We start from the raw sequence: 144,179 nt of genomic DNA, 5'->3' as shown, positions 1-144,179 counted from the left end.
ACACTCAGCAAAGTGGAAATGCCTGAGTTGCTCTGCCAGATGCTAGATATAAAAATAAAGAGACAAGACCAAGATGAGGGTGAGGCAAGAGAGATGTACAGGGGCAAAATTTAAGGAGTCACTCACTCTCCTGTCCAGCAGGAACAGTCTCTTGCCTCACCCTCATCCTAAACCTGGAAGTGGGCATCCTCAAATGCACATGTTTCGTAAGGCCAGAAGACCTTTTTCCCACAGCCGTCAGGAATGCATGGAGAGGTGCACAGCATCACTAAGAAATTTGGTAGTGGCTCCTCTGCAGGCCAGGGAGGATGATAGGAGAGACCATCACATTGCTGGGCTCATTAATGTTCATGGAGATGACAGAGTCCCCAAAGTAGAGAGGCCAGGTGGTAGTACTTAACTGTCAAAAGTCAGGAAGTTCCAATTACCTTAATGACCTGCAAGAGCAGAGGAACCAAGAGGTTTGACCCATGGGGAGTTATGGAAATGGTTGACAGAGCATGGTTTTCCTAGGAACAAAATAGGACAGCCAGTAAGTTTTCTACTTAACATCTTTAAAAAGGATGGCAAGAATGGGAGAGCAGCCGAAACCGGTTTGGCTCAATGGATAGAGCGTCGGCCTGCGGACTCAAGGGTCCCAGGTTCGATTCCGGTCAAGGGCATGTACCTTGATTGTGGGCACATCCCCAGTGGGGGGTGTGCAGGAGGCAGCTGATCGATCTCTCTCATTGATGTTTCTAACTCTCTGTCCCTCTCCCTTCTTCTCTGTAAAAAATCAATAAAATATATTAAAAAATAAAAAAAAAAGAATGGGAGAGCAAGGAGCCAGCAGCAACACCTATAAAAAGTCATGATCCTTTGCTCAGTTCCCAGACCTGAACCCTTTGACTAAACACCACAGAAAATATATACTGTAATGATTCCTATGAGACCTTCTGAGGCAACCCCCCATTGGGGCCCTTGGCCTATGCAGTGAGAATCCTGGACATACCTGGAAAGTGATCATTACACATTATTTTAGGGAAGAAAAGTAGAAATCTTTGAATTGTCCTTCCTCACAGCCAACATAGTAAGTAAAAAATTATAGATATTGCATCTTGGAGATGATGTAGAGATTAGTACTGCCACTAAAGATCTAAAGGAGGCAAAGATGGTGGCTACCAGCATGTCTTCATTTAATTCACTAATCTGGCCCTTGTAGAAGCCATCTTGGAGAATGTTGATAGACCAAGTTCAACCAAGTAGTATCCACAATCATGGCTATTGTGCCAGACATGGTACTGCTACCCCTCTTCTAACTTCCCCTCGGAAAGAGGACCCCAAAGGGAGCTGATCTCCAGACCAATGTGAAGAAGATAGATGTGTGTGGTACAAGGAGTAGACTGAGGCAGTCATGAAAATGCTCATCTCAGACCTCTTGTCATGGGAGCAAAATTGAGTAACAGCCTGAGATCCAGTCTCTCTGGATGCACCACTGCATTTGCCCCAAGGCCACACTTCCCATGGACTTCTCTCAGCCAAAGACAGAGCACAACAGAGTTACTAGGCGGGCCATTCTGGCAATATGCAGGACTCCCCATGACTGTGATTCTGGGATTTCACATCTACCTGGCCATATCTTTCTTGGCACTGCACTGCAGTCTGAGACCTCCCCTACAAAATCCTCTGTCCTTCCCTCTCTTCTTCATGATCCGAAGACCCTCCCTCACCTTCGCCTGCTTGTTCTCCCAATTAATTTATTTCTTAGTAGATCTGAACTACATATCCGGAAAGCCTGAAGAACTATGGAAGAAAGGATCTGCATTTCCACCGGCAACCAGAATGTTGTAAAAGTATACAAATAGATTAGAGACTTATTTTTTTGTTTACTACAATGAAGGTAACCTGTTAAGGGAAGCAGAGGCTGGTTAAGAAAATAAACCTGGAACAAAAAATGGCTCTGTTTCTTAAAATTTGCATAAAACAAAGGGGAAGGTGTGGCTTCAATGCCAAGGTAAATGCTCACTATACTGTTGCTGCCAGTCACACTACTGGGATCTGCCCAGAGGTGGTCTTACTTGTGTTCCTAACTTGTCTGAAAATATTTAGAGATTGTCATTCCTGGATCAGCACTTTAAGTTTGGGTCTTGATGCCAATAACACCTTTAATTTTGTGGTTTCCATTTATCTGCTATTGACTTGGCTGTTGATGCATGCAGCCTCACCCATGGAATAATAAATGGTTCCCCACTTCTGGTGGAGTAAACCCTGGTTAGAAGGCATAATGTGGTGGGGTCCATTCAGACACGTCAGGTTCTGTCAGGTTTGTGGTCGACATAACCTAAAATAAAGTGTAATGATCACTTTCCAGATATGTCCAGGATTCTAGGAGTGGTCCAGGTTAATTTGGATCCATAAAACATGTGATTCTGGAAATACCCAGAAGTAAGGGATCTTAGAGTTATTCTTACTCTTAGTGACTAATGGATAAATCATTTAATGTCTCTGCCCTCATTTCCTAATGGATATAATAATCCTTCCCTTTGAGAAGGTTGTGATACTTTATATATTGGTATGGAATTCCTTGAAATCCTTTATTGGGATAAGGAAAAAAGTTCTCAGATGCATCATTTTTTAATTTAAAAATAAAGAATTTGATCAGACCTTGAGATGAGTTCATTAGGCTTTCTCAACTAATATTATCTATGCTGAAGTCTCTTAAATGAACATTTTATTGGCACATTTTATTTTATTTTTCAAGGGTGTAGACTGTGCCTAGTTTATCTTTGGCAGCAGCACCTAGCACCATAATAAATATTTAATAAATGCACATCAGTCTGTAGGAAGCAATTTGGCAAAGTACAGAAGTCTTTGACTAAGAATCCTGAGTCCAGAGTTCAAGTTTCAGCTCTACTGCTAATACACTATAGAATTTCCACAAATCCCTTGGCTTTAATTTTTCTCTTCTGAGGATGAGCACATGGGTGTTAATCACCTCTTTAATAACATTCAGGTTATTTTAAAAACCTATCACAATTTATGAAGTTGTAACTTTTATGTTATTCTAATGATGAGCTACTTCTTAAAAAAGAAAAAATATGGACACATTTATATTTTACCTTTTTCAAAATCTGTACTGCTTTTTAAAAGACATTGTGGCATAATTCAAAGAGTTCTATAACTGTGTTCTAAAGGCAGATTTGCTACTAATTGTTGTGGGGCATTTGGCTAACTCGTTTCACATTTATAGGAATCAATTCCCTTATCTATAAATGAGAGTATTAGGTTATATTAATTTAAAGATGTTTCCTACTCAATTCCTAAGATCTATTTCACGCCTAATAGTCAGTGGTTCTCAACCTTCTGGCCCTTTAAATACAGTTCCTCATGTTGTGACCCAACCATAAAACTATTTTTGTTGATACTTCATAACTGTAATGTTGCTACTGTTATGAATCATAATGTAAACATCTGATATGCAGGATGGTCTTAGGTGACCCCTGTGAAAGGGTCGTTCGACCCCCAAAGGGTCATGCGACCCACAGGTTGAGAACCGCTGGTCTAGAATGTTTCTAGGTGACATTTTAAAGTGTCTGACTTTTTTTTTCTGATTACAGTATTAATATTCATTTTAAGATGTTCCAAGACTATCCAGAGGCCCTCATGACAGAAACAACCGGACAGATGACCAAACAGCAGGCTGCGTGGAGTGACCAGGCCAGCAAGGGGTTAGTGAGGGACGACCAAACGACTGAACAGCAGGCTGCATGGGGCAACCAGGCTGGCGGGGGTGGGGGGGGGGGGGAGTTGGGGGTGACCAGGCTGGCAAGGGGGTTAGTGAGGGACAACCAAACTACTGAACAGCAGGCTGCGTGGGGCGACCAGGCCGGCAGGGGAGTGGGGGGCAGTTGGGGGTGACCAGGCCGGCAGGGGGGGCAGTTAGGGGTGATCAAGCAGGCAGGCAGGTGAGCAGTTAGGAGCCAGCAGTCCTGGATTGTGAGAGAGATGTCTGTCTGCCGGTTTAGGCCCAGTTGGGCCTAAACCAGCAGTCGGACAACCCCTGAGGGGTCCCGGATTGAAAAGGGTGCAGGCTGGGCTGAGGGGACCCCCCTTCCCATGCACGAATTTCATGCCCCAGGCCTCTAGTATAAATATATTAAGTAAAAAGTTAAGAGTCCTTCATAATGCTATTCCTTGGAGATTAGTATTTAGAGCTTATTATATAATCTTTCCAATTTCTCACTGGTATACTTAGATGTATTATTCTTACCATTATTTTACAAAATTAGGGGCATGTCATACATATTTTTATGACATTTGTTTTTTTCATTTAATAAAATGTAATGAACATCTTTCAACTGGATACATACAGCTCTGTCTCATTCTTTTTCATGATTCTTTTCCACTGAATGGATCTATCCAATATATTTATCTTTCTCCTATTGAACATTTAAATTGTTTTTAAATTTCTATAATGGGAATCCTGGATCACCTTTAGGTACCTTAGGTCATCTATTTTTGTACAACTTTAGAAGTATATCTTGAAGGTAAATTCCTAAAAATGGACTTTATGGGTGAAATGGTATTGTTTCATATGTAGAGCCACATTGCTCCCCAAAGAAGTGTTAACAATTTACATTTACACAATGTATGATATGAGGACCCTATGTGATGCAAAGCATGCTAATTCAGGTGTACCCTGTGGCAAGAACTGGGCAGGCTTAATATCTAGTTTGGGCCTTATTTCAAAATAAATCTAGACTAGTAGTGACCTAAAAAAGAAAATACCCCAATTCAAGTCTGGTTGGTCTTTCATCAGGTATATCGCAAGTACTCCCAGAAAGCAGAATTTAACATGTATAGAAATAACAGACAGGTAAGTTCTCACTCAATAAAAAAATTTAAACTTTCTAGCATCAGCATTTTCCCACTAAAAAGTGCATTGTTGGCCGGTGTTGCTTGGTGGTTACAGCGTCGGCATCGGCCAACACACCAAAGGGTCGCAGGTTTGATTCTCAGTCAAGGGCACATATCTGGGTTGTAGGTTTCATTCCCAGCCCTGGTGGGGGCATGTGCGGGAGGCAACCAATCAAAGTGTCTCTCTCATATCAATGTTTCTGTCTCCCTTTCTCTCTCTTTGCCTCTCTCCCTCCCTCCCTTACACTCTCTCTAAAAAAGTGCATTGCTTTTTTACTAGTGAGTAACCAATCACTATATTATAAATGGTGATCAATAAAAGGCTGGATGACCTTTTGTCAAATAAGTAATTAGATCTGATGATCTCTAAAGTTTCCTTTGGATTTGAAGGCTCAAGGACACCCAGATTGGAAGGATAAAAATTGAGGTTAAATCTTCTCACAGGCACTTGCCTCCCTAGACTTTGTTTCATATCAAAATAACAATTTTTATGTCTTCTCTATCCTACTTATTTGAATATTTCACTAGGTTAATTTTTGTAAGTTTAAATAACTACTTCTTTAGAGCTCAAGGTTAATATTTCGACTTCCATTCAATTATCCAACAAATATTTATTGAGCCCCAACTATGTGCCCAGCAGAGTACTAATTGAGGTGAACAAAACAGACAATGAACAAAACAGACAATTCCTGCTTTTTTGGAATTTATAGAGTATGCATGTAAACAGGCTCTCTTTGCAGGCAGCCATAAAATATTTATTTTAACTGACTATAAAATTAATCAGAGGCTGTCCAGTAATTTTGAATATATTTATTAAGAAAATCAGAAACATGTGATTAATATTTTTAAACCATTTTTTAGTAGACATGAAGCAAAACAGAAAGCAGAAACAATTACCTGAACATTTGCATAAAGGTAAGAGCCAAAGTAATTATCTAATCTAAAACTAAAACAAAAACACATTTACTCTGATTGTCTAGGAAATTGCATCTGTGTTCCCTCTTCACCTATGGGTCTCCATGGGCTCAAATTTTAAGATTAGAAACCTCTGAATACTCTAAGAACATGACTTCGCTGGCCCCAAGCCCAAGGGCATATTTTCTCAGACAAAAAGGCTACAGAAACAAGAGAAGATAAAAGTCCACAGGATGGTTTGGTTTGAACTGTATGTGTTTATGAACAAAAGTGCCAAATAGACCACATGTGTCATGAGGGAAAATACCAGAAAGAGATTTCCCCCAAGAAATCCGGGAGCCAAAACTCTTTCTTAGGTATAAATATTATCTCCGGGCACATTCCTCTCCTGTCATGCATGCATGAGCGGAATGCTTCCTGTTGAAAGCACATTCTGAAAACGAGACGCGGCCCCACAGTGAGCCTCGCTTCCCAGGAAGGCAGGACAGAGTAAACAAAACAATCCTCATTTTCAGTTATATTTCTTTATTTTAGGTAGGATCTAGAATGTTCAGGAAATAGAACTTGAGAAATTTTGGCCCTTTGAAATACAGCTACACCAGTTAAACCTGGCCAAAGTTTCTTTTTCTTTTTTTAATCTTACTTTTAAAAAACTCAGGAGCTTAAAAAAAAAAAATCAGTGAACTATTTCTGTACAAGGTTCCCAACCTGATATTCAGTGGCAACCATTACCTTTTACCCCACAATACAAATGTTTCCCTGATTATATGTAACTAACCGGTAAAGCCATATGGGCAGACATGATCCTTTCCTATAGCTTGTTTGGAGCTTAACCCATTTGATGTGTCTTTTTTACCTTAGACATTAATTCCTCTCTCCTTATCCTCCTCAAATGAGAGCTCTGTGTCATGATATAGAATGTACACTTTGACATTTTTAGGTGGCAATAAATAAAATTGCCAATTTTGGACCATTTTTTACCTATTAAAAAGCAATTTCACCCAGTTTAACTCAAGCAAGATCTCTCTTCATTTGTAACATGATGATGTCCCAGATGAGCTCAAAGATCCTAGGTATAATACTTTATGATTCTAAGAGTTACACAGGATCAAGTTCATACACAGATACACAGAGGCATGCATAGGTACCATCTGCTGTTGTAATTTTGCTACAGAAGGAAAAATATTCCATTTAATAAGTATTCATTGAACACCTACCTTGGACAAGGCCTTATTAAGTAGGAATGTTTATGATATCCAAATGCTAGAGCTTATTGGGCTATTTAGGGAGAAAAAATTCTAAAATATTTTTTGGACTTGAATTCGTTGAGCTTTAAACCAGATTTAACTTTGTATATGTCAAGTGCTTGGTCATGCTTAGGAATTCAAAGAGTAGTAGTTAATAATTACAGTCATAATTTTCTCCCAATGCCCTCTGGATCCCTGGGCTGAGTCTATGAATGAAAAGGAACAAGCTGCACCACCAGGATTTCCCAACTTCTTTCAAGCACTCACTTAATTATAAAGGGTAATTTATTAAATTATAAATGTGCCAGGTTCTCCCTGAGTAGCTGCTCATTCTTATGAATAAGCAATAAACCACCAGTGCATTAACTCTTTAGGCAATAAATCTTCATTCCGCAAACATTGCCTGGGTTTTTACTATGTCAAGCACTGTTTGGGCTAGGATTTGAGATATGAAAATAAAAAGTCCCTCTCTTCAAGAAACTCACATCCTATTGAGCAAAACAGACAAGTAAACAAATACTCACACTGCCATGTAACAAGTATGTGCAAAGTACTATAATGACACAGTATGGAAGGAGAGAGGCATTGGACACATATACACTTACTTCACAAGGAAGGTGACATCTAAATTGGAAATTGACGATTTAAAAAAAGTTCACCACATATCAGGGGTGTGGGGAGTGGGGTGGGGACTGAATACTACAGGCTAATTAAACAGGATGTGCAAAGCATGACCACCTGAAAGAATATTCTATACTCAGAGAAAGGTGGGAACACCTACATAAAGGATATAGAGTATGAGGCAAATATATTTAACGAAATAAGTCTAATAAGGTAGACTGGGACTAGCTTTTGTAGTCCTAAAGGCCAGCTAAAGAATATTAACTGTTTTGTATATAACAGAAAGCCACTGAGGGGCCTTTAAGCAAGAGAGTAGCATAATCATATTTTTAAAATTATCAAATGACAGTTTGAAATGGAGTAAGCTGGCATCATCAAGCTCAGCTAAAAGGCCATTCTAACATTATGGAAAATAGATGAGGAAGGACTAAATGTAATAGAGTAAAACATTCAAAACTACCACCGACGAGCACCCAGGAACTTAAAATCATTCATGTGTTTCATTCAATCCTGAGTTTGATCTATTCACAAATTGATCAATTTGAATCTGTGTAATGTCAAAACAACTGATTTAACTGATTTTTTCCAACATATTGGCCAGTTTTTGTGGCACAGCAAAAAGATGATTATCTGTTCATTAACTGCCATAAAATCATTCAGGCTAGGAGACAAAAAGCAAATTTTTAGCTAATGGAGAGGTTTTTATAATAAAGTGGAGACCTAAAGTGCATTTGTTCTAGGTGAGAAAAAAATCCTAAGATCACATTTAATTCTTCCTGCTTGAGCCTGGCCAGCATGGCTCAGTGTCGACCTATGAACCAAGAGGTCAACATGTCACGGTTCAATTCCTGGTCAGAGTGCCCAGGTTGCGGGCTCGATCCTAGTGTGGGGTGTGCAGGAGGCAGCCGATCAATGATTCTCCCTCATTATTGATGCTTCTATCTCTCTCTCTCTCCCTTCGTCTCTGAAACCAATAAAAAGATATTTTTTAAAAAGTCTTCCTGCTTGGGTATTACATTAACTCATTAAATTAACTTTTAATATTTTATGTAGAGAGGAAACTGTTTGCAAGACTACTCTAACAGTAGAGAAACAAAAATTCAGAATTTAATCTTTCAGGTAAATAATCCTTAGCAACAACAGTGCCATCTCCCTATGTTTTTGCTTAGATTAATTTTAAGATTTATTTTCCTTATTTGGAACATGCCTATAAGTGGCATGCCACAAGCAAGTGAGGGTATAGCAAACCTGAGAGTCAGCATTTGCTACAGATAATCCACAGATACATTATATACATAATGAAAATAAAATTTTATTCTTTTTTCCCAGAGCTACAAGGTTGGTCCGTTCTTTATTTTTATTTTATTTATATTTTTATTGATTTCAGAGAGGAAAGGAGAGGGAGAGGGAGACAGAAACATCAATGATGAGAGAGAATCACTGATTGGCTGCCTCCTGCATGCCCAACTAGGAATCAAGCCCACCACCCAGGCATGTGCCCTAATCAGGAATCCAACCATGATCTACTGGTTCGTGGGTTGACGCTCAACCACTGAGCCACGCTGGCAGTGCTAAAAATTTATTCTTGATTTCTAAATATTAGGTAACTGGTTGGTAGCAATCTCATTTAGTTATTACCTAACTATACTGAATGTAAGGACTGAGGGAGTGAAATGAAACAAGTAGATTAGCTGCACTCTTAGGAACTGTGAATCAAAGGAACCTGCTTCTCATGGTCCACGGCCTGAGTGAAAGAGAGCCCTGGGGTTCTACCTTTATCCTGCCGAGAAGAAAATTAGAGATGGTTGCCCAAGAGATGGATAAAGACACGGCCTGAGGTCGCAGGGTTAACTTCTAACACAGTGAATAAAAAGGAAGAAAAAAATGGGCACCTATATAAGCGAATCAGCAAATTTTGAATAATATCAATATCTTGTCTTTTCATTCTTTTAACAGTGTCTTTTGCAAAGCAAAAGTTTTGAATTTTGATGAAGTCCAAGTTATCAGTTGTTTCTTTTATAAATTACACTTTTAGTGTTATTATCTCAGAACTCTTTGCCTAACCTCGGGTCATGAATATTCTTTCCTATATTTTCATCTAAAAGTTTTATGGTTTTACAATTTATATTTAGAGTTATGATCCATTTTGATTTAATTTTTGTGTAAGGTATGAGGTTTGGGTGAAGGTTAATTATTTTATATATCCAGTTGGTCCAACACTATTTGCTGAAATGATGATCCTTTATCCATTGAATTGTCTTAGCAGCTTTTCCATAATATAGATCCCTTTACCCTCTCTACATGACATTGTATTTGTCTTGTGTATTATATCTACGTATGTTAACCCTCAGTCCAATTTCTGTCTACTTTTATCTCATTTCACTATGAGAATCTTATTTATTTGAATGAATACTTTTCACACCTTTTAAATATCTCTTTAAAAATGCAAGCTCTTCTCCACTCCCCACTCTGGCAGGGGGTAGTTAGAGGGGGATGGCAGTATATTAGTTAAGTGTCTTTAGTTATATGTACAGAAGCTGATTTTGATTAACTTAAGTAAAGGACATGATATTGGGAGGAGACAGGTGAGTTCACTGAATTGAATAGAAGAAAGAGGTGAACAATTGTTCCTCAGAAAGGGCAGGGAGCTGAGAAGACTTAGGTTGTGCCGGGAGCCGGTCCATTCTTGCTGCTTGACACAGTCGCTGCAGGGAAGAAACATCTGCACAGCATATGTTTCAAGGGACCTGGCGTATATGGCATACTGTTCTTAATATGTTTGCTCCCCTTAGCGCTATGTGTTTTAACTAAGGTCACCTCTCCAAGAAAGGTTGTTTCCCCAGGTAGGGATTTTCCCCTGAAGTTAGGGAGGGAATAAAACCCCTTAACTAAGTGCCAGGTGGGTAATCACTCTAACTACAAACAATCACGCTTAAGCTACATAATCTTTACTCCCTGGAATGAAGATAAGAAACGCCCTAACCTTTGGAATAGAGATTGATAGGATTGGAATCAACTGGTATAAATACAGATGTAACAAGACAACAGGACACAGAACCTAGAGACAGAACCTAGCGAGAGAACCTGGCTGAAGAACCTAGAGACAGAACCTGGGTACAGAACCTGGATAGAACATGGCAAGAGAACCTGACTAGAACCTGGTGACTGAACCTGGCTGGAGAACCTAGCGAGGGAACATGGCTACAGAACCTGGCTGGAGAACCTGGAGAACCTGGCTGGAGAACCTAGCAGGAGAACCTGGCAAAAGATCCTGGACAGAACCTGGCTACAGAACTTGGCTGGAGAACCTGGATAGAACCTGGTCACAGAACCTGGCTTCAGAACCTGGCTTCAGAACCTGGCGACCGAACCTGGCTGGAGAACCTAGCGAGAGAACATGGCTACAGAACCTGGCAAGAGAACCGAATCAGAACTTGGCTACAGATCCTAACCAGAACTTGGCTAGAGATCCTGGCTAGGCTGCTGATCAACTGAACGCTGCCTCCGTGCCATTCCTTCTTCGCCGACTCCGTCCACACCTTTGGGGACCCCTGGACCTGCTGGGGTTGGACCCCAGCAAGGTTGTCAACAATGGGAACTTACGGAATTTCTCCCTGAGTTCTACCATTGAGTAACTTAGTATAATTGATTATCTACCCTGCAGAATCTCTACTCTAGAGTCAGAGAGAATCTAGTTGGCCCAGCATAGACCACTGGCCCACTCTAGTGCCTATGAAGAAAGATGTACAATGATTGGCAGCCCCACCAGGAACATACAGAAAGGTAAAAGAGTAATTCTTTGAAAATAAAAAATATATTTATGTGGGAGAAATGGTACATGGCAGATTTACATTGAAAACTTTATCAGAAAATGTTACTGTTTTTGCTTTAATTATCAAATATATATTAAAGAACTGAAAGAATAAGAATTGTCTATTATGTTTACCTAGATATTTGCCATTATATTGCTTTGCCTTCATTCTTTTCTTTTTTTTTTAAGAGAAGTAAGTCTTTATTAGTTACTTTTTGGTGATTAGTCAAAAATGCCAAATCCCATATCCTCGTTTAACTACTCCAACTCTTACAAGGAGACTTGACTTGGGGTGATAAACATGCAATACAATTTATAGATGATGTATTGTAGAATTTCATAGCTGAAACCTATATAATTTTATTAACCAATGTCACCTCAATGAATTCAATTATAAAAATAAAAATAAGCTAAGGACTTGAATAGACATTTCTCCAAAGAAGATATGCAAATGGCCAACAATTATATGAAACATCACTAATCATCAGGGAAATGCAAATCAAAACCACAATGAGATATCACCTCAAACATGTCAGGTTGCCTATTATCAAAAAACAAAACAAAACATAAGACAACAAGCATTGGCAAGGATGTGGAGAAAATGGAATGCTTATACACTGTTGAGAGAAATGCAAAATGGTATAGCCACTGTGGAAACAGTATGGAGTTTCCTCAAGAAATTAAAAATAGAACTACCATATGATCCAGAAATTTCATTTCTGAGTTTTTATCCCCCTCACCAGAATGAAATCAGGATCTCCCACTTTTCACAATAGCTAAATTGTGAAATAGTTTAAATGTCCATTGACACATTAATAGATAAAAAAAAAAATGTGGTATATACATACAATGAAATACTATTCAATCATTAAAAATAGGGCCGAAACCGGTTTGGCTCAGTGGATGGAGCCTCTGCCTGCGGACTGAAGGGTCCCAGGTTCGATTCCGGTCAGAGGCATGTACCTGGGTTGCGGGCACATCCCCGGTGGGAGATGTGCGGGAGGCGGCTGATCGGTGTTTCTCTCTCATCGATGTTTCTAGCTCTCTATCTCTCTCCCTTCCTCTCTGTAAAAAATCAATAAAATATATTTTTTTAAAAAATAGGAAATTCTTCAATATGTGACAACATGGATGAACTCTGAAGACATTATGCTAAGCTCAGCAAGCCAGTCACAGGAAAAAAAAAAATACTGCATGATTCTATTTCTATGGATTCACATAAATTTACCATCAAATTCATAGAATCAAAGGATGGAATGGCAGTGCCCTAGCTGTTTTGGGTTTTCTTCCCAGACTCCCGCTTTCTCTATGATCTTTCTGGTATTCCTGGTGTCCTGGGGCCCTCTTTTCAAATTTCTGAAAAAGAACCTGGACTTCTCTCCACACTTCCTGAGATTGGCCCCTCCTTGAGGCCAAGCATCGGGACAACAGAGAGAGAGAGAGAAAGAACAGCAACAGGGACTCACCTCAGCCTTTTGGGACCACAGCTGCTTCAACATAGAGAAATGTTCTCTTCCCTGTTTTAGGTGCTGGGGGCCCCAGCTGTTGCTGCTCTTCTTGCTGCCACTGCCACTACCCTGGCATGACTGCCTAAGGACGATGCACAAGAGAGTAGAAAAGAGTCAAAGGAGGAAACGGCAGAACAGGACTCCCCCTCCCCCACGTTTCTCTACGCTTTAGCTGATCCCTCTCCTGTTCCTCAAGCCAGAACTAGAGGTTTTCTCCTGGATCAGTCATCATGCCTATGCCTGCTTCTTGATTTGGGGCTACCTTAAGTTCAAACTGGAAATTACCAGAGGACAAAAAATGGTAATCTCACCCTATTTGGTGGTGTTTTGAATTCTTTTCTTGTGCCATCTGCTTGCTACTATTTACTTTTCAGAGTCCTCAAGTATCTGTTCCATGTGTTCTGTCCAGGTTTTATAACTATATTTGTGGGGGGAAGGAGGGGTAGAGACAAGATGAAATGTTCTTGCTCCATCTTATTTGGAACCAGAAACTTAATAGACATTCGTTAAAATTATGCCTGCACTTTCAAAGAATTGAAATTGTTGATTGCTTCCATTAAGCTGTTATTTGGTTTCTCCATTTGTCTAACTATATGTAACCCAGTTCAACTAGATGTGAGGTTTGTTATCCATTGACCTACCAGAGGTAGTTTTGTTTTCAGAAATCAGAAGCATTCTTTTTTATAATTTCCAAAAACATTTGGTCAATGTTGTCTCTACTTTCTTCTGCTGTTTTCTATTTTACTAGGCTGAAAGACTACAATACATTCAATTCTATTAAAATAAAATTTGTATTTAGGATTAAAAAAATAATAGAATATCACATTGCTTGACAACAATTTGAATCCCTACATAGCTGGACCATTTGGTTATGTCATTTAAAGCAACAAACAACACTACCAAAAAAATCCCAATACACCAAAAATTATTCAATTGAATGGTTAGTGACACAAATAGAAAACTATTTTTTAAGTTTGTGCCACCATCTAATATTTTGAATCATTCCACACAACAAATTATTTTCTAAAAGATTTTTCTCTTTGTGTGTCTAGCTTTTCAATGCTACTTAACACTTATTAAATCTGAAGACCTCCATGGTTTTTTTACAAAATAAAAATTTCATGGAAAAAAGTACATATAGGCAGGCACTATTTCTCCCAAAAGATATATGTCTTGTGTACCCAAATAGAGAGCAGAAATCACATCTATGTTAATATATGTTCTAAGGCTAAATAGGATATAATACCTGGCAAATGGAACTGCCAAAGACAGGAAGAAATATGGATTATGAACCTGGACATTAAAGTAGACATGTAAAAACAGACCACGCAGAAAGAGCTGCTAGGAATAGATTTTATATCTCAAGGCACAATGCAGTTGGCTAGAAGTGAAGAGGAAAAGTTAATAAAATTTACCTACTGCCATGAGGATTATAGTTGGAAGAGTGGTTACAAACAAATATAACCAGTTTTTCACAAAATAAAGAACATTTATGATTCTGTCTTAGCCTATTAACCTGATGGTAATAGTTTAGTAAAACTCTGTTTGTTCGTAGACTTTTAGAAGGTAGAAATACAGTACATGTTTATGATGTTAAGGATTCTTTATCCAACACAACTTTAATAGATAGCACAGATTTTTAAAAGAATGTGTATAAATTTTTCCCATGACCCCCTCTCACTCTACATGTGAAGGGCAAATATAGTTTGAAATAGAGACCCCAAATATACACAGTTTATTCCAATAGACACTTACAGAACTGAAATATTAAAATGCGGAAAGGGGGAAGATGGGCTTCCACCAATCACTCAAATTAAAGTAGGAAAGTGATCACAGCAAAAATGTATATGGAAAACCCACAAATAACTATGAAAGTTGAGATCACAACTTACCAACTTAAGGTTTTAAAAGGGGCTATCTACCTGGTACACAGGTAGAAAGCTAAGACCCAGTAAAGGGACCATCTGTTTACAACCAGAGTGTTTCCCCGAAAAAATACAGATTTCTCCTTGTGAAGCTGTTAAAGCTGTTCTCACACCAACCTCGTTATTAGATAATCCAACCATCTTATCTTTAGTATTTGCTCAGAACCTAGAATTGTGTGCTGCACATTGTAAATTCTCAATTCAATATAAAAGATTCAAGTTCATTACTCTGTTAGTGATATTATGTATTTTTAGTCTATTTAAAATATTCCAATGGGTTTCTCCAAAATACACGAGGACAAGAAAATTAAGTTTATCATTTACTTATGGTCCTAATTACACTATTTTACTTGTTTTAATCATCAACATGGTGCCTTTGAATACAGTGGGCATTCAGTAAGTGTCTGAAGGATAGAGGTATAAATAATGAATTAGCTGGACTACAACCTTTGATGAAGGAAAGGAACTGGCCCACTCTTTCTTGTGGCTCCCTGCACCAAACTTTCAGAGCCAGTACGCCCACAATGAAAGAACACACTCTGAATGAAGCTTCCCAACTGCTCTCTCATTACCACTGGGCTTCTGGCATCCAACACATCTTAGAGTCCTAGTGTTAAGGAATGCTTTCTGAGCCTCTGCCGGCACAGGCATGTCACAATGAGACTTCTAAAACAAACTGGAGCTCAGATTTGTTTCAAGTCTTCACTTGTTCTGGATGGAAAGTGCACTGGCAGCTGTTGTCATCATTAGCCTTGTGGCAATACTTTTTCCCTTAAGTGTCTTATATGAAAGCTTAAAGCTAGTTAAATAGGGAGGGACTTTGGAATATGTGCCAATGTTAAACAGTAAAGTTTTTATTTTCCCTTGTGGTAACAGCTTTAAAGATCTGAATTTCCAAATCTTAGTCCCTAACACCACTCAGGATTTTAAGTTAGATAATGGGGTAAGAACAGGAGGATACTAATTCCTTCTCCTCCTTTTATCATCTTTTCCAGACAACTAGTAAATGAAAGATTTAGGGCCTGTTAGACGCTTGAGTGTGGAATTCTCCAATAATCTTGATGTTTAGGAATGAGTGAGCTGTTCATCCATGGTTCTGTAACCTGGAGAGTTGAGACATCTATATGAACAACCCAATACAGTCTTCAGTGACATTAACATTTCCCAACAGCTGGTCCAAATGGCACATTTAAAAATTCACAATAACTAAGTTCACTAGACAATTATTAAATGCCAAGCAATAGCTTCAGTACTTTACATCATAAAAATTTCACAAAACACTTTCAGGTACATATTTATCTCCATCTTATAGATGAGAAAACCTTAAAGAGGTATGGAATTTGTTCAAAATTTTATTCACTAAAGAAATACTTTTTTTTTAAATCCTCACCCAAGGATATATTTTTATTGATTTTAGAGAAAAAGGAAGGAAGAGGGAGAAAGAGAAACAGGTTGGCTGCCTCCAGTACACACCCTGACCAGGGATCGAAGCCACAACCTGGGTATAAGCCCTGACCGGGAATTGAACCCCCAACTGAGCCATACTGGCCACAGCTAAAAAGGGTAAATAGCATTGCCTAATATGATAAAAACATCCACTCCACTGAACTGTATAGTTCTTTAGGGCAATAACTATTATTCACTTCATCTTTGTATGCCCCACAATACCTAGAACAATGTCTACAAACTTCTTAATAAAAGTTTACTGAGCAAATGAAAGGTCCCATAGTTCAGGAATGGCTGTACACCTCTCTCTCTCTCTCTCTCTCTCTCTCTCTCTCTCTCTCTCTCTCTCTCTCTCTCCCTCCCTCCCTCCCTCCCTCTGTTTCCATTTTTTTCATTCTAGGGAATAAGTTTAAGTTCTGCAACCCTCAAAATCATTCATACTCACATGCATACGTACTTATTTACCAAGTTTACCAGATCCCTCCTTCGAATCCCAAAAGCACAAGTCTCTGAGGCCAAAAGCAACAGCTGCTTCATAGGTGAACTTCAACACCAAGTAACACGTTGGGACAAGTAATTAAGGATCTAAAATCCATTTGAAATTGCAGGGGAAATTTGGGGAAGTAGAATGTATTTATCAGAAGTGGAATTTGGCCAGGATTCTAAGGAAAACATCAATTACTCTTTGATAGTATAAAGTAGCATATAAACACTGTTTAATTGAATTTCTGTGTAAGGTAAGAGAATTTCAGAGATCCACCAAAGAGGCATATCAACACTGGACAAATTCTTTGTACTTTCATAATAACCTCTTGTATCTAACAAAGAAAACCTTTTGTCAGGTTAGTAGCAAAAGTGAATCCTAGTTGAAGGAAGTAAGAGTTCAATCTATTGTGCACATTCAATTCTTTTAGATAGCTCCCTTCAGCAAAGTAACTCCACTGTCTCAGATATCTCAATGTGGAAGACACGTCAAGAGAGTTGATTTCATCAAAATCAGACAGCACTTCTCTGTCCAAGATAGTTTAGGTGTGATCTTGCTTGATGTGAAAGTGAAGGAATGGATTGGGTAACCTTCCAAGATCTCTAACCACCTTACCTTCAAGATAAGAATTCTACTAAAGGATTTAAACTAAAACATAACAAATATAAATAATTTAAGTGATATACCAGCTAAGTACAAACGTGTGGACCTCGTTTGAAATCTAACTCAAGGCAATTGTTTTTTTAAAATGAACTAATTGAAGAAATTGAACACCCATTGAATATTTGATGACATTAAGGAATTTCTATTAACTTTTCAGCATAACAATGATAAGGATATTTTAGAGATGCATACTGTAGTATTTGTAAATGAAATGATATAATGTCTAAGATTGGTTTTGACATGACGGAGAAGTTTGTGAGGGTATGGCTAAACAAGATTGTCCACGTATTGATAATACCTGAAGTTCAATGATGGGTATACATGAGGATTCGTTATACTATTTATCTTCACTTTTGCATGTTTGAAGTTCTTCATAATAAAATCTTTTTTTGAGGTAAATTAATATGACTGTTCACTATAGGTTTGAACATAGATGGGATGAGCCATGACTCAAGTGCAATTTCTAGTAACACAACAATTTTCTTTCTTTTAAAAAAAAATAGAATGTACATAACCTGAAAACTGTATAATTTTGTCACCCCAATACATTCAATAAAAAGGAGAGGGAAATAACGTAAATAAATGAGAGTGACATTTTATAGGAGTAATTTTGAACTTTTGCTAACTCATAAAATAAGTAAATTTTCTAAAATTTTTAAAAACATAAACCCTTATACTATTCTGTTTGAATTTTTCCAATAAAAGTTTTTTAATGTATTATAAATCAAGCAAATCACATTATTTTTCTAAATTCCAATTGAGCTGAATCCAATCAATTAATGATTTTTTGACCAATAGATAAAGCCAAAGCACTTTGGTGGGGTTTTATCAAGCACTTTTGTTTTTAAATGTGCAATAAAACAATTCATTGTGTGTTTGTAAACATTCAAATAAAATTTACTGAATTCTTACATGCTCTTTTTTTAATTTAAATTCTTTATTGTTTAAAGTATTACATGAGTCACCTTTTTCCCCCATTGACCTCTCCCCAGCCGCTCCTACCCCCCAGCACATGCCCTCACCCCTACTGTCCGTTTCCATTGGTTATGCTCATATGCATGCATACAAGTCCTTTGGTAGATCTTTTACCCCCTTACCCCCCGCCTTCCCTCATTGGTTGGACAGTCTGTTCGATGCTTCTATGTCTCTGGTTCTATTTTGTTTATCAGTTTATGTTGTTCATTATATTCCACAAATGAGTGAGATCATGTGATATTTATCTTTCTCTGACTGGCTTATTTCACTTAGCATAATGCTCTCCAGTTCCATCCATGCTGTTGCAAATGGGAAGAATTCCTTCTTTTTTATAGTAGTGTAGTATTCCATCGTGTAGATGTACCACAGTTTTCTAATCCATTCATCTACTGTTGGGCACTTAGGCTGTTTCCAAATCTTAGCTATTGTAAATTGTGCTGCTGTGAACATAGGGGTGCATATATCCTTTCTGATTGGTGTTTCCGTTTTCTTGGGATACAGTCCTAGAAGTGGGATTACTGGGTCAAATGGAAGTTCCATTTTTAACTTTTTGAGGAAACTCCATACTGTTTTCCACAGTGGCTGCACCAGTCTGCATTCCCACCAGATATGCTCTTATTAATATACTAAAAGATATTGTGAATACCAGAAAAGTAGAAAATGGTATCTGCCTCTTTGAGAATGAATAGCCAAATTCAAATGATGAGATTTATATATGAAATAGAGAATAAGAATCTGAATACTCAATAAGTTAACTTACATTGCTAATCAAACCTTTAGGTTTTTTAATGATCTCTAAACAAAACTGAACCCAACCAAGTAACTGTTCAGTCCAAATTACTACATCTCTCTATTTACTTTATTTATAATTATTTTTATTTTATTACCACTTCAATTTTTTTTTAAGAGTCTGTTGCTGCCTGAACTTCTTTAAGCCTATGTGCAGGCAGACTGTGAATTGACTCAACATGGTCCTCTTCCTATTGCTCACATTTCTTTGTTGGTTTTTTTGTTGTTGTTTTTTTGTTGTTGTTGTTGTTAATCCTCACCCAAGGATATTTTTCCATTGATTTTTAGAGAGAGTGGAAGGGACAGGGAGAGACAGGGAGAGAAACATCAACGTGAGAGAGACACATTGAATGGTTGGCTCCTGCACGTGACTGACAGGGCCCAGGGATCCAAATTGGAACTGAGGTATGTGCCCTTGACCAGGAATCAAACCCTAGACCTTCAAGTGTGCAGGCCAATGCTCTAACCATTGAGAAACACTGGCCAGGGCTCAGTTGCCTATTTTTGCCTATTTATACACAAATGATGAACTCTCAGAATGGCAAACTAAGGAAACAATCCCATTAAAAAGAAGAAGAAGAAGAAAGAAAGGAAAAAGAATGCAGCCCGGCCAACACCTTGATTACAGCTAGGTGAGACCCTAAGCAGATAACTCACCTAAGCCATGCCCAGACTCCTGACCACAGAACTGTGAGATAATATACGTGTGCTATTTTAAGCCAATAATTTGGAGGTAATTTTTACAAAACAACAGAAAACTATTACAGTAGAAATTTTAAAATTGTAATATGTAAAAGTACAGTTGGATCCCACTATGCGTTGTTTAAAAGAAAACAAATAAACAAAAACATGCAAAGCCAAAATATTTGCTTGACTAAAGTCAGAATGTCTTTTAAAATGACTTATATTCCACCCTGACAAATAGTTTTTAGATTTACTCATATATTTAGAAAGTCACGGCAACTGCAGGAGAAATAACTAGGAAATTTGGTGTGTGCTAGATATGAATTAGAAAGGAAAATAAAATCCACTAATCTTCACATTTTAAACCAACTTTGCACTCCTGGGATAATTGGTCATTACTTATTATACTTTTAATTTGCTAGAATTTTAAGAATTTTTTAATTGATGCCTATGAAGAATACTGGTCAGTAGTTTCCTTGTAATGTTTTTGTGTGGTTTTATCATCTGAATAATGCTGCCCTTATAAAATAAATTGAAAAATATTCCCGCCCTGACTGGCTTGGCTCAGTGGATAGAGTGTCAGCCTGCGGACTGAAAGGTCCCAGGTTGGTTTCCAGTCAAGGGCATGTACCCTGGTTTCGAGCACATCCCCAGTGGGAGGTGTATAGGAGGCAGCTGATCGATGTTTCTAACACTCTATCCCTCTCCCTTCCTCTCTGTAAAAAAAAATCAATAAAATATATTTAAAAAATAAATAAAACTCTACCAGTGGGAAAATATTCCCTCTGCCTCATTTTTTAAGTTTTCTATGTCCTTATTTGCTTCTACTTGTTTTCTCAATATGGAGAGAGTGTTGAAATCTCTGGCTAAAACTGTGGACTTGTCTATTTTGCCTTTCGGGTCTATCAGTTTTTGCTCCGTGCGTTCTGAAGTGTGTTAGTAGGCACATAAGCATCTAGGATTGCTGGATCCCCTTGATAATTGACCCTTTATCATTACAAAATGAGCCTCTTTATTCCTGATAATAGTCTTTGCTCTGAGATCTACTTTGTTTGATACTATTATAGTCACTATATCTTACTTTTGATTAGTGTTAGATGTTACATCTTTTTCCATTTTCAAGCTATTCGTATCTTTATATCTAAAGTATGCATGCATATAAGCATAACCAATGGACATAAGACCATTGGTTATGCTTATATGTAGGGGAGGCCGGGGGAAGGTCAAGGGGGTGGGGGGGAAGGAGACATATGCAATACTCTTTGTAATACTTAAGCAATAAAACAAAATTTTAAAAAATATATAAATAAATAAAGTAGCCTTCTTCCACTAGGTCAGGCAGCTCTCAGCTAATAGGAGCCACCGGCAGGAGATGGGGGGGCGGGGGGAGGAACGGAAGGGAAAGACAGAGTATGTCTCTCTCTCCCTGTCTTCTGGGTTGGATGACAGGTAACATGGGTCTTGGGAAAAGCTGCCATTGGGACTCAGCATCTCAGTGATGTAGAGCAAAGGAGACGAAAGGAATCAAGTGCTTTTGCTTATCTTACAAATCAGGAAAATACATGGGGGAAACTGGCAGGAAACTGAATTTGGCTATAGCTTTAAGCACAGAAGCTATTTTTACAGCATTTCTTGCTGATAGATATTTTCATTTTTTTGGCAGACTGACTTTTGTATCTATTCCTTAAATTGGTTTTAAGCTAGGAGACAGGAGTCTTATCAGCCACCCAAAACCTTCAACAAGTAATTAGATCATGTTTGGGGTATGCCACTTGGAATCTTGCTAATTCTAACAGCAAGGGATCATTGTGAATCTTCAAAATGTGGAGAAATAGTATGAGACTGTAAAATGGAATGACATCTGTGCTTCTAGTTCCTCCTTCAGCATCTCTACTGTGAGAGACATTGTCAAATCTGTGTCTGCTGCTGATCTCGATGTCCAAATGTAAGGCTCACATTGAGAGCTATTACTATCAATTTGACAGGATCAACTTCGTTCATATGAATGAATGTTTTAAAATGTAAAAAATAAATAAAGTAGGCTTCTTATAGACCATTTCATATGACTATTAATGTAGTTGGGTTTAACTTTACCATCTTGTTTTATTTCTAGTTAGCCAACCTGCTCTTTGTACCCTTTATCTTCTTTTTCTGTCTTTTCTAATTTTGGGATTATTATTTATAATTCATTTTATCTCCATTATGTCGTATTAGTTATAATTCTTTGTTCCAGTTTGAATGTGTACATGGTTTTTTGAGGATTTACTTATCGTGGCCTCCAATCAAGTAATATATGACTTCATTTACATAGTCCCGCCTTATCTGCAGTTTCACATCCCAGTTTCAGTTACCCACAGTCAACCCGAGTCTGAATATATTAAATGGGAATTCCAGAAATAAACAATTCATAAGTTTTAAATTGCAAGCCATTCTGAATTGTGTGATGAAATCTGTGCTCTCCTGCTCTGTCCTGCTCAGTACATCAATCCTCCCTTTGTCCAGCTTATCCACGCCTTATATGCTACCCATCCGTTAGTCACTTTATAGCTGTCTCAGTTATCAGATTGGTTATCAGAGAAAGAGAGACCAGATTCACATAATACTTATTAAGTATATTGTTTTATTATTGTTGTTGTTAATCTATTACTGTGCCTAATTTATATATTAAACTTTATCATAGGTAGGTATGTATAGGAAAAAAACATAAAATATGTATAGTGTTTGGAACTATCCATGGTTTCAGGCACCCACTAAGGGTCTTGGAATATATACTCAATGGTTTAAGGGGGACTACATACTGCAGAAGACTGTTACAACGGTATACTGCAGTTTCTCCCTTTTTGGTCTTTGTGCTATTGTTTTCATACATCTTATTCCTGCATATGTTATAAATTCACAATATATTGTTATAATGGTTGCTTTAAACAGTAGGTTATCTTTTAAAGAGATTTTTAAAATAAGAAAAAATGTCATGTATTTACTCACATATTTACCTTTTCTAGTGTTCTTCCATTCCTTTGCATAGATCCAGATTTCCATGTTCTCATTTTCCTCTTTAACATTTCCTGTAATGTAGGTGAGTGATAAGTTATTTCAGCTTTTGTGTGTCTGAAATGTATTTTGCCTTTATTTCTGAAAAATATGTTTATTTGGCCTAGCATTATAAGTTGACAGATTTTTATTTTCAGCACTGCAAATGCTGCTCCACTATGTTCTGGCATGCAATGTTTCCAACAAGAAGTCTGCTAGCATTCCAACAAGAAGTCTTGCATCATTGTCACAAAGATATAAAACGTCATTGGCATTTTTTTATGTCAATAAAAGAATACCTTTATTTTTCTGGACATCATGTATCTTTTTTTACTGAATACTTTTAATATTTTTCCTTTGTCACTGGTTTAATCTTTTTCCCTTATCACTGTTTTTACTATTGTCTTTTTATTACTGTTTTATTTTGGTGTTCATTCTTCATAAGTCTTTTTGCTGTGGTTGTTAATCTGCACCCGAGGATATTTTGATATTGACTTTTAGAAAGAGTGGAAGAGAGAGGGAAAGACAGTGAGAAACATCAATGTGAGAGAAACACATAGATTGGTTGCCTCCTGCATGAGCCCAGACCAGGGAGGAGCCTGCAACCAAGGTACGTGCCCTTGACTGGAATCAAACTCAGGACGCTTTGGTCTGCAGACCAATGCTCTATCCATTGAGCCAAAAACAGTTAGGGTTCTTCATAAGCCTTATGCTTAGACTTTGTTGAACTTCTTGGATATCTGTCAGTTGTTATTTCTTCAAATAATGCTTTTATTTCTCTGTCTTTCTCCCCTCCTTTGGCAATTCCAAGTACATATAAGGCTGCTTGAAGTTTCCCACAGTTCACTAATGCACTATTGATTATTTCTTAAATACCTGTATTCGTTTCCTAGGGCTGCCTGAACAAACTACCAAAAGTTGGTGCTTAAAACAACAAAAATTTATTCTCACAGTTCAGGAGGCCAAAAATCCAAAATCAAGGTATTATTAGCATGATTGGTTCTCTCTGGGCACTCTGGGGAAGAAACGGCCCTGTGCCTCTCTCCCAGCTTCTGGAAGTTCCCTGCAATTGAAAGGACACAACAGGACTGATAGCTGTGTCCCTAACCCCTCTTCCAAGAAAAAGCCGCAGAATGTATCAGTTACTCAGCCTGCCCTTATCTCAGCCAGTGGGAAAGCGGGGGAAACTAGCCCAAGGCCAAAAGTATGCTAGCCACCCCCCTGTCTTTGTGTAACCAGACCCTAGCTGCACCCTGCCCTTGCGTCACTAGCCCCCCGGCCCTCACTCAACCAACCGGAATTGGCCAAATCAGTGGTCAGAGTGTGCCCCCACCTCCCGACCCCAAGCCCTATAAATTCTTTGTTCTCTTGGAACTCCGGGCTCTCTCGCGCCCTATCGCTGCGTCGGTAGGGGAGGCAGAGGGACCAAGTCCCGGGCTTGAATAAAGACTCTATGCTTTTGCATCGGACCCGGAGCTCCCTGGTGATGTCCTTTGGGGGATCTTGAAATCTGGGCATAACACAATCTTTGGCATTTCTTGGCTTGTAAGTGCATCACCTCAATCTCTGCCTCCATCTTCACAGGGCCCTCCTCTCTTCTCGGGGTTTTCCTTATTTGTTTCCTTTCTCTTAGGGATTACTATGCTTCACTACCTGATGACCATTGTCTGAAAACTATCCTTTCACATATTTTGTTGCTATTTTGTTTCCGTAGGAGAGTAAATACAGTCTCTGTTTTTTATCTTGTCCAGAGGCGGAGTCTCCCACTAAACTGAAGGAGTACACAATGGTATAAATACCTTCTCTATGAAATTTAGTATTTTTCATCCTGAAAACTACATGTATGTTTCACACAATACAATATCTCACATGGAAGTAAATCACTATAGAAAAAGCTATGGTGCCCAGCCGGCATGGTTCAGTGGTTGAGCGTCAACCTATGAACCAGGAGGTCATGGTTCAATTCCTGGTCAGGACACATGCCCGGATTGCGGACTCAATCCCCAGTGGAGCATGTGCAGGAGGCAACCGATCAACGATTCTCTCATCATTGATGTTTCTATCTCTCTCTTCCTCTCCCTTCCTCTCTGAAATCAACAAAGATGTATTAAAAGAAAGAAAAAGGGAAAAAGGAAGAAAAAGCCATGGTTGTTTATTATGATAAATTACTTAGACGGTTATAGACATACTTCTTTTGAAGAACTGAATGTTCAAATCATTGAGTTATACATATCAGAATTGTTGAAATGCACACCAACAATATTGTTCTAGGATGAATATCTTTACCCTACAGAATTCAATATTTGTAACTTTTCAGGCCCTTTAAAAGAGGAAAGAAATTGAGTGAAAATTGCTAAGTGTATTTTATCTTTAAACTCTTCCATTTTGGAAATTTTTCATTAGCGGTTTTGCTCAGTTTTTGAATTCTATCAAGTAGACAGAAATTTCTACTATGGTAGCTACCTACAGCAAGACTTTTTGAAGCCTAGTAAATAACAGGAAATCCTCTATTAGGGAAGGCCCTAATCCCATTTCCTCTCAATCTCTATGCTCGCAAAGGGTCCACTTTAGTGACTTATGAGGAAGGAATGGTATATCATTCACTCACTTCTTATTTTTTTTCAAAACATGTGTTCGGTAGTTTCCCCAATGAGAGAATGGATACTAAGTTTGAATGTTATAAATGTCCTGTAGTGGAGTACAGTCTAGGGAGACACAGAGAAAAGTTTGGTATAAGAAAGCACTGAATGGCAAATCTCTCAGCATTTAATTCTAATCTAGATGATGTAACTGAGCACCAATACAAGAGGCCTCACAACTCTACCCACACACCGTAAGCCTCCAAAATATCTGTCTCTGCAAGCCCAGACATTCCTTTAGCCTACAGCTGCTTTGGGTAGTGAGCTTGCTTGACTTGCCATGGCAAGGTCTGTATATTATGAATAAAGTGGGGGGAAATATTTGAATGGGCCCAATTGTACACTATCCCATGTCCCACTAGTACTGGTCGGAGTAAAGAGAGTGACAGACCCTGCAGTACAAACCATAGACTGTTTCTTCACTATGTTGGGAAAAGACTTTTAACTGGTACATATAGCCTCTCCCAGTATTTGAACAATGGGTGCCAAAAACGGGAATAGTAACAATCTGAGTCACTCATATGTCAGGTGTTAGATATTTACTCCTTCCGGAAATAGATTTCTGACCAGAAATTAGTTCTAATTTCATAGTCTCAATCCTGTAGAAAGTTTCTCCTCAAACTTAAGACATTTCTATTTCCAGCAACAATTGTAGGTTAGTCAGGAAAGACAGTCTCTGACTTTTTGTTATTGTTTAAATGCTATTTACCTGTTGCTGAGCTACAAAGGGTATCTCCTGTTTCTTATTCTGTTCTCAAAGAAAAACTTCCCAGTGAAAAAGATTTTTCATTTCTGTCTGTAGCTTTGGGGAAATAGGCATTCTTAGACATTGCTGGTAGGAATGCAAAGTAATACATCTATGAAGAAGAATCTGGCAATATCTAGCAAAATTATATATAGATTTTCCAGCAGTACCACTTTTAGGAATTTATTCCAAAATATACTCGCAGAAATACTACAGTGAATTATGTAGTGGGTTACCCAGATGCCTTCTTTATGACATAGGCTATGGGAGATCCTATTCCTATGAGTTTGGCAGCCGATGGCTCTCAGCTGAGATCCTCTCTACAAATTGCCTTTTGCTGAGGAGAGCTACCTCCCAATCCACATCTGGTGACTGTTCTATTCAGGGGCATACAGTTCAAAGAACAACTCTGAAACCCCATCTAGCCCCAGAGCTCTCCATGGTATTAGCAGAGACCTTTGGTGCATCGCCATAGCAGTTCAACTGTTTCCAATGCCCAATGCTTCATCCTTCAAAGGTTTGATCCCAAAACTACTCACCCATAACTTCCTACACGTAAATCTCTGCCCAGAATCTGTTTCCCAGGGAACCTAATTGATTGGTGCCAGAGTGGTCCAAAAAAGCAGAGCCTAAAATGGGATTTTAGAGCTGGCTCATTAGCCAGCTGGCTGACAGTGAGGACCAGATCATGCTGGTAGGTGAAGCATTTGATAGTGCTCGACATGCTGTAGCAGTGCAATTGTTTAAAGTTTTACAAGTGGTAAACAGAGATATGACACGGATGGACAGGAATGTATTGACAGTTGTGATACCTCAGGCTTTTAAAAAAAAATAAATTTTATTGATTTTTTACAGAGAGGAAGGGAGAGAGACAGAGAGCTAGAAACATCGATGAGATAGAAACATCGATCAGCTGCCTCCTGCACATCCCCCACTGGGGAAGTGCCCGCAACCCAAGTACATGCCCTTGACCAGAATCGAACCTGGGACCCCCCCAGTCCGCAGGCCGACGCTCTATCCACTGAGCCAAACCGGTCTCGGCAATACCTCAGGCTTTTATGGAATCATTAATTATAAGCACACAAAAATTAAATCACTGTTGCTGAGTGCCATTGATGGGCTGGAAAAATAAGACAATCAAAGGCTAGGGATAATTATTACTTTAGAGAGAAATGCAAAACTCAAAACTCAGTGATCCTCCTTGGTAGCAATTGAAGAGGCTATCTCCTGTAGCCAGGGGACAGAAAAACCCGAGGACCATTCTCAGGGTTCAAGTAGGAGTAGCAGAGTTCCAGAGAAAGGTGAATTGTCATTTCTGCAAAGTCTAAGTCAGTGCCCTGGTGGGAAAGGATGTCATAGTCAGAGCCTTATTTGGGTCTGGGGTTATCTGAGTTGATTTACTCAAAAAACATAAAACCTCTGATCATCCATCCCTCTGAAACCCCGGGGCCTACAGAATGTTCTACCCCTCTAAGTTAGAAGCTAGCCTTCCACCCACCACCTTTGCTTGGAGTTAAAGTATCCCCTCTCCACCCTGCCCTGCCTCCCCTCTTCTCCTTCTCACTCACAACACCAATGACTAGGGTTAAGCCTCAGTAGAACCCAGAACAAGTGCTAGAGCAGGTAAAGGAGGAAGGGGACTATGTGCTGAAGGAACTGGAGGCTCTAGCCAATATGTAGTGGCAGGAGCTAGAAACGAATGCATAGGATTGGATCCTAAGCATAATGGATCAATAGAAATAGAACATCCACCTTGGACAACGGACAGTTTTTCAGAATGGGAGCACTCTCCCGGGATACAGGATTTAGCACTTTGGCCAGAGCCATGTTGAAAGGTAGAAAATTCAATAGCCTACACTATGTGGAGTGGAAATATCAAAACTGCCTTGGAAAATGTTGCAAGAAGTGATCAAAAAACTCAGAGAAATAGTCAGGGCAGAGTGGATATACTGTATAACACCAGACACTCAGACCTATTAAATATGTTCCATGTGAGAACCTCAAGAAGGACTTTTTTCCCCCAAAGTGATAAAGAATGAACTAGTGAGAAGAGCACCAGAATCATTAAGAAGCTCAGTGTTGACTATTCTCTATAGGCCAAACCTGAGAGTAGAAGAAGTCGTATTATAGAACTAGTCTTATTGATGGCAATGGGGATAATATTCCTACCTCAAGATCCTTAAGTAAATCATACCTGCAAATTCCCTGTTGCCATGTAATCTACTCATAGGTCCCAGGGATTCGAATATGGGCATTTGATGGGGGGTTGGGAGGGAAGGCATAGGGGCATTATTTTGTCTGCCACAGATTCTGATTCAAACAAAATAACTATAAAAAGGTATTTTCGTGGGAATGCAGACTGGTGCAGCCACTATGGAGAACAGTATGGAGTTTCCTTAAAAAACTGAAAATGGAACTCCCATTTGACCCTGTGATCCCACTTCTAGGAATATATCCCAAGAAACCAGAAACACCAATCAGAAAGGATATATGCACCCCTATGTTCATAGCAGCACAATTCACCATAGCTAAGATCTGGAAACAGCCTAAGTGCCCATCAGTAGATGAATGGATTAGAAAACTGTGGTACATCTACACGATGGAATACTATGCTGCTGTAAAAAGGAAGGAACTCTTACCATTTGCAACGTCATGGATGGAACTGGAGAGCATTATGCTAAGTGAAATAAGCCAGTCAATAAAGGAAAAATACCACATGATCTCACTCATTCGTGGACAATAGAGACCATTATAAACTTTTGAACAATAATAGATACAGAGGCAGAGCTGCCTCAAACAGATTGTCAAACTGCAGCGGGAAGGCCGGGGAGGGTTGGGGGGCAGGAGGTAGTGGGGTAAGAGATCAACTAAAGGACTTGTATGCATGCATATAAGCATAACCAATGGACATAAGACACTGGGTGATAGGGGAGGCTAGGGGACTGTCTAGGGCGGGGGGATAAAATGGATACATATGTAATACCCTTTGTAATACTTTAAGCAATAAAAAAAAAATAAATAAAAAAAAAATAAATAAATAAAAAGGTATTTTCACAGAATTGGGAAATTTTGACCATAGATCGGTTATCGTATATAGGAACTGTTATGAATTTTCTAAGGTAAGATCATGGCATTGTAATTTTGTTTTTAGTGTAGGCCATCTGTTGGATATGCTTACTGAATTATTTATAGGTAAAACTATATGCTATCTGGTATTTGTATTAAAATGTGTTTAAAAGAATAAGGGAAATAAATGAAACAAGATAGACAAAATACTAAAAATTGTTAAGTTACAATATGGTCACAAGGGATCAAAATACTTCTCTTCTACTACTGTGTATAATTGAAAATTTCTAGCCCTGACCTGGTAGCTCAGTTGGTTTGAGCATCATCCCGATATGCCAAGGTTGTGGATTTGATCTCTGGTAAGTAGAATAACAAATCAATCTCTCTCTCTCTCTCTCTCTCCCTCTCTCTCTCTCTCTCCAATATAAATTTTTTTAAAATAAAAAAAATTTCTACAATAAAAAGGTTTTTTAAATCAAAGATAATATGGTTTACAAGAAAAGGAATGGAAAGGAAAAGGGATGTGTCTAGGGCTTCAATAAACAGTTCTTGTCCATATATCTTTGCATACCAGTATGAATGTACAGTGAGATAAATTCTTAGACACAGAATTGCATTTAAAATGTTGATAGTAATTGCTTTATATGGACACTAAGGTTGAACAATTAAGTGAACAGATGGCAGATGAGCCAGGTTTCTCACTATGAGAGATGAAAGTTGCAGGATAGAATGAACCATGTGGTGCTGGATTAAAGTCAGCTTTTTAAAACAACTGAAGAAATGTGTACATGTTCTTTAAATGAAGCTGCAACACTGTGCAGGAACTCTACAAACACCCAGAACAGAATAAACTGTTTCAGAATTCAGGTAAGTTACCCTTGGTAAATTGGACAAAGAAGCAATAATACAGGCAGCAAGTATATTACATTTTTCTTTTTAATCCACAAAGCATTTAGCACACTACGCTAAGCAAAACACCACAATTAGAAAAAGTAAAGAAGCTTCATTCTTTACTGATTATTCACTATTTTCATATAAACTTTCTACTTTTAAAACAGAAGATGACATTTTAAAAAACTCTTAGCCATGAAAGCAATAGGAATAATGAAATCCTAAAATATGCACTATATTTTGCTGAAGTACACTTCTGTAATAGTGACAGGAAATGGGAACTATGCAAAAAAATCTAGAGAAATGAATGGAAATAATAAATTGCTTGAAACTTCAAATTACATAGCTAGAAAACAGAACCTTTGATAAGTAATTTCAAGTACATTTTGCATTGAAGAGATGAAGTCTTGAAGCAATTCCATCCCCCTTTTTCCCATCTCAGCTATAGCTTGCCAGTGACCTGAGATTCATACCGTCCTCATTCTCTACGGAATAACATGAAAGTGACTGTTTGAAAATAAAATGAGGGATTGAAACACTATACTTCAGAAGACAGAATCAGTTACCTGACATTCAATACCAATCCTCAGTGTGTTAAGAATGTCAGTGTTTCACATGCCCCGGAAAAGGGTTGTTTCAATACACGCTTCTATGACTTTATTCAGTTTGGTTACACCTCAGGGAGTTTAATTTCATGCAAAGCTTTCAGATAATGCTTTCCAGTGACAGGAGCAAGTCCAGTACCATAAGAGAGCACTTAGAAGTTCAGGGAAAATTAAAGCAGCCTGGGTTGCTAAAGCTTCATCAGAACTTTGGCCTTGCCCTGAAGTTAGCCTTCGAGAACTGAGAAAGTAGTGTCGGCAAATCCTGATATAAACATAATGGAATGAAAGATGATCTGGTTGGATCGGGGCTTATATTATAGCCATAAAGGGAAATGGCAATGAGAAGTGGATGTCAGAGATTTAACTAAACTGAACTGATTTCATGAAAGGCTTAAGAATCAGCCTGGCTGGGAAAAGAGAGGAAAAACACCTGCACTACTAGTCCACACATGAACAGTGCATTTATTTTCAAACAAAGAGCAGATAATGCTCAAGCTTTGGAAGGGGAGATCTATTTTTCAGAGAAAGTATGGACACCTGAAAGAAACACATGGGCCATTGTGTTTAGGAATGAAACATGTGATCTAGGGAAATGCCAGTTTATCCAAGTTTTGGCTGGGTTACTGCTTTGTTAAGAGAAGGGACATATTTTTGAAACAACTGTGATTAACTGAGGTTTAATGTACTTTCTTGTAATTGCCTATAATTTTAAAAGATTACATTGTAGCTTGTAAGCCTGGTTAAAAAAAAATCAGGTGATGTTTTTTTAAAATACAACATCATATGTGTTTTATTGCCTCGAATTTATCCCCAAATACAGAGATAATGTATGTTTTGGTATTTGCTAAAAGTTGTTTTGTTGATTCAATTTGGCTTCTCTCTCCACCTTTGGTTTCTTAACATGGCTATACCACCATCAATTATTTAATATTTCTCAAAGTTTATGTAATCATGCTCATTGACTAAAAATTCATTCTGCACAAATGGAGTTTCAAGTACTATAAACTTTCACAATTTACCTTTAGGGCTCCATATTCTCCTTAAAGGATAATATCTGAATGAGTTTTTCTGCTCCATATTCTCCTTAAAGGATAATATCTGAATGAGTTTTTCTTATACCATTCTAGAACTCATAGACACAAGAACTCTCTCACAAGTTAGCTCAAAGAATGAATATAAATTGTTAGAATTTCTTTTTTATTCTCATACTGTTTCTGAACAAGGGGGACCTTCCTCTTAAACCCATTCTTCTTTGGCTGTGTGACCACAAAAGTTTGATAACCTAGCTTCTGCACCCTTCTTTCCTCTATGTGCACTTCAGTTTGTTTCTGAATGAAGTACAAAGCTTAGTGCTCTTTCTGGAAAGATCTGTGAGCTTTTCTCTTGAGTGATATTTTGGGTAGTTATTGACTTTTAAGTAACAATTAATTTACCTCAGCTCTTAGAAGATATTATTTCAGCCCAGCTGATGTGGCTCATTGTTAATGTTATTAAAGTTAAACTGGTATAAAACTAATACAATATTGAATGTCAATTGTAATTGGAAAAAAATTTAAACAAGGAAATTCTACCATTTACAGCAGCATGAATGAACCTTGAAGGCATTTTGCTAAGTGAAATGAGTCAGACAAAGACCTGTATGTGGAATCTAACAACAAAAAACTCATATAAAAAGAAATCAGACTGTGGTTACCAGAGGCAAAGGGTGAGGAGAGAGAGAAGGAGGAAGGTAGTTAAAAGGGACAACCTTCCAGTAATAAGATCAGTAAGTACATATGTAATGTACAATATGATGGCTACAGCTAACACTGATGCAGGATACATAGGAAAATTGTTGACAGTAAATCCTAAGACTTCTCATCACAAGAAAAAATGTTTGTCCTTTTTTTTCTTACCTTCTTTCTTTTCTTTTTATTGTTTCTATATGAGAAACTGTATGTTAGCTAAACCTAGGTTGGTACTTATTATACAATATGTGTACATTAAGCCATCATGCTGGATGCCTTAAACCAGGGGTCCTCAAACTTTTTAAACAGGGAGCCAGTTCACTGTCCCTCAGACCATTGGAGGGCTGGACTATAGTTTTAAAAAAAAACTATGAACAAATTCCTATGCACACTGCACATATCTTATTTTGAAGTAAAAAAAACAAAATGGGAACAAATACAATATTTGTATTTGCATGTGGCCCGCGGGCCGTAGTTTGAGGACCCCTGCCTTAAACTTATACTGTAATGCACATCAACTATTTCACGATAAAACTGGAAAATGTTTCAAAAGTTCAAAATCTTACACAATGGAAATTAAAAATTAATTAAAATACGATATTTTTAATATTCACAAATATTTGGAAATTAAATCAAATGAAAAATTCACAAGAGAAATTATAAAATATTTCTGCTGTGCCTGTGATGCCCCTCTGCTTCCTTTTGCAGTGTCAGAGAAGCCGTGGAAACAAAGGCTGATGAAGGTCTAATCTAAATTTAGTCTCTTTCATTCTTTAAACTTTTATTTTGAAATAATTATAGATTCACAGAAAACTGCAAAGATAGTACAGAGAGGTCTCACATACCTTTCACACAGTTTCTCTCAATAGTTACATCTTAGTAACTATATTTACTCAACACCAGGATATTGAATTGTCATTTTCTGTCCCATTTGATCACATGTGTATATTCATGAAGCTACCACCACGATTAAGACACAACCATCAGCACAAAGATCTCTCTTATGCTAACCCTTTATAGTCACATCCTCCCCCCATTATCCCTAAACTCTGAGAACCCTAGTTTGTTCTCGATCACTACAATTTGGTCATTTTCAGAATATTTTATAAATAAAATTATATAGCATGTAGCCTCTTACGATTAATGTTTTTCACTCAGCATAATATCCTTGAAATCCACCCAAGTAATTGTATGTTATCAATACGTACTCCATTCCTTTTCATTGCTAAGAAGTATTCCTTGATATGGATATACCACTGTTTACTTAACTAGTCACCTATTATAGGACATTTTGGTTATTTACAGTTAGGAACGATTACAAATAAAGCTGCTATGAATAATTATGTAAAGATTTTTAAAAATTAATTAAAATACGATATTTTTAATATTCACAAATATTTGGAAATTAAATCAAATGAAAAATTCACAAGAGAAATTATAAAATATTTCTGCTGTGCCTGTGATGCCCCGCTGCTTCCTTTTGCAGTGTTTTCATTTCTCTGGCATAAATACCAGGAGTATGACTGCTGGATTATATGTTAAATTTTTTTAAGAAATCGCCAATTGGTATTGGCACTATTTTTAAAATTTGAGCTGTTACCATAGGTGTGTTAGAAATAGTTCATGTGGTCTTAATTAGCATTTTCCTAATGGCTAGTGATGTTGAACATCTTTTCATGCATTTATTTGCCATCTGTATTAGCCTCTTCAGTGAAGAGGAGGTGTCAAAGTCACCTTGGAAGAAGATTATGTGGGATGGGAGACACTTGCTGCCATTTTTAGAAAATATAGTACGATATAGGTCAGTGATGGCAAATCCATGACATGCGTGTCAGAGGTGACATGCGAACTCATTTTTTTGGTTGATTTTTCTTTGTTAAATGGCATTTAAATATATAAAATAAATATCAAAAATATAAATCTTTGTTTTACTATGGTTGCAAATATCAAAAAATTTCTATATGTGACACAGCACCAGAGTTAAGTTAGGGTTTTTCAAAATGATGACACGCCAAGCTCAAAAGGTTCGCCATCACTGATATAGGTGGATCATGAACTAGGCAGGGTTTGGATAGGCAAGTAGCAAGAAAAGGCATTTGAATGTATACTATTGTATACACTCTGTCATTGAGAAATTTTAGAGTGCAATATTTTTATTTAGTCAAAAATGTATAGCCAGAATAGAAGATATGGAGATATAAACGACAGACCATACCAAGTTCACATAGTAATGTTTCTAGAAAAGAACTTTTACTCATCTCTTTCTCCCAAAACACCTTCCCTCTGGTAATTGCCCACATCTTTTTAACCTCTACTTGTGGTTTTGTTTTTGTTTCTTTGTTTTGCAAAAGCATCAATGTTGCTGTTTTTTTAAAATAATTCTTTATTGTTGAAAGTATTATATATGTCCCTTTTTTTCCCCATTGACCCCCTTCAAGCCTCCCCCAGCCCTGCCCTAGGCCCCCACTACCCCATTGTCTTTGTCCATGGGCAATGTATATATGCATACAATTAACCTCCACTCTTTCTCCTCTTCTCTCCAGCCCTACACATCAATTTGTTTCTCTTATTTTTTTTCATATATTTTTATTGATTTCCGAGAGGCAGGGAGAGGGAGAGAAAGATAGAAACATCAATGATGAGAGAGAATCATTGATCAACTGCCTCCTGCACACCCCCTACTGGGGATTGAGCCCACAACCCAGGCATGTGCCCTTGACTGGAATTGAACCCAGGACCCTTGTCCATAGGCTGATGCTCTATCCACTGAACCATACCAACTAGGGCTATTTCTCTTCTTTATTATAAGAAACAAAGTGTTGCCCTGGCCGGGTGGCTCAGCTGATGGGAGCATCATCCTGTACACCAAAAGGTTGCAGGTTCAATTCCTGGTCAGGGCACATACCTAGGTTGTGGGTTTGTTGTGGGTTTGATCCCTGGTAGGGACACATACGGGACGCAGATTGATGTTTCTCTCTCACATCAAGATCTCTCTCTCTCTCTCCCTTCTCTCTCTCTCTAAAAATCAATAAAAACATCCTCAAGTGAGGATTAATTTTTTTTTTAAAGCAAAGTGTTACTTTCTTAACTTCTCCCAATCTCTTCCAAGGAAGAAAACAAAAAGATTATATTGTGACTATATTGTGACAGTTCAGCCTTTGAATGTTAGAGAAGAACATAAGTTCCATATGGTTTTCAAGGTAACCTGAGGAAAGAATAGAAGTTTTACAAATGGAAAGTAATAAAAAGGATACCCTAATTTTTCATTGGATTTCAGTATATAGCAATGTATTTCTGTCTATATGTGCCCAATTAAGCACATTTATGGATTACCAACCTAATCCTCACACAATGGCTCTAAAGACAAAGTAACGTTAACATGAACAAACTAAGCACAACACCAAGCAAGAAGAAAGCAACACAATCTCTTTTTAAATAATTGAAATTATCATTAACAATTATCTTTATTGTGCATTGAGATGTTCCTAGAAATAGAGATACATGTATATATTTTTTAAATAAACAAATGTCAACAGTCAAATAGTTTAGAGACACTGGGCTAAGGCATTGGTAGCACTGTTCTCTTCCCCTTTCCTACCCTGCCCTGCCCCCTTTAGATTGCCCTTGTGAAGATCAGGCTGCTGATTTGAGCTCCTACCCAGATCTCGTGAGTTCCTAAATTTCTCTGTTCTTTCTTCCCCTAAGGTACAGATGCTTGGAGGAAATCTGGCTTTGGTACCGACTGAATGACTTGAGTCTGTTTTTTCTTTGCCACAATTCTGGGTAGATTTCTTGAGTTTGCATCTTACATTCTGGTCTCTCCTCTCAATCTGCAAAGCAAGGAGCAGAAATAATTTCCTAGGTTGAATATGCTCCATCATTTAGGCTTGATGCCTACCTGCCTGTCCTCTACCTGATACTCAGGAAAGAGGCTGGCAATCTGTGTGGCTGGGAAAGAACTAAGAGCATGAGAGAGAATGCCAACACCTACAGTTCTAATGAGTTACTTATCTATATAAAACCCTAATATGCAAATAAACCGAATGTTGGAACAACCAAACAACTGAACTGAACAACCAATTGCTATGACATGCGTTGACTACCAGGGAGCATGTGCAGAACATGGTGGGCATCGCCGTGGAGGGATGGTAGAGCAGGTGCGCAGGGGCGCCAGATCAAGGCGGGGCACCAGTCGCTATCATCGGGGAGAGCCTGTAGTGGTTACTGAAAATTCTTTGCTTCCGCATGCCGCAGTCCTGCCTGGTGCTCACACACGCTGCCGGTGCCAAGCACCAGTCCCGATCACTCAGTGCCATCAGTGGGTGCAAGTAGCAGCTGCCGGCCCCAATTGTCCCTGAGGGCTTCTCCACCTCCCCCTGCTCCTGAGGGGCGATTGGGGCAGCAGCCGCTACTGGCACCCGCTGCTGGCACCAGTCCCAATTGCTCCATGCCGTCAGCGGGTGTGAGCAGGGTCGGCGCCATCACTGTGTGGGAGCGGCAGCAGCAGGAGCAGGGCTTCCAGCAGACAGGGGACAGGGGGCTGCAGCAGGAGGTGCCGGTGGGGGTGCGGAGGATGGGCCAAGACCTGCTCCTGTGCCCACCTCAGCCTCGCAGCCCACAGTTCCTTTCAAGGTGCACAAATTTGTGTACTGGGCCCCTAGTAATATAATAATTTGCTCTGATGATAAAATTCTTAAAATACAAAGTTAAGACTAACTTTATATGTATTTTTAAATAATCATAATGTATTACTCAATGGAAATACCAAGAACCTCTATAATGTACCAAGTGTCTTCCCAAGGGAAAGATACATTTACAGTGATACTTCTTGATTCCCATACTCTGTTGGTCTATGAGTTCCTTCAAGACAGGGATCACACCTATTCATCTTTGTTTTCCTAGGTCTAGCCTTGAAAATAATGATTAGCATTATTTTTAATACACATTGCTACTACTTTTTAAGTACTTACTATGTGCCAGGTTCTTGCTAAGCATGTTTCAAATATTATTCCATTTAATCCTTATAATAATCTTATTACCCCTCTTTATGGATGAAGAAACTAAGCCCAGAAGCACAGTAACTTCCCAAAGAATTCACTCCTAGTACATGGTTGAACTGTGATTTCAACTTAAGACTTCATAATTTTGAAACCCTAACTCCTAATAACTATGTTATAATGCCAAGGAGGAAAGATTTGGAGGGGTAGGAAGAGACCTATAAAAGCTTGCCACCACCTTGCCCTGGCCGGTGTAGCTCCATTGGTTGGAGCATCCTCCTGTGAACTGGAAGGTTGTGGGCTCAATTTCCCAATCAGGACACAAACCCAGGATTCAATCCCTGTATGGGAGGAAACCAATTAATGTTTCTCTCTCATCTTGATGTTTCTCTGTGTGTGTGTCTCTCCCTACCTCTCTCTCTAAAATCAATTTTAAAAAAACCCACATATCCTCAGGTGAGGATTACAAAAAAAGTTTGCCACTGCCTTCCACGCCAGAAGTAAGGGCATGTTGCTACTTAGAAAATGTGACTTCCAGCAATGTTTCCAGCTAATTACAACTTCTTTGACATTAAAGACATTGGTCATGACATCCTCAGACATGGGAAATCTCTTTCTAACATATGTCACAGAAAAAAACACATTGTAGTGACACAGGTATAAAGTGAAAGGAAGAAAGAAATAGGAAATCTGAACTTTTGTAACTTTTCTTTAGGGAGTCTAGTTATTATTGCTGGCACATAAAATGATGCTCTTTGCAAATTCATATCTCTTAATTTGGCACAAGGTAGTAATTTAAAGGAAAAAACTATGGATGGAAAGAAAAAATCACGGCTTACAACAGCACTCAGAACCAGAATGATGCAATTTTCATTGCATGCCTCCTCAAGTTGAAGAATTCATTAGCACCTATATAGTACTTAGGTAATTTGAGACAACGCAAGTTGCAATATTTAACCATAAGTTTATTTTGCTTTGTAGTTCTATAACTCCATTTTAGAAGTTTAAGTATAGCAATTATTTCAACATTAAATATAGATTATAAAATACTCATTTCAAGTTCTTTTTCTTTTAAGTCTTGATCAACCATAAAATTTTCTAAGTGATAAATTTGCAAAGGTTTATTCTACTATTATAGTTAGTTTCGGCCATAAAATTGGAAAATATATGCGGTTTTCTATTAAATTCTAAATAAATTTTAATTTACATTGGTCTTTTAATGGTAAATAATGCGTAAGGTAACTTTCCAGCTCCTGTTCTCACTTCACTGGCAACAAGGATGGGCCCCATCAGCCTGATATGTAATCAGGGATGGCTATTTAATCTAATGCCATCAATCTGATTCTCCTTCTTGGGGATTTGGAATTAAAACCCAATTCTAATTAGCTAAGTCTGCTTACTTAAATTGAATTGCTGCTGCAGGGAAGACTTTTTTCTCCCTCATACACACTAAGAAGCAAAAGTAACAAAGGTAAAAATTTATTATCTTACTGACAAATACTGTAATGGTCTTTCATTTCTGCATCTACCTGCAAGTCCATTTCATTTCTCTTTCTATGCATATCCAAACGTCACCTAAAATACTCCAGGGCTTGAGATTTAGATGTTGCATAAACCATATTTCACATTCATTGTGACTTTGGAGGCTTCTATGAGATTTCTACAGATTTCTAAGTGAGGGGCCATGAGATAAAGGATGGGGAACTGATGTTCTTTTAGTCACCTCTGGCTCTGGTTTCTGTTTCCATAGGCAGTAGATTTTGTTGAAGGTTTGAGGGTTTATATCACAGCAACATAATCAGCACTGACTGCTGGGGATACCTTCAGGGACTTCTGAGAGATTTCCATTGGTCTTCACCCACAAAAGTCCTTCCACTTCAAACTTTCCTGCTGAATTCTTTCTCTTTCTCTCTTTAAGAGGGAAACAAATTTTTCTGGTGTCATACAGAACAGTTTTACCATCTTCTTTGATTCGGTCGCTTCTAATACTTATGCCTTCGGGGTTTTATATTCTCTCCTAAGCAACTCAAACAAGGACATCTTTTTTTGGTTGTATTCATTTGCTAGGGCTACTGTGACAAAGTATATAGATTAGGCAGCCTAAAAAACAGATATTTATCTTCTCATGGTTTGCAGGCTAGAAATCTGAAATCAAGACGTCAGCAGGGTTGGTTTCTTCTGAGAGCCATGAGGGAAGAATCTGTTCCAGGCCTCTCTCCTTGGCTTGTAGATGGCTATCTTCACGCTGTGTGCGCCCTCTGTGTGTATCTGTACCCAAATTTCTTGGTCTTATAAAGACACCAGTCATATTGAATTAGGGCCCATCCTAGTGACTTCATTTTAACCATATCTCTTAATACAATTACATTCTGAGGCCCTGGGAATTAGTATTTCAACATACGAATTTCTGAGGTGGGGGACATAATTCAGCTCATAGCACTGCATTATGGCATAATACATTTTTACCTTTGTTACTTTTGCTTCTTATGGGAGAGAAAAAAGTCTTCCCTGAAGCAGCAACTCAGTTTAAGTAAGCAGATTTAGCTGATTGAAATTGGGCTTTAATTCCAAATCAGAGAGAGAGAGAGAGAGAGAGAGAGAGAGAGAGAGAGAGAGAGAGAATGAATAATGCTTTCTATTTCCTGGTTCTAATTCTTCATTTGGCCAGACTGAATCCCAATTTTTTAAATACCTACATCCCTATATTCCTCTTAGGATACCATTATAGCCCCCAAATAAATCTCTGCCTTTCTTGGCTTATAGTAGCTCAAGTTAGTTTCATTTGTGACCAAAACTATTTTTTTTAATGTTTCATATACATTTGAAGAAAATGTGCATTCAGTTGTTTTTAGGCTAAATGATCGACTACTGTCAATTACATCAAGTAGGTTGCTTGTGTTAACTCTTCTACACTCTTATTGATCTCCTGTGTACTTATTCTAACAATTATTGAGAAAGGGGTGTCAAAATCTCCAGATACACCCTCCCCCCTTCCCTCTGAGATTCGACAGTCTGTTCCATGTTTCTATGTCTCTGGATCTATTTTGCTCATCAGTTCATTAGATTCCACATATGAGTGAGATCATGTGATACTTGTCTTTCTCTGACTGGCTTATTTTGCTTTGCATAATACTCTACAGGTCCCTCCAAGCTGTCTCAAAGGGTAAGAGATCCTTCTTTCTCCTATATTATCTTTTAGAGATTTTATCGTTTTTCATTTTACATTTAGGTCTATAATCTGTTTCAAGTTAATTTTTTTGAAGGGGTAAGCTCTGTGTCTAGAGTCATATTTTTTTACATGTCCAGTTGTTCCAGCTCCATTTGTTGAAAAGAATATCTATGTTCCACTGTATTGCCTTTTTTCCTTTGTCAAATATCACTTGACTATATTTATGTGAGTCTATTTCTGGGTTCTCTATTCCATTCCATTAATATATTTGTTAATTCGTTTGCCAATACCTCACTGTCCTGATTACTATAGCTTTATAGTAAGTCTTGAGGTCCGGTAGTATCAGTCCTCCAACTTCATTATTCTTTAGTATTGTGTTGGGACTTCTTTACAACAGAATATAGTTACAGAGATATTGACAACCTAGCTCTAGAACTCATGTGTTTAATCATATTATTCTGCCTTAGAGATGAACTAGATTTTGATTCTCAAATAGATATTATTATAGATTCTATTATTTAGCTATTTCTATTTGTTATTGTTAAGAAGATATTTTTTAATGTTCTTTTTTTTAATGAGGAATATTTATTTATTTATTTATTTAATCCTTACCTGAGAATATTTTTCCATTGATTTTTAGGGAGAGTGGAACAGAGAGGGAAAGACAGAGAGAAACACTGATATAAGAGAAACACATCAATTGGTTGCCTCCTGGGAGGAGCCTACAACCAAGGTACGCACCCTTGACCAGAATCAAACCCGGATCCTTTGGTCCATAGGCCAACGCTCTATCCACTGAGCCAAACCGGCTAGGGCAAAGAGATATTTTTTAAGTTTCTTTCAACAGCCTACCTTATCTTTTCTATATTCACCCCTTCTTTAAAAAAAGTTTCTCTCTACTGCTCACAAGCAATTTATTTTGTGTATTTCCCAAACATATTTGATCTCAGAACACTCTTTTTTATAGCATACTAGCATACTTCTCAACCCCCTACCTAATACTGTGTGCAGTTTTTTGGGTGGTTGGTTGGTTTTTTGCAGGACACAAGTTTGGAAAAATTAGAAGGGCCACTAATCACGCCACTGTTGTAGTATCAAATGTCCTCCTTGGAATAGCAGCAGTGATGAAAACTTCCAATAATTATCAACCTGGTTTTGCCGTGTATTTTTCATGCTGTTTTATATGTATGTTATACAAATCTTAGTTAAAATAATTTTGGTAGCCCTACCTGGTTTGAGTCAATGGATAGAGTGTGGGCCTGTGGACTGAAGGATCCTGGGTTCAATTCTGGTCAAGGGCACACGCCTCTGTTGCAAACTCGATGCCGTGTAGGGGGCGTGCAGGAGGCAGCCAACCAATGATTTTCTCTCATCATTGTTACTATCTCTCTCTCTCCCTCTCCCTTCCTCTCTGAAATCAATAAAATTATATTTTTTAAGTGGTTTTGGTGTCCAGCCAGTGTTGCTCGATGGTGGAGCACTGACCCAGGAACCAGGAGGTCAGGGTTTGCTTCCTGGTCAGGGCGCATGCCCAGGTTGTGGCTCTATCCCAAACTGGGGGGCGTTCAGGAGGTGGCCAGTCAATGATTCTCTTTCATCATTGATGTTCGTATCTCTCTCTCCACCTCCCTTCCTCTCTAAAATCAATAAAAAATATATATTTAAAAAAATAAAAATAAATAAAAACAGATTGATGGCGGTTAGATTATATAGCCATTCTGATTACATATCAGGCTGATGGGGCCCATCCTTGTTGACAAGTGATCTACTACTGTCAATTACATCAAGTAGGTTGCTTGTGTTAACTCTTCTACACTCTTATTGATCTCCTCTGTACTTATTCTAACAACTATTGAAAAAGGGGTATCAAATCTCCAGATACATTTATGAATTATGAATTTGTTCTGTTCTCCTTTGAGTTCTATCAGCTTTTGCTTCACATAATTTTTATTTACATGATTAGATGCATAAATATGTAGTATTAGGTTTCCTTGGTTTAGTTAATCCCTTTATCATTTTGAAATGACCTTTTTTGTCCTTAATAATATTCTCTTATCTAATTCCTATTTTGTCTGATAGTAATATAGCCACTCCAGATGTTTTTTGATTAGTGTTAGCATGGCATATCTTTTTGGGCCTTTTACTTTTAACCTATGTGGGTCTTTCTTTTTGAATTATGCTTATTGGAAGCAGCATAGAGTTGGGTTTTGCATTTTTATCCAACCTGACAATCTCCATGAGACCACTAAACTCTACCTGGGTTACCCCTCTCTTCACCATGGCCTGGAAACTCTCTAGGCAGTATGCTGAGGTAATCGCAGGGCTCGCCTTGTTTACTCTCTCCTAAAGAGATAACTGTTCATTGTTAACTGATGTACAATGTCTTGAAAACCACTGTTTTATACATTTTGTCTTTGTTTTTTTTACAGGTGGTAAGATAAATCTGATTCCTACAGCTCTCTGTCTTGGCTGGAAGCAGAAATCTTAATGTTTCACTCTTAATGTTATAGTGCCTGCAACCTTCTTCAACGGAATATTCTTGGGTTACTAGAGTCAATTCTCTTGAAGAGCCGAAAGTGCCTGGAAGTTACAAATCCCTGGAATAGCCAGTTGCCAGTGACTGATTCAGGAATATGAAAGCCTAGTTCCTTTGCCTCCAAGTGGGATAAACTCTTTCTTTATAATTTGTGCTCTGGAGCTCCTTGGGATCAGGCTGACGCTGAACTCATACCCTTGCTTTTCATAGTCTCCTTTACGGGCCTGCCTTCCTGACTCAATGACTGGTTTCACATTGGAGCAAATTTCTAATAAATCACTTGCACCTGAATCCGTATCTCAGCGTCAGCTTTTAGAGGACATACCTTAAAATTAGCTTATATTTTAAAATTGCTCTTCTGTAGAATGTCTCCTTGATTGGTCTATTTTGCTTTTGCTTTCACATTTTTTAATTGTTCATTTGCCCAAAAGAATAAAAGTGTTGAGCTAAATAGATATTTAGAATATACTCAATTAAACTCCTTCATTTAGTAAATGAAGCAATTGAGGCTCCGGATGTTAAATAAATAAATACTCCATGTTTACACACCCTAAGAGTAACTGAGGAAGCTCAAAATGAAGTTTCCTGATTTGGACTTATTCAGGTAAAACATGCTCTTAATTTCACAGTGATCAGGTTTTACTAGCTGTTGGATAGTATGTTGCAAACCCTTACTTATGAATATTGGCAGGTATAAATGTGCACACGTTTTGCAGGTGCAAGTTTGTACTTGTAACAGTTTGATCACCTTCCTCACTTTATGATCTTTGAACATTAACCCTTGATGAGTGAATTTAACACCTGCATGTTAAAAAATATTTAAATTTAAATTTAATACCAAAAATCAATCATATTTCCTACTTTTCTTTTCCTTTTCCTTTTCTTTTTCTTTCCACCCCTCCTCTTCCTCCTCTTCCTCCTTCTCCTTCTCCTCCCTCTGCTCCTCATCCTCATTCTCCTCTCTCTCTAAAAAAAAATAATTTTCCCAGACTCTGCCAAATGGCCCCTGTCGGCAGAATCATTTTTGGTTAATAACCACTGCATTAGGGTGATGAGAGTTTTGAGATTTTCTTGGAGAGAAATTCCCCAGTTTCCTGCTTTCTAAGTGATGTGTCTGAACCTGGTTACTAGCATTAAAAGCCAAACAGAGGAATGAATCTGGGCATCTCACCTTTCAATATGACTTAATCTCTGTGGTAGGCAGAATAATGGTCTTTCAAAGATGTCCACCCTCTAATCTCAGGAACCTGTGAATATGTTATGTTACATGGCAGAGGAGATGTAAGGTTGTAGAAGGAATTAAGGTTGATGATCAGTTGACCTTAATATGAGGAGATTATCTTATTATACAGTTGGATTTACATATGGGAGAGGAAGGCAGCACAGTCAGAATGATACAGTGTGAGAAAGACTTAACTGGCCATTGCTGCCTTTGAAGATGGAAGAGGCCACAAGTCAAGAAATGCAGGCAGCCTGTAGAAGCTGGAAAAGACAATAAAACAAATTCTCCCACAGAGCCTCCAGAATGAAACTCAACCCTGCTGCTACCCTGATTGTAGCCAGTAAGATCCATTTTGAACTTCCAACTTCCAGAACTGTAAGATAATAAATTTGTATTCTTTTAAACCACTAAGTCTGTAGTAATTTGTTAGAGCACCCGTTGGAAACTAATAGGATCGCATTGTTTTCAGTGTGGTGCTTTACTATTCACCATCAGCTCTGCCTGGTATTTTCAAGTCCAAAACCAACCTGTGACAATCTCTCCCAGAATGAGTCAAGTCCTACCTATCTTCTGTCACCAGTCCTCCCATTTAAAGCCTCCCTAATGCCCTGGCTGTTTCGCTCAGTGGTTAGAGCATAGCCCCGTAGACTGAAGAGTCCTGGTTCAATTCCCAGTTAAGGGCATGTATCTCAGTTGCAGGCCTGATCCTGGCCCCCAGGTCGTGTGCAGGAGGCAACCGATTGATGTGTCTCTCTCACATCCATGTTTCTTTGCCTCCCCTCTCCCTCCCTTCCTCTCTGTCTAAAAATCAATGGAAAAATATATACACCCAGAGGTATTAACCAAAAATTTTTTTTAAATAACACATTTAAAAAATAAAGCCCCGCTAATTCCTCCAAACTATTTAAAGGTATCTTGTGCCTCTAATTCCTCAAGTTTTCTAAGGTTCTATAGCAAAGACAGACTTGCTTTTAGACTTCCTCTTTCTCTGTTCTGCTAAATTAGTCATCACTCTTCCTCATTCCTTCTTCCAAAATGTATGAACACCTCTTGTCTGCTATCTCTCAATGTTTTTGATCCTTTAGAGTTTATGCTGTCATGTTAGTTGGGCTTTAAGAACTAATGGAAATAAACACCCATGTTCAACTAGTTTTATTTTTAGCTAGCATTTTATTGGGCCCTTATGTGTACTAAATTTTTTCATTAAAGCCTCATGTGAATTAAATTACTTGAATCTTACAATAACTCTAGGGGTTAGCAACTATTACTTTCTTCCACATTTTAAAATAAAACCAATGTCTGACTCAGGTGACAAAGCTAATATGGAACAGAACTGGGATGGAGCCCAAATCTTCTTGACTCCCAAGACCATTCTAACTAATTATGCAGTCTTGTTAATTTTCACGTTTCATTTTAGATCAGGAGTCAGCAAACTATGGTCCATTGGTCATATATAGCCTATCACCTCTTTTTGTTAAGTTTTATTGGAACACAGCCACACCCGTTCACTGACTACTATTCACTGACTGTTTTAGTGCTACCATGTTAGAGTTCAATAATTGAGAGAGAGACAATCTGGCCCACACACCTTAAAATATTTACTCCCTGATACTTATGGAAAAATTTGCGGGGCCCTGCTCTAAATAACCTTTATTACTGTTTTCAGGTCATAGTGTCTGCGTACTTAAAGATTTTATTTCTGAATCATATCAAAGGCATTCTTTTTATTGTTCCCTCAACATTTTGTTACCCTGCAGATAGCAATCTTTGGTCATGCTAAGAAAGGAAAGTCTCTAAGTCCCATCTCTTTTGTGAAGGCTTTCCCATACTCAGCCATACTTGCTCCCTTTTCTGTGCTCCTACCTCAATTATTATAATTATAGTACTTAATGTAGTTTGATTCATATAATAGTTACTAGCTGTGATTCCCCTTGGATCTAGCAAGTCCTGGCACTGAGTAGATAATTAATAAGCATTTATTAAATACTTTCTAAGTGTCAGTATTCTGGACACTGGAGATACAAAAGTAAATATAGTAAATTTTTATTAATATGTATCGTATTTAATTAGGTACAAAAAAATAGAAAAGAAGCTGAGCATGGAGTCTGGGCCTATGGTCTCTGCCACAATTTCAGCATAATCACCATAAGTGCTTGGGTAACATCCAGACCTACTGAGTCAGAATCTCTGGAAGTGAGGCCAGTAATTTGTGTTCTTAATCAGCAGGAAAGTTTGAGAATCACTATATCAGTAGATAGAAAAGAAGTATTATGAGAGAGTAAGGACAAATCTCACATGATCTCCCTTACTATAAACCAATTTCTGTCAAAATGTGATCTTGTGTTTGTTGTTCACTTCTTTCTTCCAAAAGATTACTAGACATGCTTAACTGGGCACCTGAACATTCCTCCCACCTCTTACTAAACTAGTCTTTTTCACCACTGTAACCCTATACTTGACACAGTTTCTGGCACCTTGTAGATATCAGTACTTTGTGTTCAACTGTTGAATATTCAAAGTAAAACCTCTCCAAGTTGCCCTAGTATGTAGAAATAGGAATTTTTCAAACTGAAATGGTATGAGGATTGTTTAAGCACAAGGAAGACAACACACCCAGACAAATGTTTAGTTTTCCCTCCCTCTAAAAACCGTTCCTTTTACTTCTCAGGGCCACTACTCTTGTGGGAATATCAACCTCCCCCTCAAGGTTCAACTAGAGTGAACAGAGCCAAGTAGACCAGTGGAAAAGGTCAGGCATCATGGATTCTTCATTCTTGTAGATAATCTCTTTCTAGAGGCTTTAGTCTGCAGAGAGCCTGAAGTACATTTTTAAAAGGGATTACCTACCTCTGAGGATGATAGATACTCAAGTATCTACAATGAGAGGTTTATCACAATGGACTCTTGCTATACCTGACACAGATCTACTCCTCCCACTAGAACGCTGAATTATTTTGCCGGAGGCTACAACATTCTGAGCAGTTTGTTGGAAGTTGACGGCAGGTGGGGATAACTCACCCGGTACAGGCTTAGCAGAGCTGAGCCGCTGCAGCTTGTTGGGCGAGCCTTTGATGCAGACTGGTTGGACGGGTTCTGGATCTACAGAAGAACCGGTTTGACGGGCCTGTTATGCCAACATATTCTGGTTTGATTCCATGTTCCACAGACTGTAGAAACCTGCCCAGCCAGTTAAATGAAAGACATATTAGGTTATCCATTGCACATTGTATATAGCTTAGATGCAGCAGACTTCTTCCACACAGCAGCACTGTCTAGCAAACTCTAGCGTGGTCCAGAGACGTGGTTTCCACTGGTTTACTGTTTAAGTTCATAGCTTCAGGGAAAGTCAGCAGTGAAACACCTTCTGCTTTTGACCAAGAGCAGAGGTTTTCCAAATAAACTGAAGGGTAAGTTAATAAATTGCTTTTATATTTCTCAATTTTCTCTGCAATTTTGGAAGCTTAAATTAAATGATGTTTCAGAAGATATCTGTTTTTTAACATAATACCTGCATTATACCTTTTATGTAAATTAGATATGGTTTTATAACACTTGCATATATGTTCACTGACTTATTTGGATAAAGATTATAATGTACTTTTGCTATACTTTTTTGTAAGGTGGATATGGTTATAGCCATTTTAAAAGCTGAGTTGAATAATTTTGCTAATATATTTCATCTATTAGTAATTCATCTTAAGCCATCTACTTCTTTGATAATATACTATTATGTTTTATGGGCTGTTGCTATACAGTAACAATTTTAAGTGGTAAATCTAATTGTGGATGAAATAATAATTGCTTTTTTACGGTGGAAAAAATGGTGGTGTCCTCTTGGTGATTGTAAGTACATTAAGAGGAACAATTCACAACAAGAATTGGGGATTGTAAAAAATAAAGATGTGGAATCTGGTAACTGATTAACCATTGGAGCTCAAAGCACTTACTGAGTTGAATAGAAAGGAATGAAGACAAGTTTTTGTCATGCCTTATTACATCTGAAAAATTTCTGGGGTTAAAGAAAATTTGGATCTTTCTTTTCTTTATATTTTAAAATAATTCTTTTACATCTTTCATGGATCCAATTAATTTATTTTAGTTTGTCTCATTTAAAATAAAGTTTACCAACCCCTTTAGATTTATTTTTGCATACCAAACTACCCCCTTAATATTAGGTCAAATTCAATGTACAAATCTTCTGGCATTCAATTTAACATAACAGTTAACATATGAATTTATCTGGAAATTAAAATACCTTTTTAAACAGATTTATACTGAATAGTCTCCTGTCAAGAGCTTTTGTAGACCACCTTAATATGACTTTTCCTTAAACTCAACAAGACATGTATTCTTTTCATTGTCCCTAGAATCCTCACTTTGTTTTTATGTTCAAACTCAAAGGCTATTAGGGTTTCTTTAAGATGTTAATAAATAATTTTTTAAGTGAGAATAAATATTCAGATGAGATTTCATTTGCAAGGAAATCCTTTGGATGCCTTTTAATCCTACTTTCCAAGTCAATTCTGCATAAAACTTCAGATAATTCAGTTAGACTCCTAAAAAGCCATGTAATGTTGAATCTTCAAAAGGAATGTGCTGATTCAGCAAACCAAAACAAAAAAGTCTTTTTACCATAAACTGTATTCTGACAATTTGGGGAGAATAGAATAAAAAATTTTAGTTGGTTTAATTTTTCTCTTTTCAATTAGTTTTCAGGCAAGATATGGGTATATACCAATAGACTATACTTTTAGTATTTCTAGTGAATCTATTATATATAGTAATGTACATTTTTTAAACCATATAATGTTTAAATACAGGGATTACTGTTTGAAAATAAACTTAATTTAGGATTACAATTTATTTATTATTGTTTTATGTTTATGGTTTTGAGGAAAACTACCTAGGAACTAGATATATTTTTTCATATCAAATCTATAGATAATATTTAAAGCCTAACTCTACATTTTAGAGAGGGATTCTATAGTTTTCATTTAATAGGATTTTCAGTTTTAAATATATGAAAAAATAACTTTTATGTATTTTCCATAAATTGATTCCTTTAAAACATTGATACACTGTGATGTTTTGATTAAAATTAAGGCTATATACACTTACCAATCAAATTAGGAGTCTGTGTTTTTGTACATGTGTGTATTTGTGTTTTATACAGCCCTTCATTATGTCAGGGCCCAGGTCAAAAAGTGTTCTACTCACTTAAAAATCTTTTCATTCTTTAAGTCTAGTTGGGAATGCATTCCTTTGTCTTTATCCTAGCCACACAGTTTCATACAATGACTCTTTTTGTCAACAATGCTAAGTTTCTTAACAATAGTAACCTCTTTGCTTCCTGAGTACCTTCATGTGTTTCCTATCAAAAACACTCAGAATCATAACATTTTTGAGCTAGGACTCTTAAAGATAACTAATGAATCCAACACCTCATTATCTGAGTTGAATGAAAAGCCTCAAAATATGCTAAATTACTACAAACAAGCTAAAGGTAGATCTGGAACCAGAACATGTTTCCTCAACACCAGCCCAGACTAATAATTTTTTCACTACTCTATATTGATTCTTCTGAATGCTACATGAAATCTAATCTATGTTTTCTAAAGAATTTGTAAAAAAATAAAAATGTGTTATAGAGTTACATTAATGAGTCTTTGCTGAACTAAAAAATTATTTGCTTTTCTATTTTAATCTATATCATTATTACCCCCAAACGTTTTTGGTATAGTGGCTGAATTTATTGGAGTTGCCATTGATAATGAAGGTGACTGCCATTTCAAACCCTAATTTCCTAATGCCATCGTAAAATTTTATATCAAATTGATAAGTGTTTCACATTCCTTCATATTTGTGGGTCCTACTGTCATTTTCTGACTTAATATTGTTTTAAACTATCTCAACTGTTTATTTTCTTAGAATAGATGTATGTATTTTTGTATTGTTTTAGTCACTCTTACATGGATATAGTTTAGGATTTTCCAAAAAAGCTATCTAAAGTTTGGTTAGGACTTCAATAAGGTTATGAAGACCAGAACTGCAGGAGTCAAAACCCCTGGTAGAGATGATAGAACATGTTATTTAAGGAGTAAGCTCTTACTACAGTGCTTTGCACACAAGTGCTCAAAAATGCTTTAAATGTTTTTAACTTGAGGAATTCCAAGGAAATGGGATTACAGAAAGCTTGAGAACCAAAGGTTCAAAAATTTCAACTCTGACTCCTAGAACTAAATGTTAATTCTCCTAACTTCTTTATCTTTTCACAGGGAAAATCCTACCTGAGGAATGCTTCTAAATTTGGTAAATTTAGTTCAGTCCAAGTGGCTGTGGAAAATAATCACTTCCATTTGTTTCTTAACTTTACAGTAAACAGAAAGGATAGCATGCTGAAAAACATGAGTTTTTGAGCCAAACTGAAATGGGTTTGAATACTGACTCTGCTACAACCTAGTTTACCCAAGGGAATTATTGAACCCTCTGAGTTCTCTTTTCTCCATCTATAAGTTATGGAAACGACTACCATTTTCTAAGAGTTGTTGGAAGAATTACATGATTTATTGTATAAAACACTCAACACAGTTCCTAGAGCATAGTAGGTGCAGCAAATGTCAATATCCTTTCCACCCTATTAATAGAATTTATAATAAATTTCAACAAATAGCTTGAGTAAGAGAAGTCAAAGCTTAACTTAGAATATACATTTTATTTTTATCAGAGATATAAAAATTAAATCAGCAACCTTGGAAAGCATCAAGATTTAATATTGAAAAATATTTAACCTTATTAAATTAAAAAATTAGAAACCCATGTAAGTGAATCCAATTAAAGAGTCAAGAAGCCATTATTAAACATATTTTGAGAGCAATATATCAAGGTAATAAGAGCGTTTAAATAATTTTTTAAATTCAAATTCAATCATCTCTATACCAAAGAAAGGAACTTTCAAATAGATAGACTAAATTACACCTTACTTGTGCCTAGTATCTGAGTTTTTCAAAGGCATTTTATATCTATTATCTTATATGACATCAAATTAGTTGTCCAAGGATTTCTATTGGTCTAAGAATTGTGCTCTTTCTACTATCAGTTGAATTATTTCTTCAGGGCTCTAGAATATGCTTTTTTCCTCCAAAAGATTCTCTTCTAAATTAAATTTATTGTAGGTCAGTATTAAATCATACTGTATTTCCTTGATAGTAAATGATAGGGAGAGTGGGTTCAAAATGTTTTGGGTGTAATAAGACAGAATAGGATTTAACATTTTCTAAAAATAATATTAAATTAGCTTAGACTCATTAATTGATTAGGAAATGGAGTTAGTGAACAAAGTTCATATGCAAGATATTTAAGAAATGTATGTCATTAATCAGAAAGAAGTTCAGAAGAGTGTGACAAAACATTCTAAAACCTAAGAGCAGGAAATGACTTGATATTAGAACCAACAAATAGATCTACTTATAACACAAACTGCTCTTACTGAGCTCTTGCAGTCAACTTTAATTTCCTAAAAGGTGTTTAATTGCTATACAAATAAGCTTTGTGCTAATAATATAATTTGAATTTATATCCATGGTAAATGAATTGTTTTTCCTCTTACGATTAAAAAACTTGTATGTAGGTGGTATACCTAAAGACAAAATTACTACTTACCAATTAAGCCTACTAATTATACATTCTTTTTTTTTTTTTTTTTTTAAGAAAAGTAAGCAAGAATTTATTGACTGCTGCAAAAACACACTTAGGACAGTGAAACTAGGAAGGGCATAGAAGAAGCAACAGGAGAGCCTAGGCTGGGCAGTTTTGGCTCATAGGGAATTCAGAGAAAAGGAGGCCTTGGCAATAGGTTCAGGAGGTTAGCCCCCTGAGACCAGCTCCGCTGCCCATTGCTCCCCTGGTGGCAGGTCTCATGGGTCTCTTGGAGTTTAGGAAATACATGCCTGTAGGGGAAGACAAGGGAGAAGGGAATGGCACAGGCATGCTACTAATTATACATTCTTATTAAAACTATTTTATTATATAATAAGCAATTTAATCTTATGTGACTATTCATTAAATTAGTATTTAACCTGCATTTATTTTCAAAGATTTAGAGTATTACTATAAACAACTGAAAAGAGGGCAGGGAATAACAAATCTCAAAGATAATTTTTAAATGTTTCTATATAAATGTTTCTATATATAAAAGTAACCATGAAACTATTATCTTAGAAGTTATTATTATTGTCAAAGTGAGATTATAACTTGCATGGCAAATTTTTAGTTTCAAAGTTCTATCTTGAGTCTATTTCCTTGGAAGTTCATTGCCTACAGTTTCTACAATGATTTACATTAGGAGTGAGAAAAACTTCCAACACGAAAACATTTTAAATCTAATGAATTTCTGAATGAATCTTGAAACATTGAGAAATACAAGATCAATAACTTTATTCACTTTTCTGAAAATATTTATATTGTAATCAAATTTCAATAATATAAGATCTGAATAATAAATACCATCTACATAGCATTTTAGTGATCTCTTAAATTATGCTCTAGTCACTTTCCAAACAATTGTCTAACAAAATTTAAAACAAATATATGTTGCTCAGAAACAAGTATACTGTTCTTTATAATACAGAGCTAACCACTGGAACCTGGCCATAGGCCAGAAACCTGTACCCTGAATCCAGAACCTGGCTACACCAGAACCTGGCTACAGGTCATTCAGTAAGGAAAGTTGTTTAGTCCATCCAGCATGACAACATCAGTCTCTTCCCACAGTTTTACTTTTTAGAATGTGTTTACGTCTTTGAGATAAATGACCTTTGCTAGTTCCACCAGTAAGCATATATTAAACACATCTAGTGTAAATTAAATTCTTAGTAGTTCCTTGGTACCATAACAAACCACATGTTAATACTGTTAAAACCAAGTAATACTATATAATAAAAAGCCTAAAATGCAAATCGACTGAACAGCGGAATGACAGGTGGAACGACTGGTCACTATGATGCGCACTGACCACCAGGGGCAGATGATCAATGCAGGAGCTCCCCCCTGCCCGCAGACCCCAAGCCAACCAAGGCGACTGCCAGTGGGGACCTCCCCCCCAATCGCTCTGCCGGTCTCCCCAATCGGCCCTGATAGCTGGCCAGGCCTAGGGACCCTACCTGTGCATGAATTTCATGCACCAGGCCTCTAGTATCAAATAAAATTTATACAAAGGAAGAGCACAGTGACTCAAGTAAAAATTGGGTTATCCTTTTAATCTGAATTCTTATTGGTTTTAGCTCGATTTATTAGAACATATGATTAACAGTACTAATTCAATCTCTGTGGAGTCAATTAGTTTTAATATACTTCATAGTCATAGATTGATTACACCCAGCAGTATTACTACTGTAATCGTGTACAATGCTTCTCAAAATGTAGTCTCTGGACCATCTGACTCACCTGGGAGATGCCTATTAAAAAGGAAGATTTCTAAACTCCATTTAGACATATCACATTAGAATCTCTGGTGGGTAGATTGTATGAATCTATATATTTACATATTTTCTAGATTATGCTGATATCCACTAAAGTTTGAGAAGCAAAAAGATTCTCTTACCTTTAAGAGACTGAGCAATAGTGTATGAGTTCTTTGAAATCCAACCATTATCACTATCAGAAAAATAGCCTAAAATGCACATGTTCAACCAATTTGGAGTCAGCATTAACATTTTAACAAGGTAGTACATAGAATTAATCTAACTCCCATCCATGCATACAAACTTGCAAAAATTTAATTTTCCTCCTAGCCAGTTTTCTCAGTGGTTACAACATCAGCCCACAGACTGAAGGGTCAAGGGTTCAATTCTGGTCAAGGGCCACCACCTCTGTTGCAGGCTCCATCCCCAGCCCAGGTCAGGGTACATGTGGGAGGCAACCAATTGATGTGTCTCTCTCACATCGATATTTCTCTCTCCCTGTCTCTCCCCTTCCCTTTCACTCTCTCTATGGAAAGAAATCAATAGAAAAAATATCCCCGGGTAAGGATTAACAAAAAAGAAAACAATGAAGAAAGTCAAAATTTCCATTAACAAAAATACTAAAATGGAAATTTCATGTTTAACCATGATCTCTTAGTTTGGGTTATCTCTAGAAAGTAGAGCCTAAATCCTCTAGATTATGTGCAAGTTCTTTATTGGGAAGTCATCCCAGGGAACAGTTAGTTATGTGCTTTAAGTAGGGAACAGAAGTGAAGGATTAGGAGAAAGAAATGGGGAGGGAGGGAAGGCCAATACAAGAGTGCATTCTGGAGTTCATCCCCTACTATGGGCAAATTGGTACCTTCTTAGGAGCCATGAAGCTAAAGACATGCAAGAGGAGCATTTATCCACCAGTCTGACTTCTATCAGTTAAGTGATGCCTCATGCGTTATTCATTTCCTCACACTTTCAGGTTCTGTTTCTATTTCCAAAGGTTTCAGAGAAGCCCCCAGAACAGAAAGTCCAGGTGAGGGGCTGTCAGGTTTCCTGTGCTTGAATCTGGTTATACAACTGCAATGATTGCAGTGAGCAGGTCCAAAAGGTGTCTAGTACATCACTATTACAGCAAAGATATGGTCAAAACACTTATTCCTTAGTTTACCAATATAATTTTAATAAACTATATAACTAAAATGGATTTTCTGAGAAATGAGTACAGCAATTTCTAATTGGAAGTGAGGAACTTTAGCCTATTTTTATCCAGTGTATTTGATCCATTCCCACAAAACCTGAGAAGATCTGAAACCTGATCTTCTGTGAGAAAGGTATTTTCTAATAAACTACATTTCATTTCCTGAATTTGGTTGCCAATTTTAAAAGGGTCAAACAGCAGCAAATGAGCAATTAGTATGTATTCTGAAAATACTTTGAGTCCAGTACTGATCTAAAGAATTTATTGTTTAAGTTTATATTGGTAAAACTTTAGTAAAAATAAATTGACTACACTGGACCCTCAAGTAACACTTCCTATTATAGTAAAACACAGAATTTTGAATAGAACAAGTTTGTCTTGGACTATGTCCAAGAGGGTCTGGTTACAAAAAATAATTCATTATAACCTATAATATGATCCTAGACGCTAGCATGGCTCTGAAGAATACATTAGACGAAGGCTCTAGTCCAGTGGTTCTCAACCTTCCTGATGCTGTGACCCTTTAATACAGTTGCTCATGTTGTGATGACCCCTAACCATAAAATTATTTTTTTTGCTACTTCATAACTGTAATTTTGCTACTGTTATGAATCATCATGTAAATATCTGATATGCAGGATGTATTTTCATTGTTACAAATTGAACATAGTTAAAGCATAGTGATTAATCACAAAAACAATATGTGATTATATATGTGTTTTCCGATGGTCTTAGGCGACCCCTGTGAAAGGGTCATTTGACCCCCAAAGGGATCGCGACCCACAGGTTGAGAACCGCTGCTCTAGTCAAATAGAAAACCAAACAGTTACATGCTTTAATTAAGTAAATACCATATTATTTTGCATGATAAAACTAGTTTAGCTAAATAAGAAATAGGTGTAAATAAAGTCTATCTCTTCATTTAACTTGAATTGTTAAAATAATTAGTATTTGAGTTTTTAAAAATAACCCTCCTTTTTAAAAAATAATATATTTTTATTGATTTCAGAAAGAAAGGGAGAGAGAGAGAGAAACAACAATGACAAGAGAGAATCATTGATTGGCTGCCTCCTACACACCCCACACTGGGGATTGAGCCCGCAACCCGGGTATGTGACCCGACCAGTTGCACCATGACCTCCTGGTTCATAGGTTGAAGCTCAAACACCAACCCACACGACCTAACCCTCTTTCTTAGAAGCTGGTTAAAGAAGCTAATGAATTGATAAGGATAAAATAGGGAAATTGGACTGAAGACAGCCTAGAAATAAGAAAAAGTGGGGATACACACTGCTGAACAAAGCCAAATAATAACAGATACTATTGTCAAAAGAAAGAATCAAATATAATCAGGTATTTACTAAATTAGCTCAGATGACAATCAACTTGATACCAACACTTCCTTTCTTGGACTTGAAGCTGAGTTTATCATAAATCTCTGTTAAATAAATTATTTCTTACAACCACCAATTTCTGAAATAAATAAATTGGTTTTTCCTCCCTATGCAATTTTGCAGTTGGGCTAGATGATTTTTAACGTCCCTTGGAATAAAATAAAATGGAAATAACAATAAAATAAACTACCTGATTTATTTAAACTTAATTATGTGAATCAAATAAGATATGTAAAAGCATTTAACAAATTGTAATTTAACCCCTTCTATAATTATAAATGTCTCACAATTTACGTAGCAATTCAACATTCACTAACTATAATTTTGTAACTAGCAATTGGAGAGATCTCTATGATTGGCTGTAGCTCTTAAAACTATCTATGATTAATAAGAGTTTCTTATACTGTTTGGATACATACATATAATCATTCAGTCCTATCAACAATCCAGTGAAATACCCAACATATATATTAGTCTCTTCATATCATTCATAAACAACTGAGGCACAGATAAGTTAAATTACTTGCTCAATAGAATTATAATCAAAATTAGAATTCATCAAACCAATTAAGTGGAGCTTTTGCTGATTTTCCAATAGCAACCTATACAAATACATTACTATATACTTTCAGTTTCCAGAATTCACAGTGATGCTCCAGACAAGAACCTTTGCACATGCCTTCTGCTCCCAATAGGCAAGGTTCTTCTTCCACCACTCTGCTTGCTCAATAGGCATGTGGCTTCAAACTTCTATGAAGTCTTACAACAACTCTTTTGGACACTGTAACCATGAATATTCTCATTTTTCAATTGGGGAAATAAGACTTGTCTAGAAAAAAAGCAGATAATCAGAGATAGGGCCAGAGCTTAAACCCTGGTCCTATCTCCCAGCTCAGGACTTAACAAGTACCATATGCTGGGAATGTGGCTATATGCCATCACTGATTGTAGAACACACAATTGTCACAATTTTTTGGAGCACTTCCTGCTCTGGTCCCTTCTGAGATTACAACATAACTCAAGGTCCTTTAATCTATTTAGTTTTAAGCTTACTTTATAGAAGAATCCACAGCTTGGGATTCTCTAGATTTGAGAAAGGCTAATATGAACATGTTTGCCAATTCTATTAAGTCAATTTATATTCATCTCTCAAATATCTACACCTATTAAAAGGCAAATAAAAAGGCACCTGTGCCATAATTACTATGAAATACAATTATTAATGCAAAAAAATCTAAAAAATGATCTGAGATTAATCCATATAATAGGTGCTTCACTCCAACCCTGACTGAGTCCTTTTAGTAACCTCATAAAATGTAAAGCTTTCTGAAGTAAATAGAAAAATGGACCAGAACTGCCTGTAGGTAATAGGAATTTTAAATCAAAATTCAGAAACTTTATTTGGTTATTTTCTCAAAAATATTTTCTAAATTAAAAAATTTAAAAGCACAGGATAAGTTTTAAATAAATTTACTACTCAAAACTAGTAGGGTATGCTGCAAGAGCATAGCTATAGGATTTATAGCAAGAAGATTGGGTCTGAAGTCTTGGATCAACTTATCTATTAGGTTGAACATATAATGCTAGTCAAACCACCTAATTTCTCGACTTCTCTAGAAAGATGAAAACTGGTCCTGCTCTAATTTTATGACAGTTATATTTAGCTTCAAAAGAGATATATAGGAAAAGCACTTTGTTTCTTACCATCACTAATTGTTCCTGCATCCCTTTCCTGTCAGTATTAAACAAACTACTTCTAAACTCAGGAATTTCAGAGTACTAGCAATAAATCAAATAATATTATTGCTTATATTATCTATACCATAATATTATTTTTTTAAAAAAGTTTAGATAGGTCTGTACATAGTTGAGAAGGAAATACTCCTGACTACAAAAGGTCATTTTAAAAATGGCCTTTTTTTATTAGTTTATACTTCAAATTCCTTAAAGCTTCTGATCATATGATTTATAACCAAAACCAGAACATTTTTTAGAGTAAACAAGAGCCCTATTAATAATTAGCCAGAACAACAGATATTAACCAGAACAGTTGCTGGTAAGCCAGGGCATATGGTCACTTTACATAAGAAGCAGGCTAGATTTGAGAAAATGAAGTCTGTTTATTTCTGCTTTAACATCCATAAAAACATAGTTTGTAAAAACTATAGTTTAAAAAGTCATCTACAAATACAAATTGTCACCAAGGGTGTGAAGTGAATTAAAGCATAATTTAATTTCACTATATATTTCTAATACTTCTGATTATAACTTAAGTAAAGTTGAAAAATATTGGCTGAAACCGAAGGTCTCCTCTAAGAATTTTGAACGTAAACATTTTTGGAAAAGTAACTATCAAAGCTGCCTTAACCTTAGACTAATATTGGATTAAGAAAATCACAAATCCAATATTTAAGCAAAGTCTATCTTTCTCATGTGTAGTTAGAATGGGGAAAAACGGGGGGGCAGGGGGGATTGGCAGGAAGGGGTAGTGAGCCTGTTTGAAGGCATATCATCTATATAATTTGTGAGGCATGAATACATTAAAAATCACAACTATTTTTCAGCAGTGAAGAAATTTATTAATTCAGAGGGAAAAATTACCATTTAAGATGTGAATCATTATTTTCTTATAAATGGACAATGTAATGAATATTAAGCTTGTTTGCTCTTATGAACCTAGCAGGGAATGATTTAATTAATAGACTCCAAGTATCTTGTTCCTAGAGCAGGGGTGGGCAAACTTTTTGACTCGAGGACCACAATGGGTTCTTAAACTGGACCGGAGAGCCGGAAGAAAAACATGGATGGAGTGTTTGTGTGAACTAATATAAATTCAAAGTAGACATCATTACATAAAAGGGTACGGTCTTTTTTTTTTTTTTTTTTAGTTTTATTCATTTCAAACGGGCCATAGTTTGCCCACGGCTGTCCTAGAGTTAACTCTTCATTATATATATACTAGAGGCCCAGTGCACAAAATTTGTGCACTCGGGGGGGGGGGGGTCTCTCAGCCCAGCCTGTGCCCTCTCGCAGTCTAGGAGCCCTTGGGGGATATCCAACTGCCATGGAGATAGGAGAGGCTCTTGCCACCGCACCTGCACTCACCAGCCTTGAGCCGAGTTTCTGGCTGAGCGGCACTCCCTCTGTGGAAGTGCACTGACCACCATGGGGCAGCTCCTGTGTTGAGAATCTGCCCCCCCCCCCCAACGGTGGTCAGTGCACATCATAGCAACCGGTCATTCGCCATTCAGTCGATTTGCCTTAGCCTTTTATTATATAGGATATTTTTTACATTACTGTAAATAAACGCTATTCCCACAGCTTCCATATTGGTAGCACTATACATATGTACATAAAAAATGCAGCATAATACTATACTTACTAGATAAAAGGTAAAGATTAGTTTTTCAAGATTCCCAAAATATAATCCATTTTTTTACTCTAGAGTTGTGATAACTCTTAAATTCTTTTATCATCTCTATAGCAGTTAAGCTCTGAGGTTCTTATAAATTCTGGTGTCTAACAGCAGTGTTAAGTATGAAGGCCAATCCCATAAATGCCAGGGCTAACTATCTAACAAAAGCCCTGGGCTTCATAAACCAATATGCATAGGTATGAAATATTGCCCAAGCAGCCACTGTATTACAAAAGATGTCCCTTTCCATACATAAGGAATTACTTTGCAATGACATCATTAACATTTTTGGCCAGCTCACCATCATTTAGAGCTAGGCAAGTACACAATTTTATAGTATACTATACTATCTTCACCAAATAGAAAAAGACTAGAGGCCCGATGCACGAAATTCGTGCAAGGAGCTCGGCCCTCATAGCTGTGGCGTGGTGGCTTGCCTTGGCCCTCGCAGCCCCAGCTTTGTCCAGAAGTATGTCCGGAAGGATGTCCAAAAGGTCATTCGGCTTTCCTAAATGGGCAAAATATATATCTAGTAAAATTTTGCCCATTACTGATGTGAAATGAAGTAGCTAATTGAATTATATTTAGAAACACAAACAAAAACTACTTTAATAGTTTATAAAAAGGAAATGAAGAAGGTATGACTATGTAGTGAAAATCAAAATAAATAAAGGTTCTTTATCTAAGTTGGAAGTTGGCCAGACTCCATAAGGCTAATTTTTCTGATTGAAAAGCCATGTATAATCTTTAATGTGTACTATGGCACTTTAATGACTGCCTAAGACTGTCAAAATAAAAAGTGTAATACTGACACCCTTCATGAATGTTAAATACATCTTTTAAAACAATTAAAAAACTTCTAAACCTAACTGGATCTTGGCACATCAACTCAAATCACAGACAAAGCATTTTGGCACTTGGGGCAAGATCACTAATTGGTGTATATGCCTACCCCCAAACAACACTTAGTAATTACTGTAAACAACTTTAAAAAATTAAACCAAGTGTTCCAGTTCACAAAATGTTGACAGTTAACATACTTTTCTTTTATCTTAAAGTCTTATTTCTCAAACAGCCTTTTGTCTTATTCTTAAAACAGTTCATCCTTGATTCATTTTAAAGGTGCTGAACACTTTTATGTAAATATTCATAATGGGTTTAGTCACTTACTTTAAAATTTTTGCCTGAAGATACAGGCCCTCAGTGCTGGGAGAGGAGGGGACTGGGATGATGTAGGGAGTGGGAAAGAGATGGGAAATGCCCAGCACAAATAACCAGCTCTATTCTGGTTCTTCAGATAAATCACATAACCTCATTTGTTCATTATACTGTATATACTAGGTTTGTGTGGTCCAATACAGTAGCCACTAGCCACATGTGGCTTTGAGCATTTGAAATGCAGCCAACCAAATTGCGATGTGCTGTACAAATTATATACACATCCGATTTTTAAGAATCAGTATGAAGAATAAGAATGTAGAAAGTCTCAATAAATTTTTGTATTGATTATATGTTGAAAAAATATTTTAGATTTTTTAAATTTATTGATTTGAGAAAGAAACATCGATTTGTTATTCCACTTATTTATGCATTCATTAGTTGATTCTTGTATGTGCCCTGACCAAGGATCAAACTGGCAACCTTGGTGTATGGGAACAATTCTCTAATTAACTGAGTTACCTAGCCAGGGCTATTTTAGATAAATTTAATTACATAAAAAATATAGTTAATTTCATCTATTTCTTTTTACTTCTTTATTTTATCCTTATATGTTTTTTTTCATTTCAGAGAGGAAGGGAGAGGGAGAGACAGAAACATCAGTGATGAGAGAGAATCACTGATCAGCTGCCTCCTGCACGCCCCCCACCGGGGATTGACCCCACAACCTGGGCATGTGCCCTGACTGGGACTAGAACCGAGACCTCCTGGTTCCATAGGTCAATGCTCAACCATTGAGCCAGGCCAGTTGGGCTCTTTTTTGCTTTTTCAAATATAGGGTGCCCCCCAAAATGTACGTGCACACTTTGAATAATTATAAATAGTGTTTATTAAAATACATTTCACCAGGCAATTTTTAAACAATCATCCTAAGCCTCCAATGGGTTTTAAGTATGCTGGGACAGTAAAATCCCAGCCCTCAAGATGGCAGCATTGGACCTAGGATGGCTGGAGTCCCAACTTCTGTTGCCCCTGAATGGAAGCAGCCTCATCTTTTTATCACAATATAATACAAGTATTAATTTTCTAAGTACTGAAAAGGTTTGGGAAGCATTGTTCTAATAAGGAAAGGAAAAAGGAAAGGAGAAAGGAAAGGAGAAAGGAAAGGAAAGGAGAAAGGAAAGGAAAGGAGAGGAAAGGAAAGGGGAAGGAAAGAAAAGAAGAAACCCAATATTATGAAAGGTTCAAAATAGCTGCTTCCCTGTTAAAGTAGTTTTCTCACTTCTTTGGGACTTCATAATATTTTCTACCAGGTAGGGAGCATATAGCTCCTTATTGGTGACAAATATCTGTGTGTATGCCCATCATTTCCACTGTTAAATTAATCATAGAATAATCTCATAAGGAGAAGCTAAGAATTGTGAATAGGTTCAAAGACTTTTATCAAAACATGAGAAATAGGAATCCCTCAAGTGATGCCCAATTCATTTACCCACAGAGTACCTCCTTTATGGCAGGCACTCAGGTAGTTTCTGAAGTAAAAAGGTTGTGACATCACCCTAGCCGGTTTGGCTCAATGGATAGAGCATCGGCCCACTGACTATAGGGGTTCAGGTTTGATTCTGTTCAAAGGCATGTAGCTCAGTTGCAGGCTCGATCCCCAGGCTGGGTGGTGGCAGGCAACCAATTAATGTATCTCTCTCACATCGATGTTTCTCTATCCCTCCCTCGTCCTTCCACTCTCTCTGAAAATCAATGGAGAAAATATCCTCAGGTGAGGATTAACAAAAATAAAAAGGTTTTGACCTCAAGAAATTTACAGTCTGCCTGGGCAGGTGTTGCTCAGTGGTTGAGCATTGACCCATGAACCAAAAGGTCACCGGTTCAATTCCAGATCATGGCACATACCCTGGTTGCAGGCTTGATCCTCAGTAGGGGGAGTGAAAGAGGCAGTCTATGGATGATTTTTCTCTCTCATCAATGTTTCCCTCTGTCCCTCTCCCTTCCTCTCGCTCTAAAAATCAGTAACATTAAAAAAGGATTAAATAATTTAAAGTATAACAAATGTAAGATGGGAAGGTACATAGTGCTCAAAGAGTATCTAATAGAAGAGACTATTAAAACAAGATAAAAGGATTAGTAATCGCTAGGCATAGGGTGGGGAAAGGTTTGTTTCAGAATTCCAGAGGCAACAGCATGCAAAGCCCTAGGATTAACAGGCCAGTGAGGCCAGAGGACAGAAAATGTTTGGAAATGAACCTGGGGGAGCAGGAGAGGCAGTTTAAAAGGGCTTTCTTCAGGATAACAGTAAGCCACTGAAGGGGTTTAGGCAGCATAGTGCCATTATCAAACTTATTTTTCAAGATTATCGTAGCTGTAGTGTAGAGGGGTGTTCTCAAAGTAGGCAAAACTTAAATGGGAGAAGATACTAGATTTTAACTTTTTCTCATCCTTTAAAAAATGTCTTAGATGTATTAATAAGGGCTAGTGTTTACTGAATACATACTACCCATCTGAACGCTCTACTAAGCAGTTTACATGATTAACTCATTGACTCTTCATAACTCTGTGAGGTTGGTACTATTATTATCCTCATTTTACAGATAAGAAAAATGAGACAGGTTAAGGTCACATAGGAAGTATTAGAGCCGGATTCAAAGCCAGGATGTCTGGCTCATTGGATTATATACCCACTTTTCAGCAATACATGTATACAACTTAAAAATACACATGAATTGAGAACAGATGCTTAAAACTGCTCCTGAACACCAGTTTAGGTGGGGTTGTTGGTTGGGTGGGCATGAACAGCAGACTAGGTGAGAGATAATGGTATCCTGAAATATGGGGGTAGTAATGAAGAGAAGGGGATGGATTTGGGAGATAATTGGCGAGTAAAATGGACAGGACTTGGTGATAGACTGGGTATGGGGGTTAAGGGAGAAGGAGCCAAGGATGATTCTTGACTTACATAAATGGATTGGACCATGAAGCCGCTGACAGAGGCCAGAGCAGCAGGTGAGGTCATTCCGTTATGACAGTTTTTCTTTGGACCACAAGCACACTGTCCTTTCAATGTGCCATTAAAAGACAAACTGATTACAGGGTCTTTCCATTTGTAACAAAACTCTCCATTTTCATTATAACATTTTTACAAGCAATTATATCTCCTACGTTGTATTAAGAATGGCATGGTCAAATTTTCACCCATTTTCTCTAAAGGTGAAATGAATTAAGTCATAAAAGTTGGAAGTGGATGATGTTTGCTATAACAGGGCCATGAAAGTTCAACAGTCCTCGTCTTTAAAGATACCGGCGTCCTATAGGTTTGCTACAATGGTTCAGGAGCATCCTACTACGTTCCATCACAAGAAGTAAGCTGTGATATTCATTCCTGAAGATGGACAGTCATTGGAAAAACTACTTGTACATTTTGTATTTATGATTTCCTAAATACTACTTAGCCTTTTAAAGTTTATAGCATTGCCCTCTGTCTTCCTCCCAGGTCTTAGAAGAATCCCAGAAAAGAATTGAACTGGTTTAACGGATACTGTGATTCTACTCCATTCTGTTTATTTCCTTCAACTTCATTTGTAGAACTTCTAATGCTAAAACGCTTCTTTCAGAAATCAAGATAAATAGGAAAACATATTAACAGTTCGAATGTTACTAGCCACAGGAAATGCTGATTTTAAAAAAACACCAAATTGGGTAACTCAGCTGGTGAGAGCGTCATCCGGATCCACCAATGCACGGAGGGTTGCGACAGCAAAATCGACGTTCCTCTTGCCCTCCCTCTTCCTCTCTCGCTCAAACAAAACAAAACAAAAACTAATCTATTGCTCCAACAAATAATGCGGGTCACTTCGTCTATTTCAGGTTCTCCAGAAACTTTCCACTACACCTCAGCAAAACAGACATCGTCTTGCCGCCGGGTCCGGCCCATCACCGAACTGCAGGTAACAGTGACAAGGCAGCGAACGGCGTTAACCAGCCCTCCCCGCCCTCCTCCGTTCCTTTAACTTCCCCCTTGGTACAGGCCACTCATATGCTTTCCCCGAAATGTGCTCAGTCAGACACGTGTATAAATTTCGCGTCACACCAAGGAATCGATTCTTCCCAAACGAAGCCTCGTGAGCTTCCGGCCCGGCGTCCCCAAACGCGGCGGCGGTCGCCGCTCCCGGAGCCGCCGCGCCGGGCCACGCAGCGGAGGCGCCCCGCTCGTCGGCGTCAGCAGCCTCCGCGGGGCCGCCGTGTGGACCCCACTCCTCCGCGGCCGGCCGGAGGCCGCCACCTCCCTGCGCGGCGGCGGGAAGGGGCGGGAGCTCCCAGGAACACCCGCGTGACGTCGCACGGGCTCGAGGAGGGGCAGGTTCGGCCGCCTCCGACCCGGCCGGCGGCCCTCGGGCCCGGCCCCACCCCCGGAAAGCGCGGGCTGCCCTGAGGGGCCAGCTTTCCCGCCGCGCGTTTGGCAAGTCAGGGAGGGGGGAGGGAGAGAAGCCAGCGGCCGTCTCCTCACAGCCCGGACGCGCGTCGGCATCCGCGCCGGCTTCCGAGAATCTCGAGGCAGCCTTGGAAGCCGTGAGTAGAAGGAAACTCTTTCCCGCGACCCGGAGCGCTGGGTCGGAGAGGCCACTTCCGGCCTGGGGCCGCGCGCTGACCGAGGGCGTGTGACCCTCGGCGTGGGGAGCGCCGTGTGGCTCTGGGGTTGAGCAGGAGTAAGTCCTAGGGCCGGGCGCCGGCTGGCTGGAGGGGAGAGAGGGCGGCTCGCGCTCGGGCTGCTGCTGGATCTCCCGCGTCGGCTTTGGACTGGCGTCCCGGCGCCGAGCCCGCCCCGCGCCTGCGCAGACGCTGCCCCGCGCGGGCGTGGCCCCTCGCGCTTTCGGTGCCAGGCGCCCTGTGAGCCTCCGGGGAGTGAGTGCGCGGGAGGTGAGGCTGACGGCTGAGGGTCCCGGACAGGGAGCCTGTGGACCTCGGCTTTGCCAGTAAGAGCACCGCCCAAGTCCCGTCCGGTTTAGGGCTCCTGCGTGGCTCGAGGCACGGCTCTTGCCTGGCCTGTGCGAGAGTGCGGGTGGTGTGACGGGTGACGTTCCATCGAGCGCCCTCGGCGTGGTGGCCGACACGCTGCGGGATGCACGGAGGTGTGTCCTGTGAGCACAGCCCTCGGGCCCAGGGCGCGGCCGGAGAGGCCAGAGGCACATCTCTGAGGTCTCAGCGCGCACCGTCGTGCCCAGAATAACGGTTCACTGCCAAAGAGGTGCCCACAGAAAGCGCCGGGCGTGCCCCATAGGGTGGAGATGGTTTTGTGAGCCAGAATTTGCAAGTTTAGTATTGATGAATTGCTTGGGGAGTAACTTTTTTACCACCTCTGAAGATATATTTCTTAAAGGACACTTTTTTACACTATTGGTTTTAAATTAATACTATTCATTTTAAAATCCATATTAGTAACTAAAACTTTTGTTTTACACTGTTTATTTAATAGGAACAATGAATTTACCTGGTTTGCGTTACTTAGCAGTATTTTGTAGTTATTGGCACCTCGACTTGAGTTCCAGCTGTGATAAAGCCTTGTCCCATCAATATCACCTTGGAGTCAATCTCTTAAGCCTGTTTCTCCAACTCTAAAATGAAATTAATAATAGTAGCTGTTTTATGGAGTTCTGAAAATTAGGATAAAAATGAATATAGAACATCATGATTCTTGGCATATAGTGAACACTTAATAAGTGGCAGCTTTTATTGACAGTAGTATTGGCCCATTGATTTATCTTTTAGGGTTAAGAAATAGAATACAAGTCCTAGCCGGTTTGGCTCTGCGGATAGAGTGTCGGCCTGCGGACTGAAAGGTCCAGGGTTCGATTCCGGTCAAGGGCACATGCCTGGGTTGTGGGCTCGATCCCCAGTAGGGGGCGTGCAGGAGGCAGCCGGTCAATGATTCTCTCTCATCATTGATGTTTCTATCTCTTTCCCCCTCTCCCTTCCTCTCTGAAATCAATAAAAAATATATTTTAAAAAGAAAAAAATAGAATACAAGTCTCTTTGGAAATAAAACTGTACTAATGCAATGCACCCAGTCCCACTTTAAAAAAAAACAAAAACTATATAATAAAGAGTTAATATGCAAATTGACTTTCACACCCTGGCAAAAGATGGCCTGCAGGGGAGGGCAGTTGGGGGTGACCAGGCTGGCTGGGGAGGGCAGTTGTGGGGGGACCAGGCCTGCAGGGAAGGGCAGTTGGGGGGGACCAGGCCTGCAGGGGAGGGCAGTTGGGGGCGATCAGCCTGCAGGGGAGGGCAGTTGGGGGCAATCAGCCTGCAGGGGAGGGCAGTTGGGGGGGACTGGGCCTGCAGGGGAGGGCAGTTGGGGGCAATCGGGCTGGCAGGGGAGGACAGTTGGGGCGATTGGCCTGCAGAAGAGGGCAGTTGGGGGCAATTGGGCTGGCAGAGGAGCAGTTAGGCATTGATCAGGCTGGCAGGGGAGTGGTTAGGGGGTGATCAGGCTGGCAGGCAGGCAGGCGAGCAGTTGGGAGCCAGCGGTCCTGGATTGTGAGAGAGGGATTGGGCCTAAACCAGCAGTCACACATCCCCCGAGGGGTTCCAGATTGGAGAGGGTGCAGGCTGGGCTGAGGGACCCTTATGGATGAATTTCGTGCACCGGGCCTCTGGTTATGAAAATAATAAACGTACACAAGAGAGACACTAAAATTAAGAACGCCCTCATATACCTGCCCATCCATTGTCCAGCTTCAGTTATTACCCAAGTGCAGCCCTTCTTGTTTCATCTCCCCACCCAGCATCCTTTTGTTCATTTTAGCTGGAGTATTTTAAAGCAAATCTCAGAGAACATGTCAATTTACCTGTAAACACCTCAGTATATACCTTTTTATCAGATAAAGGACTTTTTAAAAAATATATTTTACTGATTTTTTACAGAGAGAAAGGGAGAGTTAGAAACATTGATGAAAGAGAAACATCGATCAGCTGCCTCCTACACACCTTCTACTGGGGATGTGCCCGCAACCAAGGTACATGCCCTTGACCGGAATCGAACCTGGGACCTTTCAGTCCGCAGGCCGACGCTCTATCCACTGAGCCAAACCAGTTAGGGCAGGACTTTTTTTTTTTTTAACATGACCACATCATTATCATACCCAAGAAAATTAAAAATAATTCCCTAATATTGCCTAAAATTCAGCCTATATTCCATTTTCACTGATTGTTTCAAAAAAGTATAGTCACAACTTTTGAAAACTTAATAAAAGCAGTTTTATTTTTGTAATACTTTAGTTTTATTTTTTTAATATATTTTATTGATTTTTGACAGAGAGGAAGGGAGAGGGATAGAGAGTTAGAAACATCGATGAGAGAGAAACATCGATCAGCTGCCTCCTGCACGCCCCCTACTGGGGATGTGCCCGCAACCAAGGTACATGCCCTTGACTGGAATCGAACCTGGGACCTTTCAGTCCGCAGGCTGGCGCTCTATCTACTGAGCCAAACCGGTTAGGGCTACTTTACAGTTTTAAAAATTTGTTTTATTATTGATTGATTTTTTAGAGAGAGGCAGAGATAGATTTATTGTTCCACTTATTGATGCATTCATTAGTTGCTACTTGTATGTGCCCTGACTGGAGATCCAACCCACAATGTCAACATATTGGGGATGGATGGCAGTCTAACCAGCTGAGCTACTTGGCCAGGGCTGCAGTACTTTACAGTTTACCAAGTGGATTCACACATCATCTTGCTCCCTTTAGAAATATCACCTCTTATTTTAGCTTCTTCATCAGAGACCTCAAGAAATGGTTAGCAAAAGACATATCAGTTTGGGTACTTGTTGGTAAGGCATTGACTAAGGAACCAGATGTGAGGTTTAATAAACTTGTTAATCATTTTACTTTTTTAATGGCAGCTAGTTAATGGTTTCAATTTAAGAACACATTAAAATATTTATTAATTCACTTTAACTTCTTAATAGCCTGTTGCTTCCTTCAAGGGCTATACAAATAATCAACCTTTTCACCGTTGCTCTGAGAGAGGTACAAAATACCTTAACCCTAGTTGCCTTGTTATTAAATGTTTCTGTGTTCATAGATCTTTGCTGTATCTGTATCTTGCTTACTGACTTCATGAGAAAGTTATTCAGATACTCATATGTGTTAATACGTCAATCATCTTTCTTGTTCTTTATAATGTATGTGGCTTTGTATGTATGTAGATGTGTGTGTGTGTGTGTGTGTGTGTGTGTGTAGAATGGTTAAGTCAAGAATGCTTTAGAATGTTTTTTTCTGTTTTTGGTTCAATATATTGTTGCATTCTATATCAATTTAAAAGTTTAAAAAGCAAATTCTTTTAGAATGGTGTATCAATATTGATGTCTATATTAGTATCCTTTCATTTTAACATAATCTAGGTAATTACTTTTTTCTAGGAGGAATAAGAGAAAATTTTTTTTATTTTTTTTTATTTTTTTTTTATTTTTTTTTTTTATTGCTTAAAGTATTACAAGGGGTATTACATATGTATCCATTTTATCCCCCCGCCCTAGACAGTCCCCTAGCCTCCCCTATCACCCAGTGTCTTATGTCCATTGGTTATGCTTATATGCATGCATACAAGTCCTTTAGTTGATCTCTTAGAATAAGAGAAAATTTGCCTGAAAATTTAGCTTAACTAAAATCCAGGTTATTAAAATCAGAGCTTTTTTCACCATAATCCTCTTTCTTCACACCCCTCCTCCCCCCAATCCTCAACGTTATTGATTATAAGTCAATTAGGAAAACTGGCTGGACTCAAATTACATAAAGGTAAATGCAGGATTTATTTATGTTGTAATCTGTCATTTCAGGTATTTCAGCTGTCCAAAGACAACTTCATACCTGTATAATGTAACAGAAAAAGTCAAAAATACATTAGGCAAGTAGAACTGTGGAGCATATTCAAGCAAGATGAACGTCTCTGGAAGCAGTTGTGGAAGCCCTAGTTCTGCAGAGATATCTAATGACTTTAAGGATCTTTGGACAAAACTAAAGGAGTGTCACGATAAAGAAGTACAAGGTAACATATTTTCTTCAATATTTACCACAACAGCGTTGTACTGAGACTGTAATAATAATAACTAATTTTGTCTGACGGTTCAAAGGTCTCATTTTTAAGGTATCTGTGCTATTATAATTTTTGTGATTAATTTTTATGGTTAAGTTGTAGCTTTTCACCTACAGACAACTACTACAGTATGTAGCTTTTGCACAGTTTAATAGTTACTTGTAGTAATATGTATGGTATAACGGAAAGAGCATAGAATTTTTTAACTGAATATCTGGATTTGAATTCTGATTTAATTAATCTACATGCTCTCTGATCTCAAGTTACATAACTCTAAACTTAATTAATTCATTTGAGAAATCTTTGGGAATCTATTTGATACCAATACTTAGCTACTAAGGCAAATGACAGTTTGCCTTCAAAGAACCTGCAGTCTGATAGAGTCATATGAACAGATCATTACAGTGTAATGAAATAAGAGTTTAAAGTTTATATGAAATGCAGTTAGTGAGCAGATGATATAGCAGTCGTGGTTAGTATGAGTATATGAATATTGGTGATTGTGTTAAAGTGTATTCCATATAAAGGGATGTTCTATTGAAGCTAAACTCAAGGTTTGATATTAAGCTTTGATATACCTATCTAATTCTGTAACTTTACTGTAATACATTTTTGTCATGGGTGGGAAATGCTTCATATTGTATTTGTTTCTTGCAATCATAGGTTTAATTCTATACTATTTTATAGTTTTAACATTATACTGGAGTTCCATTAAAACATAATCCACCTGAATCAGAAGTATAATATGTGGGTCTATGTTAGAACTTTCCCATGGTATATTTAGTTTGGTAAAATCTTATGATAATGGACTCATTAATTAATGAGTTCTGAAAAATGAACCCAGAAATATTCTTGTAAGTCCCAGTGTACTTGGAGATAATTGTTCAAGAAATGTTTTGGGGGGCACTTATTATGTGCCAGTCCTTTATGAATAAAAATGAATCATATACAGTCCTGGTTTTAAGGGATTTTGTAGTGTATCATTTTATCTGGGAATATAAAGGAAGAACCAGGTGTATATGTTGGGGGCAGAGTGGGTGGTTTACTGATAGACCAGGCTTTGTAATTGGATTAAGTCTAATTAACTAGTATGTACTATGCTGAAGGCAAGTTGTCATCATACTTTGTCTTTAGGATTAAATCTAAAACTTTCATCTTTCATTGATTGCAAGTGGATGGAAATAGTGCTAAGCTGAGAATGAGGCCATGTGATGGAGTGGTTAAATCCATGAATTCTCCATCTAGACTACCACTATTCAAAAGCCATGTCCACCACTTGAATAGAGGTGGTGACCTTGTGCAAGTATTTAACTTTATACTGCCTCAGGTTCCTTATCCTATATAATAAAAGCCTAAAATGCAAATCGACCGAACAGCGGAATGACCTGTTGCTAGGATGCGCACTGACCACCAGGGGGTAGGCACTCAACAAAGGAACTGCCCCCAACCTGCAGGCCACAGGCCGGCCAACGTGGGTGCCAGCGGGGGGCCCCTGATCACCCTGCCGGTCGCTCCACAGATTGGCCCTGATGGTCAGCCAGGCCTAGGGACCCTACCCGTGCAAGAATTTTGTGCACCGGGCCTCTAGTCTATAAAATAAAGATACTAATAATAGCTACCTCATTATATTAAACTAGAGGCCCACTGCATGAAAATTCATGCACTTGGGTGGTGGGGGACATCCCTCAGCCTGGCCTGCACCCTCTCACAGCCTGAGAGCCCTCAGGAGATGTCCAACTGACAGCTTAGCGCTGCCAAGGAGGCGGGAGAGGCTCCCGCTACCGCTGCTGCACTCGTAGCCATTAGCCCGGCTTGTGGCTAAGCAGAGCTTCCCCTGTGGGAGCACACTAACCACCAGGGGGCAGCTCCTATGTGGAGCGTCTGCCCCCCTGGTGGTCAGTGCGCATCATAGCGACTGGTCGTTCCACCGTTAGGGTCCATTTGCATATTAACCTTTTATTATATAGAATAGCTTAATACATTTAAAGCATTGGAAGAATGTCTGGCACATAGTAGGCAATGTTTCTGTTAGCTGTTGCTATCATTCTGAAGCAGCAAGGATTTGTATCAATTCCCAGCTGGAGACAATGGGTTACTACAAAAAAGTTGTAACAGATGTTTCACATACTGATTACTTATTAATCTCCATGGTACTTTTTTTTTTAACTCCTGATTTCTTGGAGGAAACAGAAAGAATGACCAAAATAATAATATGAGAAAATTTAAATTTAAATGTTTAGGAAATCTTAGAAAATTCTTACTTTCGATTTTCAGGGGGCAGGTGACAGGGAGAAGTGAGGATACTTACTTTAAGAAAAATTGTCATGAAATATATATACATAATATAACATCTTAACCATTCTTAAGTGTACAATTTAGTGGTATTAAATACATTCATAATATTGTGTAGTCATCACCAACCATCCATCTCTATAATTCTTTTCATCTTGTGAAACTGAAACTCTATATCCACTAAACAATAACTCCCTGTCCAACCCTCCCTCCAGCCCCTGGCAACCACTGTTCTACTTTCTGTCTATGATTTTAACTACTCCATGTACCTCATATAAGTGGAATCATACAGTATTTGTCTTTTTTGTGATTGGCTCTCTTTACTTAGTATAATGTCCTCAAGGTTTATCCATGTTGTAGCAGATTTCAGAATTAACTTTCTTTTTAAAATAGAATTTCTAATTTTCCATAGTATGTCCATGCCATATTTTGCTTATCCATTCATTTACTGGTGGACATTTGGGATGCTCTTTTAGCTGTTGTGAATAATGTTGGTTGTTATGAACATGGATATACAAATATCTCTTCAAGATTTTGTTTTCATTTATTTTGGGTATACATAAAAGTTGAATTGCTGGATCATATAGCAATTCTATTTTTGACTTTTGATGAGCTTCCATACTGTTTCCCCTTGTGGCTACATTATTTTACATTCTCACCAACAATGCACAAGGGTTTCTATTTCTCTACATTCTGCCCAAAATTTGTTATTTTCTGTTTTTCTTTTCCTTTCTTTTTCTCTCTTTCTTTATTCCTCTCTCTCTCTTCCTCTCTCTCTGGTAGTAGCCTTCCTAATGGATGTGAGGTGGTATCTCATTGTGGTTTTCATTTGCATTGCCTTACTGATTAGTGATGTTGAACATCTTTTCCTTTACTTATTGGTCATATGTATATCTGTGGATAAATGTTTATCCAAGACTTTTTAATCAGGTTGCATTTGTTTTGTTATTGAGTTACAGGAATCCTATATAATCCTATATAATAAAAGGCTAATATGCAAATTGACCAAACAGTGGAACAACCAGTCTCCGTGACGCGCACTGACCACCAGGGGGTAGATGCTCAATACAAGAACTGCCCCTAGCCCGCAGACCCCAGGCCAGCCAAGGCAGGTGCCAGCGGGGCCCCCACCCCGATCGCCCCACCGGTCGCCCCGCAGAGGAAGGCAACCAGCTGCAGAGGACAGGGCCGGCGAGTGGGCGGTACCAGGCTAGCCAAGGCGGGTGCCAGTGGGGCCCCCCCAATCACCCCGCCAGTCACCCCACAGATCAGCCCTGATCGCTGACCAGGCCTAGGGACCCTTCCCATGCATGAATTTCATGCATCAAGCCTCTAGTTATTTGTATACTTTGGATAGTTATAGTTCCATATACTTACAGTTCCATATAAGTATATATATCAATCTCATTAGATATATGATTTGAAAATACTTTCTCCCATTCTCTGGATTGCTTTTTCAATATTAATTGTGTCCTTTGATGCACAGGATATTTTAATTTTGATATAGTCCAATTTATCTCTTTTGTTGTTATTGCCTGTACTTTTGATATTATATCCAAGAAATCATTGCCATATCCAATGTTATTAAGCTATTGCCCTATGTTTTCATCTAATAGTTTTATAGTTTTAGCTGGTATGTTTAGCTCTTTGATCCATTTTGAGTTAAAATTTGTTTATGGTTTAAGGTAAGGGCCCAACTTCATTCTCTTGCATGTAGATATTTAGTTTTCCCAGCACCATTTGTTGAAAAGATTGTCCTTTCCCCATTGAATGGTTTTGGAACCCTTGTCAAAAACCATTTGATCATATATGCAAGAGTTTATTTCTGGATTCTATTCTATTCCACTGATCTATATGTCTGTCTTTATGCCAGTACCACAGTTTTAATTTTGCTTTTTATTACGTTTTGAAATCAGAAGGTATGTGACCTTCAACTTTGTTCTTAGTTCAAGATTGTTTTGGCTATTCGGAGTCTCTTAAGATTCCTTATGATTTTTAGGACATATTTTTCTATTTCTGCAAAAAACATCATTGGAATTTTGATAGAGATAGTATTGAATCTGTAGATCTCTTTGAGTAATATTGACATTTTAATAGTAAGTCTTCCAGTTTATGAATAGGAAGTGTCTTTCCATTTATTTATGTTTTTAATTTGTTTTAGCAACACTGTAGCTTTTATTTTATAAATCTTTCATCTCCTTGGTTAAACTTATTCCTAAGTATTTTATTCTTTTGGATGATATTTAAAATGGAATTGGTGGGGTGGTTTTTTTTGTTTTTTAATTTTTACTTATTGATTTTAGAGAAAGGAAGGGAAAGAGAGAGGGACATACATTCATTGTTCCACTTATTTATACATTCATTAGTTGATTCTTGTATGTGCCTGCTGACTGGGGATCGAACCCACAACCTTGGCATATTAGGATGACAATCTAAAGAAGTGAGACACCTTACCAGGGCTGGAATTGTTTTTTGAATTTCCTTTTCAGATTGTTCATTGTGAGTCTATAGGAACACCACTGATTTTTACATGTTGACTTTGTATCCTGCAACTTTGCTGAAAGTCTTCATTTCTTTATTGTAGCTTTTGAAGGTCTAGCTGAGATAAACATTAGAAACTCTTAAAAAAATTTTTTATGAAAGGTGGGAATTTAACCACCTTTACTCCACATCTTTTACTGCTCTATTATGCTCATTCTTTGATAGATTATTCTGATCCATGTTTCCATTAAAAACCTCTTTCAACATACAGGATTGCTAATGCAGAGTATAGTAGTTTTCATTTAGAAATCCAGATATCAGTGGAGTTACTATTGTTTTATCTGTTTTTTTAAACTTAAGCTTTTTTTTCTAAAAATGTCAAAACACAAAATAAGCAGTGAAAAGTTATCCCTCTCCCGCACCCACACATACAGGTAACTACTTTTATTATTTGTGTGTGTGTTCATCTCTGTTCTTTTCTAATTTAAAGTTTAAGATTTTTTATTTTAGGAAATATTACACATATACAAAACTGAAGAAAGTAGTATAATGAACTATATACCCATCACTCAACTTCAACCATTGTCAGTACATGGCCAGTCTTGTTTTACGTATTTTCCATGTATTTCTTTATCCCTCTTCCACTCAGTTATTTTGAAGTCTCTAACATAACTTCATCTATAAATACTTAAGTATAATTCAGAAATCTTTTTTAACAAAAACAAAATGCCATTATCTCACTAACAAAACCGATTCTCCAGTATCATCTAATATTTAGTAAATGATAGTGTTCAAATGTCCCACTTATCTAAAATGTCTTTTTTTAGTTGGTTTGTTCAAATCTGTACTTAAAAGACAGCTCCATGTTGTATTTGATTAATAAATCTATTGATTTTTTTCAGTGTAGTTTCAAATTTGTTGTTAGTAATAAAGATCTAATTTTAAATTGGTATTCTTTCAGTCATATGACTAGGGACAAATATAAATATTTTATACTAATTCTGCTCTTCAGTTGATTACACTGTCTTCTCAGAAAATCTGGTGTGAAACATTGAAGAAAGATTCTGAGTTTGAGTACAATTTAGTCATTCAGTAGCAATTTCTGAGAATACAATAGTGAAGAAGACACAGTAGGTTTTGCAGGCATTGTATTCATTTTCTTTAGGATAATATTTATACACTGTAATTATATAATGAAATGATAGCAAAAATAAGCCAGTTATAAGATTGTCTTGGTAAGACTGATAACAACAATATAATCGGCTACACGTATATTTTCTAAAACTGGGAAGGAATGAACAATGTCTCCCAACTTCTGTCAGAGAGCAGCAGTGTCTTCCTTTTGGTTTGTAACGCTGTGACCTCAGCTCGTAGGCTTACCAGTAAGAACAGCTTCAAGGTTCAGCAGCTTTATAGGAGCTACAGGTTATATATAAAGCTTATTCTTTGTGACCTGGAAGTGAAGTAAATGCAATATTTTGAAATAATTTAAATAGGACCAGGTGTACTTGAGTTTTTATTAAACATTTGATAGAGGAGAATTAGTATTCTGCCATCTTCAAGCATAAGGTTAAATTCTTTATCCTTCATATAATTATATTCTGTTGTTTTATAACTGGTTATAAAACGATCATTAAATTTTTATTATGCAGAGTCCCTATCTTACTCATCTTTACATCCCCGTAGGTAAAAGTGCTTGGCACATAGTAAAAAATCAGTAAATGGTATCTGAATGAATTGCATAGTTTCTAACTGGATCAATGGAACATTTTCTTAAATATGAGTTTTTAAAGTCCCCAAATGTATGAAAATATCAAAATTAAATATCTGTCTAAAACTCAGAAATACTCTACTACTATTTACTTTAAATTTTCTATTTTTAGAAAATAGTGTAGAAAGTTGGGAAAGGAAAAATAAGCCCCCATTCTATAAAATTACATTTGTTTATTCTTTCCTAGTTTTAAAAGATATGCATGTAGCTTATTGTATTGTGATTAGTGTACATGTTTTATTCTTGCTTATTTTTGCTATTATTTTATTATTTTCCTAAACCGTGTTTATTTTTCACTTTGCACATCATCATTTTAGAATTTTTATACATGCCACTTAAAACTGAGCCAGTTTTACTTTTAAGCTCTTAACAGGGATAACATATTTATCAGATTTCATCATGTTTCTTGGTGTTTCGGGGGCTTCAGGAGACTTCTATTTTATGAGGAAACATCAAGAAGATAAATAATATGCTGTTTGATAAGAAAAATATGCCAGCCCTAACCGGTTTGGCTCAGTGGATAGAGCGCCAGCCTTCGGACTGAAGGGTCCCAGGTTCGATTCCGGTCAAGGGCGTGTACCTTGGTTGCGGGCACATCCCCAATAGGGGGTGTGCAAGAGGCAGCTGATGGGTGTTTCTCTCTCATCAATGTTTCTAACTCTCTATCCCTCTCCCTTCCTCTCTGTCAAAAATCAATAAAATATAAAAAAAAGAAGAAAGAAAAATATGCCATATTCATCAGATTATAGGACATGTAAAGTGCACAAAGGTTACATAGTATATAAATTTTAAAAATTATACTCCTTGTAACTGTTATAGTCCTCACACTCCCAGGTGAGTTTATAATCACTGAAAAACTTTAAGGGAGGAATACAGCAGTTGTTGGTATTTGATTAATATCCATGTGCTTTATGAATGGTAGGTGTTGGATATATGTTTGAGCTAATGACAGAAGATAATCTCTGGTACATTATAATATATCGGTCAGAATACTTTTTCCATTTTAAATCACGGATTTTTAAAGATACTGAATGCGTACTATTTTTTTTAAGTATTATGTTATTTAAAAGCATTTTGGTTGGGGCTGGGCAGATTTGCTGAGAGCAGGATTTTTTAAGAGTCCTTTGTCAATGTGTTTCACACAGTTCCATATAAAATGAGATCCTCCAAATGTATGATAACATCAAAGATGTGCCTGAAGGGTGCTTCATTTTTTTTTTTTTTTTTTTTTTTTTTTTTATTTTAAATCAAATTAGGAGTCATCTTTATTACAGTGTCTCTAAATTAAGATGCCATTTTAAAAACATGATGATTACTAAACTGCCTATGAAATCATAAATCTTCCAAACTGAGAGGACTGACACTAGGTCTGTGGCTTAAATGCGGGTACGTGCAAGCTCCTTCAAAGTCATAAATGACTCTCACGTATCATCTTAGCCATCTGCTGCTCTGTTTGACCTTATCCCACTGTGTTCAGGTCGCTGCTGGTGCTTGAGAAATGTCCCCTTGTTCTGCGGGCACCATTCTGCGGCTGTGGGACTCAGCTGCAGAGAATCGTTACCGGGCTCACTGTTCTGCTGGAGGAGCAGCCGCTGCTCCTGCCCTGCAGGGCTGGAGGTGAAGGGCTCATCACTGAGAGCAGCAGCCGCGTTTTGAGAGTAAGGAGGCCTCCAGGCATTTGTGTAGGAAGGATTCCGGGATCTTCTGTGAATTGTCTTTTTGGCGCTCATCCTTCCCGTCCACCCCACATGCTAGCCTTGTTCTTCACCAAAAAGCACTGTAAGGTCACGTGGAAGTGAGAACAGGGAAAGAGGAAATCAATAAAAGGTAGGCTAGTAAGCCATTTTCCACTGCGGACACGCAGGGTGAACGCTCTCAGGGACTGCGGGGAATGCATCTCAGGATTGGCCCTCTTTGGGGAAAGACGCTGGGTACTTACTGCCAACCATCATGTCTCATTGGCTGAGGGTCACTCTTGGAGCTTTAACCTTTAGTGCTTCATTTTTTTTAAGGTGGGTGATCCACTTGGAGAAACCAGTATAAGAGGCTATTTGAAAGACATCAAACATGGACTTGTCCGGACTTTGCAGGTTTTGAAGTATATATAGGAATCAAAATTGACTCATTACTTTTAAACGTTAATGTCAGTTTAAAAAAAGAAAGAAAATGTTATAAATGGTAGTAATTGAGATATATAATTTTCACTTAGGCATCCAAGAAAGTCTGGCCATAGGAACTTAGGTCCATCTGAATACCTTCTATATGTATTTCTCATTTGACCAAAACATAATAAACTGGTAGCAAAAACATACATACAAGGCAGTACATACACTGATCACAAGAATATAATAAGTTATGTGCATTTCTTTTAAAACTGAGAAATAATAAAGTGTTTCAACTTCTATTGAAGAATTACAATATTCTAACCAGACTATTTTTGTTGGAAAATTCTAGAGACATTTGTAACTGAGGTTTTTTTTATCTTTGGGATAATAATATCCTTTCATGATTGTTCCTTCTAATGCCTTATATTCCTTTTGTGACAAATGCTGGTGGTGAGTGTCAGGATTACACACAAATTCTTGTTGATAATACATAGTCTTTATGCTTTGAATTCAGAATTAATGTTTCAATAAAATTTAATAGAAATTTCAGAATTCTGAAGTTTTAATAAAATGTTCATTTGGGTACTTCTTTTGTTTTTGTTTTTTGGCCTTTTTAAGCCTTTCAACATCAAGTTTATTATTTAAAAGCATAGGTAACAAAATGGAATTTAGAATATGTTTTTCAGAATGCTACCATTTCAATAAATGGTCTCTTGTCCATGGCAGGTTCTGCTATCAGCATCTCACCTAATATTTTTTATATCTGGTAAATATGGTTATCAGTTTCATAGAAAACCAGGCAGATTAAGGGGTTCGGGGGGTTGGAGCTCCTTTGAAGAAATGGGAAGGTATGGAGGTTCTAATATGACAGGATAAATATTTCTTGATTCAGTTTTGGATTCCTCCTTTTATTTTCTTAGATGTTTCCTCAAAAATTACAAAAAGATTTTTGGATAATTTTCATATTAAGACTACACAAATTAACAATGCATGTAATTTTGGTTCATAACATCAGTTTCCTTCTCATTATTAAGAATACTATCAGTAAAAAAAAAGAGAGAATACCAGTATCAGTAACTCTCACATACGATATTTTTTTCATTTGCGTCAACATTCATAAATTCAATAAAATGCACAAAAATTTATTTAAACTTTTTGAGATAATTAAATCTTAAGAGCAAACTAAGCACACCTTAAATATGACTGCATCTCATAAAGAATTTTCACTTTGGAATTGAAATAATTTATTAGGCAATTACAGAAACATCAGTAGTAGACTTTTTGGTAGAAGGTAAATTACTTGGGCTATATATATATAAAGCCACTTTTGGTCAAAAAAGTGAGAACTAATATAAGTAAAATTAACAGCAATGATTTTATTTGGAATTTTCCCCTTATTTCTAAATTCTTAAATTTGTTTTATGTGTTATAACTATACACATGGGCTCTTAATTTTCATTTCCTCCAAAATTCACATAGGAGTTGGGTGTAGGGTTAATTGTAGTACAGTGCTTCGTCTTTTGAGCGCTCTTTCCTCAATGGGTGTCTCAGGGTGCCAGTGTTAAAATCCCAAATACTTTGTTGAACAGACTACTTGTCCATACAGGAGCTGCATTGTTGTATAGCCTCATTCCTTCCAATGGGTGTGGAGCAGGATTAAAGCACACTTTATAGGGGTTCTAATTGTAGATGCCTAATTGACTTGATGAATAGCAAATGCTAAAATTTAAACACACACATACATATACACACATAAACCTGTTTCAGGGCTGATCTGCATGACAGAACAAATGCCTCACAGGTGTTGAATGCTTACAAGATAAAAGAGTAGTCGTTCTATATTTCCTAAGAATTTTCTTTTGAAGTTTATATGGAATTTCTATCTTATTGTTTCTTTTTTTTAATGGTTCATGGCCAGAATCCATTTTATCTTTGGGTGCACTTTTCACTTCTAAAGGCGGATCTGAGTTTTAGCAGTCGGCTGAAATTTTTTTAAAAAGGAAGGAAAATCTGTCAAAAATACATTTTCACATACTTTAGGAAGGGAAGAAGAGCATTAAAAACTGAGAACTGTAGTCTTTGGCCCAGTAGGGTCACAAGTCCTTTTCTTAATTCTTCAAGAATGATTTGCTGTTTTACTAACTACTTCAAGGTCTCAGGAGTTTTTCATCATTACCTGAAAAAGAAGGAAGGTTCTCAAGCTAGGAATTTGACAACTAGATGGAAAACATTTTTAAAAATAAAAATCTATACTAATAAAAGGGTAATATGCTAATTAGACCAGGTCAACCAGACGTCTTCTGGATGTCTGACTTTCTTCTGGACAAAGCCACGGTGGCGGGGGTTGAGGCAGAGGTGATTAGGGGTGATCAGACCAGCAGGAGGACAGTTAGGGCGTGACCAGGCTGGCGGGGGGGCAGTTAGGGGGCGATCAGGCCGGCAGGCAGGCAAGCGGTTAGAAGCCAACAGTCCCAATTGCAAGAGGGACGTTCAACTGCCAGTTTAGGCTCCAGGGATCGGGCCTAAACCGGGAGTTGGATATCCCCTGAGGGGCCCCAGATTGGAGAGGGTGCAGGCCGGGCTGAAGGACCCCCAACCATGCACGAATTTCATGCACTGGGCCTCTAGTAATAATAAATGATCACACCAGTTTTCTTTAACATTCTTAAAATTTTTTTTCCCTTTACTATGTATATTTTAACAGCATTCCAACTCTCTTAGGACAATTGTTTTTCATATTTTTTTTTAGTTCTTAATAGATTTACATGTAATTGTAAAACAGTACAGCCTGGCCAATATGGCTCAGTGGTTGAGTGTCAACCTATGTACCAGGAGGTCACAGGTTCCTGGTCAGGGCACATGTCTGGGTTGTGGATTTGATCCCCACGGGGGATGGGTGACATTTAGGAAGTAGCTGATCAATGATTCACTCTCATCATTGATGTTTCTATCTCTCTCTTCCTCTCCCTTCCTCTCTGAAATCAATTTTTTTAAAAAATGTTAAAAATATATTTGTATTGATTTCATAAATTACTAGTATAGATTCTTAAAATGACAAAATGATAGAAATGGAGAACAGATTATGGTGGCCAGAAGTTGGAAGTAGAAGGTGCTGGGGACTTGAAAGGGTGGCATGAGGATAGTCACAGGAATGTGCAAATTGTCCGGGACTCCGTCACAGTAACAACCAAACAGCAGGCTGCATGGGGTGACCAGGCCGGCACAGGTGTTAGTGAGGGACGACCAAATGACTGAATAGCAGTCTGCGTGGGGCGACCAGGCCAGCAGGGGGGGCAGTTTGGGGCGACCAAACGACTGAACAGCAGTCTGCGTGGGGCGACCAGGCCAGCAGGGGGATTAGTGAGGAACGACCAAACGACTGAACAGCAGGCTGCATGGGGTGACCAGGCCAGCAGGGGGGGCAGTTGGGGGCGACCAGAGCAACTAGGCTGGCAGGGGGGGCATTTGGGGATGACCAGGCCAGCAGGGGGGGCAGTGAGGGGCGACCAGGCCAGCGGGGGGGGGGGGGCAGTTGGGGGCGACCAGGCCAGTGGGGGGGGGCAGTTGGGGGCGACCAGGCCAGTGGGGGGGGGGGCAGTTAGGGGCAATCAGGCCAGCAGGCAGAGGCGGTTAGGGGTGATCAGGCTGGCGGGGGGGGGGGGGAAGGCAGTTAGAGACGATCAGGCAGGCAGGCAGGCGAGCAGTTAGGAGCCAGCAGTCCCGGATTATGAGAGAGATATCCGATTGCTGGTTTAGGCCCGATCCGTAGGATGGCAGTCAGACATCCCCTGAGGGGTCCTGGATTGGAGAGGGCCCAGGCTGGGCTGAGAGGGGACCCCCCTCCCCCCACACAAATTTTGTGCACCAGGCCTCTAGTATTATATAAATGGAATAATATAGGATGTACCCTTTGAGATGGGCTTTTATTTTTTTTTAATATATTTTATTGATTTTTTTAGAGAGGAAGGGAGAAAGATAGTTAGAAACATCAATGAGAGAGAAACATTGATCAGCTGCCTCCTGCACACTTCCCCACTGGGGATGTACCCGCAACCAAGGAACATACCCTTGACCGAAATCAAACCTGGGACCCTTGAGTCCTCAGGCTGACGCTCTATCCACTGAGCCAAACAGATCAGGGCAAGATGGGCTTTTATTTTTTACTCACTATAATTTTCTTGTGATCCATCCAAGTCGTTGCATATATAAACACTTCATTCCTTTTTTATTGCTAAGTTGTACAAGGATGCACCACAGTTTTGATTTTTGTTTGTGTTTTTTAAGCAACTTGTGCATTCAAGGACATTTGGGATATTTCTTGTGTTTAGCTATTATGACTGAAGTTGTTGTGAACATTTGATTATAAGTTTACTCATAACATTTTATTTATTCAAATTATAGGCCATAGATATGAGGATAAAATGTATCATAACAGGTGGATATTTCCTGAGGTGAAATTTGAGATATAGGGCAAAAGTATAATGCAAAATAAAGTTCTCCAGGGTCTCTATTTTTTTTCATAATATCTGGTTTTCCTGGCATGATAACATTTCACTTGGGTTGATAAGAAGAGGTGATGTCCATATCAGTATCTTTGTGACTTTTAACTTCATCCCTAAGTCAGCACCATGGAAGGAGAAATACACTGAGTGGCCAGATTATTGTGACCACCTGACGTTTGTAGGCAAATTAGCTATAATTTCGCACTGAAGTTGCTAGAGGGCCAGACCATTATAAATAGGGAAGCAGGTTGTTTGCCACAAAAGTAGAAGTGGTTTTTTCCTGAAGATATGGGTAAACAACACAATTTAACAGCCTTTGAATGTGGGATATATTTGAACGTGAGTGGCCAGATTATTAAACACTAGTGCCCTTCGTTAAGTACTTTTCATAAACAATTTTGCTTCTAGTACAGGACTTCCTGCCACAATCTATTTTAATCCCAGAAGACTTGAGCCTATATGAGCACTATTACTGTTAGCAAATACATCCAATGGTCAGCAAACTCATTAGTAAACAGAGCCAAATATCAACAGTACTTCTTCAAAATAGACTCACCCAGGCCGAAAACCTACTTCTGCACATGGGCCACGAAGTTTCGATCGCACTGTATGCATGCCCGCACGTAGTATTTTGTGGAAGAGCCACACTCAAGGGGCCAAAGAGCCGCATGTGGCTCACGAGCCGCAGTTTGCCGACCATGGACATAGGCTATGTCAGAACATAGACCTTCATTTATATTGAACTTCTAATTATATATTTGCCCTTGGTTTTAAAAAGCAAATAACTCACACTTTATGTGAAGAAAATTTCCTTCTAGTTGACTATCATATAGTAGACTAAAAGCAATAATGTTACATATATACTTTTGTGACCTCAGGGTGTAAGTAAGGGAAATAACTCTCTTAAACTAATGGGACCTGGCTCATTATTCAGAGGCTAGTCTCAAGTGACTTATTAGTGTAGCAGTAGACTCATAAAAATTTTTAGATTAACTGCTTTAGAAATGGCAAAATGTATAAATAAAACACTATGGGTTTTTTTCCATTTTATTTTTCAGGTTTACAAGTAAAAGTAACCAAACTGAAAAAGGAACGAATTTTGTAAGTATCAACATATAACACTAATGTCTTACTTATAAAGTAATCGATACTGATGTCCTGTTTGACCTCAGTGTATTATTTATAAGGAAATTAGCTTTGCTTAGTGTAGCTAGTTGAGAGCAAGTTTTTTAAACTTCCAAAATAAAAAGAATAACTTGATTTTTAGTATAGTCTTAGTTAATATTTTCATATATTTATATTTTAATACAATTCTGATATATAATCTTTTTTCATAAAGTATTTATTAAGATGGGAAACTATCTATACGTTCATTTTGATCTGTCAACAGCATTCTTTTCTCAATTGTGATTAACACCTGGAATTTAACCTCAGAGGGCAGGTAGGGGAGGGTGGGGGTAAGGCGGAGAGATCAACCAAAGGACTTGTGTGCGTGCATATAAGCCTAACCAATGGACACAGACAACAGGGGGGTGAGGTCATGAGTGAGGGGGATTGGGGGGGTAATGGGGGATGAGGACACATATATAATACCTTAATCAATAAAGAAATTTAAAAAATAAAATAAAATACTACAGGAAGGGAAACAGAATAGTTCTGGGATTTCTAAGCTCATATAGGAAATGGGAACTAGCCCTAGCTGGTTTGGCTCAGGGGATAGAGCATCAGCCTGCGGACTGAAGGGTCACGGGTTCGATTCCAGTCAAGGGCATATGTCGGGGTTGCGGGCTCAATCCCAGTGTGGGGCCTGCAGGAGGCAGCCAATCAATTATTCTCTCTCATCATTGATGTTTCTATCTCTCTCTCCCTCTCCTCCTCTTAGAAATCAATAAAAATATATTTAAAGAAATGAGAACTAAATAGTCTACATCCCTTTTAATCGGTTCAAAATTACCAGTGGTTCTGAATTGTTTTGTTGTGAAGCCCAGAATCAGATCTGATTATCTAAGTCAAGAGCAGATTTTTACTCATGATTCTATAGAGCTTCCACATTCAGGAATCTGAAACAGACATATAGTAGAATATTATTACTTAATAACAAAAATTAATGTCATTGTGACTAATATTGCATTTGCTTTATGGTATATACCAGTGGGTCTCAGTTACTTCATATTCCTAAAGCTTCCAAGGCTGTAGCCAAAAGCTAGAGTTTGCCAAGCACCCATCAAACACACCTAGTTGTTTTCGCCATTATAATCTGAAAATTGCAGTTTTTCTTTACACCTAGAAAGTCATGTTAGAAGATGACTTAGATTCAAATTTGTAAAATCATAAATTTTTTAAATAGTTTTGAAGAATAATTTTATGATTCTCCTTAGTTAGTGACACTTTAAAATGTTTTGCATTGTTCAAAGTATATATATATTCTTAAATATTTTTTAAAATTTTTTAAAAGATTTTTAAATTGATTTAGAGAGAAAGAGAGAGAGAAACATCGATGTGATAGTTAAAGATCAATGGGTTGCCTCCTATACAGCCCTCCCCCCGACCCCCGGGGCTCGAGCCTACAACCCTGGACATATGCCCCAACCAGGAACTGAACTGGCAACACTTCTGTGCACGGGACGATGTCCAACCAACTGAGCCACATCGGCCAGGGCAAGGATATTTTTTTAAACATCCTTACTCATAGAATAGTCCATTTCTCTGTTTCTGTGGTAGTTGTTTAGTTTCTACAAAAGAGAAAATGTTTCTTTACTTACAGAGGAAATAAGAGAAATTATTTCTGAGTAGTAAATTTAGGATATGCATCTTATTAGTTAGGATAATTTCTTACTGTGAGAAAAAAACCACCAGATGTGACTTTTACAGTAAGGAAAACATATTCTTTCACATAAAAGGCCCGAAGCTGGGAGATTCTAGAACTGGTTAAAAAATCACCAGAGACTCTGTCTTTTCTATTCTCTGCCACCTTTAGTGTTTTGGCTTGTCCTATTAGCCTTCATTGCAGAATGTCAAGATGGCCACCATCATTCTAGTTACCACTTGCAGATCCTCCTTGTATCCCTTTCTAATAATTATAAAAGTTTGCCAGAAGCAGCCCCCAGTGGATTTAACTCTGACTCAGTGATGGTTATTGTGTGCTCATTCCTAAACAGTATCTGGCAAGGGGAATTAAATTCACATGATTCACTTAGAAATAAAGATTCTGATCATACTTTATATGTATTCTAGGATTGAGCAAATAAGTAAATACATTATTGACAGGTTGCTCACTATCAGGAGAAAGGAGCTACAAATAAGAAAAAAGAGAATGCCAGAATGAACTCTATGCTGCTAGATAGAATTGTAGTTATTAGTATAAATTCGTGGGTTTTGATATATAGATGAAAATACAGATATGTGTTAATGTGTGTGAGGACATACATGTATTTTCTAGGCCTGATCCACTAAGAGGGCCTAAAAACAGTGATCCCCAGCAGTAATGAGCACACCCAAGGCCCAGATCTTGATTTCTAAAGAGGATTCTACAGTAAAAGAAATCAAGGGGGTTTTTTGGAGAATTTGGCTGATATCAGGTCTTCGGGGCATGCAAAGTACAATATGAGCTGGAACTTCTTGTGGTGCCAGAAAATAAGGAAATGTTCAAAAAGTAATGGAGGCATGTTGAAAAAATACAGAAGAGAACTTAAAAAAAAAATCTTCTAATAGCAAAATCAAGAACAGCCTGAACAATGAAATATGATGATAATGAATTATTCTACCCATGGGATAAATGGACAGTTGTTTTTTAGAATTTCAATTACTAATTGTAGAAAGAATATTTAAAAATCATCATTTGGCAAAAATGACAACAGTAATTGTTGAAGGCAAGAATCACTAATAAAAGTATAATGAAAAATTATAATTGTAAATTTTGCAAATTACTCAAAGTTTATCTCCCACATGATACTTAATATTTGCAAAGGGGAAATTGTAATATTACAGTGGAGGAACCAGGCAGACTTCATCTTAATGAAATGGTCAAAGTGAACATCATTAGTAATCAGATATGTCAACCTCATATCATGCAATGCACCAAAAAGAACACATTACTTCTCTTGTGTTCTTATCAAAAATACACAGTCCAGATTTTATCATGGGAAACGAGACAAACCCAAGTTGAAGTACAATCAACAAAATAACTGGCCAGTACTTTTCAAAAGCGTCAAGGCTATGAAAGACGAAAAAGATGGAGAGACTGTCCCAGATTGGAGGAGACATGACATTAAATACAATGTAGGATCCTGAATTGGATCCTGGACCTGAAGAATATTAGAGGGACAATTGGCAGAATTTTAATAAGGCCTACAGATTAGTTAATAATACTGCATCAATGTTAATTTCATGATTTTGATAATTATGGTTATGCAAGATACTAACATTTTGAGAAGCTGGATGATAGGTATGGAGGTGCTCTTTGTTCTGTTTCTAACTTATTTTTAAGTCTGAAATTATTTTAAGATAAAACATTAAAACAAAATTTTCAAGATTTATATCTTGAGTCCTGAGAGAAGATCAACTTTTCTGTAAGCAGCTGCTGAATATTGAAGAAAATCTTTATTCTTTAAGCAAATAATAAAGAGAAATGACTGTTGAATAGGCAACCAAAAATGTAACTACAGTTAGATTAGTCCTTTTTCTGTGGCTGAGAGAATAGTAGCCAATGCACCTATTTCCTTTTGCGCAAATTTTGTTTTGTTTCTGTGGGCAGTAGGGATTTCAAAATCTTTTCATCTTTTAATACACTTTAATTAATATTGATGATATTAAAACTGTATGAATGCTCCCTATAATAAAATGTATCCCAAAAATAACTAATGAAATTTCATCAGTTGCATGAGGAAAATATATAATTTTCTTGGTTAATAAGTAAAATTTATTTTTTCTATCTACTTGAAAAGAAAAGGGCAATATCTTCGTTTCACTTAAAAATAAATAGGATTTTCTTCAGTGATAAAAACCATTTCATTTTGAGTGGTTTGACATTAAGAATTATGAAATACACTTATTGTATTATTTTCATCTTCATTTTGTTTATAGCCCAGCTAGTGATGGTTGCTACTACAACCATTGTTAATCAGAAGATGAATACTATCAATGACTTGCCCTAACCAGTTTGGCTCAGTGGATAGAGTGTCGGCCTGTGGACTCAAGGGTTCCAGGTTCGATTCCAGTCAAGGGCATGTACCTTGGTTGCAGGCACATCCCCAGTAGGGAGTGCACAGGAGGCAGCTGATCGATGCTTCTCTCTCATGATGTTTCTAACTCTCTATCCCTTTCCCTTCCTCTCTGTAAAAAAAATCAATAAAATATATTAAAAAAAAAAAAAACTAGAGGCCTGGTGGGTTGGGGGGGGGGGTTGAGGGGGCGGGGTTCCCCTTCAGCCCGTCCTGCACCCTCTCCAATCCAGGACCCCTCAGGGGATGTCCAACTGCCCCTGTGGGATCGGGCCTAAATCAGCAGTTGGACTGCTCACCTGCCTGTCGGCCTGATCGCCTCTAACCACCTCTGCTTGCCAGCCTGATGCCCCTAACTGCTCCCCTGCCTGCCTGATTATCCCTAACTGCCTCTGCCTGCCGGCCTGATCACCCCTAACTGCTCTCCCCTGCTGACCTGATCTGCTTAACCACCTCTGCTTCAGCTCCTGCCAACATGGCTTTATCCAGAAGGATGTCTGGAAGATGTCTGGTCTAATTAGCATATTATCCTTCTATTAGTATAGATTTTATTATTAAAAACAGCCAAATTAAAGAGTTTCAGCCAGCTATTACTATCTGTTATTTTCAATTTCAGATATCTACGTATGTCGTCAGAAGTACATTGGTTTTACTGTAGGAGGCCTCTTAGATGTATTGGTTTTTCATTCAATGTCAATTATTCAACCAGTATTTAAGAAGTGCTCCTGTATATTGGATATATGACATTATGACTTTGACCTGTTTTACTTTGAATTGTTTACTCATCTGTTTTGCTGTCAGTAACATTACAGTCTGCATTTTAGCCATTTTAACACAATCATCTGGACATCTACATTTTGTAGAAGACTGATTTGTCATGCTTATTTGATGTTTTAGACCCTTGAGGAGGCTGGGGGAAGGTGTTTGAGCTCAGTATTATCCTATATTTTCAACTTTAAGACCACACAGAAAATTCCAACTAAATTGCTAATGTTTTATTAGAATTACAATATATGTATACTTGCCCTGGCCAGGTGGCTCAGTTGGTTGGAGTGTTGTCCCATACACCAAAAGTTTGGGAGGCAACCGATCCCAGTCACGGCAAGTTTGGGAGGCAACCGATCAATGTTTTTCTCTCACATTGATGTTTCTCTCTCTGTGTCTGTCTTTCTCCCTCCTTCTCTCTCTAAAATCAATAAACATACCCTGGGATGAGGATTTTTTTAAAAAACACATGAAAATATATGCATACTTTATATAATGTGATTTTTTAAAAAATATAATGATGGAAGGGTAAAATATTACACAACCTTGCAAAGTAACCAGGTAATCTACTAGAAGAAAAATTTAGCTGTCTTTGTCTTTCCTGACTATAAAATTATAATGATAGACCTGGCCGGTGTGGCTCAGTTGATTGAAGCATCATCCATACACCAGAAGGTGGCTGGTTCAATTCCTGGTCAGGGCACATACCCAGGTTTTGGGTTGGATCCCCAGTTGGGGCTTGAATGGAAGGAGGCAACTGAACAATGTTTTTCTCACACCGATGTTTCTATCTCCTCTCTCCCCTCTTTCCTCTCTGTAAAATCAATTTTAAAAATAAAATCATAATAACTTAAATAGAACTATGTACCAACACTGTTCTGCATATAATATATGCATTAGTACTTAGCCCTTGCAAATGCCCTATGAGATAAATACTATAGATCCACATTTTTCGAGGCACAGAGAATGTAGGTTACTTGCACCAGGTCACATAGCTGGTAAATGACAGAGCTAAGATTTAAACTTAGGTTCCACTCAACAGTAAGCCCTGGCTTAAAAATAATACCAGATAGAAATTTAAGCAACACAGAAATTAATAAAATAGAAATTATAAATCCCCCATAACAGTGAGAGAGAAATGAGTAGAGATATCTATTAATTTCATTAACAAATGTAGACAAATTAATAAAAATAGGTAAGTGTACATGTTTTTTTGTATTTTGACAATATGGAGTCAATGGTGGCATCACAATCCACTCCTTCATCTGTATTCCATCATTGTATAAAGAATGCCTGGTACTTAGGCATAATACTTCTGTAGTATAAAAAATACTGCAGAGCTAATTCTGTTATAATTTGAACTCTGATTAACAAGAAATTCAAACCTCACCTTTTAAGTTACAGTTAAACCTTGGTTCTCAAATATCTCCCATCTCAAACAATTCCATTCTCCTTTTTTTATCCTCACCCGAGGATATTTTTCCATTGATTTTTTTTTTTTTTTTTTTTTTTTTTAGAGAGAGTGGAAGAGAGAGGGAAAGACAGAAACATCAGTGTGAAAGAAACACATTATTGGTTGCCTTCTACATGAACCGGACCAGGGCCAGGGCTAGGGAGGAGCCTGCAACCAAGGTACATGATGCCCTTGACCGGAATGGAACCTGGGACCCTTCAGTCCACAGGCTGACTGCTCTATCCACTGAGCGAAACCTGCTAGGGCCAATTTCATTCTTGACCAAGTTGTTCACGGAAAAAATGTCTGGGTTGTGAACAAGCTTCAGTTCTCGACCAGATAACCTTTCCATGCTGGTACATTAGTGTGACAAAAAGCATTTCTTAGGCCACAAAGGAGAAAAGGAGAAAATTCGAGCCCATTTACATCTTTTTGCTTTTGTTGCTGGTGAAATTTGAAAACAAAGAGACCACTAAGTGCTAATGTTGCTCAGGGTGTGAAAGAAACAATGATCACAGGTAAATGAAGTAGAAAAACTGTTGTTAATTTGGATAAAAGCAAAGCGATTAGCTCGGGATAGCATTTCCAAGGCAGTGATGTGTGGAAAAGTGAAGATGTCTAAGGTATCGCATACTGATTTCCTGAGACTCCCATGGAAGGGGTACTGAAAGTGATTCCTTTAAGTTTAGTAGGGAGTGGTTTGATAAAATTAAGAAAAAGTATTTGTTTATAGGTTAAACAGAACTTTAGACATGTACTGTATATAAGAAAGGTTAAAACGGAATCATTTGGGGGTCTGGAACGAATTCAATTTACGTCATTTCTAATGGAAAAAATGATTCGGTTTTTGAACAAATCGCTTTTCCAACAGCCTTCTGGAATAAATTAAGTTTGAGAACCGAGGTTCCACTGTATTTGTTTCAGTACAGCAAATTCATGATATATGCAAGTGGTGAGATCATACTTTGGAGTTCTTATGACAGAATAATCCTGTTAGGATATTTTTCCTTAAAAACAACAACTTATTTCTTAACTTTTAGAGATGCACAAAGACTTGAAGAATTCTTCACCAAAAATCAGCAGCTGAGAGAGCAACAGAAAGTTCTTCATGAAACCATTAAAGTTTTAGAAGATCGGTGAGTCTTGGGTGAAATTTGAAAACATAAAGAGACCACTAAGCGCTAAGCGCTAATGTTGCTCAGGGTGTGAAAGAAACAATGATCACAGGTAAATGACGAAATAGAAAAGTTCTTGGGTCTTCTTGAGTAAGAGGTGATTTTTTCCCCTTAATAGAAAGTACATTGTATTCAGCTCTAGGACCGAAAGTGATTTTTTTTTCCAACCTTATGTCAACTTTGGATGAATACTTTGAAATTAAGGATATACTCTTGCAATGCTTGTTGTTTTTACTAATTACAGCAATTCTTTCTAGTATCTTCTGATCTTTTCTTCACTTTATGATTTCGAGTTTGGGCTTCCAGTTCTGTTATTCTTTGAATTTTGTGTTTCTCTTCTTAACTGAATTTTTCTTTTCCAGGTCCATTCGTAGAAAAAATGTCAGTGGATGAATGCCCCTACCCTTCCCACTGAAGTATTTTATAAATTACTCTCTTATTCAGTTAATATATTTAATTGTGAACATTATCTTTTTTGTGGAGTTTCTGGATTGGTAAACATGTGGAGATGTGGGAAGAGTAGTGTACCCAGGGAGGGGGGGGAAATATATATATATATATATATATATATATATATATATCTTTTATTCTGCAATTTTTTAAAAATTTTATTTAGTGATTTGGGAAAGAGAGAGAGAGAGAGAAACATCGAGTTGTTGTCCCACTTACTTATGCATTCATTGGTTGATGTTGTATGCACCCTGACTGGGGATTGAACATGCAACCTTGACTTATCGGGATGATGCTCTAACCAACTTAGCTATCTGGTCAGGGCTATTCTGCAGTTTTTTAAAACTAGATTCTTTTCTATTTTTGATCTGTGGTCACTAATTTCCTGTGGATATCCTGCTTCTCTACTGTTTCTTATCCTCAATGTTCTCTTGCCTTTCATTCCCTTCATCTTTAGGTCCTTAAAGTTAGGTGGGCCTATAATTCATTATGTGGTGGGAGTGGGGGTGGGACAAAAAGTGTAGTTCATTTGTTTATATATATGCTTTTCTCTCCTTCAAATACAAACCTGAAATTTTCTTTTGGGCTTTCTTTAAGGTTTATTCCTTGTTTCATGAAGCCTCATATAATTAAAACAAGAATGTCCTAGATCTGACCATTATTGTTTTATGGAGGAATTGATATGTATTGGGCCCAGGCATCTAGCACTTAACCTTCACATTAACGCTATAAGATGGATGATAGATCCATTTTACATGTGAGGAAACTGAGCTGGGGAAGTGTTCCTACGTTTCATGATGCCTTGTTGGTATGCTGTCTTAATTTTATAAATGTGTAAATGAATTACACTTTAACTGATTATCTCAAAGTATTTGTGCTTGACCTAAAGTCACCAAGACACATACTCTAAAATCGTTTTCACCATTGCCTATTATCTAGTCTGTTTCCTAGAAGTTTTTTTTTTATTTTTATATTGCTACTAATTGAATACTACCTTTAAATGTCTACATATGTAACATTTGATAAAATTCTGCCTTATAAAATTTCATTTTAGTTTTATATCATATGTAAGAATGGTGTCTAGAGCAAGCTTTATAAATACATAAAAATTAATGTTTTTCTGAGACCTTAAAAAAGCAACACATATTTTGTTAAAATTTCTAAATAATTCTGAAACTTGCCTTCTACTCTTCATAAGATGAAGTGATTCTTACACTAATGTTGTAAAAACATTGTGAGATGTTTAGATGAAAGGAGATTACCCAATAAAGGTAAATTGGATAATAAAAAGATCTAATTTTATGTGGCTCGTTTATGTTTTGCTGCTACTATTATTACATTTACAAACTTTCTTTTAAGGAACCAAAGTATTTCACTAAATCTAAGAAACAGTCACTATGCTAGAAAAGTAGAGAGAATGCATTTTCTAAAATAAAATTTAAAAAAATCTGAACAAAGCAGTTAAACCATAGTTGTTCAGTAGATTTTAATGTTTTTAAAAGCATTTTTGGTAGTCATGAGAAACTCATATTTCAACTGTCATTAAAAGGGAAAATTGGTACTCATAATCAGAGGATTTGTGTTTCTGCAACTATTTTTCAAATACTGAACCAAGTATTCTCTTTTGTCTTGCTAACTGTCTTTCTCATAGATTTGAATTTAAACATCATATTCTTCAGGAGACCTCTGACTTCCTAGACTAGGTTAAGTTCTGCTATGTGCTTTATACTTCACTAGAGGCCCAGTGTGCGAATTCGTGCACCAGTGGGGTCCCTCGGCCTGGCCTGTGGGACTGGGCCGAAACCGGCTCTCCTACATCCTCCGAGGGGTCCCGGATTGTGAGAGGGCACAAGGCCAGGCCAAGGGACCCCACCAGTGCAGGATCGGGGCTGGAGAGGGAAGCAGGAGGTTGGCCAGCTGGGGAGGGACCACCAGAGGGCTCCAGGGCGTGTCTGGCCTTTCTCACTCAGTCCTGATCGGCCAGATCCCAGCAGCAAGCTATCCTACCAGTCGGAGCATCTGCCCCCTGGTGGTCAGTGCACATCATAGCAAGCAGTTGGGCAGTCTTAGCATATCATGCTTTGATTGGTTGAATGGACAACTGGCCACTTAGCATATTAAGCTTTTATTATATAGGATAGTACCCTGTATTTCTTCTTTCATGGTATGAATCATACTTTGTTGTAATTACTTATTTTTTTATTGTCTGTTTTTCACTAGCAGACTGTTGTAAACTCTTTAAAATAAGTAACATTATGTTGGCCACCCTTGTATTTATAGTACCTGCAGTACTCATTGTAGGTGTTCAGTGAAACCCTTTTGAATGAAAATAAATTTAAGGAAATTTTGGGAGGTATAGAAAGCAATTGTGCGTACTTCTCAATCTGGTGAGTTTTAATTGCAAAATAAATTATTATTTCTTCATTTCTGTAAACAAGCTGGGATAAAACTCAGAACACATGTTGCTGTCTGTTCTTACAAGTGGAATTACTCTTCTTTCCCTTTTTCCTACCAACTGCATTCTCCTGTGAAATTGAGGCTATTTTTTCTTTCTTTCTTTGACAACTACAGTGGAGGATAGGCAAGAAGAAAGCAATGGAGCCCTGCTGATGTAAATGGGAGCATATTTTCTCACATCCATTTAAACTCAAATAGGACCAGTGAGCAATTAGGAGTTGACTCACAAATATTATTATCAAGAGTGGCAGTTGAGCTGAAACCGGTTTGGCTCAGTGGATAGAGCGTCGGCCTGCAGACTGAAAGGTCCCAGGTTCGATTCCCGTCAAGGGCATGTACCTGGGTTGCAGGTACATCCCCGATAGGAGATGTGCAGGAGGCAGCTGATCGATGTTTTTCTCTCATTGATGTTTCTAACTCTCTCCATCTCTCTCCCTTCCTCTCTGTAAAAAATCAATAAAATATATTTAAAAAAAAAAAAAAAAAGAGTGGCAGTTGATTGGAGAAATCTGGAAGTAATAAACAAGCCAGGGAATATTGCTTTATAACTGTGTCAGTGGCATTTTTAAACTTGGAAACTAGGGGTCCCAAGGGATTGTTTTTCATTATACTTTATAACATTTTAATATCAGGTATGATTTCTTAGACACAATAAGGTGTTTAGTTTTTAATGGCAAACTGGCTAGTAGAATGACATTTAAATAATTCATTAAAAGTGGTTAATGCAGTTTAACTCCTTTAGTGTTTTTTTGGCTTCTAGAAATTGTCATTCCATTAATGCAACCTTTGATCTCTAACCTTTATTTTTTATATCCTTATCAAAACGCTGTTTATGAGTTTTACTTTTATATAAAAAATCTCTAGGTTCTTTTTGTTTTAGTTGTACAGTTTTCATATTGTATTTCCTTTTTTAAAAAATGGTCTATACTACCAGGCTGTGGCTTCCTTAGACACTTAAATACTTAGTATCTTATTCATTTAGGTTATTGATATGAAATTATTATCCAGGAATATGTTTCCTAAATTTCTAATGTGGGGCATGTATCTTTTTTAACTGTATATTTTCTGATTATATAAATAATGAAATGAGTAAAATTTTGAAACATATAGAAAAACGCTAAGAAGAAAATCTCCTATAATACTGATACCTGCAAGATAACTATTACTAACATTTTGGAGTATACCTTTCTCTCCACGTTCCCCTCCCCCCATGTACTGTTTGTATTTTTCTCTGCTCTTTAGCACTCACACATAATTAGTAAAAGCTATTTGTAATCTTTTTTTGTTTACATAATAGTTGCATTGTGAATTTTTACTAACACTGGGTGTTTGTTATTTTAATGCTGAAGGGAGCAAAGTATGAGGTAACTTTTTTAAAAAAAACTTTGAGTTCCTTAATCTTTAGTATTGATTCAACTAAAAATGTTTTTGAGCACTCATTAGTGTTATAATATGTGCTAAGCAAAGCAAATGCAAGCTTGCTTAAGATATAATGCTGCCCCCTGAGTATTGTACTGGCATATTTTGGCTATAATATTAAAATAAGGTTAGGTTCTTCAATAAATAAGTTCCCTTGAATAGAGTTTGAAATTAGCAGATTTTTACAGAATTTCACTCAGAATTGCAATCTGTAGAAAGTTTTGTTGTAGCATGATTTCAGCCTATTTGAGAATTTGTTAAAGGTATGAATATATCATTAAATTAGTTAATTTTCTCTATATTTGCCAAGTCCATTCTTTAGTTCTTCATAAAGAATAAAAATCTTGGGGTTCAAATATTTAAAAAAATCTTTTAGTACTTGAAAAAAAATTTGTTTAATTTCCGCTTTACTGAGGTATAATTGGCTAATAAAATTGTAAAATAAAGTGTACATCTTAGTGAGTTGATAGACATACATTTTGAAAGAATTCCTACCCTTTGGGGATAACACATCCATCACTCACTTATTTACTTATTTTTTTATGAGAACATTTAAGTTCTATTCTAAAACTTGTTTTTGTTTCATAGATTAAGAGCAGGATTATGTGATCGCTGTGCAGTAACTGAAGAACATATGCGAAAAAAACAGCAAGAATTTGAAAATATCCGGCAGCAGAATCTTAAACTTATCACAGAGCTTAGTGAGTTTCCTTTTTCATTTGTTAAGTATTTAAAGCATAATGTACTATTGTTAAAAACCTATTAGTAAATTGGTTGCAACCAAATAAATGGATTGTTTACATATATTTTTCCTTATTTAGGCAAAAGTTCAAATGTCCTTCCTTCACTTTGTATAGATTTAATCTCATGATTATTTTAGTAAGAAATACTTACCAGAAGATAGTGCACATACTGTCCACATTGGCCTTAAAGTCTTACCAGCTGTAATACAAGAAGTAAATTTCCTACAGATATGTCCAAATTTGCTTCTTTGGCTTTACCTTTATTTTGTGTAATTTGACTATCTAGTAAACTTAAATACAAAACAGACAATATAATGTTCTACAAAGGTGTACCCTTTTTTTGTTTTCATGACATACTATTACAAGTATATCATTTTCAATTAGGCTCCTTTACCCATTTAATATAGGGTTTTCTTTCATTCTTAGCCTTTTCCTCCTAACCTTTTTCTATTCTAATACCTCTCTTAACCTTTTCTTTTACCTGTTTTTATTTTTTTAAATATATTTTTATTAATTTCAGAGAGGAAGGGAGAGGGAGAAAGAGAAACATCAATGACGAGAATCATTGATTGGCTGCCTCCTGCACGCCCCCTACTGGGGATCAAACCTGCAACCTGGGCATGTGCCCTTGACCGGAATTGAACCTGGGACCCTTTGGTCTGTAGGCCAATGCTCTATCCACTGAGCCAAACCAGCCAGGGCCCAAAGTTATTGTAAAAATAAACACACTAAGGGCTTTGTGTTTATGAATTTTTGGTGTTTTCTTCCTGTCCTGTCTTTCTTTTTTTGTTACTACTCTTGCCAATTATTGAATTTGGAGTATAATTGATTTTCTTCTATTTAATTTTAATTTCATTATTTTGGTGTTTGTACCTCCTATTCATTGAAGGTAAATATCAGGGTTGTGCCGCTTGCTTTTGAACACACTCTTGAGTGTTACAGCTTTAATTTTATTCTATACTGGGGTTTTCTGTTTTGTTTTGTTTTTAAACATGTTTTTTAATTGATTTTAGAGAGAGAGGAAGGGAGAGAGAGAGAGAAACATCCATCTGCTGTCTCCTGCATGCCCGCTACTGGGGATCGAGCCCACCCCTAGGCATATGCCCTGACTAGAAATCGAACCAGTGACCTTTTGGTGCATGGGATAATGCTCAAGCAACTGAGCCACACTGGCCAGGGCTTTACCATTGTTTTTTTGTTTTTGTTGTTTTCTTATAAACTATTACATAGGTCCTCCTTTTTCCCCCATTAACCTCTTCCAGCCCACTCCCGTTCTCCCCCCACCATTTTTTTAAATTCTTATTTTTATTCTTTTTGATCAACTCATTTAACAATAGCCTAACTTGTCAATGTTTTCTTCTCACTTTGATATATTAACAAATCAATCTTCCCATCATTCATCTGTGAAAAATAACAATTTTTTCAGATAAATTTTAGACTTCTTAGCCTGCTTTTGAAGGTTTTCTACCATTTGTTATACCCAGTCAGTCTTTCTAACTTTGTTCCATTAATTCTCTGCATAGAAGAGTCACCTATCCAGTTCATTTGTCCTCTGTGGTGAATTTTTTTCTGGTCTCAAGGGCCCAAAACAACCTTCTTCTCCTTGAAATTTTCTTTAGTACTTTATCTGTACCTCTCTAATGCCCTTGTGACTTTCAGGTATATAAAATGTGTTTAATTATAGCTTGTCTCTCATTAGACTACACCTTTCTGTAGGCCATCGTCCATATCTTAAGGTTTTTCTAGTTCCTTCACAGGAGGTAGTCTAGCAACCTCACATATAGTAGATAGTCAAAAAATTTTGTTAGCTCAATTTAAGAAAATATTTTTAGGCCTGGTCAGAGTGGCTCAGTGGTTGAGCATCAGCCTATGAATCAGGAGGTCATATGCCTAGGTCCGTGGTCGGCAAACCATGGCTCACGAGCCACATGCGGCTCTTTGGCCCCTTAGGTGTGGCTCTTCCACAAAATACCACGTGCAGTCGCGCACGTACAGGGCAATTGAAACTTCGTGGCTCATGTGCAGAAATTGGTTTTTGGCCTGGGCAAGTCTATTTTGAAGAAGTGGCGTTAGAAGAAGTGGGGGGTGGACATATAGAGAGGATGAACGAAAGGAGATAGACGAAACAAGTATACAAGACGAGTGTGGATGGGAGAGTTGGAAGGGGTCGACCTCAGTGAACGTACCTCAATCAGATTGAGGACGGTTTTAGCAAAGGCCAGCTTAGGAGTACCCTAATGAAGTTAATAACAACGTACCTACCTATATAGTTTAAGTTGAAAAACTTTGGCTCTCAAAAGAAATTTCAGTCGTTATACTGTTGATATTTGGCTCTGTTGACTAATGAGTTTGCGGACCACTGGCCTAGGTTGTGGGCTTGATCCCCCAGCAGGGGGCATGCAGGAGGCAGCCAATCAATGATTCTCTCTCATCATTGATGTTTCTATCTCTCTCTCCCTCTCCCTTTCTCTCTGAAATCAATAAAAATATATTTTAAAAAAGAAAAGAAAATATGTTTAAATTAGTAAAGCACTAAATTATTAACAAATTTTTAGAATATGATTAATTTTCTTTGGTACAGGTTAATTGGATTTACTGTTATTGATTATATATTTATATATATTTAGCTCCTAGTAAAACACATCTTTAACCAGGAACATCATAGTAAGGATTGGTAAGAGATTTGTAATGGCTACAGTAGAAATGATAGCCCATAATTGAGTTTTTGCTTTATAAATTAAATATGGGTGGATAGGAAATTTTGGTTGAGGTGGATTCAAACAGACTTCAATCGATATGTTTAGATTATTGATATAATTACTCATAAAACATAGAGTATCACTAAAGGAGAAAATATGATTGAGTGTGTTTATGTTATAAAAATTACACTGATATCCAGTGTTATATTACTTTTATGATCAGATTTATTTCAAGATAAATGACTCTCACTAAAATGGTATTTGAAATTAGTAGAACTGAGTAACCAGATGGAATGCTTTCTTGTCCTCAATATGAATAATTAGACCCTACTCCCCAGTACATGAGGTACTCTTTCTTTATTTGCTCACAAGCATTACATAAAATTATTAATCATTTACATGGAACTGGCAGAATATGAGATGTAATCACTACCTAGTAACAAATTAGCTTTGCACGGTAACATTAATCCTAACATTTTGACTTAGAATTAAAAATCCTAATGTCTCTATAATTGTTGAAATTATTGAAAAAGCCTAACATACATGTTAAAAGAGTTATAATATGTGCCATTTTTTTCACATTATATTTAAGTGAATGAAAAGAATACTCTACAAGAAGAAAATAAAAAGCTTTCTGAACAACTGCAGCAGAAAATTGAGTAAGTATATTTTCTAAATTGCAGTAGAAAATTTAATAATTGAATATTTTCCCCCAATTTTTCTTTCATTTTATATAGCTATACAAACTGTAAAAATATATTAAGAGTTTCAGATTTCATTTTTAAAAATTATGAAGTGTTCTGTAATAAAAAATGTAAAGAAAATCACTATATTTTTGTTCATGTTTTGGGAATACATATGAAAGTGTATATATCTCTTAGCGCAAGAAAGTATTTGAACATTTTAATTTAAAATGTTTTAATTTTAATACTTATTATAAATAATACATTATTAAAATACTTACATTTCAAATAAATATTTTAGTTTTGTTATCTTTCTTCCAGCCCTGTCCTGGCAGCTTCCTAAGAGCAAACTGAATAAGTATTTCCTCTTACACACTTCTCAGGCCACAAAAACTCTCTCTCTCTGATCTCTCCCTCCCCCACCATTTCTCTTAAAGAATAAAAATAACTTTTATCCTGTGTACCAGTTACTCTTCTTTGTGTTTTATGTTTATTATTTCTATTGTTCATTATGATTCTTCAAGGTAGTTTTATTATCTGTACGTTATGGATGAAGGAACCAAAGCTTACAAAAATCAAGTAACTTGCCTTGGTCTCACAGTTAGTAGGTTTTAACACCATTACTCAGACCCATATCTTCTGACTTAAAGGCCTCTGTTCTTTTCTTTATGTGACAGTGTCTCCAAAAAATAGCCTAATGGTCGACCAGTGCAAAGCAGAGATATGGCTGCCTCTTATTTTCCACTTACGTAAAATTTATATAATATTTTAAGAGTTAGGATTCAGGATAGTCTCAATGGTTTTATAGGGCTCTGAAAGATTCTATTATATTTGAGTAGACATCTATAACAATTTTGGTATAAACTATGCTGATGTAATATTCTTTTGGTTTAGAAGAGTTATTTTCTTACGTATAAACACATCTCAAAGGTGAAATTAACATCCTTATCAGAATACTTTAGGTAGTGGATATCCAGTAGGATTTTGATATTCCTCCCATGTGATCAGTCACTATACATTGGTAGCCAAAGGGGATTTTGAGGAGGGATAACAGTCAGATGAGAACAGAAGTGAGGGGATCAGACTGAGGCTATCAAACATGTATATGAAAAGGTCAACACTTACTAATTTTCCTCATGCTGTTAGAACACAGATTCATAATCTTTAACATACAATTCTAAAACCCAAAAGGTGTTTGTTTTTTTTAAATGTTATCCACAACTTACCTCAACTGACAGGATGCTATTTATAGTTCTTATCTATCCCACCATTTCATGTGAGTATTCGATGGTTTGCTATGAAAATATCCATGTGCTTGGCTACAGGATGATACCTCAGGCTCCCCTGTGTTATATAATCATCTCTATATGATCTATATTACCTTTCATGTAAAAAAAAAAATCTGAACTCTGAATCACATCTGCTTCCAAAGATTTCAGATAAGTGATGGTTGACCTATATTAATTTATGTTATGGGAAGTTATTTAGCACAAGTAACTTATGATGTTTTAAACACATCAACCTTGATACCTATGAATACTGAAGATAAATAAGATAATATTTATATGTTATAAAGAGGTTAATAGAAATTAGGTGATTACCTCAACAACCAAGCTATATAAAAACCAAATGGTGCCGAGACCGGTTTGGCTCAGTGGATAGAGCGTCGACCTGCGGACTGAAAGGTCCCAGGTTCGATTCCGGTCAAGGGCATGTATCTGGGTTGCGGGCACATCCCCAGTAGGAGATGTGCAGGAGGCAGCTGGTCGATGTTTCTCTTTCATCGATGTTTCTAACTATCTCTCTCCCTTCCTCTCTGTAAAAAATCAATAAAATATATTTTTAAAAAAACAAAAAAAAAAAACCAAATGGTATATTGAAACCAAATAATGTCATTCACTTGATAGAAATACCAGTATTAGTTCTGATTAGAATTAGTTTATTTTTAGTGTTCTCAAATTCAAATATTTTTCCTGTTGAGGTTCATTGATATTTTAGAAAAGATGTAAAAGCTGCAATTTAAATTATAGTAAAGATGAATCAGATAGATAAGCTCAGGGCAAGTATGTTTATTTAGGATATGCCTTAGTCAGAATAATGTAGGAGGTAATCTATTGTCTTTTAATTCTCTTCTGAAATTTAAGATAGTTATTTTCACAAAGCAACTTCTTTGTAGCTTGCTCTCCTTGAACAAATTTTCTTTTCCTTGCAGTTTAAAAAAATAACAAGTATTGTCTCATAAAGGCAACATGTTTTCCTCAGATTACCTAACTGTAACATTATGCTATTAGCAGCGCCTGAAGTTCCCCTGAACTTTAGAAAAATTATTTGACCTATACTTTTGCTTATGAAATGTAGTAATTCTAACTTACCTAAACTGGTTTTGATGTTACAGATACCTTATATGGTAGGACAGTTATTTAATGACATTATAGTGAGAAATTACTCAGTAACAATTTGTCATTATAAAGTTTAAATATATATATTTCAACTCTACCAGTCACAGAAAGCAGATAATTAACTAAGCTAGGTATTGGGGTCACCAGCGGTTGCCAACCTTTTGGACCTCACAGACCACCAGTGGTCTGCGGACCACCAGTTGACAACCGCTGAGGGTCATGACTCTTTGTTTCGGGAAATGGATGTACTGGTTCAGTGAAAGTCAAAGGAGTCAATATTTAAATGTATACACTTAAAGACTATAGGATTCATGTCATTCACTGTTCTCTTCTATGTGGACAGAGTTAAAAATAAAGTTTTTGTTTCATTTTGTTTTTTAAGATGAGCTACACTGCCCTCTTCTAAATTGAATTCCTTGTATGACTTCTTTAACAGAATTGTTTGAATACCTTTAGTACAAGTTCAGTCTCCCAAGCCTATTTAATTTCAGTGAGATGAAATTATTAGAAAGTTCTTTCTAAGTTTGTATAGAAATCACTCTACTTATATGTAAGTTCTATTTGTCGATACTGATTTTTGCCTTCTGGGACCATCTGGAACAAGTTATTCCCTCTTCTACCTAGACCTTTGTATACATGAAGACAACTATCATGGCCTTCCTGAATCCTTTTCTTTTTTAATATATTTTTATTGATTTCAGAGAGGAAGGGAGATGGGGAGAGAGAGAGAAACATCAATGATGAGAGAGACTCATTGATCCGCTGCCTCCTGCATGCCCCCTACTGGGGGTCTGTGGAGAGCAGCTACAGCGTTTGGACAGGTTCAAGCTTTGGACTAATGAGAGGGCACATGGAAGTTTTTTCGTTTTTCCTTTTTTTTTTTTTAATGACAAAGGAAGGACAAAGGAGAATGAAGGCAACACTTGTTTATTTGGACACCTCTAGTTAGAGCTAATTTTCAATTGTTTTTTTCTTTCTTTTGTGATCCCAGCTAATTCTAGATTGGCTCTGCCAGGAAGTCACTTTCTTCTCATGACTCACTCATGTTTCAGGTTGAATTTTTATGACTAATAGGCAGGTAGGCTGTGATGTGATTAGTTAAAGTGAGGTCAGATAGATTTCACACTCCATTAATTTATAAGCCTTTCTCATATGACCAGCTTACTCTGTTTTTCCAGAATAAGACAGTTGAATTTGTAGGGAGAGATTAAAAATAAGATAGTAGTTCTAAATAGTTCTAAAATCTTTAATAAAAAATATAGGATATAGACCACAGTAATATTGATATGATCCAGGAAATTAAGATATAAATAAATGTTAGAAAATATTAATCTTTATCTTCTAATGTTTTTTTTTTTAATCTCTGTTGGTCATAGTTTATAAATTGTTCATATTATTGTATGTTTAGAGATTGTATTACAAATTGTAATAGCATAGACTGTAGTAGCATAGACTGGTTTTGTCATGTAAAGACTCAATGCCTGCTAGACTGGGAGGAATTGAGTTGCAGATAAAGTCAGTAATGATTTGACATGGGAAATTCAATTGAGTTAAAGTTAATTAACTTTACTCAATAACTACAATTTAATCCAAACCCAGTCTTTAGGTGCCATATGCCTACATCAGCACAAATTTATTTTTCTAGTGGGATCTGGGAATCTCTCATTCTCATTTATTTACTCACTAAATATTTATTGAGTACCTACTATGTGCCTGTTCTTGTGGACACATGATGTATTGGTGAATCAAAGATCCTTATCTTTTGTTTACATTCTAGCAGGTGAGCAATAGGTAAGTCCATTATATACTATGTTAGAAAGCAGTAAATACTATGGATAAGGTAAAAGAGCAGGATAACAAAAAATGAGTACAAAGGCATAGGAAGAAGAATTGCAATTTCAAATAGTGTGTTCAAGGTAGGCCTTAATGGGAAAGTAAAATTCCAGCAAAGACTTGAAGAAGAGGAGGTAATTAGCCATGTGATGTATGTGCATTCCAAGCAAATGAACCAGCTACAGCAAAGAACCTAAGGTAGGAGTATGCCTGGAGTGTTTGAGGAACCTCAAGGAAGCAGGGGTGGCTCGGCTAGAGCATGATAATGAAAGCAGGTCAGGTGATATAGGCAAGGGGAACAGTCAGATCATTAGGACCTTATAAATCATTAAGAGGACTTTGGTTTGTATTTTACGTGAAAGGGAAGATGTGGCAAGTTTTAATCAGGGGCATGACATAATGAGTTTTAATAGGTCTGTTCTGACTGATGTTTTGAGACTAGACTATAAGGGCACCTGAATAAAAGCAGTGCCAGATACTCAAAGGTAGAGTCCTACTTGTAGTCTGTCGTTTGTCTCTTGGTCTACACTAAGGATAACACATTGAATGGTTATCAATATTGTCTTGGGAGTCTGGCTTGGGATTTAGATCCTGGTTCTGTTATTTACTATTTTAGTAAGTGACTTAACTTCTGTAACTTCCATTTTCTCATTTGTAAAATGAGACTGTTAGTAATAAGTTCATACTTTGAACAGGGTCTGGCAGTGTAAACCTACAAGAATGTTGGTAATTAATATTATTTATCACCGTATTTTTGTCAGTTGCCAAGTCATGCTGATTCTACTACTACAATGTTTAGCACTGATCCCTTCCTTTCCATAGCTGTTTTCAACATCCTAGTTCAATGGTCGGCAAACTGCAGCTCGCGAGCCACATGCGGCTCTTTGGACCCTTGAGTGTGGCTCTTCCACAAAACACCACGTGCAGGCGCACATGTACAGTGCGATTGAAACTTCATGGCCCATGCGCAGAAGTCAATATTTTGTGGAAGAGCCACACTCGGGGGCCAAAGAGCCACATGTGGCTCGCGAGCCGCAGTTTGCTGACCACTGTTAAGACTTAAAACTTTAAGTAAAGTTTATTAAGTTAATTTTAGGGAACGTTGTGGAGTGAAAGAAGATATAGTGTCGAGGATTGATAAAGGTATGTTGAGATGGTTTGGACATATAGAGAGGATGAATGAAAGGAGATAGACGAAGCAAGTGTACAAGATGAGTGTGGATGGAAGGGGTTGACCTCAGCGAACATACCTCAATCAGATTGAGGACGTTTTTAGCAAAGGCCAGTTTAGGAGTACTCTAAGTTAATAACAATGTACCTACCTATATAGTTTAAGTTGAAAAAATTTGGCTCTCAAAAGAAATTTCAGTCGTGGTACTGTTGATATTTGGCTCTGTTGACTAATGAGTTTGCTGACCACTGGCCTAGTTCAAACCCACAGATGATCTTGGCTGGACTATTGTAGCCCCTACCTAATTGATTTCCTTGCCTCTTTTCTTTCTGTCCCAGTCTTGCACAATGCTACTGGATTGTCGCATTACTTCCATACTCTAAAACCTTAATTCCTTTCCTCTTGCTTTCTAAACTATGTGCACACTTCATTAAGGCCCTCCTTCACATAGTTCCAGTGTGCCCTTCTCCAACACCAGTATACAATACTGCTGCCTTTACTCAAACTATGTGCATCCTCTGCTGATTTTCTCAGCCATTTGAAATTCTTTTAATTTCACTTCAAGTGGCAGCAACTACACTTTGTACATTTCTTCTCACAATAATATTCTCCACTCTAATCATTTGAATCCTTATATTTAGATTTTGAACTTTAGATGCAAGGAATTATATGTCTTAAGTTTCACCTATGTCTTTCTGTAGCTCTATACCATCTGGTAGATGTTTTAGTAAATATTCATTGAATTAATTTTCTTTCAATTGTCATTATTTTCCTCTAGGAATGATCAACAGCATCAAGCAGCTGAGCTTGAATCTGAGGAAAATGTTATTCCAGATTCACCGATAACAGCCTTTTCATTTTCTGGCATTAATCGGCTACGAAGAAGGGAGAACCTCCATGTCAGATACATAGAACAAACACATACTAAACCGGAGCTCTCTGTGTGTACAAATGGTAAGGATTTAGAGTTACACTTCAGTTATTTGGTTTTGTAAAAATAGTATCCATCTATTGTTTTTGTGTTATTCAATTTCATGGAAGGTAAATAGTCATTGTTCAGGTAAACTTGTTATACCTGTAAATTTAACTTCCAATAATGAAGTGACTGGAAAGACATTTTCTACCTGTATTATATATAGACATGTATTGTTCTTCTGAATATGTAAACACCCTGCATTTCATAAACATTGTTTATAGTTTCTTGTTTTCTTTTTATTTAAAAAACATTCTTATTGTATATATCTGAGTGGAATAACAGGAAAAAGAAAAGGAACTTAACACTAATTTTTACCTACTGTGTGCTGAGTGGTTTGAATACAGTATTACTATATTTGAATTCTCATGTAGCTATTAGCACCTATATTTTATAGATGATGAAAAAATGCTCTTTAGAAGGGTTAAATAACTCACTCAGGGTCACCTCTCAAGTAAGTAGATGGGTCAGAATTCAAATACATATCTTCCTAACTTAAACTTTTGTATTTTCCAGATCTTGCCCACAGCTATTCCACATTGAGAATCCTGTCTTTAACTGGCTATTCTTACTTGTTATAATCTGTAGCAATTGGTGGTAATAAAGAAATAGCATTATAACATATCACTTTGTGGTTTACCATGTCTGTTAGATGCTTTGGGAATACCCTTTCATGTAGTCCTGAAATGTATTATGTGACATGATACAAAGATTATATCTTTCAATATTGATCTAAAGTATATGGTAAACTTTAATTTTTAACCTAAACTATTTGTAACATATTTTATAATTCAAATAAATTTTTAAGAGCTATGCCTTTGAAAAAATAAGTAAATCTTATTCTTTGACATTGGAAAATTGGCATAATTTTCATCATTTTACATGACCTTACATCACCATCTAGTGGAAAATAAGAGAACTGTTAAAAATCTTACACATAATTAAGAGCTAAAATAAAACGTAAGATCATAGATGTAGAATGAACATGCATTGGCCTTTTAGTCTGTTATCAGATAGGCGTTACTACAGATAACCATCTGCTTAATTTAGGTCATGTTTAAATCCATGTATAAGAATATTCAGAAAAACATTCACAGTAATTTTCTTTATTAGGAAAGTCTTCTTTTGTATCACAAAAGCTCCTGGCTTGTTTCTTCACTATATAAGAATAACATACAACTATTTAAAAACTTGATTTGTCTGTTTTAATGTCGTACTAACCATTTTTACTTAGAATCTGAAATTTGGGATTCAAATGCAAGATAACTTTTGAGCCATGCAAATTATATTGAAATTGACTTAATGACTACTTAGTCCTTTCCTCTTTCTAACCATCTTTGCTTATTTATTTTAAAGTTTATACTGCTTTTCAAAATTATTTATTTGAGAGAGCAAAAGAGAGAAACATCCATTTATTGATCCATTCATTGGTTGATTCTTGTATGTGCCCAGAACAGGAACGAACCTGGGATGACACTAACCAACTGAGCTACCCAGCCAGAGCAGTTTATATGCTTTTCAGTATTATTTTCAGGTTATAATTAATAAAAGTCTATTTCCCTTTACTTACTCTTTGATTGTTTGTTTGTTTTTCTTTGAATTATTTCTGACAAAGCATGTTTCAGGATTTCCTTCCAGAAAATAAAAACTAAAACAAAGATTGTGGAGATCTGGGATGCAGTATTTATTTTAAACTGACCTACTGATTTACAACAAATACATAAGGAAACTATACGTTAAAATATTAGTTTTAGGAGACTTGGATCAAAAGAAGCACATCTGCTCTAGTTCGCTCTCCCACTGTCCTTTAACTACTGATCTAACTTCCAGCTTTGTTTCTAGTGAAATTGTGGCATGAACTCTTTATTAGAATATGAAAGTTGTATTAATAAAATAGTACTTCTAATACCGGTAAAGATAGGTTTGTATTGGTTTATAGAATAGCATTTTGATATTTTCCATCGTGATGGTTTATACATAATCTTTCCTTTTTTCCCTTTAGAATTGAGAAAAGTTCCAAAATCTTCAACTCATCTACAACATAAGCCTAATGAAAATGAAATTCTAGTGGCTGACACTTGTGATCAAAGTCAGTCTCCAGTGGCTAGTAAGCAAAATATTGAAATTACTTCATTAGTTTAAAATTTGTGGTTGTTGGTGGGCAAGAGTGGCCAACAGTCTGAATTAGACAATATTTTAACATTTTTTATTAATTTTGTTTGTATTACTAGGTCTTTAGCAGTCTTTTTCATATTAGAAAGTAATGTTATTCTGTTATTAAATCATATTAGTAGCTCTATGCATTTTAATACAAAGTGCTAATATATTTTAAGTAAACAATGCTTTACTCTGGTTTACTCATTGATTCAAGAAATATTTTAGTGTTTACTATATACCAGGCGCTGAACAAAACAAAGCCCTTAACCTCACTGAGCTTACAATCTAGTTGGGGAGAGGAAGAAAATAAACAAATATAGGGTGTCTCAAAAAATGTACACACACTGAATAATTATAAAGGCAGTGTTTATTAAAATACATTTCATTTTCAAAATTGAGCTATCAGCTGTTAAAGTATGCATACATTTTTAGGGGACACTGTATGTGTTAGGCTTTCTAATACCTCTTTTTAGCAGGTTAAGAAGAGATATGGGAAAGCTTCACTTTAAATGTGACATATGAACAGAGACTAAGGAAAGCAAGTGAGTCATGTGGGTGTCTGGGGGAAGGGTATTCCAGGTAGAGAAGTTGGCGAGCACCAAGACTGAAGTGAGGGTGTGTTTGGGTTGGTTTGAAGAACCTTAAGGAGACCTGTGTGACTGGGGCAGACTGAGCAAAGGGGAGATTGGTTTGGGCAACTCTATTAACTGAGAGGGAAGAAGCAGCAGGTTTGCAGAATAGGGTGGGGGTGGTTAGAAATAAGGAGCTTGGTTTTGAGAGTATTGTGTTTGAGATACCTGATAGACATTCAGATGAAGATTTTAGATGGGTAGGTGGATATGGGCTTAGAGAAGTCTAGGACAGAGGATTGGAAGTTAGCATGTAGGTGGTATCGAAGCCATGAGAGAGGGCGAGATTACCAACCAAGTGAATGTAGATAGAGAAGTCCAAGTACTTAGCCCTGAGGCACTACATAGTGTAAAATAGTGATTCTCAAGTTTGTTTTCTTTTTTTTTAACATGTTTTTATTGATTTCAGAAAAGAAGGGAGAAAGATAGAAACAGCAACAATGAGAGAGAATCACTGACCCGCTGCCTTCTTCATGCCCCACACTAGGGATGGAGCCGACAACCCGGGCATGCGCCCTTGACTGGAATCAAACCTGGGACCCTTTAGTCCACAGGCTGACACCCTATCCACTGAGCCAAACCGGCTAGGGCTGAAGTTTTTTTTCATTATCACCCTTACACCAACCTTTTTAGATAGTTTTTTCCTCTAATCACTTTCCCTATGGAATTTTAATAGTTCTAGTTCAGCTGTAATATATGAATGTATGTATATCTGTGTGTTACATTTTTTTAAAATCCCCCCAAAGCCATTTTCACCCCCTTGGAGGTGATATTGCAACTGTAGAAGTGGTGATTTAGAGGTTGTTGAAATGAGGAGGAACCAACAAAGTAGCCATTGAAGTAGCTAATAGTGAGATAGGAGAGCTATGAAAGTGTGTCCTATAAGCCAGATGGAGAGACGAGGGAGAAGTCAACTGTGGCAAACAGTGCTAATAAGTGAAGAAAGGTGAAGACTGAGATTTGAGCATTGGATTTGGTCACATGGAGATCACTGAGTGTTAAACTCATAGCATGAACTACTAAAGTGTAAGGTTATCAACTAGGCTGTTTCAAGTTCAAGAGAAACCAGGATCAGAGAAAAGTGGAGAGAGCACTTCTAAACAAGTCCTTCAGAAGATGGGATATTAGCCCTAACCGGTTTAGCTCAGTGGATAGAGCATTGGCCTGCGGACTGAAGGATTCCGGTCAAGGGCATGTACCTTGGTTGCAGGCACATCCCCAGTAGGAGGTGTGCAGGAGGCAGCTGATCGATGTTTCTCTCTCATCGATATTTCTAACTATCCCTCTCCCTTCCTCTCTGTAAAAAAATCAAAATATACTTTTAAAACATAAAAATAAAAAATGGGATATTAAAACATATTCAGTATATTTTTATGGTGATGGAATGGTCAAGCAAAGAGAGAAATGAATAATCCTGGAGAAAGAGGGAACCATTGCTAGATCCTTGAAAAGCCGAGTGGAAATGGGATCCAGGGAAGGATTAGCCAAGGTTAATCATTTACTCATAATTTGTCAGTATAAAACTTATACTCTGAAAGCCACAGATAACTTTATATTAGCATGTGTGTGTGTTTGTGTGCAAGCATGTGTGCATATGAATAGACAGGACTATCTGCAAAGGGTGTGGGGATGCAACATCAAGTGTGCAGGTCCTTGCTCCTCAGCACTCTGGACCCATCCTCTTCTGCTGAAGAAACGACTCCATCAGTTGTTCTCTTTTCCTATATCTCCTCCAGCTTCTTTCTTTTCAACATATGCATACATGTTATCTTTTCTCTTTTAGAAATAACCCCTCTTGTCTCCATCCTTAGCGACAGCTTCTCTCAAAGCTGAAAAAAGTGATCTTTCAGTATCTCTTCTCTCTCAATTCACTTCACCCCCCTCTTATACCCCGAAAGGCGGGGAGCAGTGAGGGAAAATAGTATGGGAAAGGGATGAAGGAGGGGGAAGAAGAGAGAGAGAGGAGGGGCAGAGAAGGAGGCTGTAGTCTCACACTCTCTTCTCACACATTACATTGGAACTGCTCTGGCAAAAGTCATGCGTGACCTCCTGGTTGTTAAATCGAATGACTAGTAATACTTCCAGTCCTTGTCTTACTTGACCTTTCTGTGACAATGCACATTGAGCATTCTCTGTTTCTTAAAGTGGTGCCACTTTTCTGGTTCTCTTCTTATTCTTTTTTTTTGCCTTCCTTTATTAGCTGCTCTTTTAAATGTTACTGTCTCCAATAGGTATGGTTCTTGGTCTATTTTTGTCTCACTTTCTGGAAGAATATCACCTAGAGTTAATATTCTGCTGCAACCTGTATGCTAATAAATCCCAAATCTATATCGCTGTTCAAGATTTTTCTCCTTATTTCCAAACCAGTGTATCTACCTACTGTTGAGCATCTCTACCTGGATATTCTTCAACTTCAGCATGTCCAAAATTGAAAATTTTCTGTCAAACCTACTCCTCATCCTTTTATTTACAATCTCAGTAAATGACATTCTACATACCTCTTTGAGTTACCTAAATCAAAAAACTGTGAGTTATCCTAGACACCTGCTTTTTTATCTCTCATATCGAAATACTCTCCAAATCTTATTGATTCCACCTCTTACATATCTGGCATAGACATTCTTCTCTACCCCCATTGTACTAGTTTAGGCCAATCAGCATCCCTCATACAACTGTTTTAGTAATTGAATTAGTCCTCTTACCTGTTAAGACTGCTTCTTGCTCTATCATCCTGTCATGGCTAAAATTACTTTTTAAACCCAAATACTGCATCTGTCCTCCATTAAAAACCTTTAGCTATCTCTTCATTGTCTACAGGATAAATTTTAAACTCTTTAGCATAATCTGAACCTGTCTGGGTTCATGTCCTACTACTACTACATCTTTTGCACTTTAATTTTCAGCAATTGAACCACGTGTCATTCCCTGAATGTGTAATTTTGTTTCACATATATAGACCCTTACACGTGCATAGAACTCTTTTCTCTGCTCCTAGTCCAGTTGACCTGTCAAATTCCTTTTTCTCTTAAGGGTCAGCTTAGGCATCACTTAATGTAGTTTTTCTTGATTTTCCAAGGCAGATTTAGGAGTCTTTATGTTTAAATCTCCCCTTTTTAATGTACTTTTATTACAGTGTTGATCACATTTTATTGCAGTTCTCTTTTTACCTTTCTATAGCCCATAAGTTCCTTGAGGACAAAAGTTTTTTCTTTTCATCTAGCACCTAGCATAACACCTGGATCATAGTATGTGCTCCATAAATACTTACTGAATTATTGGAATTCTGTGTGTATAAAATATTTGTATGTGTGTGTTTTAAATGCTATTTTTTTTTGTAATGTTTTTTTTTTTTACTTCAAAGAGAAGGGGAGAGGGAGAGAGAGATAAGAAACATCAATGATGAGAGAGAATCATCGATCGGCCACCTCCTGCATGTGCCACACTGGGGATTGAGCCCAAAACCCGGGCATGTGCCCTGACCAGGAATCAAACAGTGACCTCCTGGTTCATAGGTTGATGCTCAAGTTGAGCCACGCCAGCTGGGCTGTATATAGTATTTGAACATAGATGATTTCTGCAGAAATTTGTGTTAGTTTAAAACTTGAAAATTATGCAGTACTGAAAATCTCTCCCATAAATTATGTTTTTATGAAAGGTATTATAAATATGGTTTGATATTCATAGTATATCTTAGGTCACAGTGCACCCATTGTAAATATATATTGTTTTTATGATATTATTCAGTTGCAATAAGAAAAATAATCTATCTGTTGCATCCAATTCACTTAAGATAAATAGAAAATTTAGCTGAAAATGTTTGGCAGATGCAGATGCTAGATATTTGCAACTTATTGCCATTTATAGTAGATATATTTGGGGCTTTTTGCACAGGATATTAAAAATTGTTCAGTGCCATCTTGTAACAATGTTCTGTGAGTCTTTTAATCCTCAAGAATATGTTTATTGATTTGAGAGAGACAGAGAGAAACATTAATGCGAGAGAAAAACTTCGATTGGGTGCCTTCTGCACATGCCCCAACCAGGAAGCGAACCTGCAATCTTTTTGGTGTATGAGACAGTGCTCCAACCAATTGAGTCACCTGGTCAGGGCTTTTTTGTATTTTTTTGTACATCTGGTTTCTACAATTATATAATTGGGGTGGTTTTTTTTTTCTCTTACTTAGAAACACGTGGAACAAGCAGTTATCCCACTGATAAGTCATCTTTTAATTTAGCTACAATTGTTGCCGAGACACTTGGACTTAGTGTTCCAGAAGAATCTGTAAGTAGATGTTTAGTTTGGTGATAACATGAATTAATTGGTGTCTTTTTAGATCAGTTTTTAGAGAATTGAGCAAGAAAAAAAAAACACCTTTTTTTCCCAAAGACCATTGGATAAAGGCCTAGAACAAAATTGATGTGGCTAGAAAGGCTCATTTATATTATCTGCCCTAAGCTGTTCCAGAAATCTAGAGTCTTTAGAATTTTGGGGATATAGATTGTGGATTGAGTCAGAATTTAGGGAAATCATAATGGCTTAGAGGGTTTGGCCAATCCTCTTCCCTGCACCCTCACTGCCCCCTATTCCTACCCTTTTTCATCTAAGAGAAGGCCTGAGCCTTTAGATTTATTTCAGAATTTATTGGATCTTCTGAACCTCCTTTAAACTGGGGTTTGATTTGAAAATCAGATGAATTCTTGGGACTACCATATATATTTTAGTTCTCTGTCCTTATAAGTGCCAATCCAAAAAAACCTAATTGACCCCATGATTTCTGTATTATTTTAGTGCTTCCTTAGTCAGGCACATTTATTTTTTTCTTAATTGATTCCTAAAAATAGAAAACTTGAATTCTTCAATCTTAAGAAAGTTTCACTTTGATACAACTTTAAAATACTACTCCTGTGCTTTAGTTGGTAAATGTATATGGGTCTTATAAAATTGTCTTACTATTTAGTGAATTTGTAAAAATTGAATTGATTTTTCATTACATTTGGGTAATTTGTTACTATTTTTTCTAGTTATAAACCTACATTAAAGTGATAGTGGGTAATTTTTAACCTTTAAACTTTAAGTGTTTTAATGGTTTTTCATTTTCTCCTACCCATAAGCCTGGCATGTCAGTATTTCTGACACCAAATACAGTAATAGAGCTGATCTCTAAGGATTTGTTTCTCAAATGGGATCCACAGTCCAACAGCATCTGCATCATCTTGAAATTTATTACAAAATCTCAGATGCCACCCCAAACCCACTGAAAGAAAACATGCATTTTAACAAGATCCTCAGTTGTCTTTTTTAAAGTTTGAGCACCACTGCTCTCCAAAGGATCCTTTTAACTTCATCTCCTGTCAGTATAAATAATCATATCTATTCCCTTCCCCTCATCTTAATAATTTTTTTGGAATTGGAGTTTTATATACCAGTAATGGAATGTACTTACTTAAAATAGTAAAATAGTAATGCTTTTTTCTCTTTAAACTTAAAATGTGCTTCATATATTTTATTGTGATAAAAAAAAATGCACATAATATAAAATTAACCATTTTAAAGTGTACAATTCATTGGAATTTAGTATGTTCACAATATTATGCAACTACCACTTCTGTCTGGTTCCAAAGTATTACTATCACCATCCTAAAAGAAAGCCAGCTAAACATTTAGTCCTTGTTCCCCAGTACTCGTTACCTCTGGCATCCACCAATCTGCTTTCTGTCCTTACACATTGACCTATTCTGGGTAATTCATGTAAATTGAACCACACATGATATGGCTTTTGAGCCAGGCTTCTTTCGTTTACCCTATTTTTGAGGTCAGCCATATTATAGCATATATCAGTATTTCATCCTTTTTAAGGAAAAATAATATTTCATTGTATTTATGTACTTTATATTTTACTGCTGAAGGAATCTCACAGTCCCATGAGCCCTGTTGGTGATGAACTCTACCACTGTCTGGAAGGAGATCACAAGAAACAACCTTTAGAGGAATCTACAAGAAATAATAAAGATAGTTTAAGGTAATTGGGGGTACTTTGGTGAAAATTTATAAACTATTGGTGAAATCCTATTCCATATAATTAAACTGGTTCTCTCCCTCAGCACATAGTTTGTTATTCTGGTTGTATTAATTTTTATTTTAAAAAATACTTTCTCCAGTTTATGACCAATTGAGGGCTTTTTTTGCATTACTCTAGTGAAAAATATTTTTAGATTCTTTCTGTACTTCTGTTAAGCAGTACATAAGAGTTCCCAGCCTTGTTACCCTGCCCCTTTAAAAACCCAGTCATCCCTTCTGGGTTTGCATTTCCAAAAACTGGATATTGTATAAAGCTTGGATGAAATTGTATAAAGATAGTGTTGCACCTTGCTTTTACTAATTTCAAAACAACCGTTAATTTATAATACCTATATCTATGTAGCATTTTGCTTTTTAAAAGAGCTTTCAGTTTTAGGTAGATATATCACATTTAACTTGTCATCATAGTAACTCATTAAAGTAGTATTTTGTCAATTGTAAAATATTACCACCACATTTTACAATCGACAAAAATGTAGCTCCCGAGAGGTTAAATGTCTTGTTTAAGGCTCTGTCTTCAGTACTAGAGGCAGAGCTTTACCCAACCAAGGTCTTTTCACTACCAAAGCTGTCTCCTCTGCTAGAAGCAAACTGGGTCTTTTTGTTATTAATCCTCACCCGAGGATATTTTTCCATTGATTTTTCCCCCATTGATTTTTAGAGAGAGTGCGAGGGGGAGAGACAGAGAGAAAAACATAGATGTGAGAGACAAACATTGGTTGCCTCCCGCACGCACCCCGACCAGAGCTGGGGATCAAGCCTGCAACCGAAATATGTGCCCTTGACTGGAATCGAACCCAGAACCCTTCAGTCTGCAGACAGATGCTTTATCCACTGAGCCAAACCAGCTAGGGCTGGGTCTTAATTCATGTTCGGTTCTGCAGTATAAGAATCTATTTCTTAGAGTTACTCATGACAGGATTTCATAGCAACAGAAGTTGGGTCCCCAGTGGAATTTATTAAAATATGATTTTTTTTAATATAGTGAAGTTATTTAAATTATTTAGGGAAAATATCTATAGGTAGGACTATCATGGTATTGAGATAGGAGAATTGTATCATTTTCCTCTGCTTTTTGTCAGCTAAAGGAAAAGAAGCTGGTGAAGCATCTATCTCTAATACGTAGATAAAACCTTATTATTAATAATTCTATATTAGCATATGTTTTCTCATTATGCTATCCTTTAATTTTTACCTGATTTCTTTATCTTCTTAGATTTTCAGATCCTAATTCAAAGACTCCTCCTCAAGAAGAACTGACTACTCGGGTATCATCCCCTGTGTTTGGAGCTACCTCTAATGTGAAAAATAGTTTTGGTTTGAATACAAGTTTGTCCCCTTCTCTTTTGGAGACTGGGAAAAAAAGCCATCTGAAAACAGCACCTTTTAGCAGCACTTCTAATTCTAGATTCGAGAAACCTAGATCAAAATCTGAAGATAGTTCCCTTTTCACACATCCTAATCTTGGGTCTGAAGGGAACAAGATTATTAGCCAATCTTCTAATAAACAGATGCTTATAAATAAAAATACAAGTGAATCCATAAGTGAACAGGATAATATTGATCATATTAAAAATGCTATTACTGATAAACATGTGGTGCCCCTGAAATCATTGGGATGCAAAACATCCAAAAGGAAGAAAATTGAGGAAGAAAGTGAAGATGAAGTAAGCTGCCCCCAAGCCTCTTTTGATAAAGAAAATGCTTTTCCTTTTCCACTGGATAGTCATTCTTCTATGAATGGAGACTATGTGATGGATAAACCTCTGGATCTCTCTGATCGATTTTCAGCTATTCAGTGTCAAGAGAAGAGCCAAGGAAGCGAGACCTCTAAAATCAAATTTAGACAGGTGACTCTCTATGAGGCTTTGAAGCCCATTTCAAAGGGTTCTTCCTCAAGCCGAAAGGTTTTGAGTGGGAGCTTTGTGCCAGCCAAAGATCCTCCAGAGCCGCCCCGTTTACAGGAGTGTGTCCTTCAGCCCCTGATTAAATCCTCTCCAGATAACAAAACACCATTACTAATAAAAGAAGAAAATCCTATCTTTAAAATCCCTCTACATCCACGTGAAAGTTTGGAAACAGAGAATCTTTTTGATGATGTGAAGGTTTGTGTTAAATATTCATGGATTTTGGTTTTAAATGGTTGGTTGTGATTTCACCTAGATACAAATGATTCTTTCTGTTTTAGGGTGCTGGTTCTCATGAACCAGTAAGAATAAAAACCAGGTCAGTTCATGGAGAATGTGAACTTGCATCAGTTCTTCAGTTAAATCCATGTAGAATCGCTAAAACAAAACCTCTACAAAACAATCAAGGTATATACACTATAGGTAGTACTTCCACTCTTTATATATATTATCTTGGTATATTATTTAAGATACTAAATATGTTATTCTTTGGGTAGATTGAATTGTTTTGGGAGAAAATGTTTTCTTTCTACATGTTTCTGTATTTACAGAATAATTCTCTTTGGGTTCATTTTACATGTGATATATCCTCGAGCTTTTAGAAAAGTGAATTAAGATCTTTAATACCTACTTTTATAGGTGATTTTGTGGAGTTATCTATTCTATGTAGTTCTTTTTTTAAGTTTTTATTTCTTGAATTTAGAGAGAGAGAGAGAGAGAGAGAGAGAGAGAGAGAGAGAGAGAGATTTGAGATTTGTTATTCTGCCTATTTGTGTATTCATTGGTTGCTTCTTGTATGTGCCCTGATCAAACACACAACCTTGGTATATCATGATGATGCTCTAACCAACTGAGCTACCTGGTCAGGGCTGTAGTTATTTCTTATTTTCTTTACAAAAGCTTTAAAAAATGTACAGAGAATTTTAAAATATATAAAGTAGAATTTTCATCATCCAAAACTTGTTTCTACCCCATAGGTAACCTGTTCTTTTTCTTTGTGGTTACATATATATCTATAAACATATGCATATATTTACATGGTTTTTTCAGCTTCTTGTTTTAAAACATTGTTTGCTGTAATATGTATAATCATTCTTTTCATAAGTCTGCTCTGTTTAAAAGGAGTCTTTGGTTTTTATAGCAACCAAGTATTTCTGTACTTCACACACGGTATTTTGTCTTTTATTCCTCATTAGAAAATTATTCCTTCATTCTAGGTTTATTTTCCCTTTTTTCCTGAATCACATTCTTTTTTTTATTTCAGAGACATGAGAGGGAGAAGGAGAGGGAGAGGGAGAGGGAGAGGAAGGGAGAGAGAGGGAGAGGAAGGGAGAGAGAGGGAGAGAGAGAGAGAGAAACCTCGATCAGCTGCCTCCTGCAAGTCCCCTACCAGGGATCGAGCCCCCAACCCGGGCATGTATCCTAACCAGGAATCAAACCAGCAACCTTTTGGTGCACATTCGTAAAATTTATAAAATTCATAAAATTTACTGGTTTTGATATATTCACCAGGTCATTTAAAGATTATTACAGTCTATGTATAGGACATTTTTCATCATCTCAAAGAGAACAGAAAGAACAGTATCCATTAGCAATCATTCTTTATTCCCGACTCCTCTTGCTCAATCCTAGGCAATCAAGAATATACTTTATGTCTCTATAGTTTTGCCTTTTCTGGAGTTTTTATGTAATGAAATTATATAATTTGTGACATTTTTCACTATTTCATTTTTTATTATGAATAATGCTGCTATGAACATTGATGTCCAATTTTGTGTGGATGTATGTTTCTTCTCTCTCTTTTTTTAGATACACATAGTAGTAGAATTGCTGGGCCATAGGCTCTTTTTAACCTCCTGAAGAACTATGTAACTTTTCCAAAGCAACTACATCATTCCACATTCCCACAAGCAGAATGTGAGGGTTTCAGTTTTTCACATCCTTACCAACACTTGTTACTATGTCTTTTTGGTTGGAACCATGTGGTGGGATGTAAAATGGTATCTCTTTGGGTTTTTTATTTGCATTTCCCAGATGGCTAATGTTGAACATCTTTTCATGTGCTTATTGGCAATTTGTATATCTTCTTTCAAAGACTGTCTATTCAGATCCTTTGCTCATTTTCAATTGGGGTATTTGTCTTATTATTGAGTTGTGAGAGTTCTTTATATGTCGTAGATAGAAGTCCTTTACCAAAACTTTTCTTCCAGTCTGTGCATCCTGTAATGTTTTAAAGTAATGAGAATTTTTAAAATCTATTCTTAATTGTATTTTTTTTTTCTCCTTATCTAAGATGTATTCTGTGAAAATATTCAGTGGAGTATAGATCCAGGAGCAGACCTTTCTCAATATAAAATGGATATTACTGTAATAGATACAAAGGTAAGTTAGAAAGTAAACCTAGGCTTGAGAGAAGATGCTTGTGTTGTATATCAAAGCTAAAATATTCTACAGGCAATAAAATATGAATATTTCTAAAAGGTAAAAGTAAATATAATTTAATGCTACTGAAATGTAAACTTAAAATGGTTAAATTAATGTTTTATATATATTTTACCACAATGTTTTTTAAAGTAAATATAAGAACATAAAGGGACAATAGTTAAAATTTTGGATTTTTAAATATTCAGGATGGCAGTCAATCAAGATTAGCAGGAGGAGAGACAGTGGATACGGACTGTACGTTGGTCAGTGAAACTATGCTTTTAAAGAAGAAGCAAGAGCAGAAGGGAGAAAAAAGTCCAAGTAAGATATGATTTATTTTCTTATTTTAATAAAAATATGGAGGGAAATACCATTGCATTGATAAGCACAGTGATCTCTTCACCATGAACAAAGTGTTTTTTCCCCATTTTGATAATATTAGATTTCTCTTAGTAAAGCTCAAAAAACCTATTTGAAAAAAATGATAGAAACTTCCCCTACCAGGTGAAAGAAATAGACATATTAAGTCCAGGAAGCACAGAGAATCCCAAACAAGAGGAACACAAAGAGGCCCACACTAAGACACATCATAATGAAAATGACAAAGAGAATCTTAAAAACAGCAAGAGAAAAGCAGTAAGTTACCTGCAAGGGAGGGAGCACTCATATGACTCTCAGCTGGTTTTGCAACAGAAATTTTGCAGGCCAGAAATTAGTGGCAAGAAATATTCAAAGTGATGAAAAGTGAGGACCTACAACCAAGATTATTATTCTTAGCAAAACTATCATTTAGAATTGAAGGTCAGATAAAGAGCTTCCCAGACAAGAAAAAACTAAAGCAGTTTGCTTATCACCACAAAACCAGAATTCTGTGAAAAGTTAAAGGGTCTTCTTTAAGAAGAAAAAAAAAATCAAGAATAGGAACAATAAAATGGCAATAAATACATATCAACAATTGAATCTAAAAATCAAAATAAATGAACAAGCAGAATAGAAACATTCATAGATACAGAGAATATTTTGATGGTTGCCAGATGGGAAGGGGTGTTGGGGAGATGGATGAAAAAGGTGAAGGGATTTAGAAGTACAAATTAGTTATAGCCCATGGATACAGAAAATAAACAGGTAAAGGCCTGGGGTGAGAGATGTGTGGAGGGAAATAAATGGGGAACATCTGTAATACTCAACAATAAAATAAATTTAAAAATAAATAAATAAGTAAAAGGTATAAAAGGGAAACTTGAAAGTCCTGTTTTAGAAATACAATTTTCCAAAGCATTGTCATAAGGCAAAAACAGGAGATCCTACTGAGAAGTATTAGTATAGATTTGCAAATTAGCAGTAAATCTTCATCAAAAAGAGGTGGAACAGAAGGATTTTGCTTGGCACCACCTTAGCAACATTCCTAACTAAAGCAGCATATGACATGAGATCAACTAGACTGGGACTAGTTTCATTTGTCACCCTTTGAATGGGAGGTATAAGACCTGCTACTTGGGAATTCAGTGCCAGAAGAGGCATTTACCAGCCCTCATCTGTTGGAAACTGAGGATATTCAGACTGTATTTGCATTCTCAATCTGCTGAATATTCTGTAGTCTACTTGCTTGGCCAAATAATAAAACAGCTATTCTTGTTCTCACTTCTTTAGACACACCTTTTTTCTTGCTGTCCTACATGCAGTACATGAGGAAAAATTTTAATACTTTGCCTTAAATCTTTGTCCCTTAGAAATGAATAATGATTTATATTGATCAAGTAGCTGGCTGCCTAAGTTGTGAGAGGATGGTACCTATTAAAAGAAAAACCTTAGTCCTAACTGGTTTGGATCAGTGGATAGAGCGTCAACCTGCAGACTGAGGGGTCCCAGGTTCGATTCCGGTCAAGGGCAGGTGCCTTGGTTTTGGGCACATCCCCCGTAGGGGGTGTGCAAGAGGCAGCTGATCGATGTTTCTCTCTCATCAATGTTTCTAACTCTCTATTCCTCTCCCTCCTCTCTGTAAAAAATCAATAAAATAAAAAATAAAAAATAAAAATAAAAAAAAAATATATATATATATAGAGAGAGAGAGAGAGAGAGAGAGAGAGAAACCTTAGCAGTGGTTACTGTTTTTTTTTATAGTGAATGACACAAATAATTTTCTTCTTAAAAAGATACTTTACTTTTAAGATTATTTTGTACACAAACTCTATTTTATCCAGAAATTTGACTCTCAAAATGAAAAATAAACAAATATATAATGAGCTGCAATTTTATACCAGGAAGTGTTCCAGGAACTGGAAACAATGTATAAACAAAACAGAACTAATAGTGAACAAACAAGCAAATAAATATATGGTGATAGGTGATTATTTTGTTCACAATATCAGCCCTGATAATGTTTTCTTATTTTTGTAGGAAACAAACAAACAAAACTAAAGTATGACTACTTTGGCTTTAAATTTATCTAGTTGATTCAAAGAATGTAATGGTTCCCCAATATAGTTGAAGCAAATATTGTGTAGAAGTGAGATTAGAACTTGAGCTAATGATTTATTAATTTTGGCTAAATAGGTCTTGTGTGTACTAATGATGCATAATAAATTAATTCAATAACTTAAAAGATTAAAACAACATTTTCTTTTCTTTTTTTTTAATATATTTTTTATTGATTTCTTACAGAGAGGAAGGGAGAGGGATAGAGAGCCAGAAACATCCATGAGAGAGAAACATGGATCAGCTGCCTCCTGCACGCCCCCCACTGGGGATGTGCCTGCAACCAAGGTACATGCCCTTGACCGGAATCGAACCCGGGACCCCTTGGTCTGCAGGCCGACGCTCTATCCACTGAGCTAAACCGGTTCTGGCAAAACAACATTTTCTTACCTTTCATAGTTTCTATGGCTCAGAAATTCAGGAAGGGCTTGGCTGTATGGTTCTGTCTCACAGTCTCTCATGCAGTTGTAAGCAGATAGTGGGTGGAGCTAGAACAGCAAAATGCTAGACAGATGGGGGTGACTTGGCATCTCCTCATTCAGACTCAGGGCTTCTCCATATGATCTTTCCATGAGGGCTAGTTTGAGCTTTCTCATCACATGGAGATTAGGTTCCCAGAGTGAGAATCCCATAAGGGCAAGATAGAAATAAAATGTAGTTTTTATGATCTGGCTTCAGAAATTGCATAATGTCACAAAGACCTGCCTAGGTTCAAAGCAAGAGAAACATGGCCCTCATTACCCAGTGGAAGGAGTGTTGAGATCACTTTGTAAGAACAGAACATGGGATAGGAGATATTCCTAAGGCCTATTTGGAAAAAAAAAAAATCTGCCCATTTTACCCATAAGGTAAACCTTTTAATACTTAAAAATGGTTAAAATTTAACACTCCAATAAAAACTCCAAATTGCTGCTAATGTTTCAATTCACAGAATGTTTTTTGTATCCCTACTCTGTGTTAGGACTTAATAGATATTATGATAGAAAGATCAATAGGATATAATATCTGTATTCAAGTATTTCATAGCAGACGTCAGCAACTTACTGTGATTTACTAACTGCATATACAGAATGCTTTGGGAATGCCTAGCACACTGCCTACACATAGAAGTCTATTTTATCCAGCAATTTGACTCTCAAAATGAAAAATAAACAAATGTCTAATCATTTAGTACATAATGAGCTACAATTTTATACCAGGAAGTGTTCCAAGAACTGGAGACAATGAGTAAACAAAACAGAACAAAAGTACTAATAGGGAACAAACAAGCAAATAAATATATGGTATGATAGATGATGGTTAGTGCTGGAGAAAGATAAAATATGGTATGGGTGTTAGCTAGAGCACCATGGATTGGGGGAGATGGTAGTTATTTTATAAAGTAATCTCAGTAGGCTTCTGTTCTGTCGTATTTGTTAGCTAACTGGATCTATTTCTGTTTTTTAGTAAATTCTGGTGAATTTAAAAATGTGATTGTATGGTAGGAAATAGTTTGACATAAGCACCTCTAGTTTGACATAAATAAGCACCTTGAACTGAACATACTTAAATTAGAAATCTTTATTTTTTTATTCACTACTCTGAAGATGAATTTAGCATTTTGCATGTCAAATATGGAACTGAATTCATTATATCAACACTACCAAGTGTTAATGGTAATGCAAGAAAATACATTTTTTGCTGCCACATTAGAAAAACAAGCAGGTAAACAAAATTCTATAGAGATTTATTGTTTTTAAAATATATTTTTATTGATTTCAGAGAGGAAGAGAGAGGGAGAGAGAGAGAGAAACATCAATCATGAGAGAATCATCAGTTGGCTGCCTCCTACGCACCCCCTACTGGGGATTGAGCCAACAACCCAGGCATGTGCCCTGACCTCCTGGCTCATAGGTCAATGCTCAACCACTGAGCCACGCTGGGCTCTATAGAGATTTTAATATCAGCTATTTATACACAATTTACTTCAGGATTTTTTTATTTTTCATTATGTTATATTTTTTATTCCTCAGTTACTTTGGCAGATCTCCTTTTGGTTTAGCATAAATTACACATGACCTGATAGGAAGAAAATGATTTTTAACGTTTATAATGAAAATAACAAAAACTAGCATTCTCTTTACATGAGTAAAGGATATTTGGAGCCATAACATAGAGGTTTTTTGTTTGTTTGTTTGTTTGTTTGTTTGTTGTTGTTTTTTTTAACATAGAGGTTTTATAAATGTACAGTAATTACCTAGACTTGGGAGTTTATTCTTGCCTCATGCACATTAAAATTATTTTGTGGCAATTAGTCTATATAGAAAGCAAGTGGTCTATATAGAAAGCAAAAAGCTTGCTTGTTGCCCTGAGTCAATGCTCTTTTACATAGGTGGAAAAAGAAAAATGAATGATAGTTTGGAAGATATGTTTGATCGGACAACACATGAAGAATATGAGTCCTGTTTGGCAGATAGCTACCCCCAAGTAGCAGACGAGGAGGAATTGTCAGCTACAACAAAGAAACCAAACAGTAAGGCTCTTTTCTTTCTACTTTTGGCTTCTCAGTTACACTGAGTTCAGGCTAATTAATAGAGTACGGATACGGTATATTAATTAATGTTTCATGTTGCGTATATAAATTTCTTTTTCACAGTTTTGTGTTTTCTTTCCAGACTAATAGAAGAGTTACAAAAGTAGTTCAGAGGGTTCCCCTGTACCTTTCACTCAGTTTCTCCTTGTTACCATCTTATGTAACCATAAAATACTCATCAGGATTTGGAAATTAATCTTGATTCAATACTACACATTTCTCTATAACATGTGCATAAAGTTTATAAAAGTTTTGAGAAAATTCTTTTTTAAGTAATAAATTAATGACTGTCATAGAGTGAAAAGAGAAAGTTTTCTAGAAAATTCAGGCATATATCATGCATGAATGCTTTACTTTTCCAGACTAAATACTTAATGTAACTATATATATATATCTCTTCCTAAACTACATTTTATTAGAAGCAGTTTATAATGTAGGTTAGCAACCAAAAAAATACTGAAAGTGAAGCTCTTAAGTAATTGGTCTAATTGAAAATTAGTTAAAATTCTAGCTAAATATCTCATTTTCTTACTGTGAGCAAAACAGTTAGAATTTTTAATCTTGGACAAAGTCTTTTTTTTATGCTGGTTTAAATGAGCGCACCTTCTGCTATGATACAGTCTATCTTGGTTATTTTTTCCTGTGTGCTTCCATCAGGTTTTTTTTTTTTTTGCAAAAGCAAAGAGTCCTTTATTATGCAAGCCGGCCTGCGCTCCCCGTTCATTCCATCAGGTTTTTAAAACGACAAGCCTGAGCTCAGCGTGAATGAGACCCTGAGTGACGATACAGAACAGCATGCTTTGCTTGCTCAGTCTGTGGCAAAATCTTGGTCAAGCAAATTTTGTGATAAAAATCTACAACTGTTAAATTTACATTTTTTCCCTCAAGAGCCTTTTGCAAATTGGTTCCACTTAAAAAAAAAAAAAGGATATTCTTTTTTACAAGATATAATTAATTTCTGCTTTTTTAAGTTACATTTCACCTTAACCATCCCAAAATTTCTTCTCATTTAGCTTTTGTGACAGTGATACAACGTTCTTTTGAACTCTGACAACCTTTTTCTAGATTATCCGCAATACACTGTTTTTTTTCTCACACTCGTTTTCTCTCATGCTTTTATTAACCACCTCTGAAATTATCCCAAATCTGCATCTCTAGTCTGACTTCTCTGATGAATCCCATCCTGCATTTTTATTGCTACTTTTGTGTCTCCTCAACAGTTCAAATTTAACATATCTAAGCCAAGTTCCATTTGTTTCCTACCAAGTGACCTTTCAGACGTTTTTATTTTTCCCAGTCATCCAGGCATATAATTTAGGACTTGTTCATTTATTTTATTTTTTTGACTCTCATATCAAAAAGTTCTAAGTCTTCCCTCATAGGAAAGAGCAAGTTTGGGGGAGGGTATCAAAAGCTCAGTTCTGGGCATGTTAAACTAGACAGTCAAATAGAGGTGTTTAGTAGGCAGTTGATGATTATTGAATTTAGACCAAAAAAATCCAGAATAAAGAAATTATTGTGGTGGGGGGAGGCGGACAGGAGGTCAACAGCAAATAGATGGTGCCTAAAGCCGTGACAGTGAATGAGATCATCCGAGTGTTGAATATAATTAGAAAAGAAAAGCATTTCGTACATCACCAGTTCGATTCCTAGTCAAGACACAAGCCTGGGTTGCAGGCTTGATTCCCAGTAGGGGGCATGCAGAAGGCAGCCAATCGATTCTCTCTCATCATTGATGTTTCTATCACTTCTCCCTTTCTCTCAAAAAATCAATAAAAACATATTTTCTTAAAAAAAGAAAAGCATTTGCCGAAGCCGGTTTGGCTCAGTGGATGGAGCGTCGGCCTGCGGACTGGGGGGTCCCAGGTTCGGTTCCGGTCAGGGGCATGTGCCTGGGTTGCGGGCACATCCCCCAGTGGGGGGTGTGCAGGAGGCAGCTGATCGATGTTTCTCTCTCATCGATGTTTCTAGCTCTCTGTCTCTCTCCCTTCCTCTCTGTAAAAAATCAATAAAATATATTTAAAAAAAAAAAAAAAAAAAAGAAAAGCATTTCAAGTTCTAAACTCTGAGATATGACAACTTTAAAAAGTCAGAGAAACAAAGAACCAGCAAAGAACACTGAGAAGGAGCTGCAGCCTGTGAAGTGTGAGGGGAAGGAGAATGGATGCTGTTTGGGGGCCAACTAAAAAAGACGCTCTGTATACTCATTACGTCCAGCCTCATCCCCTCTCTGCTGAGCCCCAGATTTGAATCCAACTACTTATCTATACTAATAAAAGGGTAATATGCTAATTAAACCAGACATCTTCCAGTCTACTTGGCATATTAGGACAAAGATACCTTCCAGACAAAGCCACAATGGTGGGGCAGAGGCAGTTAGGGGCTTCAGGCCGGCAGGGGAGAGCAGTTAGGGGTGATCAGGCAGGCGGGGGAGCAGTTAGGGGCATCAGGCAGGTAGGCAGAGTGGTTAGGGGCAATCAGGCAGGCAGGCAGGTGAGTGGTTAGGAGACAGTGGTCCCAGATTGTGAGAGGGATGTCCCCCGAGGGGTCCCGGATTGGAGAGGGTGCAGGCCCGGCTGAGGGACACACACTCCCCCCACCATGCATGAATTTCATGCACTGGGCCTCTAGTTTGACATAAGCACCTTGAACTGAACATACTTAAATTAGAAATCTTTATTTTTTTACCCAATTTGATCTTCCCCTGCCTTTCTGCATCTCATTAAACCCTATTACCTAGCCTCAGAGTGACCAAAGATAGATGTTAGAGTCATATTTGATTTTCTCTTTCACCTCACCCTCAAGCTCAGCCTGATACCCTGGCCGTCCTATCTCCAAAATACATTTCATAACACTTCCCTTCATATCTGTAGCCACCATCCTAGCCTAAACCACTCCTATTTCTACCTCTTCTATCACAGGCCTCCTAACTGGTCTTTTTGTATAAGTTATTTTTCTTCTCTTGTTCAGTCTCTACGGAGATTGAGAAGTGATTTTTTTTACTCCTCACCTGAGGATATATTTATTGGTTTGCGAGAGAGAGGAAATAGGGGGAGAGAGACAGAAACAGCAATGTGAGAGAGAAACATCAATCTGTTGCCTCCCCAATACACTCCAACCAGGGTTTTGAACCTGAAACCGAGGTATGTACCTGATTGAGAATCAAACCCACAACCTTTTTGGTGTACAGTAGGTCCTTAGGTTACGTCAGAGATCCGTTTCTACGGCATGACGTAACGCAATTTTCGCCATAAGTCAGAACCCACCTACATAAGCACCTATGTCATTCACATGGAGCACATACACAGCAGTAATGAAGTGAAACAGTAAACAAAATTTAAAAGAAAGATAACAATTCCTGACCTTTACTTGTGGTAAGTAAATAATAAAAAACATAAAGCACATATGTACATACGTCAAAATGATGGAACTTTTTTTATATATAAATAAATGGGAGATGGCGATGTAACCACAAAACGACGTACGTTGAGTCCGATGTAACCCGAGGACTGTCTTTACAGGCTGATGCTCCAACTCACTGAGCCACCCAGCCATGGCCAAAAGTGATTTATTTTAAATGTAAATGGGCTTGTATTATCTTCCTGTTTAAAAGAAGATAATTGAATGGCCAATAAGCACATGAAAAGATGCTCAACATTATTGGACATCAGGGACAAAGATACCACCTTCATACCTGCTGAAATGGTTAAAAATACTGGCAATATCTAGCATCAGTGAGGATGAAGAGCACCTGGAACTCTCATACATTGCTGGTGGGAGTATAACATTTTGCTTTGGAAAACAGTTCAGCATGGTTCTTTAACAGTTTTATTGGTATTTGTTTGTAATTTAAGCATATACCTTACTTGTGACCCAGCAATTCCTCTCCTGTTTTACATCCAAGGAAAATAAAAAACATGCTCACACAAAGATGTATTCAAGAATTTTCAGCCCTAACCAGTTTGGCTCAGTGGATAGAGCGTCAGCCTGTGGACTGAAGGGTCCCAGGTTTGATTCCGGTCAAGGGCATGTACCTTGGTTAAAGGCACATCCCCAGTAGTGGGTGTTGCAGGAGGCAGCTGATGGATGTTTCTCTCTCATAATGTTTCTAACTCTCTATCCCTCTCCCTTCCTCTCTGTAAAAGACCAATATATATATTTTTAATGTTCATAGCAGTTCTATTTATAATAGCTCAAAACTGCAAACAAGCCCTAGCTGATTTAGCTCAGTGGGTAGAGCGTTGGCCTAAGGACTGAAGGGTCCCAGGTTCGATTCCAATCAAGAGCACATGCTCAGGTTGCAGGCTCGATCCCCAGTAGAGGGCATGCAGGAGACAGCCAATCAATGATTCTCTCCCTTCCTCTCTGAAATCAATAAAAATATGTATTTTTTAAAAACTAGAAACAGGCAAATAAATAGAAATTGTGGTATATTCATAAGAAATACTACTCAGCAAAAAATGGAGGGACCTATTAGACTCAACAACATGGATGAATCACTAAAACTTGTAAAATTAGAAAAATGCAAAAGAACAAAAAGAATATAAATATATAATCGCATTAATATGAGGTTCTAAAACAGGCATGGCTAAGCTATGGTGATGAAAATCAGATCAGTGATTGTGAGAGACAAGGAGACATGAGAGAACATTCTTGTGTGAAACAACAGAATAGGAGGAAACTTTCAGGGATGATGGAAATGTACTCGTCTTGATTTGGGTAGCATTTACACTGGAATATACCTTTGTCAAAATTTATAGTACACTTAAAATCAGTGTATTTTACATGTAAATTATACTTCAATAGAGTAATTCTTAGTCTTCAGTGGTTTCCTATTGCACTTAACAAGAAAATTCAAACTCCTTTTCGCCTCCAAGGCCCATTGTGATCTTGTACCTACCCACTTCTCCAACCTCATCTCCTCCAACAGCTCCCTTTCTTCACTAAATCTCAACCATACTGGCTTTCTCTTAATTTTTATAACTTAGAAACATTTCCTATCTCATGACCTTTATCTAAAACATTCCCCACTCCTATCTCTTCTCATGGCTATTTTCTTGTTATTCATCAGTTACCACCACCTTCCATCTTCCTCAGATAAGCCTTAGCTGCCTGCTCCCTTACCATTTCCCTCACTGCATGTAAACTCCATGAGTACAGGAGACCTGGTCTTTCTTGTGCTGTACTTCATGCCCAGAACTTACACAATGCTTAGTAAATTTTTTATATATAAATTTATTGATTTCAGTGAGGAAGGGAGAGGGAGAAGGAGATAGAAACATCAGTGATGAGAGAGAATCCTTGATCAGCTGCCTCCTGCACACCCCACACTGGGGATCAAGCCTGCAACCCTGGCATGTGCCCTTGACCGGGAATTGAATCATGACCTCCTGGTTCATAGGTCAACGCTCAACCGCTGAGTTATGCCGGCCAGGCTGCTTAGTAAATTTGGATTATTTGAATAGATGATAGGAGTTGGCTGTTTGAGTCTATATAACTTGGGATTCAGGTCCATCAACTATAATTCTAGTTTTTATTCAATTTTCTGATAAAAATTTTTAATCTATTTCTTAGTTATAATCTACCTTAAAGACACATTATAACAATCAATAGGACAAATAAGTGAAACATATTCAAAGATGTCTTGTTGTTTGGTGTCTAGTGATAATCAAAGTAGTTCTTTTAAAGTCTAAAATCTATACTAATAAAAGGGTAGTATACTAATTAGACCAGACATCTTCCAGACGTCCTTCTGGACAAAGCCACAGTGGCAGGGGCCGAGGCAGAGGCAGTTAGGGGCGATCAGGATGGCAGGGTAAGCAGTTAAGGGGCGATCAGGATGGCAGGGTAAGCAGTTAAGGGGCGATCAGGATGGCAGGGGAAAGCAGTTAGGGGGCAGTCAGGCTGGCAGGGGAGAGCATTTAGGGGGCGATCAGGACAGAAGGGGAGGGCAGTTAGGGGGCAATCAGTCGGCAAGCAGAGGTGGTCAGGGGTGATCAGGCAGGCAGGGGAGCAGTTAGGGGCATCAGGCTGGCAGGCAGAGGTAGTTAGGGGTGATCAGGCAGACAGGCGAGTGGTTAGGAGCCAGTGGTCCTGGATTGCGAGAGGGATGTCCCAGATTGGAGAGGATGCAGGCCAGGCTGAGGAACCCAACCCCATGCATGAATTTCGTGCACTGGGCCTCTAGTCCTTTTATAAAAGATTATCTATAGAGACTTTTTTCTTTTAGTTTGTCTTCTTTGTTTCTCGAGACTTTTATACATAGTTTTTAAATCTAAGATACTTTCATAGATATGATTTTATCTCTTTAGTAGTAAATTTTTAAATATTTTTTTATTGATTTCTGAGAAGGGAGAGGAGAGAAACATCAGTGATGATAGAGAATCTTCGATTGGCTGCCTCCTGCACACCCCCTACCCCCCAAGGGAGAGGAAACATCACTGATGATAGAAAATCTTCAATCGACTGATCCCACAACTCGGGCATGTGCCCTGACAGGGAATCGAATCATGACCTCCTGATTCATAGGTCTATGCTCAACCACTGAGCTGCTGCAGCTGGACTAGTAGTAATTTTGAGGTGACATAATTTGCACTTTGCTTATCATGCAGATGAAAAAGGGAAAAATTCGTTATAAAAAATTTTGACCAAGGGTCTAGAGAGTATTAAACCCAATGAAAATGGAGGTCTTAGTAAGTCTTTTTTTTCCTCCCCCCAAAAAAGCAAATTATTTTAGTAATTTTGTATTCAGTTTGTGGTATGCTTCTTTTGTTTATAGCTCGTGGTGACAAACAAAATAAAGTCACACAGAAAGCATTTGTGGAGCCATATTTTAAAGATGATGAAAGGTAAGTTGGTCTTAATAAATGCCACCAATGTGACTGAAAGTGTTAACGGCGTTTTTTGTCAGAACCTCTCTGAACTGTAAAATTGCTACAGTTAAAAAACAATGTGTTTCATTTAATTTATGGCCCTAACAAAACTGGAACTCAAGTTTTACAAAAATGACAAATTTTACAAATAAGGAAAATTACCACCACTACCCTTTCTTTTTTACAATGGTGATAGTTATTTTCTATATTTTATTATAACAAATATTCATATTTTATTTTACTATGAAGTTTATTTGAACTTTGGGAATTTTTTTAATTGTATACTGTAACTTTTACATAGTATAAGACTTTAGGTGGGAAACCTTAGGTTGTGCTTCAGAATTATTTTATAAGGAGTTTTAAACCTTCAAAGCAAGTTAATTTTGAACCATATTGCTACATTCTGCTCAATTCTGAAACTTTCAGTCATGTACTATTCTTTTTAGAAGTACATTAAGGCATAGTAATTCATCCCAAATTATTTTGTGTGTTTTTCCCTTAAAGTTATGAATTTGGAAAATTGAGTCACTTAGTAAGCAAAGTTAATTCCTTACACTTTTATTTTTGTCAAGAATTTTAGAAATCAGACAGACCAAGATAAATTTTGATTGATGCCTGTAAGACTCTAATAGATAAATGCTGTCATTTTGTGGTTAAGTTATTCTTTTAATTTACCAGTTTTTCAAATAAATAGTTTCCTAGTATCTCAAATATAACTAAGGAGTTTTTTGTTTTAAGTTTATCATTACGAATTCATGGATTCAGATATATTTGATGCTTTAGTCCATTGCAGTTTATTATCCTTCTTGGTATTGAAACTGTTCCATCTTTGCCTCGTGGAAACCTCTTTGGATACTACCCTTGTCATCTTTCAGCTTCCTTGCTTCTGGTGTGATAGATGTCCCTGTGTACTTCCTGTCATAGGCCTAGCATCTATCATGTTTCCCAGAGCCGTAGGTTGTTTTTTTGTTTTGTTTTGGTGAGAAATGAGACTTAGGCCACAGTCTAGCGGCCCAGCCGTGGGCAAACTACGGCCCGCGGGCCGGATCCGGCCTGTTTGAAATGAATAAAACTAAAAAAAAAAAAAGACCGTACCCTTTTATGTAATGATGTTTAATTTGAATTTATATTAGTTCACACAAACACTCCATCCATACTTTTGTTCTGGCCCTCCGGTCCAGTTTAAGAACCCATTGTGGCCCTCGAGTCAAAAAGTTTGCCCACCCCTGGTAGCCACTAGGGTTGCTTGTTGCAGCTGCTAGTCATTGTTTCTAGACCTTTTAGGTGCACAAAGTTAAAAATAAAGTTTTTGTTTCATTTTGTTTTTTAAAATGAACTACTTGTTTATACTGATAGCTCCAATTCAAGTTCAGGACTACAGGATTTTTACATAATCTCCTGTGTCACATCTGTACCTACTTTCCCACCTGAAAATTCCACTTCTTGGAACAACATTTCTCATTTAACTTTATTCCACAATGCATACACAAAGCAATCTCAGAGTAATACTGACCATCACCAATAATATGATTTATGAAAACGATTTAAGACTTATTTGTGTCTTTTTATTTTTAAGTTATGTCCTATTAGAAATATACAGTCAAATCACTGTGTTTTAAAGTCACTTCAGATCATTATTTTCTGTGTAATTATGCCACCAACTCAGTACCTAGGTTTGTTTTACTTTTTTATTTTGTAGGAATTTTATATCTTTATTTTTAAAATAAGGCAAATTATGTACATGGTGCCAGATGCTATAAAACAAGGTATATTCAAATAAGTCCAACTTCTTATCTGTTAGCTTCACCCATTTAGCTCCCTATCTCTAAAGGTAATCATCGTAAAAAATAAAAAAAAAGGTAACCATTTGTTTAAAATGTATGGTTTTTCATCCATTTTACAAAATAAAACCAAGTTTTATCTACATACATATCAGGATATTGGTAGCTGCACTCTCTCTCCCCTTAAACAAATGGTAGGATACTATATATGCTTTTCTCTACTTTGCTTTTTTCATTTAAATCACTCATCTTAGTATATAGTGCTTTCCTCATTTATTTTTTAGTTTCCTAGTACATCATTGACGGTACCGTAGTTTATTCCATAGCATGGTTGCTTGGATTGCTCATAATTATGCTGGCGTGCATAGTGCTGCAATGAATAGCCTTGTATGTTCTCTTTCCAAATTTTCACCCGTGTATCTTTGGGATAATTCCTAGAGGTAAGCTTGCAGAGACTGGCATTTCAGATGTTTCATGCTATAGGTTCACCACTTTTTAAAAAATACATGAGCAGTTTTATTTATTCTGAAACCATTAGATATCTGGAGATACAGGTGGTGGATAAAGGTATAGGATAGGAGTGGTGTAACAGTCTCAGAGTTAATGTGGTTCCTTTCCCCACTGAAAATACTAGCAAACCCTGGGGAAAGATGGGTTGTGTTATGTCAGGGACAACCAGCTCAGTAACCTTTTAGGTGATGCTTTGATGTCTACTACAGGTGCCAGTTTACTAGTTGACTCACTGCTGCATTATAGTACACCTAGAAACAGAATAGATAGTATGCAGAAGAAAGAAATATAAGCTTAAGATTCCATAATTATTTGAAAGAAAATATATTTATGGCAATATTTTTTATCCAGCCTTTCTTGGTCTCCCTTTTTAAATTCACCGGTTACTCCAGACTTGAGAATTCTTAGGTTTAGGCACAGAAGGGTCTATAATTTCATATACTTTGGAATAGAATAACTAAAGCTTATTTTGAAGCAAAGTGCTTGCCAACTAGAGGGGCCTGTGACCAAAATACCTCAACATGGTATATGTGTTACCAGCAAGTCATTTTTAGAAAATCAGTTTTTGTGAATCAGACTGTTTAAATTCACTGGGATGTTTCTGTTATATATATATATGTCATCACATGATTTTTTTATTTACCTACCTTGTTAATTTTTGATTTTTCTGTATTGGGTCTTTTTCTTAAATCCTCACCCAATGTTATTTTTCCCATTGATTTTTTTAGAGAGAGTGGAAGGGAGAGAGATGTGGGGAGGGAAAAAGGGAGGGGAGAGAGAGAGAAACGAGAGAACACCATTGGGGCCAGGATCAAACCTGCAACCAAGGTACCTGCCCTTGACTGGGAATCAAACCCGTGACCCTTCAGTCCTTGGGCTGATGCTCTAACCCAGTGGTTCTCAACCTTCTGGCCCTTTAAATACAGTTCCTCATGTTGTGACCCAACCATAAAATTATTTTTGTTGCTACTTCATAACTGTAATGTTGCTACTGTTATGAATCGTAATGTAAATATCTGATATACAAGATGGTCTTAGGTGACCCCTGTGAAAGGGTCGTTCGACCACCAAAGGGGTCACGACCCACAGGTTGAGAACCGCTGCTCTAACCTTTGAGTTTTTCTTCCCAAAGTACCTCTTTAATCCATACCTAAGTAGCTTTGACCTAACTTCTTAGGTTTCCAGTGGTTAACAATAGGATTTGATCCATTTAATAACAAATATGAATGATGATTTTGCCTAATATTTTGAAGAATTTAGGGTAGATGGAAGCAGCATAACAAACTTTTGGAGCAAACAGCAAATACATACAAATACAGTAGGTCCTCGGGTTACGTCGGAGATCCATTCCTAGGGTGCGACGTAACGCGATTTTCGCCATAAGCCGGACCCCACCTACATAAGCACCTACAACACTCACATGGAGCACATACACAGCAGTAATGAAGTGAAACAGTAAACAAAATTTAAAAGAAAGAACAATTCCTGACCTTTACTTAAGGTAAATAAATAAAAAACATAAAGCACATATGTACATACGTCAAAATGATGGGACTTTTTTTTAATATAAATAAATGGGAGATGGCAATGTAACCACAAAACGACATACGTTGAGTCCGACGTAACCCGAGGACTTTCTGCAGATGAATCTGTTCTTTAGCAGGGAGTAGGTTAGCCCTGAAATATGGGCTCTTAGTACTAGAAGGCCAGGTTAACAGAGGCAGTATTCTCTTTCTTGGTTATGGTATTCCTTAGTTTAATAGTGCAGTATTCTTTTTTGTTTGTTTAATCCTCACCTGAGGATGTTTTTTATTGATGAGAGAGAGAGAGAAAGAGAAGCATTGATTGGTTGCCTCCCATATGCACCCCAACCAGGAATGGGAACCCGAAACTCAGGTAAGTATCCTGACCAGGAATTAAACCCATCACCTTTTGCTGTATGGGACAAAACTCCAACCACCTGACCCACCCAACCAGGGAAGTATTCCTTTTTATTTAGGCTATTTTATATTTCATCTCCTAATCTATTATTTTCGGCCATTCGGGGGCAAAAAGAGGAATAGTTAACTTTTTCAGAGAAAAATATCCATTAAAAATACCTCATATAGTAGGCAGTTAATATTTACTGAAGAATGAATGAAGAAGTATTTGGGTTTTTGACATATTAAATAAACATTTCAAATAAAATGAATGTATGTTTTGGGATTATTTCTTCCCCTGGGCTCTCACCTTTGTTAATTTAAAACCTAAACCAAAGATCTCTATAATAACAAATGGATTAATTTTAAACTTAATTTATTTTTCCCCCCAGAGAGACTAGCTTACAAAATTTTCCTCATATTGAAGTGGTTCGGAAAAAAGAAGAGAGAAGAAAATTGCATGGACACACATGTAAGGAATGTGAAATTGTAAGTACTACTATAAATACTGTTTAATTGTTGTTGTTTCTTAATAATATGGCTTTATAGATCATGAATGCATGATTTTAAAATGATAGATAAAAATTACATTTGTATCTAGAAACCTAGTTTAAGCCAGGAATAACAGAGTAAACAGAGAGAATATTGGCTGGGACCTAAGAGAATAGATAAAAAATATATTTTTATTTGTTCTAGGAAGAGAGAAAAACATCAGTGATGAGAGAGAATCATTGATCAGCTGCCTCCTGCACATCCCACTGGGGATCAAGCCCTCAACCCGGGCATGTGCCCTGATGGGGAATTGAACCATGGCCTCCTGGTTCATAGGTCAATGCTCAGCCGCTGAGCCATGCCGGCTAGGCTGGGTATTTTTAATTAATAAACTATTTTTCTAGAACAGCTGTAGGTCCACAGCAAAAATGAGTAATACATAGAGAGTTCCCATATACCCCTGTCCCCATTATCCTTTTCTCTCTTTTCTCTTTACGGTGTACTTTCAACACAGCAATGAATGGACTTTTTTTCCTAATGATGTTTTTGGAATAAAAGTTAAATCATGTCACTCCTCTACCAAAAACCCTTAAATGTCTTCTTATCTCACTAATAAACAGAATCTAAAGCCCTACAGCACACTTTAGCACCCCACTTTTCTCTGACTTCATCTACTACTCTCCCACTTACTGTGTTGCAGACACATTAGCCTATGTTGTTTGTGAATATGTTGTAATTGGGTGATAGTGTTTCTCTAACATTGATTGATAACTATGATTCTTTAAGGGCCTCCCATCCTTATTCCCAGGCTAAGGTAACAAAGGCTAACTTCATGGCAGTGAGAATGATGAAAAAGATACCCAAAAAAGTTGTTTCAGAGATACTCTTAAAAAATATAATTAAACTACAGAAAAGAAAAATGTATGAAAAACCTTTACTTCAAACTTAAATTTTAGTCCTAAGTCTGCTACTTTCAGTAGTGATATCTTGGTAAATTATCACTTTGACTTTTAGTTTCTCAACTATAAAATGGAATTAGCTGGATTATATATGATCATATACCTTTGTTCTATTAAACTTTACACTACTCCTTTGTTTTCTTTAGATCTAGAGCTTAAAGACCTATACAATTTGTACATATAAGTTTATCTTTGTTTGTGTGAAATTCAGGTTCTTTATAATTGCAATTGCAAAAAAATGATATGCCTTTGATCCTAATTAAAAAGTACAGTTTGAGGGAGGAGCCATGAAGCCTATAGCATTCAAAGTTAAACCTTTATTTTTAAAAACTGTAGAGATAGGAAAATTACTTCAAAACATACATTATATCCAAATAACAATTGAGAAAGTGCTGTTCAAAAATGCAGGCCTCTCATTTCTGTTACCGGTCTGGCAAAGGGGAAGAGTTTGCACCAATAAGTAAGTCATCTGTGTCACTAAACACATTGTAAAGTTCAGCTGGCATTGCTTCCCATTGTAGACTTTACTGATGGAGGCGGCAATATGTTGATGTACATTGTAATACAAGCTTCTTTTCTCGTTTGTGAAGCAAACATTTCACAGACCAGCAGTAATTAATGTTAGTAATTAATACTACAATCATCAGGTAGTAGTATAGTTTTCTTAGCATGCCTAATACTTTAGTAAAAAGTTTTCTTAGCTTCAAGTTTATAATCAGTAATCCAATCACCCCATTTATTGTTCCTAAGTGGAAAACTTACCAGTTTTTATTACTAGTATTATGCAGACATTCCAGCAGAAGAAAGAGAAAAGAAGTTGGCTTCCTGTTCAAGACACCGATTTCGCTACATTCCACCCAACACACCAGAGAATTTCTGGGAAGTTGGTTTTCCTTCCACTCAGACTTGTATGGAAAGAGGTGAGAGTATAGATTATAACATTTTCAAATTAATTTTTTAATACATATATACCCAAGTATAACCTTTTCTCCATGGTTCTCTTTACCTCCGGTAACAGTTTTGTGATATAAAAACAAATTCCTAAAGATAAAAGACTTATCTTCAACTCTTCAAGTAATTTCACTGGAATCAGAAATTGTTTATAATACTTTAGTGCAGCAGTCGCCAACCAGTGGTCCACAGACCACTGGTGGTCCGTGATGTCCAAAAGGTTGGCAACCACTGCTTAGTGTGATTGTGTATGCATTATCCTGGTCTATCATTCAAATTTCAGAAAGCAATTTGCTCCTTCCTGCTATCATCAAAACAACTTTTACTAAAATAAATAATTTTATAAAAGTTGCCAGCAAGGTTTATCATTTTAAAGCCACTACTCTGAATTTTAGATTTTAAAACCTCACTTATGCAGAATACTGGTTATGTTTAAACCATGTATGAATAAAAAGGACCTTTGTTTGTTTGCTTGTGAAATTGTTGACATGCAACTAGCTCATTCAGAAATGGCACTTATATTTAATACAATTTGAGCATGTATTCAACTTTAATGCTTCAGACATTTAATGGTAAGATAGTTCTTCCAAAGATGCAGTCTTTGACAGTCACTACCATATTTCCACTTTCCCCCTTAATAAGCCAGGTTAAGTCCTCTGTGACATGATCTCTCTGCTGGTCATCATTTAGAATTACTCTGGATGAGAGCCTCTTTGTACTAATATAGCCTAGGGCAGTGGTCGGCAAACTGCGGCTCACGAGCCACATGCAGCTCTTTGGCCCCTTGAGTGTGGCCCTTCCACAAAATACCATGTGTTGGCGCACATGTACAGAGCGATTGAAATTTCGTGGCCCATGCACAGAAATCAGTATTTTGTGGAAGAGCCACACTCAAGGGGCCAAAGAGCCGCACGTGTCTCGCGAGCCTCAGTTTGCGGACCACTGGCCTAGGGGTCTGGTTGGAGAACAGTCCTCCCCTGAATACCTCAGGAGAGTCTAATAGTCTGAAGAGGCTTGTCATCTAATGAAATAGCTACTACAAAGTCTTTTTGATAAGCACCTGGAATTTATCATAATAGTATAGTGGAAGCTACTTCAAAGGACTGTGAATGTTATCTGAGGTAATGTATATAACACATTTTTTAAATGTTTGCTACTATCATGGTTAGTATAAATGAGGAAACTGATGCTAAATAATGAAATCCTTCATCAGCATCACTCAGCTAATAGAATCATGTAAACTTACAAGGCATTAAATAAATCAAATGTTTACTGGATATGTGCTGAAGGAAACATGTTGCTAACATAGTCTTCTAAATTTATAATTTATTTTTAAGGTTATATTAAGGAAGATCTTGATCCTTGTCCTCGTCCAAAAAGACGGCAGCCCTATAATGCAATCTTTTCTACGAAAGGCAAAGAGCAGAAGACTTAGATATTGAAGCAAAAACATGATAGAGAACAATTTTTTTCTTTCTAGTTATTTATAGCTAATGTTGGTATTAAACAAAGATTTTTTTCTGTAAACTGATTTATAAATCATTTTTCTATTAAAAATGTTTTTAAATGGCATTTACCTACCACACAACTACTAAAAATGTGGGTAAGTTTATATTGTGTTTTCTTGCTTTTGCACCTCTAAACAATAAGGTGCTTTAATTTTGCACTCTAAGTTAAGAGTTGTATATTTACTTTGTTTGGCATTACCCAATTACAGTTTTGAAAATATGATAGTTGTCTGATTTATTGTTTTTCAGATCTTTTCTTTTTATTCCATCTTTCCTTGTTATTTACATTCATTAGTGACTTCATGTTTATCATTACAAATTTTCATCCTCTTAATCATTGCTCTTCTGTTGGTCATTCCAATATCTAAATTTAAGTGTTTAAACATCTAAATTTTAATAGTCCTTTTAGCTTTCCAGCTTTTTTCTTTTGTTGAATTGAAATGAGTTGCCACTGTAGAGTGTATTTCTTTTGAGGTATCCACAAATATCAACTTTTTTCCTTTTGCATGAACTATAAGTTAACATCACCCTCTGATCTGATGCTAATATTCCAGTTTCTCACATGTAATTTTGTGTTTGTTTTTTTCCCATTATACTTTTTTTTTCTGGTGCATTTTTCAAGATGAATTTGTTGAGTTCTCTGCCCGTATGTTCAAGTTTAGTTGTATTGTTTCTCTAGATTGACTTATGAACTCCCAATTTGGCAACAAAATAGATTTCTCTATTTAGCAACTTGCTACTCCTCCTGGACCTACCATAACTAAGCATATCTGTGTCACCTTTTCTAGTGGCATTTTGTTTATCAGGGGTTTTTTGTTCCTTTAATCCATATCTTGATAGTATTATATAAGCAGGATTACATAGACACTGAATAGAATGTCTCACTCTGTGTACATTATTTGGCTCTAAATGTGATTCTGAATTTTTTACTAACTTCTATTCAGCACTTTTCTTCCCGTCCCAAATGGTTTCTCTATCCTGTTTGATTTTTGTCCTCTGCTGACAGGTACCTAATCTCCCCCAAAATAATAGAAACCATTCATAACTATGCCAAGAACTGTTTATGCTATTCACATAGATTTTTCTTTTAATTCTCAAATAATCTTACGAATTTATGTATGAGCTTAACATTACGCTGCCAAAAATGGGTCCAAGAAGCAGATTAAACAACGAATGACTGGTTTTCTTTTTCTCACGATAAAGTCTGGAGGTCGGCATCTGAGGCTGGCAGCACAGCTGCAGGATGCCCCGTGGACCCAGGTTTACTCTAGCTTTCTGCTTTCATGCTCTGTATGCGGCCTTCATCCTTGTGACTGTAAAATAGGCTACCTCTAGCATCATGTCCATGTTCTAAGCAGAAAGAGGAAATGGGAAAAAGCACGTGTCATTTGTTTTGGTTCCCCTTTAAAAAGTTTTCCTTAAGCCTCCACCCAATAGCTTTCTGTTTCTCAATGGCCAGAATTGTCACTTGGCTACCTCTACTAGTAATAACTAAGGGATGAAATTAGAGCATAGGTGGGGAGCTTTTTTCCTGCCAAGGGCCATTTGTATATTTGTATCATCATCTGTGGGCCATACAAAATTATCAACTTAAAAATTAGCCTGCTATATTTAGTCAAACATTTAATTAACTCACCCCTAATGCCTTGGCAGGGCCAAACCAAATGATTTCCCGGGTCTTTTACAGCCCTAGGGCCTGACATTCCCCATCCCTGGAGTGTAGAGCCTGAGGTTGCCTAATTCCAGAATCCGATCTTGTACCTCTAAAGACCAGGAGTCTGAGAGTCACCTGGTTTGATGAATAGGGCACCACAGGATGTAGTTTGAGCTCTGATGGACTTTGCTATTTAAAAGCAGCCTACGCAGACCCAGCAAGAGACTATCTGATAGTAGCTTAACAGCAGCCTAAACCTTTATAACTAGCATTTCATTTTATCCTCACCTTGTGGAAGGTTGGGTAAACTAAGATCTCTCTCCCTTTTTATCTGCTACTGTCTAGCTCTACATTAAGTAAAGTCGTGAAATAGATACTTTTCAAAAACACTAAAGTTAGAAGGATGCATTTAAATGCAAAACTGCAATATATGACAGATTGTGCACTTCAAACTTTTCTTTAAAAAGGTAATGTGAAGGGGCTTTATTCATTTGTAAAGCATTATATATTAGATAATACTTTCATACAAATACATGCCAATCACTGTTTATATAGAGATATTTATAGTTTCAGGTTGCCTGTGAGCTTTTGAAAGTTGAAGACCTCTGATTCAAACTTTGAAAACATGCAGAACCTGTGTGTTAGCACTTACCATTTGAGTAACACCTTCCTGCCTTTAAACAAGCAGGTATTTTGTTTAAACCAGTGGTCGGCAAACTCATTAGTCAACAGAGCCAAATATCAACAGTACAACGATTGAAATTTCTTTTGAGAGCCAAATTTTTTCAACTTAAACTATATAGGTAGGTACATTGTTATTAACTTAATTAGGGTACTCCTAAGCTGGCCTTTGCTAAAAACGTCCTCAATCCTGATTGAGGTACATTCACTGAGGTCGACCCCTTCCAACTCTCCCATCCACACTTGTCTTGTATACTTGTTTCAGATAGACGAGTGTGGATGGGAGAGTTGGAAGGGGTCGACCTCAGCGAACACCTCAAAACAATGTACCTCCCCCGCGCCGTGTATCCCGTGGCCTGCCTGCACCACGTCTCCCGTCACCCTGACCAACCAACACCCCCCACTTCTTCTAACTCCAGTTCTTCAAAATAGACTCGCCCAGGCACAAAACCGACTTCTGCGCATGGGCCACGAAGTTTCAATCGCACTGTACGTGCGCGCCCGCACGTGGTATTTTGTGGAAGAGCCACATCCAAAGGGCCAAGAGCCACATGTGGCTCGCGAGCCATGGTTTGCTGACCACTGGTTTAAACTACTTGAAACCTAAGATTGGCCAAGGCAGCAGTTTGATTGAATTAGTCATGGGTGCCCAGATGTATGCAGAAGACATAATAGGCTACATCGAGAGAGTAAAATAAAGCAGAATATTCCCTAACACCTGTCATGTGAAAAGTTTTCCCAAAGTCCAACTGCAAAGGCTGCTGTTGTAGGCTTAAAGTATTAGTAACTTAGTTTAAACTGCATCTAGCATATGTATGTAAAAATGCATAGAAGACACTATTCTAAAAGAAATAGTGAAAGGCTGCAAAGATTCCTCCCCAGGTAGTGTTTATTTGTAATTCAGTTACCAAAAAAAAAGAAATAGTGTTACATAAACCAAATACTAATACATTTGTTTAAAAACCATTTATCAAGCACTTTACCAGGCACAATACTAAAGACAGAATCAGGCAAAATTGGACAAATTTTCTTTTGAAGGAGCAAGCTTTTAAAGAAGACAGACCTAAGAATTTTATCCTGTTATCCGTGACATTTTAGTCTAACAAACATGAATTTTATATTGAAAAATGCCACTTTGGAAATAAGCATTTCAAATATATCTCAAATTTCAGCATCCAGCTATGTTCAACAATTCTAGCAGTTTAAGAGACATCTCAAACTCTTTCTTTGCTGAGCTGATGCTGTTAGAATGGCTCCTTAGAAAATTGAAGTGTCCTTCCACTTGAGTCCTATAGCATATACACTTAGGCAAGCAGTTGTGTGCTATCGCCAGCAGAGGCCAGAAGAGAGTTATTGTTGGAAAAGATCAGTGGAAACTAGGGGCTGAATGGGACTACCAAAAGAAAATTTCTAGGATAAATAGATATGAGTTGGGTACAGTAATGAAAGCATATTGGGCAAAAAGCAAGCTTTCAGTAAAACTCTACTGGAATAAAACAAGTGTCAGAGCAATAATTCATGGTCCTGAGGGAAAAATAACAAACATTGCATACATACTAGGGCTACAGAGATGTGAGACCCTGTTATTGCCCAGTGGGAGACCAAATATAAATTGATTGATTGATTGATTGATTGATGCCTAAGAAGTCAAAGAATTTTAGATTGAGTACCAAAAAAATGTTAAGGATAATTAGAACCTGAACTGC

At 37.2% G+C, this 144,179-nt stretch overlaps 1 protein-coding gene across 7 annotated transcripts; it reads left to right on the top strand.

The window, feature by feature from the left end:
• Positions 1-65,031: 65,031 nt before the first annotated feature.
• RBBP8 (RB binding protein 8, endonuclease) lies at positions 65,032-140,359 on the top strand. Of its 7 annotated transcripts, none has more exons than XM_059706474.1 (19): positions 65,032-65,164; positions 70,057-70,265; positions 84,523-84,565; positions 91,942-92,037; positions 96,991-97,103; positions 100,437-100,503; positions 106,709-106,884; positions 108,906-109,010; positions 113,874-113,971; positions 115,597-115,709; positions 116,985-117,873; positions 117,957-118,083; positions 119,969-120,057; positions 120,306-120,420; positions 124,946-125,086; positions 131,925-131,994; positions 136,621-136,717; positions 138,458-138,599; positions 139,968-140,359. In XM_059706474.1, the coding sequence occupies exons 2-19, from the start codon at positions 70,157-70,159 to the stop codon at positions 140,063-140,065; spliced, it is 2,688 nt and encodes an 895-aa protein (XP_059562457.1). In that variant the 5' UTR covers positions 65,032-65,164; positions 70,057-70,156; the 3' UTR covers positions 140,066-140,359. The 7 variants fall into 7 exon arrangements, with proteins under 7 accessions (XP_059562457.1, XP_059562454.1, XP_059562458.1 ...); XM_059706471.1 differs by lacking the exon at positions 65,032-65,164 and adding an exon at positions 65,647-65,786; XM_059706475.1 differs by lacking the exon at positions 65,032-65,164 and adding an exon at positions 65,647-65,786 and having other exon boundaries at positions 138,445-138,599.
• The last annotated feature ends 3,820 nt before the right edge of the window (positions 140,360-144,179 follow it).

Source organism: Myotis daubentonii, chromosome 8 (assembly GCF_963259705.1).
Source record: "Myotis daubentonii chromosome 8, mMyoDau2.1, whole genome shotgun sequence".
In the NCBI taxonomy this organism is placed as follows: Eukaryota; Metazoa; Chordata; class Mammalia; order Chiroptera; family Vespertilionidae; genus Myotis; species Myotis daubentonii.
Note: the sequence above shows the minus strand (reverse complement) of the source record. Positions and strands in the feature narration are given on the sequence as shown.

Excerpts from the sequence above, each read along its gene's own strand:
- RBBP8 (XM_059706474.1), top strand. The coding sequence starts at position 70,157 with ATGAACGTCTCTGGAAGCAGTTGTGGAAGCCCTAGTTCTGCAGAGATA. Across the intron at positions 100,504-106,708 it reads CAACTGCAGCAGAAAATTGA|GAATGATCAACAGCATCAAG; the intron begins GTAAGTATATTT and ends ATTTTCCTCTAG. Across the intron at positions 125,087-131,924 it reads TACAACAAAGAAACCAAACA|CTCGTGGTGACAAACAAAAT; the intron begins GTAAGGCTCTTT and ends TTTTGTTTATAG.